Source organism: Nuphar pumila, chromosome 6 (assembly GCF_984573655.1).
Source record: "Nuphar pumila chromosome 6, dmNupPumi1.hap1.1, whole genome shotgun sequence".
In the NCBI taxonomy this organism is placed as follows: Eukaryota; Viridiplantae; Streptophyta; class Magnoliopsida; order Nymphaeales; family Nymphaeaceae; genus Nuphar; species Nuphar pumila.
In genome coordinates this window covers 85,903,908-86,029,076 of record NC_143254.1, presented here as the reverse complement: position 1 = coordinate 86,029,076, position 125,169 = coordinate 85,903,908, and the positions used below count along the sequence as shown (strand labels likewise).

Genomic DNA, 125,169 nt, shown 5'->3' with positions numbered 1-125,169 from the left:
AAATGAACCACCAAGTGGTAAACAACCATGATCTCCAGATTAACCACCACCGCTTACTGTGCCGAAGGCAAATCGGACCCAAGATGAGCTCTAGCACAAAGGATTCTTCCATAACCAGGACCTCCGAGTGCCTTCAAGTCCTACGAAAGATCTCAACAAAGATAGAGCAAGACCAGAAGAGGTGGAACGAAGATTCTTCAGTAGCATGACAAAGCACACACCAGCTCGAAAGCTGGAAGCCCCACCTCTTTAAGGTAGAGTGAGTTTAAACCTTATCGTGCAAGATTAACCAAGACAGGACCCGAGAACGGGGTGAAGGGCCCTTCGCCCAGAGTGCAGATTCAGGCGACCAAGACACCCCCGGGGGAAGCAACAATCTATATACTTTGTTGGTCAGGAACTTCCCGGTAGGAGCAATAGCCCAATGCACCCAGTTACCAATATTGGTGGGATCATCAAATTTGACGTTGAAGAAAGCTAAAGCTGACAATCATGACTTACGCTGATGGAAAAATGCTCCACGCCGCGAGCAGAGAAAAACCGAAAGGAGAGAAGGAGGCGCATACTTAGAGAGAAGAAAAGTAGTGCAAGGATTATCCAGTTGATGAGAAAGCCAACATTGCTTAGAGACTAGGGCAATACTCCTGAGTCTGGGCGCAGGAACACCTAAACCAGACATAGAACGCGGCAAGACCATTGAACGCCAGCCAACCAGGTGGCGCTTACCCTTGAGATGACAACCAGACCAAAGGAAGCCTCCCAGCAAACGCGTCAGCTGCTTCTCCACACCCACATGCATCAGAAACATGGACATGAAGAATTTGGGAATGGTCGAGAGAACGTGCTTCACTACAGTTAGGCAGCCAGCATACAAGAGATAAGAAGCTTGCCACAAGAGTAATTTGCGCTTAACTTTAAGAAGCGTCGGAGCCCAGGCCACAGAAGAAAGGCGCTTAACTTGTAACAACAAACTCAAGTATAACATAGGCAACTCAGATATAACACAATTAAAAATCTTCATCCCAGCAGCTAACACAGAGGGTTGGACGTGGAATATAAAAAGAGAACACTTTTGCTCATTGAGAGAAAGGCTAGAAAGAGAGAAAAAAAGTGAAGAATAAGCTCGAACCGAAGCATCTGATTAACACTAGTGCGATAAAAAATGATCATATCATTAGCATAAATAAGAGTATGAGCATGGAAGTCCTGGACCGGTAAGGGATTAATGAAACTGCAGACAACGACCCGCTTAAGCAGCACAACAAGACCCTCGACGATCGCATTGAACAATAAAGATGAAAGAGGGCAACCTTGACGCAGACTCTGCTCCAACTTGAACCGTTCCCTGAAAGTGTCGTTGATATTCAACATAGCTTGGGCATTCGATACTAGTTTCCTAACCCAACCAGAGAACCGACAACCAAACCTAAAGTTCGATAATATTTGAAATAAAAAGGGCCATTGTAGAGAGTCAAAGGCCTTATGAAAAACTAATTTAAGAATGAAAGAAGGTTGACCGCAAAGATGCAAAGAGTGCACAACCTTGGTTGCCATGATAAAAGAATGATGGACCCTCTTATTATGGATGAAGAGGAACTGAGAGTCTGATTAGATCTGCTGAGCTACCGATTTTGGCCTTTTTTGCCAAAACCTTGGCAATCATATGGTAAAGAGCACTCATCACCAAAATCGGGCAGAACCTAGAGATATCTGAAGCGTCGACGTCTTTAGAAATAAGCAAAATAATGGCTAAATGAAAGGGTAGGGCAGCCTGAAATTGCGATAAAACTCATCGAAGAGGCTAACCACGTCCAGTTTGATAGAATCCTAGAAAATCCTGAAAAAGTCAACATGAAACCCATCAAAGTCGGGCGCTTTCCAACCAGACAGATCCTTGATAGCACGAAGGATCTCAACATCTGAGAATCTTCTTTGTAAAGCACATGCTTGGTCATGAGAGATAACCCGTAGCATGACAGACCCAATATTCTACTCTGCAACCACTGAAGATGCATAAATAGACTTGAAATAGCGTGTGACGGCCTTGTTGACAAGTTGATCAGAGAAAGAGACACCCTCAATGGAGATAAAAGGGATGGCCTTCCTTCGATGGCGACAGGACGCATAGGAGTAAAAAAAATTAGTATTGCCATCACCAGCTTTGAGTCAATTCACCCTGGATCGCTGCTTCCAATGGATTTCATCCTTGACTCTCCAGTTATTCACAACATAGATAGTTCAATGGTAAGCCAAAAGTTGAGGTTCAGAAAAAGCATCAAGGGAAGACATAGACTGGTATAATTCAGAAAGCTCACGCTCTCAGGCATCCAAATGCTGAAATTTCACAACATTGCAATTATGGGCCCTGATATCCTTAGCAAGATGCGAAAGCTTGCTGATAAGCCAAAGAGAAGCCCAATGCTCGATAGAAGGTTTAGACTAAGAGGCCGAAATAACTGAATTGAAATCTGACTCCTAAAGCCACCATTGCTAAAAAACAAAGTGCCTAATGAAGGAGAAGCCATCCCCCCAAAGAGTGATAAGTTGACCACGGTCAGAGATAGAGGGTGCAAGCAAGACACATTTAATGTCAGGGATAAGGTCCAACAAAGAAGGGGTGACAAATATCTTATCTGGAACCCAACAGCACGGGCACAATCGCATATTCGACCAAGAGAAACGCTCGCCGGTAAGAGGAAGAGGATAAAGGAGATGCTGGTGAACAAAGTATTGGAAGCCTCAAATAGAAAGATTAGAAAGGATGATAAAATTGGAATCATGAGGAGAAAGCAAACAATTGAAATCACCCATAATAAGGTGGCATTGATCATTAGAAGTAACCACCCCTATCAAGGTCATCCCAAAACGCGGGCCTCTTGTTAGGGAGGTTGGGTCCATAAACCACAGACACCATTGCTCTCCAACCAACCGACTGTAAGCCGAAGGCAACAAACAAAGAGTAGAAACCCATGTTGTAATACCCGTGAATTTTATCATATAAATAAACTTAAAATTTACATCCTTAGGTTGTTACAAGGATAGTTTATTATTTTAATTGTTTATTTGTACTTGATTCTCGGATATCTTATTTGGATCTTCAATGTTGGATCACTAATATCCAGTTCAGAACTTGGATATTCCATTCAAATCTTAGATATCGATTTATGAACATCAAAATGGAAATTTAATAATTGTTAGGTCAAATGGATCGGATCTCTGATATTTGATCATCAATATCGTGATCAAATTTGATATTGGATCCAGAACGAATGGAGTGGAACCGTGAAGTTTAAATTAGACGTTAATGAGAAAATTTATATGTCAGACCTATAACACCTTATGGGGATTCATAATAGTCTTTGGGACGTTTGGATCCACAATATTGAATTTGGATCCTGGACATCGGAGATTTAAATATGGCGAAGATCCAATTAGAATTTTTATGTGTAGACCCATAATAGTGGTCTAGATCTAGGTATGGTAATTCGGATCCATAGTGTGAAGAAAATTTTGGATACTTAGATCTGTATTTCTTAAGAGGGTTTTATGATTTTGATGGATCTTGGAACCGTAATAAGTGGTTGAGATCCATGATAAAGTATTTGGGTCCAAAGAAATTTAGTTAGAGTTTATAACCTTAAATTTTTGTTAATTATGTGAATTTATACTTAATTTTCTGAGTTTGGGGTTGGGATCCACGTTTCGGATCCAGAATCCATAAAAGGGGTCCATATAGAATATCATATATATATAGAAATATAAAATATATTACATAAATTAAACTTAGCGTGTAGATCCGCGGTTGGACCCATTTGGATCCGACCTACGAACCCACTTTGCAAAGCCATCGTGGATCCAAACCAAGTGTGGATCCCGGACCTCAAACCTGTGTCGTACCCCATGTAAGATTTTTTTTTTAAGTTAGGTGGCCACTCTAGGGCCTGCCTGATAAGAAGGGTGTTAGGGTTCTCTTAGAACCCTAATGCAGGTTGTATCGATGTGTGTGTGTGTGTGGGGGGGGGGGGGGAGGGGGGGGGAGGGGAGGGGTAGTGCAGCCACCGGGGTCCTTCCTTTTCAGGGGGCCACCCTCCTACAAATCCCCTCTCCTCTCTCTTCCTCTCACTCTCCTCTCTTCCCCGTTTTTGTCTTCTCACTCTCTTCTCTCTTCCTCACGCTCTGTCTCCCTATTTCTCTCTTGGTCCCTCTCCCTCTCGATTCGAGCTCGGCATGCAGTGACGCCGACAACACCGGTCAACCATTGTCTTTCAACAGTAGAGCCTTCGACGCCGACAGAACCTCCTAATCGCGACAGCTTTCTCCCCCTCGTCGGAACTGGTAGGATGTTGTGACTTTTTTTGGGTTATTGAATAACTGTAACGCCCTGAAATTTAACCCATATTTTTAAGGAGATTTTTTTTTATAACAGCGGAAACAAGAAATACTATAGGGTTAACATTCCAGAACATTACATTAGAGAGCAAACCAAATCATTTATTTCCTTTCATTATCAATGAATAATAACATCAGAGTTTTAATGACATGTTCTAAAAATGAACTCACGCTATCTCGGGAACAGTAAATCCAAAATCTCGATTGAAGCATCATTCTGCAACCACTCATGATATTTTATTCTTCACCTGAAAAATGGTAAATTGATTGGAATTAGACTACAACTGTCTAAGTAGGAAGTACTGTAATTTTTCTTGCAGGTATATCATGTGTCAAGTATGTGATATGGGTGTTGTGTGTCATTTTCAGCATATACACGATCAAGTAAAGAAACTACACAACAATAACATGTATATCATTTAGCTATCAACCACAACATTAACACGAATAATATTTAGCTAACAAATACACAACAACAATAACATGTATATCATGTAGCTATCAACCACAACATTAACATGGATAATATTTAGCTAACAAATACACAACAATAGGATTCAAATATGTTACAATTTCTAAAGTATGCTAAAAGTTTAGAACTATATTCTGAAAGAGTTGTGAAGTTATAAATCTAGCAATTTACTCAGTGTGATACCTAGAATGTTCTAATTAATGTTTATCTTTAATTATCCTGTGGGTACACACGAGCCAATGCAACCATTTTAAAAGAGAACATTTCGGGATATATTATTCAAAGGTATTTTATTAACTCAAATATTCTAACTGAAACTATAAATCCTAAGGGAGCGGCCAGTGACCGAGAAAACCTCTCAAAGGCCAAAACCAAAACATGATGCATCTCTAACTTCTGCAGAAGAATAAAGAGCTACCACCTAGGACACATTGGTAGTCTGGGTCCCCCCCAACTCCGAGGACTAGGGACCAACGAGTCACTTTAGCTTGAAACAGTTAAACACATGTTCCCAGAGTTTTGTACCACCTACCATTTACAAGGTAAGCCCAAATCTGAGTAGGTTAATCTTTTCATTTATTTAAATTACCCAAAGTACATGGGCATTTTCCCAAACTACCTCCTACTATCATAGTAGTAGGTCTCCAACCTTAGTCATTTCACCAAGGCATACACATCCCACTTCTTTTTTTTCATATTGATTGCACAAACCCACTCAGAGTGCTTCGATGCCTTTAAACCAGCCAAGCACGAATGCCCCAGTGCCTTTAAACCAGTCAGACAACAATATTATATTTTCATTTTCATGTGAATTCATATCATAACTTCGATGATTTATGCATGACCCTCAACATACTGTCTTAACACTCATATGTCCACAACAAACTGACCCATAGGTTCGATTACCAGATCATCATTATTATATATATATATATATATATTTAATAGCAAATTGCCACAACGTACCACTAGGTTTTGACTTGTGACATCCCAACACATGGTGGTATGCACTAAAAGCTCTGCCAAACAAGCAGAGGCACTGTTGGTATCCTTTATTGATCATGCAGTGTAATCTTAGAGATTTGGTAATACAACTATATACCTTTCTCTCAACACATTCACATTTGAACATTCTAAAAGATACACTTAATGGGCATTTTGAACATACTAAATTATGCAGCTTAGTATATAAAATTGAATATCATTTTACCATGCAGCTAAATATGCATTTGAGCATTAGTTTAATATACAGCTTCATGTAATAGTGAATAACAACCTAATATGCAGTTAAGTTTGCATTGAATATCAACTTGATATGCAGCTTTGTACGAAGTTGAACATACACTTACTATGCAATTACATAGGCATTGAGCATCTAACTAATATGCAGCTTCATATGGAACCGAACATCAACTTATAGGCATCTAAATAGGAATTTGCATATCAACTGAATATACAGGTAAATGTTAACTTGAATTTCAACTTAATATGAATCCAACTATATTCTCATTTATACATGCTTCCAAAATATTTCCCACAATAGATTACACCTAACATAAATTTCAAATACCTGAGAATATTCCTTATGCACGCACACAGACCAGAAAGACTCAACCAGGTATGTATATTCAGAAATAGCAAATGTTTCAATCCATTTCCAAATAATTTTAACGATACCACAAAATAAGCATGGTGATTCCTAATCCTAACACATGCTGTTATGAACTTATAGATTTCATTTAACAGAGATCATTGATATCACATACAAGGCTAATCAAACTAAATTTCCATAATTCTATGATGAAACAACAAAATAGATTAACATTGATCCTCCTTTGAGGTCCAATAATAGTATAGCTAGTATGAACATTTTTTAAGAATCAACAATTAAGAGAAGTCGACATTTACAGAGCCACACTTAGCACACATATATCAAAGAACTTATTATTGCTTAATTACACAAAAAAAGTTAACAAAATTCTGAGCTATCATGACATTTAAATAGAAATATCGCACCACTATGGTTCATCTGAATTGCAGGCTCCGCTACGAATCCACTTTTGTTTACCTTGTTATTCTTGATCTTAAAGAGCAATATTTTTTATTCTCATGAACAAATCAAGCATGTGATAGTCAAACTTTAAATTCAATAAGTTTAACACATCATGTTCAATGCAATACAGATGAATCCACTGAGATTTCGCAAGATTGAAATAGTGGTCAGCAAACCCACGAGTGTCATTGCTTAGCGGGACATCAAGCATAACCAGCCATTAGATGGGGTTCAATGATAAATTAACAAATAGAACATTAACACAGGAAGTTGATAATAGATTTAAAGAATTCAATGTTATTTACTGAACAGTGATTTTGAATAGCGCATACATAACATTCATTCAAGACATGTAACCAATGACTAATTTGCAACATTGATGACAATAAACAAAACAAATTTTTTGTTCAATCCCATCATAGGAAACCCTGATAACATTTGATTGCCAAATAGATTTTCCATTGATCGATAATCTAAACTCATTTATATACTATGAATCAAATTCAGTCACTTAGAGAAAACAAATACAGATGATTTAAATACAGATGTTCATGAGAAAACTAAAGAGAAAACAAATGCAGATTATTTATATACTGTGATTCAAATTCAGTCACTTAGAGAAAATAAATACAGATGATTCAAATACAGATGTTCATGAGAAAATTAAAGACCAATACTTTCGATTCTCATGAACAAATCAAGCATGTGATAATCACTACCTATTGATTACACAACATTTTAGAAAGATGATATAGTCAAGTAAACAAAAGGGGCCTGAATCAACATTTAGCAAACCAAAAACCCCATAATTTTTTTCTAGTTACTCCAACAATTTAAGATGCATCCAAATTAAGTGATAGGTAACACGATCTTATGCAACGAACGTGTACGAGTGTACAGAGATAAACTGGGACAATGGATAATCGTATATGGTTCTCTTTTTTTTTTTAACTGAAACGAAACCCTATAGCAGGAATTGAAAACCTATCCCCTTTTTATAGAAATGCAAAACCCATAACCCCCTTTACAATAACAATCTGAAACCCCCAAATCGTAGATTTGGGATTTTCAGTTTAGGGTTGACAGAAACCCCCAATTTAGGGATTTTCCTTTTGGTTGCCCACGCACACACCCGAGCACATTCAATAACCCACAAAAACTCACAGCATCCTACCTGTTCCGACGAGGGGGAGAAAGTTGCCGCGATCGGGAGGTTCTGCCGACATCGAAGGCTCTGTTGTCGAGAGACAATGGTCGGAGTCGCCGCATGCCGAGCTCGGGCTAAGAGGGAGGGGAACCGAGAGAGAAATAAGGGGACAGAGCGTGAGAAAGAGAGGAGAGAGCGAGACGACAGAAACGGGGAGGAGAGGAGAGTGAGAGGAAGAGAGGAGAGGGGATTTGTAGGAGGGTGGCCCCCTGAAAAGGAAGGACCCCAACAGCTGCGCTATCCCTCCTCCGCCCCCCCCCCCCCCCCCACATCATTGCGGCCTGCGTTAGGGTTCTGAGAGAACCCCTAACGCCCTTCTTATCGGGCAGGCCCCGGAGCGGCCACCTAACTTTAAAAAAAATTCTTACACGAGGCGCGGCCCAGGTTCGAGGCCCGGCATCCAGACTTGGTCTGGATCCGCGACAGCTTTGCAAAGTGGCTCCGCAGGTCGGATCCAAATGGGTCCAACTGTGGATCTACACACTAAGTTTAATTTATGTAATATATTTTATATTTCTATATATATGATATTCTATATGGACCCCTTTTATGGATTCTGGATCCAAAACATGGATCCCAGTCCCAAACTCAAAAAATTAAGTATAAATTCACATAATTAACAAAAATTTAAGGTTATAAACTCTAACTAAATTTCTTTGGACCCAAATACTTTATCATGGATATCAACCACTTATTATGGTTCCAAAATCCATCGAAATCATAAAACCCTCTTAAGAAATATAGATCTAAGTATCCAAAATTTTCTTCACACTATGGATCCAAATTACCACACCTAGATCTAGACCACTATTGTGGGTCCACACATAAAAAATTTAATTGGATCTTCGCCATATTTAAATCTCTGATGTCCAGGATCCAAATGCAATATTGTGGATCCAAACATCTCATAGACTATTATGAATCCCCATAAGGTGTTAAAGGTCCGACATAAAATTTTTCTCATTAACGTCTAATTTAAACTTCGCGGATCCACTCCATTCATTTTGGATCCAATATCAAATTTGATCACGATATTGAGGATCCAATACCAAAGATTTGATCTATTTGACCTAACAATTATTAAATTTCCATTTTGATGTTCACGAATAAATATCTAAGATCCGAATGGAATATCCAAGTTTTGAACCGGATATTAGTGATCCAACATTGAAGATCCAAATAGGATATCCAATAATCAAGTACAAATAAACAATTAAAACAATAAAATATCCTTATAACAACCTAAGGACATAAATTTTAAGCTTATTTATATGATAAAATTCATGGGTATTACACACGTCTAGCTGCGATAAATTTAAAGACTTCTTACCGAAGAGGAGAATACCACCGACATGGTTGACCGCTAACTTAAAGAAAAAAACCACACCTCACCAAATGGAAGAAGCGACCGCAAGCGGGATGTTCTCCATTTTAGTTTCACAAATGGAAAACAGGTTAGGATTAGCATGTCTAATCCAAGTCACCAAAAATAAGCGCTTGGAAGCAGAATTGAGGCCCCTAATATTCCAACAAACAAGCCTCATGGCACAAAATCTAAAAAGTCTTGTGGTTGCCGCAGCCTGAGCGATCTACGAGGAGACCAACCAAGAGAAACTGAATCTAGAAAGACAACCCTTCTCCATCTATGGTTACCAATGGGGGAATGCTGAACATTCCCGATGGGAGAGTCATCCTGCGAAGAACCGAACGAAACAGAAGGGGGGGGGAGGATATCCCCGAAAACATAATGGAGACCAGAAATAGTTGAATCCATGACAGCCAATAGAGCTAGCAACTGAGATGCAGAGAGAGAGATATCTAGCAGCCGAGCAGTGTCGTCGATCTCAATACGTATCCAAGAGGTGCGAACTGGGATGCAGATGGATACGAGAGGAAGGCAAGTGAGTCGACACACACCTCGACAGACCGCCATCAGGGCCAATGATAGAAAAAAAACCAGACATGGGAAATATGAGATAACTTTAGGGGCACAAGGGGAAAAAGAGCGAGGATGAGGCACCGAGAAGCCAATCACCATGTAGTTGCTGGCCTGGTTGGAGATAGCGTGAGTCTCCATAATATGGATAACAGGGTAAGCAGAATTCTGAGATGAAAAGAGAATGAAGAAAGAGATTGAACTAAGGCCACCATGATCAAGACTATCCACCTGCACCACAGAGCAGCAACTGGAGAGGGAGAACGTCGAAGAAAATGTTGGGTCCCAAGGATGCGAAGAAATGATCGACTGACCTAGAGAATAGAAATAAGAGCAGGCCTTGGCATGGGACTGCGAGCCCAAATCTGGCGACATAAGCTGCAAAGGAGAAGGCAGAGGCACCACAAGCTCACCTCGAGCAAGCAAACCTGAAGGTGTCACCAACGAGACTTGGGAAGGCGCACAAGAATAAGCAGGCTAAGGGCCCCGCCCAGAAGAAGAAAAAATCGTCAGGTCCCGAGAAGAGAAATCATTGAAAGGGACAGATTGCATGGAGTCATCCCCGTGCGCAACGGTCGACGTCCTGGAGAGGGATGAAAAAGGTGTCAGGTCCCAAGAATGAGACAAATTGACCATATGAGCTGCATTAGAGAAATCAATGCAGGCCTGGGCATAGGCATGCGAGCCCATACCAAACAACACGAGTGACGACACTAAATGATGAAGGTCTGATCCCCCACTACATTCAAGCACACCTGGAGGAACCACCATAGAGAATCGAGAAAGAGCGCTAGAAAAACCAGACCCCCATGAAACAGCCGACGGCTGGGAGACACGTGCATCAAGAAGCTGGGCTGGAACGAGGATATCCTTCACCGGAGAAGATGCAGGGGAAGCTGAAGACGAGGATTGAGAAACCTTAGCAATGGGCGACGACCGGACCGGGACCCAGATAAACCCAATCTTGACCACGAGGAAGAAATATGTCGGTTGCTGAAGATCACCAATTTGCATCAACGACAAGAAAGATAGATGTCTGATTGGCCGAGGATTACTCTGGTGAGCATGAAAACGCCCCAACCCAACAGGGGCTTGGGAAGGAAGAGACGTACCCACCGAGAGCAGAGGAGAGAAGGCAGAATGCCTGTGCATCCAGACCGGATGACGCCGAGAAAAAAAAAAAGAGGAATCAATAGTTAAGGTTTTTAAGAAGAGGGAGAAAAGCTATACCTGGGTGCTGGAAATATTTAAGAGCCGCATCAAAGCAGCATTAGAGTTGTGTCTGATTGTTGTGTTGTCAACGACTACTTAGGGATGGAATTGTGTTGCCAACACCATCCCAACGCATGATTTTTGTAACACAATGCCTCCCAAACACCCAATACATATCCTGAAAACCACAATGCAACATCAAATCAGTGGAAACCATGGTCCCAAACTTAGACTCAACATCACACATTTGCAAAAACAATATTTTGGCAACACACAGAAACTGCATTTCCATCCCAATGCAAGGCTCCCAAACATAGCCTACAAAGTCCAAAGTCAAAAGCTATCAACTTCTTTGGTTCCCGCTCTTTGTTCTCATCTAATTTTAATGTTATGCAAGGAAAAAAACTTGGTTAAAGTGAAAAAAACAAATAAAAGGACAAGAAAAACACAAACTAACTAAAATATTAAAATATCAGGATCAAATCATGTTGGAAATAGCCAATAAACTCATTTCCATTTTGTTCGGATAACATTTTATGAATTTATCATGAAGAAATCACATGAAATTGGCTTTCTAACCAATATTTGTGACCGCATCTCACAAAAGCCATTATCTTTACCACAGTAAATATTTGAGATACGAATGCATTTAAAAACAAAAAGTAGAAAACACTGACATGTATTTTCCAAATATTCAGTATATGAAAATACTTTTTAGAGTAGTTTAACTGTACAAAACATACTTATTACTAATAAATATGCAAAAAACATTTTAAAATACAAATAATATCCGATGTATCTGATAGCATGTCTGTGTGTCATGCCATTTATGTCCCTGTCACATAGGCATATATATCCTCCCCAACAAAGCAAAGATACCGGTTCTTAATGTGTTGCTTTCCTGTTGGGCACACTAGTCACTAGGCAATGGGCTTGCTGAGGCACCCGGTCCAGTCCAACCATCACACAGTCCCAATTTTGGGTGCATCTCATGGTGCCAAATCGAGCTATTGATGCTGTTAAAAACTAGACCCCAAGGGATGAGATGAGCATCGTTGTTCAGCTAAGAAACAAAAGGGTTGCTCTAGATTCACAATACTTCTCATCATTCCTCTACGTGAACTGGCACAGCCATAATTAGCAAATTGAATATCTAAAAAAGTAATGAAACTCCATCTCAAGTGCGAATCTAATTTTACTGCAAGCTCGGGTCACATGGGGTCTTCAATTTGAATCACACTTCATGTACCCTGCTTTGATTTCAAATAAAACTCTCTCTCTCTCTCTCTCTCTCTCTCTCTCTCACACACACACACACACATATATATATATATATATATGTATATATATATATATATATATATATATAGAGAGAGAGAGAGAGAGAGGTACTTAATAGATACGTCTTTGATGAAAACACACTATTGCTGAGCGTCCATTCAGCATTTTTTATCCGCAAAAATGCTGAAAAACCATGCAAAATGCTTTTGTAGGTCTTTAGCGGCGCTTAAAAATGCCATTAAACACAAATCCAAAAAAAAATGTGTGCATCCTTTTGGGGTTTTTAGAAATGCTTCAGAAGCGCAGCTAAAGACCAAAAAACATGCTTTTGGTGTTTTTTTCGCATTTTTTGCATGTTGACCATCCATCACGTCTGTGCAATGAACGGTCTGTGTGCGTGCGTTCTCATCACGGATGGATTAAACACCTACCACTTTTGTGTGTATATATACCCCCTTCTCTCTCTTTTACCATCCATTTGCAAAGGGGATTGTCAAAACATAGGGTCTCTATCTCTCTCTTGTGGATCGACTGATGAAAATGAATCGTATCCCTGCCTATTGTGGAAGCTGTTCGTCATGGCATCAGGTTATTCCTCTCTCTCTCTCTTCAGATCCTTTTTTTTCTTTCACAGGTGAATTTTCTAAGTCATGATGATGGTAATAGTTGAACATTAAGCTTGATCTTTACGTGTGCATCTTCGTTGATGAATCAAGAGAGAATCAGGCCTTATTGTTCTTAAAAGGCGATACCAATGGGGCCAGGCCCCTTAAGGAACATTCATCACTGGTTATCATGGGTTGCAGCTTGTTGGTGGTGTTTGGTTTATCTACCCATGTACCAACAGTCCAAAAAGAAAGAAATTAGCCACTCTCACCAAAGGAAAATCCTGATCTCCTTGCTCAAATGGAACTCAATTTCAATCCACAGAAACAAAACGCTCGTTATTGATGGAAAAACAGAAAAGAAATCAGACGGAATGTGAGAGAGAGAGAGAGAGACGCGTGGGAAGAATGATCTCCAGGTGATCCGACCACCGCGGCAGGGATGCAATCAGCCTCTGGTGATTGATTTGCAAAGGAGACAGGAGAGACCCACTGTTGATGGAATTCATGGAGAACTGTGAAAGAAAGAGTAGAGGCAACCAAGTAACTTTACTTAGTAAACTGCATTTGAAATGAAACAGGCGAGGGTTTGAGAATTATTATTTCATTATCTAGGGGGGTAAATGTAAAACCTGAAAAGTAAAGCATAATTTTGTAAATTGCTCTCTCTCTCTCTCTCTCTCTCTCTCTCTCTCTCTCTCTCTCTCTATATATATATATATATATATATATATATATATATATATATATATGAGTTAATCTAATATTAAACCAGTTTAGATGATTCAATCTTAAAATGATCACATCACCCTTAAAATAATGACTTTCTTTAAGATGCTTTGATAACTTTACTTTTTGAGGTAAAAAATGTAACTTTGATAGCTTTATAAAGTTACGTTTTTAAAGGTGTTTTGACTTTTCAATTTCAACAATGCTAAAAATAGTATTTTGAATCTATTTAATGTTAAATACAATTAATTTAATTAATTACATTAACCATATATATATATATATATATATATATATATATATATATATATATATATATATATAGGCAGAGCTGTGTGTGTGGGGGGGGGGGGGCGAACTGGGCTGTAGCCCACCTGCCTCCCGGCCCAGTTAAAAAAAAAAATTTAAAACCCAATCCTAGCCCAGCTCTGACTGCAGCAAATAGTTTGATTTGTCCATATGAAATAGATTTTTATTAATAATTGTAGCCATTTTTTATTTTATCTCAAAAAAAATTTGGGGAGGGGGGCGCTGCCCCAGAACCCCAGACTATATTTGTTTTGAATGACATGATTATGACAAGCAATTAGGTTTTTAAAGGAGTTCAAAAATCAACAACCCCCAATGTGCCAAAATTTTATAACTTAAAAGATCACATTTTTACATTAGAAAAACATAATTCATGGCTTGATCCTTAGCAAACAAACCATGTTGAACACATCTCCATGGTTAGATTGAGTCGATAAAACTTGCACCAATAATTTCTAGTTCATTAGTTCCTTACCTTCATTAATAGCAAATACTCTCTCTCTCTCTCTCTCTCTATATATATATATATATATATATATATATATATATTCTACATTTTTCTAAATTAAAATAGAATTAAACCCATATATACTGTTTTCCAATTTTTTTCACTTGTTAAGCTGTCCTTTTTAACGAAAAAACATTTTAATTACTTATTCAATATACACTACTAACCACCATATGCTCACAGTGTTGGCGAATCCTGTAAAACAAACATTGACAGGAAGCGTACCTGAATTCGCCATAATGCATGTAGGAAATTCGGCATTCTCCTTAGCCGGTCGACGCCCACAATGAGCCCAGGCCTTAGGTCGACGGTGAGCAGGACCCTGTTCCGCTGTATCCGAATGCGGAACTGAATTTGGCAGGGTAAATGCTATGAGTATCTCATCATCCTCGTAGCCCCTAACCCCTTATATAATGGGAGATTAGGCAGTTACATGAATGTGGTTTCTCCACATTCACGTAACTCCCACCTACTAACCCCATTACGTGGCCACTAACGTGACCCACTAATGGGTGTCAATCCGGGTCACACTATGGGTTGGACCCATAACCCATAATGTCCAACATTCTCCCACTTGACCCATTGACACCAAAAGTGTACTAAATCAAGGTGTATACCGTTATCTCGATTTAATTCTTTATGTAGGTTCACATGCCACCCTTTATCACAAGGATGAATCGTATGAGCCATGTACTACACTACAATTCACCTTCAGTGATTAGGCATGTAAAAAATTACCTTTATGAATAGGTTGGTCTCTCACCTATTTTATTGGTCATTTAATATTGTTATTCTGTTATTCTCTCTAACCCATATGAGAGATTTTTTATGCAAAAACAACAATAACACAAAACCTTAGAGAATCAAAACATAAACACAAATGTGATCACATAATGTATTGTCATACATCAGAAGGAATAAAAACGACCCATCCCCTTTACATGTTGAGAATACAATCCCGGTGCTAGCCCTTTAGTAAGGGGATCCGCAGTCATTTTCTTCGTCCCAATTGTATCAATACATACCAGATGATTCTTAGTCATTTCTTTAACAATAAAATATTTTAACTCCATGTGTCGACACGATGTTGAGCTCTTGTTGTTATTTGAAAAGGACACGGCTGCTTCATTATCACAAAAGATCTTTAGTAGTCTCTTAATAGAGTCCACTATACCAAGACTCATAATGAAGTTTCTTATCTAAATGGCATGTGACGAAGTCTCGTATAGAGCAATAAATTCTGCCTCCATGGTATGACCAGCAGTGGTAGACTGTTTTCCACTTCTCCATGAGACAGCACCACCCGCTAGAAGGAAAATGTATCCAGTAGTGGATTTTCTACTGTCAATACACCCTCCTAAGTCCGCATCAGAGTATCCAACGACCTCTAGGTGGTCAGCTTTCCTATAGGTCAACATATAGTCTTTCGTTCCTTGTAAATAACGCATGACCTTCTTCGCTGCCTTCCAGTGCGCAATGCCTGGATTTGACTGATATCTACCAAGCATTCCCACAGGAAATGTTATATCAGGTCGAGTGCAGGTCTGCGCATACTGTAAACTCCCAACTGCTGAAGCATATGGGACACAACATCCATCTGAGTCTTCACAATATCATCCTGAGGACAGTCCTTTAAGCTTAATTTATACCCTTTCACTATTGGTGCCGAACAAGGAAAACAATTCACCATCCCATATCTTTTAAGAACCTTAAGGATATAGGATTTCTAAGATAGGCCAAGGACACCTTTAATTCTGTTACGACAGATCTCGATTTCAAGGACATAAGTGGCCTCACCCATGTCTTTCATATCGAAATGAAAGGAAAGAAAATCTTTTGTTTCATGTAAAAGACTCAAATCATTAGTTGCAAGAAGAATATCGTCAACATATAAAACCAAAAGTATGAACTTACTCCTACTAGTCTTAATGTAAATACATTGATCAACAATGTTTTCATTGAATCCCAAATTCATAATTACCTGATTGAACTTCTTATACCACTGGCGGGAGGCCTGTTTAAGTCCATAAATTGACTTATTCAATTTGCAAACTAAGTTATTTCAGTCATCTGTACTGAAACCAGGAGGTTGCTGCATGTATACCTCCTCATCCAAATCCTCATTCAGGAAAGCAGTTTTCACATCCATCTGATGCAGCTCTAAATCAAAATGAGCTACGAGAGCCATGATTATCCTCAATGATTCCTTAGTTGAAACAGGAGAAAAAATCTCATTATAATCAATGCCCTCTGTCTGTGTGAAACCTTTTGCAATAAGCCTAGCCTTGTACCTCTCTACATGACCTTTAGAGACTGTTTTGGTTTTATAAACCCATTTACAACTAACAGGTCTAACTCCATCAGGTCGAGGTACAAGATCTCACACTCGGTTCTTTGCCATAGAGTCAAGCTATTCTTTCATGGCATTAATCCAATGTGTTGATCTTTCACTTTCAATGGCTTCTGCAAATGTGAAAGGATCTTCATGAATGTCTATGAAATCATTTGACTCTTGTAAATACACCACATAGTCTGGATGGATATCAGATTTCCTAATTCTGGTGGACCTCCATACAGGTACTACAGGTGGTTCAAAATGAGCTTTTGTATCCTGTTGTTGTTGTATATCCTCATCAACAACCGGATCTATTTGGGATTGATGTTCATTGACTGGACTTTCCCTTACATTACTCGAAGGAACAATGATAGAGAAAATTGGGTCTTTATCCTCAGCAGGTGTGATACCTGAATCCTGCATTTTTCTCAAAATCAATATTTTGAGATGCATCTATTCCAACAAAACCATTTTCAAGAAATTTTGCTTTATCTGTTTCCACTATCTATGGTGTATGAGATGGACAATAAAACCTAAAGCATTTCGATCTTTCTGGATAACCAATAAAGAAACCACTAGTTGTCCTAGGATCAAAAGCTTTTATATATGGGTTATACAATTTAGCTTCTGTTGGACATCCCCATATGTGCATATATGATAAAAAAAGTTTTCTACATGTCCATAACTCGTAAGGAGTCTTTGGAACCACCTTCGTAGGAACCTTATTCAGAATATGCACTACTGTCCTAAGAGCTTCACTCCACAAGGTCAAAGGGAGGTTTGAGTGATTCAACATCGCTCGAACCATTTCTTTAAGCGTATGGTTTCTCCTTTCAGCTACACCATTCTGGTAAGCACTACCAGACATGTTATACTGAGGTACAATGACTTCATCTTTTAGAAACCGCACTAATGGACCTTCCTTTTGTCTCATCTCAGTGAAACGACCATAATATTCGCCACCTCTATCAGACCTGACAATTTTAATAACTTCACCGGTTTGTTTCTCTACTTCTTTCTTGAAGTCCTTAAAAACCTGAAAGACTTCTGATTTTTTTCAGATAATAAGTAGATATACATATACCGTGAGAGGTGACAAAATATTTTTCACCCGTATAACACGGTGAAAAAGGGCCGCAGACATTTGTATGCACTATTTCTAACTTTTTATTGTTGTGTTTGGCATCTTTCTTATATGTGTTAGACTGCTTAGCCTTTATGCAGTCAACACATGGCTCTACATTCGTAAAATCAAGAGATCCAAGGATTCCCTCTTTCACGAGTCTTTGGACTCTCTCTTTCAAGATATGTCCTAACCTCCGATGCCAAAGCAAATAGGATTGATCATCCTTTAGGCCACATTTATTGTCAATCGTTGTGTTCTCAATAGAGTGAGATTCTTGAATTTGGAATTTTGTTCTTAATCGATACAAACCATCACACATATATGCAGAACCTATATTTATTGAATTTTTCATAATAATAAGTTCAGATTTTTCAAATTTAAATACAAAGTCAAACTTATCAAGTTTTGAAATTGAAATTAGGTTCCGACTATAAGATGGAACCTAAAAAGTATCGACTAAATCCAATTTAAATCCCGACTCCAACACAATTCTGCAGGTCCCAACGCTCTTGACATGTGAACACATCTTATTTCCTGAGAAGATGCTTCTTTCATGCTCTGTTGGTTCCCTTTTGTTCAGAAATGCCTGCAAAGAGTTGGCAATGTGCACCGTGGCACCAGAATCAATCCACCAACTATGCAATGGAACATGAATTAGATTGCACTCATGAGAAATGAATGACTTATTACCTTTATTTTCGAGCCACTTCTTGTACTTCAAACAGTCCACCTTCTTATGCCCTTTCTTTTTGCAGAAGAATCACTTTATAGAAGGGCCTCCTAATTGGGATTTAGCTTTCGCCTGAGAGTTTGAACTCTCCCCAGTGGCTCTCTTCTGATTCTTCCTTTTGAATGAGCTTTTTTTTTGCCTCGACCTCTGTTTATCTTTATGAGAGGCCATATGTGCACTTGGCACCCTCTCACCCTTCAATCTATCATCTTCCTCAACACACTTGGCCAAGAGGTCATTAAAAGACCACTCATCATTATGTGTGTTGTAGGAGATTTTAAAGGGTCCATACTCAGTAGGTAACGAGGTTAAGATCAGATGGACTAAGGAGTCAGAGATGGCAAACTTCATGTCATTCAATTGAGTCGCAATATTCCTCATTTCCAAAATGTGTTGTCGGATGTGACTGTCACCAACATATTTCATAGACACTAATTTGGGCATGAGCGTACTGGCCCTTGCCTTATTAGAAGTGACGAACTGAGCCTCAATGGCTCCCAGAAATTCCTTCACAGTCCTACAATGAGGAATGACGTCTCGAATATTCTTAGTCACTCGAGATTGTAAAAGCAACAGGCTAAGTCTGTTCGAGCGCTCCCACTTCTCAGAGGCAGCCTTCTGATCGGCTGTACTATACTCTGTAAGAGCGGGAGGTTCGTTAATTCTAAGGGCCAGATCTAAATCCATATAGCCCAAAGTGAATAACATGATTTCTTTTCAATCAGAAAAATTTGATCTGTCTAAGATAGGGATATTACTAGAACTGTCGATATGGAAGAAACCTGATAAAACAAGGAACGAAAACGGAAAGACATTATTATTATTGCTCAGACGAGACTCGTGTTGAAAAGGTAAAAGTGAGACCCTTTATTTTCACCTTTTCTGAGACAAGCATAGTTGAGTCATTATCGTTTCACTTTGGTGAAAATGATAATACTCATAATTGCTTCGTCTCTTTAATTCTAATAAATTGACTTCAGTTGGTGAAACTAGTAGATCATGAATCCAGAGGCAATTCAGCACTGTACCTTTGGGTACGAACATGCTTCATGGGCGGGAATACACATCTACTATCACACCCTACGTAAATTTGGAACACAACGACCTACCTTTGGGTAGAATCGATGTTTCATAAATTCACACACAATCATAATAACGAATCTTAATACGGTCCAAAGAATCCTTAATTAACACGGCTCAGATCACTTTGGTGATTACAAGAATCGATCAATCAAGATCTTTTACCGAAAATCCTATTTGTATTATGGAGCACGCCCATGCACACATTTTAATGCATCACATTCATGACATAGTATAAGTTCATACTTTAACAAATATGCATAAACTAATTGTCATGAATTTAGTTACAATTCATGCTTAAAACCATCATGCACAATTTAACCAACGCAAAATACATGAATTAACATGCATAAGTCATGCATATTTAAAATAAATACTTTATAAAGCATGAAAAATAACAAAAGCATGCTCATATGGGTAAAACCCAGAGTCCTCAAGTAGGAACCGATCTAAAAACACTCTAAACCGGTCTGAAACCGCCCCGAACCGGTCATCTAAGGGTCCGAACCGGTTCTAAACCTTATAAACTGATACTTAATATGAACAAAAGTTCATAAAACCCTATAACTGTATGCCAAAATCCATGTATCTCTTTATATTTATGAAAACAGGGTCTCAGCATCTCAGAACTGGTGAAAAACTGGAAAGAACTGATCAAAAACGGCTCCGAACTGGTTCCGGAAGGGGTCGGATCAGGTTCCTGATCCGATTCAGTCTTAATAGTGTTCGGATCCTGCTTTCATGGATCTGACCCAGTTCAAATGGGAAACGGGTCTGACCCGACCCATACTTGATACGGGTCTGACCCGACCCATACTTGATACGGGTCGGAACTGGCCTGAACAAAACCCGGGTTAGACCCGGTCCGAAACAGACCCGGGTTAGACCCGGTCCAAAACGGACCCGGTTAGACCCGATCCAAAACAGAATCGGGTTAGACCCGGTCCAAACGGACCCCGGGTTAGACCCGGTCCTAAATAGAACCGGGTTAGACCCTGTCCAAAACGGACCCGGGTTAGACCCGGTCTAAACGGACCCGGGTCGGACCCGACTCTTAATGGATCCGGATTGGACCCGGTCCTAAAAGGACCTGATCCGGTTCTTTGTTAAAATGAAACAAAAACATGATTTTTGTTTCATTTTAATAGAGAAACCGAAAGGGTTTCCACCCTTTTCGGTTCCACGGTGACCCACGTCACCAAACGAAGACTGACGCCGGTTGTCGGCTTCCGATGTCACCTGCCGACGACCGGCGTCAACCCTCCGACGAAAAAACATCGCCCCACGGCGATGTTGCAAGGTTTTGTCGTCTGATGGCTGAAGAGGCAGAGGAATAAACAAGGCACGACTGGAGCAGCAGCGCCGACAAGATCGTCGGCGACAGACGATCGATCCAACCGGCATATCGCCCCACGGCGATCGTCCAATCCGGCGACAGCCCCGGCATCACGGATCCTGTTGCTGTTTAAGGATGCCCAAAAAAATCCTTCGACAACCCACGTCGCCCTTCCATCGGCGAACAACGTCGCCCCACGGCGGCGTGCAATTGCCGACACCGGCTGGAATCGCCTGCAGACGCTCAGGCAACGGCGACTCCACTGCGGCCTGATGGAACGCTGGGCAGAGAAAAGGGGTTTTTTTAAACCCTAGATGCCGGCCATCCGACGTTCTCAACCCCGGCAACACCTCCGACATATGCCGACCACCCTGCAACCCGATGGTGCAGGGGATCTCAGGCGACAGCTCCGGCGACGATCCCGACGACGACAGATCCTCCCTGCAGCCCGGCGGCCACAGGTATACATCGATCTGTTTTTTTTTTTTTTAATGAGGTTCACCTGAGCCGATAGCTGTCGGGAAATAGATGTCGCTCTTACGGCGACAGTTGCCGATGAAGGTTGTCGCCCCAGGGCGACAGTCTGCCAGAAATAATATTTCCATCCTCTGTCGCAAACAGTGATGTTTGCGACAGTCTGCCAGGATGTCACCCCATGGTGACATGCTGTCGCAGAATTCAGACAACGGGGCGAAACGCCGAAAGGGCCTACACGGCCACGCGCGGCGAAAATGCGTGGTTGTGAGCCCATAACCCAATGTTGGCGAATCCTGTAAAACATTGACAGGAAGCGTACCTGAATTCGTCATAGTGCGTGTAGGAAATTCGGCGTTCTCCTCAGCCGGTCGACACCCACAATGAGCCCAGGCCTTAGGTCGATGGTGAGCAAGAACCTATTCCGTTGTATCCGAATGCGGAATTGAATGCTATGAGTGTCTCATCATCCTCGTAGCCCCTAACCCCTTATGTGATGGGAGATTAAGCAGTTACGTGAATGTGATCTCTCCACATTCACGTAACTCCCACCCACTAACCCCATTACGTGGCCACTAACGTGACCCACTAATGGGTATCAATCCGGGTCACACTGTGGGTTGAACCCATAACCCCATAATGTCCAACACACAGTGGTATATCAAGACGAAAAGAATTATGTGCGTTTTATGTGATTCACCATGGTAGAATACGCAACGAACAAGCAAAAGGGCTCCCCAACACTGCTTGTCACATTAAGGAACATAAATTATTTCACATCAGGAAGCCACCAAAAAACCAAACAAAGAAAACTGATTTCATACTCTAAATGCGGTGTGTGATGTCCAAACGTGCCTTTATGGTGAAGCTTAACATCCCAATACAAAGGCTTCATAATTTGCAAAGTGGGAGAGAGTCTTAGCCGATGGAGAAAAGCTTGAAATTCTCGAGGAAAATTCCGTACTTTTTGATAAAAATTTGGCAATAAATAGTACAAGGATTCAAACTTGCTGATTGAAGCAAGCCTCTCCATGAGACATAGCTACTAGACAAAAAAGAAAGACTACCTTGTTACTCTTTTTAAACACTTGACCTTCTCAAACTCTGGAGCAGTGAAATTCTTTTCCAATTCCCATGCAAGTTGGGACATGTAAGTCATTGATGATTTTGCAGCTTTCTCATCTGTTACTTCTCTAACAAAAGGAATGCGGACTGCAAAAATGTCTTCCTCTGAAGAACGAAGATGCAAGTCAAAGCCCAACCTATCAATCCATATCATTCTTGCTTCTGTTACCTGCAAGAGCAATCTCACTTCAGCTCTAATAAGCTGTAAACAGCCACATTGACAGATTTTTCAAATAGTATATAGCTTATAACTGAATCATAAGTTATGTCTTCAGTACTTAATCTTGAAAGTCTGTGTGCAGCATTTGTTATAAGTCGTAACAGCTAAATATGAACTGAAAACAAAACCATGTGCTCTTTTCTTCTTACTCCTCTTCTTGGAAAGACCAAAAAGGAAGTTTGCTATAACAGTGCATATATACCCGTCCTTTAGGTGATGAAGTTCTTTTGAACTACAAACAGCAATGCATGCATAAAGGCAATAAATGAGAACTGAGAAGGCATCTGAAAATGCCATTCAGGACCATGAAACACTGGCAGAGGATTCCTAGCAAGACATATGCTTCAAGAAACATCTTCACAAAACCAGTTCTCATTTTAAAGTTATAAAGAATTTTTTAGTTAAGAACTTAAATTGATACAGTATTTGTCATTTCTAACTTTTTTTTGGTAGGCCAAGGGTTGTCATTTCTAACTTTAGCAAATAAAGATACCAAAATTTCGCACTTCAGAGAGAAGCATGCACTCCAACTTGAATGTTTGTTATGAGTCCATCTAATTTATAGTGTTAAACCACCTTAAATATTCTTAAAGCACACAGTTCCTTGACCCCTTAATACTATATATAGAGGAGAGTAGGGCATGAAAATAGAGAACAATCAAGGATTAACACATCCACCTCCAGCATCCTAATCCTTGTTCCTAATAAAATGAGGAAACTTACACAAACTCTGAGTCTTGAGGCTTGAAGAAGAGTAATATTTCCAAAGGTATCAACACTTCAGGAGATCCAGAGATGGAACTGAAGCAATCGCGGAAGCAGGATACGAAGAAGTGGGGATGCATGCAAGCCTGATAACATCACACAAGAGGGTTTGGCACAGGGTTACCGGAAGTGCCATACGACATGGGGAAGCATGATTCCCAAAAAAGTGTTTCGGAAGCGCGAAACGTACGTGCTAAGAAGCGCGCTTCCCCTTCTTTTTTCATTTTTTTTGGTGTTTTCATTTTTATTTTTTCTCTTTTTTCATTTCCCCCTCTCTTCCTAGGTCGCTTCCTATGTCGCTTCTGGTTAGCTTCTCTTCTCGCTTCCGAGACGATTTCTGGTTCACTTCTAAATCATCCCGCACTTCCGGCTTCCTAAAATTTTGAAAGTGCCTCGCTTCCCGCTCCCGCTTCCCCGACTAGCAACTCTGGTTTGGCAAGCCCACATCTTGGCATATAGCAACTATAGAACGAAAAGAGACAACAAAGTCCAAACCAGCAACTAGTCGACTGATGATTGATAAATTGTGAGAATACTAGCTGAGGTATCTGCAGGTTATCAAGTTTAAAGGAGTGAAAAAACAAGCACATTGACTAAGCGCTTTTGATGGTCTAAATGGATAACAAGCAAGAAGAGCATTAGCTCTACCAGAACTACTAATTCATGCACAATTACTCCATAAAATAAGGCCCTATATTGGCAAGCTCACACTTGGTTTTGTGATGTAACATACACAATTCACATTTAGTTTAGTCCAAGCCAGTCAGTTCATCTTCATTTTTGAAGTCCAAAGGAAATGACTGCCACTCTCACCTTTGATCTTATACATGTCCATTGACAATAAAGGGACAGATAGATGATCTCAATGTACTATTTGATATTTTTTGATCTTGGATTCTTGTAAAGTATTAGCATGTAACCACAATCATATCTTTTCATTTCTATAAAACCAATGAGTTCTAGATATGTGAGACGGAAGTACTCATTCAGAAATTTATGTTCTATGAAACAGCTCATATTTTCCAGATAACTTGTACAAGATGAGAATTTTGGCCTGCAAATTGACCAGAAAACCAATTTTGTCAGCATAAGAAAAGACTTTTACAAGAAAGTAGAAACAATTAATCATGTACAGCAAGAACTAAAGCTTGGTTCTGTCATATATGATCAGATATTCGAGAAATAAGAAGTTTGTGCTGTATATACTATATACACCAAAAAAAAGCTTCCAATATTATCACAAGCACAAGCCTTCTATACCCCTTCAAAAGGCTCTCTTTTTCATGGTTATAGTTGACTACTACATATCTACTATCTAGAACTATGCATCAAGAAAAAAATGTTATTTCTATTTTTCTTTATCCTGAAACATATAAGAAATGGTAGAAAGACTGCATTACCTCTTTCTGTAAATAGTATATTGCTACTATCATAAATTCTCTAATCAGTTCCCACATCAATAAAATTTACCAATAATTTAAGTCAAAGCTTGGCATGCAAACCTGAAATTCCAAGTCCACAAAGATGTTGCAAAACCGATGGATATCTTCCATGTGTTTATTATTCATCTCATTTACAATATTTTCTGCACATGTGCGTAGAGGATCCGGCAATGCATTTCTATATTCTGATGCTGTCACCCATATGCCATCCTGAAATGTGAAATAAGCCTGTAATTAAAGTTTGCAGTGCCACACTAAAACATGGTTTGGATGTTTTAATGACAAATTTGCTCACATGTGCATTTTAATGGTAGTCTATCTAATTATTTTTTCCCCATTTTTTTCTTCGACATCAGGCAAGATATACATCATTTGATCCAGCAGATAATAAAATACTAGGAGGGATCCTTGTGAAATTCTAGAAATATGTCATAGTGAGATTTTCTCTTTACCAACAGAAATATTACAAAAGAGTAGACTTGCCACCTATATGAGTTCTAAAAAAACTGTCAGGAAGCTTTTCAAAATCCATATCATGCCCATCGCCATGTTGAAAAATTCCACTAGACAAGCATGCTCACAAAACCGTTCTCACAATAATACTGTGAAAGCTTATTTGGAGAATTAAGAAATAAGCTGTTTCCTCAAGAAACATCAGGGATCCTTAATTGGAAAATCTAAAACTAATAAATAAATTCAATTCAATTAAGAACATGTAATAATATCATGATCTTCATTTTTCTATTTTAGCTCAAATTTATTGAAGTTTTTTGGTTTTTGAAATGAGACTTTAAGAACACAATAAATTCAAAATGTCAGAGATGAATTGTGACTGTTGTAAGGCCATGGTTGTCAAAGACCAAGGTGCCCAGCATGGATAAGACAAAGTCTGTCCAAAACCAGATATGAGAGGTGGTTTTTAGCCCGTTTTTTAGGGGGATAAAAACGAAAACCCAAGCTCACCCTTCGTAAGATTAGCAAGCAGTATAAACTTATGGATGCAATTGACTTCAGGAGAAGATAATATGCTTACAATACAGTAATCAGAATTATCACATAGCAATCAAGACACAAAAAGCAGAATAATATGGTCATTTGGTCCAAAGTCAGGGCAACCAGTCTGTTGAGCCTCACAACCGTAAGCCAGAATGTCATAGTCCTTGCAGACCTAAAAGAATAAAAAAAATCCCACACCAAGCCCAAACTAGATCAATCAGGCATCTACCACTTACAAAAGTTCAATGCACAAATTGGCACTTAGGAAAAAGGTACCAGATTTGACAAACCCATACTGCGGCATGATCAACCATCCAGTCAAAGCAATTTAAATGGAAATTCAAGATTTTCCATCACTAACACCAAGTCGGACTAGCCTCCACAGTGTTGCTGAATTGGTTAAGGAGCATCAGGAAGTCCGGAGATCCCAAACATGACAAGTTTGATTCCCCTGGGATCAAACCTGCAACAGGTATGGAACAGCACTATGGGGCTGATCCACTCTCCCAAAGTTTACCACTATAAGGTGGGATCAAAAAGGCTAAATCCTGGTGGGTTCCTCAACTTCTAAAAAAGTAAAAAAGAAAGAAAAAAAAAGTTGGACTAACAATACCTCTTTGAAATCTTCCATATGAAGCACCCTTTCAACAGTCACGATGTAAAGAAAGTCTTCACCAATTTCCTTCTCAAACTTTTTCTTCCACACTGATTGCAGCCTCTGCAACAAGCCATGGAACTTACTAAGTATTAGTCAATAACAACTATTCCTAACTTTTAGTAACCAAGAATGGTAAAATTTGCAGCAGAAATGGAAACAAGTCATGACATGAAATGTTAGAGAAGGAAAAATGAATAGATGAAAATAATTATAAAAACAATGCTTGACAAGATATTTATCATTTGGCAGCTGAAATTGATGAGTAAAGAAAAGCTCAAAAATCAATATATGTAGATATACAAATTGAATTCTTCTTAAAGCCCCATAGGCTACTAAAAAGGATTTATCGTTGCGTAGGTGATATATGGGGCTTTAGTGGCTATTGTCACCATTACCTACAAACGCCCCTTAGTTTTCTTTTCTTTCTTTTTTTGTTGTTTTCCATGGAATCAACCTTATAGATGTGATCTACATGCTTCACTTGGTGGGAATCAGCTTTTGAATTGTCCGATTCCAACACATAGTTAGGATTTTATAATGCTTCAAAAATTGACAGTCTACAATGTGTGATACTTTCCCGGGTCATAAAATTGTGTTTTTCATTGGAAAAATATGATCCAAAAGCCGGTTCCCACTATTTTGACAATGTTGAATCCATCCATGAGGTTGGTTTGGATCAAAACAACTTGCGCATAGGAGATCCAAACTAGTTTGCACGTAATCACACCATTATATATAGACAGAGAGAGACACTAGAATATGAGAACTACTGTGTGAACTGGGCATTTCTAAGCATTTTCAACACTTTTTTTGCAAATCCAACCATGTCTGTGTTTGCTGCATGGTGAATTTGCAAGATATCAGCTGTTGGATCGAGTATTTTCGGTGAAAAAATATGATTTTTGGATGTTTGGATATTTATGAAGATCTTGAGATATTGATTTTAAAGCCCTAAAAAATCTTGTTTATGCATCATAATCGGATGATTCAAGAGGTGGTTTTTATAAAACCAAGCATGTAGATCACAGCTGTACAGTTAGATTCAAAAGAAAAGAACAAAAAAACCATAAAAATCACGTGTCACATGATAGCTCTCATATCTTCAGTTTTCATATTCTAGTGACTATATATATATATATATATATATATATATATATATATATATATATATATATATATATATATATATATATATATATATATATATATATATATATATATATAGGCATTCTGTGAGCACAGACCCCCACCCATCCCAAGTCAACATCCCCCCCTCCCCCCCCCCCCCCCCCCCCCCACACACACACACACACACACACACACCACCCCGCTTTCACTTTCTCTGTGACTGTCAAATGATTGCTAACCGACCGTCTATGTCACATAGGTGCGGGTGAGGATGCGGCGATACGGCACTTTAAAAAAACTTGGGTGCGGGAGTGCGGGGAGGGTATATATATAATTTTGAACAGTTTTAAGTTAACACTGCATGTATGCGTATGCATTTATGTATTTATATATATAATATAGATAAAAATGGACTTGATTAGGGTTAACTGGATCTACTTTTGGATAGAAATGGACCTCACTGTGGTTGACTTCACCTAAAACAAAGGAAGCTGTGTCCAAGTGTCGCACCCACCTGGGTGCGGGTGCGGTGTCCTGTTAGAAGAATCCGTGTTACATAGCCAACCGCCCAATGAGCATTGGTGATCTCTCTCTCTCTCTCTCTCTCTCTCTCTCTCTCTCTCTCTTTGTCCAATGATTTGTAGTGCAATTGATGACAGACACTGCATGAAAAGAACTTGCTAGAGCTCATGCAGAGTGTTAAGATATTTGATTATCCATTTTTTTATTAAAATACAAATGACTTTCTTTGACAAACTCAACCGTTACAAGCATCAGTACATTGCTAGGGCATAAAAGAACAGAACCACACATAAACCGGATACTGTCAAATAAAAAGCAGAAACATGATGTTTCTAAATAGTAACAAATAATTGTTCAAGATTTTACAATAAGATGGGTGGCATGACATGCATGGAGGAAGAAGAGGTAACTAACATCCATAGAATAACTTGCAACCGAATTGGTTGGTTATCATTTGTTTTAGATTCAAACGTTCAGAATAGCAACTTAATGCCAAAATCAACTGAAAAGGTCATTTAACCTCATAAGAGATTAGAACACTACGGATGAACTGCAAACTAGGGCTTCATAATGACGAATGATATGTAGAAGAGAAAACTATGACTAAAAGTGCTTTGTCAAATTCAAATGTGTTCAAAAGGAACACATTAAAAAATGGCCATGAAAATGGACTTAATCATGGTGGCAAATATTTGAAATTTTTCGAAAGAGTGCAGCATCAGTATTCCCAAAAATTCTCTAATCACAAACACAAGATTAAAATAAAACAAACAAGTCCCTAAACTCGCACCTTCCGCAGCACCTTGTCTTCTGGTCGAGAAAGGCAGCCCTGCAGAGTACACTGAGGAGTGCAAGACCCATTCTGCTCCAACTGGATCACCCAAACGAAATAACAACAACAATAAACAGCATCAAAGCTGAAACCGTTCTCACCAACCAAAATTAAAAAAAAAAATCATTTCCCAGCTTCAATAATTCCAAGTATTCTTCAATTCTTCTACTTGAAAAAAAGAAGAAAAAGAAAAACTCTTCCCTGATCCACTAATATATACACCAACCAAGAAGAATAAAGCTGCCCAACTACATTTTATTTCCCAAAATCAAAACTCCATGGACCACCCTCCCACTTAATTCCAATTTTAAAGTGTTCATGCTCATAAAAACCAGTGAATTTCCTAAAGAAACACATCCAAACGAAACAGTTTTGCAGGTAAAAATGAATATAAATCCTATCAAGTGGGACACTACCTGAACATGGAGACTGGACCTATCATTGGTGGAGAAAATTGGGGTCCGCAGATTCATGGGGTTTAAACTCAAGATGGGCATCCCTTCGCCGTCCACAGCGTAACGAACGCCGATCCCCAAAGGCCAACCTTCTTGAGTCAATGCAGAGAGTGTCCCTTGTGACCCCAGCTCCATGATAGTCCTCGACACCTCTTCTGAATATGGTCTGGTTGGTTTGGTCTGCAATACCATCGGGTCAGATTCAGCCACGGCAATTGAGCATTTCAGAGGCTTGATGGAAGATTTGAGAGGTGGGTGCTGCTTAACATAAGCAAAGAGGAGTTGCTTTTGTGTGTGTGAAGAATGGTTAGCGAGAGATGGGCCTCTTGAAGGTGGCAGAGAGATGGTTGATGGGTTGAAGGAAAGGGCGTGTGGCAGCATCGTGGCAGGAGAGATGGAGCGCCTTCAGAAAGAGAAAGATGGAGTAGCTCTGGACGTCAATTTGATTAGATGAGAAACCACGGGCTCCTTTGTTTTGTCAGATTGGCACATACGCATGCCGCTCATCTCTGAAATGACTGTCCAGATTTATGGTGATTGGTGGGGGGGCAACTTACCACTGTATATTACTCTAGCAGCAAATAAAAATACCTCGCGTGGACTGTGGGGGTTAACATTCGGTGCCATCGAGGGCACGGAACTCTTCAGAGGTTCAAGCGAAGCACTGGTTTGTTTGCTAATATCAAATCTTGGATCATGTTATTTGGACTTAAAAATATGATTTTTTAAATCGTAAAATTAGTAGAATGTATGCTATTGAGTTTTGAAATCTTTAAAAACCTGCACATTATTTAAAACTCATTTTATGTTAAACAAACCTTTTAGATCACATCCATAGACTCCCATCTCAAAAAAAATCTAAAAAAAATGAAAACAAAGATTGATATACTCAACAGGCCTTCAATAACTCGAAGTATTAACCCTAACTGTTCCCCCAAATATATGTTACTCTACCAGCCAATGAGAATGATCAGCGTGGGCTGCCCTCCACATATATATTACTCTACCAGCCAAGAAAAAAATTACCAAGCTGCTAAAGCTGGAATTTTGGGTAGTTTTTTCCACCGTGTCTAACAAATAATGTTCGTATTTTGAAATTGTCACGACATAATCATGAGATTTTAAAGGCATTTACATCTTAATTATATTTGTTTTACATTAAAAAATAATTTTGTATATAAAGCTTTGGAATGTGACTTTTGCTAATGTACGTCTAGACATTATGTCATTTTAGTTAAAAAGAAATCTCCACAATATTTGCACGAAAGTAGTAAGAACCACAAATGTGTGACAAAGACCTACGGGCTCGATTTGTACACCATGCGAGGGTAAGGAGGTTCACAACAAGCGTGTATTTGTGCAAAGGTCGTGAGGTCCACAAATACAGGATGCAAACCTACCAAACAAGAATAAAAAAACATGCAAAGTTTAGAGACATTCACAAAAATGATTTACAAAGGTTAAACATATTTGACTTTAAAAAAGTTTTAGTTAAAGGAGGTTTACATGACATCTACCCAAAAGTATGGAGCGAACCTGTCGAGCTAAAACTTTTCAATTTCAGAAGGTTCGTATATGGGTTACAAACATCAAAAAATGTGTGCATTTAATATGTGAATCTCTTTAGTTGAGATTCAAGTTAGCAAGTTTGCATTTTTGTTTATGTGAATTTCATTTAAGTCCGCAAAATGTTCATGTGAATCTCTTTTTTATTGTGATGTGAGCTTCGAACGACGTTCCTATATAGCGTGTGAAGCTCAACAAATTCTCTTGTATGAAAGGTAAAAATGTCTTACAAAAGTCAAGAATAAAAAAATTTGGATATAAAGAGGATCTCGACAAATTGTGAGTCATTTCAAATAATGCATCATTTTACAATGACAATACAGTTATTTTTTGAAGAAAAAATATATGGCAATTTTATACCACCATAGCCTCTGACAGGACACACCCCGTTTACATATGTTTAAACTCTAAAAGCAAAATGTTACTGTTGAGTTTATTATTTTCATGAATTAAAATTGACTTTTTTTTAAAGGCAAGTTGGGGTTAGGAAGACCCCACCAATTATTATTTAAGGTGCCACCCGGTTTTAAACTTGCAACATGATTGGCAAATTAAAGTTGACTTAAATATGATCTTTTATATCATTTTTTAAACCACCCTTATTTTGATGAATCATGAGCCATTGATTTCACCATTTCAAAACGTCTTATAGAATACTAAATAAATAATGCTATAAACAATCTATAAAGTTTGATTTACCATTTAGTGGCTAGATCTATGCAAACAAGAGTTTATACCACCATATGGCATCACAGTACAAAACCACTATATATATATATATGAAAAAGTGGTAAGCCTACCACTTTTCTAGCCTACCGCCAACCTATTGTGAGTGATCAAGTGTTTTAAAGTTGTGTAGATATATTCGACATTATTGATTTGATGAGAAACAACACTTGGATCATGTTTTTTTATAAAAAAAACATAATTTTTTATGCCTTGAATATTTATGAAAATCTTACATGGTTGATTTTTAAACCTTATAAAAGCCTACTTGCATGTGAGAATTGGATGATCCAAATATCAATTCCTATATAATCAGGCATGTAGAACAAATTTGTATGGTCAATTTCAAGAAAAACATGTAAAATCCCCTTCAAAAGCCAGTAAGCCAAAAAAGTGGTAGTTAGATGCCACACATATGAGTATGTGGTAGCTGACTACCACTTTAGAGAGAGAGAAAGAGAGAAAGAGAGAGTAGCTATAACCTTAGGTGCCTATGGCAGTAATGGCAGCCTACCGCAAGCAAAAGGGGAAGAGGGGGGGAGGGGGGTGTTCCAAGTAATTTTTCACAAATCTGACCACGCATATGCCTTTGGCACTTGGATTGTATTTTTTCGATAAAAAAGCATGATTTTTTAAGCATTGGATACTTATAATGTTATAAAATTTTACATCATCGATTTTTAAACCTCGTGGAACACATCTGTATAGTCATATTTGAGAAAAACATAAAAATAACCCTTCAAAAGCCCCATAGGCACACATCTGTGTTGGCAGCTTTTATATATATATATATATATATATATAAGCTTCATTGAGCTTGTCAAAACTTGAGCCTGGGTCTTTGTGCTTCAACTGAACTGAAGCAACGAAGCCCCATTACAAGGCGGGTTGGGTAGGGGTGGTGCTGAATTGAACTGAACTCAAACAATACAACAACAACAACAACAACAACAACAACGCCTTCATCCCAAACAATTGGGGTCGGCGATATGAACCAAAAAGAAAATCATTTTGGGTCCTCCACATGAATCCTTCTCCTCCAATCATTTCTATCCAATGTCATGTCCTCGGTGAGGTTCAATGCATTCATATCCTTTCTTATCATCTCCATCCAAGTCTTCTTAGGCCTACCCCGACCTCTTTTAGCTAATAAATTTTCCCATTTCTCCATCCTTCTAACCGGAGCATCATTAGGCCTTTGCCGAATATGCCCAAACCATCGTAAGGTGGGTTGGGTGGGTGGTGTTGAGCCATTTTAGGGGTTTCTTTTTGGATGAGCATTGTAAAGTGGGGTTTAGATGGGTTATAGATTATGTGAGGGTCGTATAATCTAGTGCTGCAAAAATGTTCAAAGTGAGATGTTTTTTTCTAATCAAAGGTACTGCAAAATGTACACAGTTTTTTTTTAAGAAAATGTACAAAGTTAGATTTGAGAGCTCGATTTGTTTTGGTGAATTTCATTCAATTTTTTTTGGTGTTGGTAGGTTTGGTTGGTGTCATGATAGTTGTGTCAATGGTGTGCATATATCATATGATGAAGAGAACCACACACGCAGAAAAAAGGCCCTTGAAGATGGTGCTCTTGGTTTCAGTGTGTTTCCAAAATATCGTTTTGCCAACGTGTGATATTGAGAGATGGAGTTGCCAAAAAACTCCTCGTGAAAGTTGTTGAAATGTGGTGTTGCCAACACCAGCCCCAACGTATTTTTCAGCAACGCCACTGCTGCCAAACAGCAAGAGGGTATGGGAGCATGGTGGAAACCACAACACAACTGACGATTCAAGGGTCCCAAACATAGCCTAAGATTCAAAGGATTGATTTTGTTTTTTGTTGAATTTGAAATTGCTCCATCTACACTAGATAAAAGGAATACAGGGCATTTATAAATAAAATGAAGAAAATTTTGGCTTGCAACATCCTGCACATTAAAATATAAGAAAAAAAAATCGACTTTCAACATCCTGCACTAAAAACTCATGAAAATATATTAAATGATATATGAAAACATATGATAACTCTCATTAGGCTACGAAAGGAATGAGGCAAATCTTATATTCAAACTTGCAGAACATCTGCAAAACTACGCCCTTCCCGGCATCATGGATCGTCTACAGTAGATCTCAATGCTATTTGGGGCATTGGAAAAAGGATTTAGTGATGTTAAACCAGGAAGCCAGAGTACGTGAACCTTAGAAGGCATAGTAAAATAGTAAATATGGAGAGAGAGAGAGACTTATCTGGCTTCTAAGGTTTGCCGTTATTAGAACTGATATCTTAGACGTGAGAAAGTGGGAACCGTATGGAGAGAGAGAGAGAGAGCGCGCGAGAGAGAGAGGGTGTTTCCTATTTTTTTGGATTTCTGTCTAAAGCAGTTACCTACGGATGCAGAATAGTAACAGCATATTATAACTGCCTCCAGCGTACTCTCAAAGAGGGGTGTGAAAAGGCATAAGCATCGAGAAAGTGACGAGACACCAGCAGTGCAGCATCCCTGCACACTAGCAGAGAGTAATCCAGACAAGATTTTGTCTGGAATAAACAATAAATAGATATTTCAACAGTTCTGTTTATCCATATAGAGCAAATGCACATGATCTGTTAAGAACAAAGAACAATTTTGCAATCCCCATTGTTGGATCATATTTCAAATCGTATCGTTTCAATCAACAGCATGATATAAAACAGATATAAATCAACATGAAAATCATGATAGACAGTTGATCGAAACATGAAAAGAGAGCAAACATGTCGGTTTTTGCATTATAGCAAAATCCAAACAAAGACAAAACAACAGACAGTTGCATAGAACACAATAAAAACAACCAAAGCATGTTAATGTTATGTAATAAGCTAAGGCGTACGAAAGTACTCCCCTTAAAGAAGATTCACCCCCACATACAATGCAAACAGGGTCTGGCATCCTTCCTCCAAGATACAATAGCCTCGACGATCAGGATCGGTGCACTCCAACGAATCGTCCTTCGAAGACAACCTCTCTTAACCGCTGTGCAGAAAACCCCTTTCTGAGAAAACTCAAGAAAAAGAGAGTGAGAGTAGTAGGGAGAGAGAAAATGCAGAATCAGATATCCTCTGAATTATGTGTGTATCATATATCCATAACCCCAACCCTAACCACGTTTTTATAACCCACAAACGGTTACAAAAACATGGAAGGGACCTGACTAGCACTTCTGACAACTAAGATCATATCCGGTGCCCCCACAACCACATCCATGTGACATAGGAGACAAGCCAAAAAGTCAAATTTTCTACAATCAATGCCAAAATGTATAGTCCAAACCAAGATGTCCCGAACGGGCACATTTTAGATTCAGTGCAGTAGCTTCACAAATCAATAGGAAACTAATTAAAAAATATCAATTGCACGCCCTCAGATAATCTGTAATATGTGAACATAAATTACCTTGAATCTTGAAAAGTATTTGGATGTCTTTTTTAAGGAAAAAAGTATTAGGATATCAAAGTATACATATAAAAGATCCTAGATGCAACAACATGACCAAACTAACTCACATAACATGAACTGCCCACATTGAAAATATTATGAAAACAATAGATGCTTTAAAGTGCAAACAGAAAATCAGAGATATTTGGAGAGAAATTCCAGCAAAAGTTTCATAAAAGCTACATACAAGTGAAAGTTCCAAGGGCATCAAGAAAACGAATGATATCAATAGAAATTGAAGATTAATAATATATGCCAAATAAAAAATATCTGACAACTTACAAGGGAACATTCTTCCACAAATATTCCTATCCTTGTCATGGAATATGACCTGTTGCACAACAATTTCGCAGTCAATTCTAGTGTATCATTAAATAGCAACAAGCAGAACAACATAGCATAACCATAAAACTACATCAAGGAAGAAGAGAACAAATGCAAAATTGATAAAGCTCAATTACAAAGGTATTGCACCTTATTGAAACTCTTCATCCAAGAAAGAGGCACGGGAACTAGGAAGAGACATAAACATGAATAAGTAAAAACACATTAACAGAAGAAAATATGCACAATGAGTTTAATTTAGATGACAGTGCTCAAAATATTATTTGCGTGCAGGAATTGCCTATGCATTTTTCACCCAACTCACCATCCAAATCAACTACCATATAAGTTAAGAATCACGCTATAATAGCTAAGACCATAATCTGTCTTACTCAGATTCCTCCAATTAAAGTTGTAGCCAGAAATAATAAGTCAGGTGCCAACTTTTCAGGGTCTCATGATCCAAAATCCTAGGAACTGAGCTCCTTCATGAGATTGACATGCAGAAATTCTTTTCTTATATGCAAGGAAATGGTCCCAAATCCAACACATCAACATCAAGAGCCATAATTTTGTCAATTAGAAAATGACTTTTTGGGTTTTCTAAACCAATTAACTCTTAAAGCACACAGCCACAATACTTTGGTCAACTTTCAGATGGATAACTGACGCAAGTGGTTCACATAGGGCTCACCGACCACTGTTGATTTTTTTCACCTTGATGGTTTGTGGCCCCATGTTATTGGCTTGAATTTAAGAAAAAAAAATGATAACTCACTTTTTATGAAATTGCAAAAATGCTAGAAAAACAAGGTTAGAGTTATGATTTTTATTGTACTGCACAAAATTACCAATTGTGTATATTAGTAATACCCGTGGTTGTCGCCCACACCATAGTTGTCAGACATGATAAAAAAACATGGTAGGGACCGAAAGTTCAGCCAATGTTCAAATGCACATGCATGGCTGAAGTTTTTGTGTGTGTCTGCATGCATGCATGTGTGTGTGTGTGTGTGTGTGTGTGTGTGTGTGTGTGTGTGTGTGTGCGTGTGCATGTTGGGATGGGTTGCATTTAATTGGGTTTGGGGGCTTACCAACCACCCCAACCTGGGATCTCTCAGTTAAGATAGCGAGACACTCCAGCTATCATATTTGACCCTCGTCACCCAATATTGTTATTAAAAGAAAATTTCTTAGATGAATTGAAAATAAAAATTTTCTCATGAATATGTCAGAAAAAAAATTTCATACTCAAGAAGAGAGTTTTTTGGAGAAAGAGGGTATATCTTCCTTTTTTTCTTAAAGATTTCAATGTTTTTAAAATCTCATGGAAGAATGTGATAAGACATTTTAGAAAAATTTTCAATAATAATTAAGAACTTAAAGAACCAGCAATATCGGTGGTGTATGTGCATACCCATGCACACATGCACGATATTTGGAAAATGATTGAAGCATGGTTCTTTTCTTAACACGGTTTTGCGGTTGTGTTTTCCAGCCATAACATGGCTAGATGAGAAAAGTGTGTATATTTGGAACTCATCTCTCTCTCTCTGTGTGTGTGTGTCCGACATACTTGGACTCCAAATGTTATGCTATATTGGTTGAAAAATGTTTGACATAGAACTATGATGCAACCACAAACTTACTAGTTATTGAAAAAAATAACAATAAAACGAGAATTTCTCGTGTTGAATGAAAAATAAACATAACAAAGTTAGGTAATAAATCATATTTATCATGTTATTTGCAAATTGACCTCAGAAAGCCACAAAAGCAAACGAAATGCAGTAATTCTCAAGTTAACTCGATAATGTTGAGGTATAATCAGAATATCTGTTTCTTGGAATTTATCACAATTTTTTCATTCACATATATAGTTTGTCAATATTTTTCTTGATAATGGTTTCAAGAAATTCTAAATTCTCTCAACCAGTGTTGTCAAAAACACGCCTCAATTCGCAAAAAATGTGACTCACCTCAAGGCGAGTCCCCTTATGCCTTGAGGCGCATGTAAAAAGTGCAAAGCCCTTGAGGCGTACGCCAAGGCAAGGTGCACCCATTTTTTTAAATGGTCAAATGGGGTCAAAGCCCCCATTTGACCAATTTTTGGGGTCAAATAGGGAGGCCCCCGGTCCTAATTAGGGTCGGAGGCCTCCCTTTTTTCTATCTCTCGTCTCTCCTTACTCTCTCGCTTTACCTGCTCTCTGCTCTCTCATCTTTCCTTGCTCTTTGTCTCTCTCACTGCTTCCTAAAAGTTTTAAAATTGATGATTTCTTTCCACCAAAAGTGTTTTAAAAAGTTTAGTCCCATATCTAAGAGAAATCAGTTTTTCTAGTGGTTTAAATACAGACTTTGTTCTCTATTATATACTTTGGTAAGCCTTGTGTCCATGGGTGGCTTGCGGACGTTGTTGCGCATCGTGCAGCAACGGACGCGCCGTTCGCGCGCGCGCGTGCGCAAGGGTGCTTGAGGCGCAATGTGGCGTTTTGATGGCGCACTTTGCACTTTGCACTTTGCAGCGGTGCGAGGTGCATATGAGGCGCAAATATCCGTTTTTATTTTTCGGTTTTGAGATATCTGGCCGTTTGAAAAGTTATAATATCATTTATATTGAGTTTAAGGCGCTTTGTGACTGTTGGACGGTTTTGGAGGCCTTTGATTAACAGTCAAAGGTGGGTGACCGTTCAGGTATCTTTTCGTACTATTTTCAAACCGTTAGATTTATGGCCATTAATCTCATTTATCGCAAAACGTTTTGGTCTCTCTAAAAGTCTATAAATTCTTCTATTTTCGTCTTTTGAAGATCATCAGAATCTCTGACTCTCCATTTTTCTCCTTTCTTTCTTCTCGGTTTGGCTTGCAGAGTTCATGTGTGGTAGAGGTCATCTGTTCTTGCGAAGCAGTGACTCTCTTGAGGTTCAAGCCTAGTTGTATCCTGGGAACTCAGTCGTAACAAAACCCTTTTTCGCATCTTCGGAATTTCCGGAGTGGGGCGATTGAAGTTCTAAAGATAGCGATCTTAAGAACGTGCCTCTAGGCTTGAAATCTCTTTTCAGAAATCCAATTTTCACCAGGTTGGTATAACACTCGTCTCTCCCTACTCCTTGCCCTCTCACTCTCCCTACTCTATGCTCTCTCGTCTCTTACTGTCTCTCTCTCTCTCTCTCTCTCTCCCTCTCTCTGCGAACAGGAAGAAGAATAACAAGAAGAGAGGTACACAATTTTTTTTCTTTTTTCCTCTGTCGCCCCTTCCTCTTCCCTCTCATAAAGAGGGAACCCTAATCAATTCCCCATTTTTCTATGAAAAAGAAAAGAAAAAGGAAAGGAAAAGAAAAGGAAATTGGGGTGGTTTTTGAAGGGTCGTAAACCCTTTAGTTACTTCCCTTTTTATTTTTATTTGTTTAATATTTTTCTTAATGGGATCATAAATTTCTAGATATTACCTTTTTGAGGCCTTTGTTATTTTCAGAACAGAGGCTCTGTTTCTGGGAAACTCCAGAAATAGTTCCTCTCTCTAGAAAATACTCGAGACAAGATCATATTTTTTGTTTTATTCAGAACAATCCCTAAACTTTTTGAATTTATAGAAAAATCACCAGATTTTTTTGTTTAACTCAGAAATTTTTGAATTTTTTATTTTAGACTTCAAAATTGTTATTTTTTCCTAGAACTACTTTTAATTTTTTAAATTTTGCAGAAAAGTATATTTGGTTTGCAGAATACCTCCCAGAGCTTTATCCAAATAGGTTTAGATCTGGATTGGATCAAATTGGTACATGTAGTTTAATATAAGCCTGGTTGAATCTGGTAATCTTTTTTTGACCTAGTTATAATCTATTTGGATCTCTACCATGATATGGGAGAGAAATTTTTAGAATCCATATATTTATTGGATCATAAAATGATTTGCATGAATGCATATTATTTTGATAAGTTGTATATGTTCTCCATGTTCGGATCCTAATATATACATATATATAGATCTGGATATGATAAGACTTACTTTTGATCCAGTTTTTTTATATGAATCAAGTTTAATTGAATTAGAATCAATTAAAATTGATGTTTGGGTCAAGAGTGAAACTTATCAGTATTTGATCAGATGTTTGGATCTAGTAAGATGGCATAGACTTTGGTTTGATCCAGTAAAACAATATTGGATCTGGATAAACCTGTATGGATTTGGATAGATCAAATTAATTGAGTATAGATCCAATTAGATTAGTTTTGAATCTAGACAATGTTATTGGATCTTATTGTACTTGAATAGATCAGAATGTATTTATTTAATAGTATATAGATCTATATTTAATTCAGAGATAGATCAGGAAATATACTCATGGATATAGGACATGAAACTAGTTTTGATCTAGGTTTTATCTAGAAAGTATCAAGACTGGATATTGGATATTATAATAACATATTTTATATGGGTCCTGGTTTGACCCGGATAGATCCATATAAAGATAATATTGGATATAAGATATGGATCCATTTGAATTTGGAATATATGGATATGGATTTGGACTATAGACAAATCCTTTTATGATCCATGCTTTTATTTTGCATGGATCAATTTGAATTTTAATATGAATCATGTTGAACTTGATATATAACATCTCATCCTAATTAGATATGGATTCATACCGATCCAATGAATTTGGACTTAGATCTTGAGTGAATCCATTAATGGACATGAACTTATATGTTCACAAGCTTATGACTTGATTAAATCTTTGGAATTGGCTTATCATGTTTGGCATATCCAAATAATAATGGAATAACTCTGGTGAAATTTAGATCTGGATATATCGATCCAAAATGATCAAGTGGCGATTAACCTGATGAGAATTTAAATATGTTGCATATGATGATAATGCACATGGATAATGAGAGTATTGACTATGGTGAAAGTTTTAAAAAGTTAAAGTATTTGTTATGTTTGACAAATTATACTTTATTACAGATCCATAAGTTGATAAAATTCATAGTACTCTACTATTATGCATGTGAACATAATGATGTCCTATGGTATGATCATGAAAAATCAATAAGAACCTCATGACTTATGTGAGACCCACATTATGATATATTCACTTGGCTCTAGAATTATGTATTACATGGTTAAGTATGCAGTGGATGATAAATATTAAAAATAAATTGTTGCACATTATATTGCACATTAAGGGTTATGATGAAAATTATAACATGATGAAAAACCCATATAGTTATGTGAAATGAGTGCATGAAAGGATCATGATGAAAAATCAATCTAGTATGTGAAAATCCTCATGATGGTGATACATCATGAAGCAAAAGTTGAGCTAGTGTATGTAAAACTACATGATGTCATAGCCAAACCCATATTATATATAGAAAAGTATCATTATTCATATGATAATAAAAAAATTATATGACTGTGAGAAATAACCCATAGCATGTGTGAAAAATACCATATTAAAAATGAAGAAAATATCCATATGACTATATAGTAACCCATAGCATATGTGGAAAACCTCATACTTGATAATGATGAAGAAAATTCACATGATTATGTGATAAATAACCCATAACATGTGAGAAAATCATCATTGCTATAACTCATGAAATTGTGCAAGGTTATTTGGTGCATGTTTTATCATGAAATGCTATATGTGATACATGATGCACTAGTTATAATACAATGTGGGTGTTTGCCACGTATGGCCAAGTGAGAGATGTTGGATCCATAAATTGAATCTAGTATAAGAACTAGATCCAATGTAGGATTCAGATCTAGTGTGGTCATAAGGTTTCATACATCAAATTTAATAGGCCACATTTGTGGGCTCATTTAGTGTGTTATGGGTGGTTACAACCCCGTATTCATTGATAAGTTATAGAATATGGTGGGCTCATAACTCGGTGATTGTTATGTTGGGAAGGTAACTTCTATTTCAAGGAAGGCTTTAAGAGCCCAACACATGTGCATAAGAAGATAGATGATCCAAGTGTGATATCCCCCATGACGCGGACCATTTATCAGACATCTATCATCCTTCTTTCCTCTCTCTTTTCTGGTGCTCCACCCTCTCTGCACACATCATGATCCAGAAACTTACATTGTTTCATGTTTTTCCTTACTCCTTTCTCTCATTTTCTTAAGTGAAAACCATGTGCACTTTGCACTGGAACCTCTTGTGTGCAACTGCTTTCATTTGTTCTAGAGGTTAAAATTTGCTTATTGACAGAATATTGATGGTAGTGGGCCGTGTATGTGCACCCTTCTCCTCCAATGAAAAGCAAAAGAATTCTAGTGAACTCAAGAATGGAGGTTCCCAACTAGCAACAAGGTCTTGGTAGCCTTGGTGGACCACCACCCCCTCCCCCCTTCCTCTCTCATTTTTCTAACATTTTCTATTTTATTTTTCTTATACTATATAAACAAGTACAAATTTTTCATTTAGAAAATTTATCATATCAAAACTTCTCATAGTCAAAATTTTCTTATTTTATGAAAATTTTCTTGCTTCTAAACATGCCTTAAGTGTGTGTCGATTGTGGTACCAAGAGGTATGTTGTTGATTTACAGAAATGTAATATCTAAAAGCAAAATTTACTGATAGAATATTGTTTGTCATTAACTAATTATTATTTTCATCTGTTAAAGCTTGGTCCCAACTTGATGTTTGAGCATTTATAAACTATCATTTTTTCATGAATTATGCAACCAAACAAAGCTAGTCAGGCATTTGCATTTCAAATTCTTACCTTTGAAACCAAATATATTGTTCTACAAGTTGCTATGTGTGGCTGAAGGTCTTGATGACCCTACGCTATTGTTCAGATTCCATTGGGTTGACCTGGTTTCATTGGTCTTAGCTTGCCATACTTATGGTCACCATCCCAGTGGCATAGAATTTTGGGGGAACCCCTTATAGTCTCATGTATAGTTGACAATAGAAAATATCCAAATACAATAAAAAAAGGTCTCTTGTATAGATATAAAATATCCTGATACAATAAAAAAAGATTTAAGAGAAGTGTATAATGATATTTGTCATTTAAAAAATAGTACTGAATGAGAACGATATTATTACTTAGCATAACATAGTTGGTTTTCTAGATATCTCAATTTAATTTATATGTTAAAACATATTCATTGTTGTTTTTATTATATTGGATGCAATTGAATGCCTTCTTAAATCTAAGGAATGAGATTTGTTATTAGAGCATTTCAAATGCACATAGGGTGCATTTGAACACCATGGATCTCTAAGGGAGATCCAGATCCAAATGACACATAGATTTAAGTATAAGTCTCTCTGTAAAGCCTATAAAATTTTGAGTTTTAGAAATAAATAAGAAGAAAATTCTTTCTAAGTTTTATGTGTATTTATTTGTGGTATTTCATGCTCATTTTTGGCTAACAAGGGTAAAATTGGCATTTTTTAAATAATTTTAAATATTTAACCATTATTTATATTATTTTATGATCAAAAACATATTTTTATGAGGTTTGTAATATATTGGAGTGACATTATCAAATTTTGAACTTAACTAGATGTATTTTTGAAGTTTGCAAAAAAATTCTATCAAAAGGCATTTGGTCATTTTAATTAAATAACTATTTTATTTTGTCAAAATGCTTAACAAAATATTATTAAAATAAATATTTTTTAAGGATTTTCTAAGTCCTAAATACATTTCAAAGTTTTAGAAATGAAATTGTATTTTTAATTTGGAACTTGTTTTCCAAGTGGGTTCAGACCCAATGGGTCGACCCAAATTAAAGTTTTTATGAATTTGAAATAAGTAAATAAAACTATATTTTATTCTATTTTGGAACTGAAAATGTTGTACATAAATATAGGGAAAATAATATGAAATGTTAATATTTTTTTAGTTTAGTTTTGTTGTTGAAACCGATTAGGATTTGGGACCGAACTGGACCCGGATTGGACCCCACTCCCTTGGGTGCAAGACCCAAGGGAGAGTCGACTAAGGTGGAGTTCACTAGGGCCTTCGACCTCCCATAGTATTCTCTTCCTCGTTTTTAATCAGCCCACCCTCTCTCTCTCTCTCTCTCTCTCTCTCTCTCTATCTCTCTCCCTTATTGTTTCTTCTTTTCTAAGTCGTGAACCCCTCTTTTATTCTATTCCTTCTTTCATTCTTCATGAAAACTGTGCCAGCACCTTGGGATTGATGCCACTTGCTACAGCCTCATCTCCAGCCCACCATTTTCCATGAGTGAGTATTCCTCTTCACCATCTAATTCTTCTTCTTCTTCTTCATCGAATTTCTTGAGAGATTGACCTCTCTCTTCTCTTTTTATTGCTTTGGATTTTTGCACAAACCTACCCGGCCCTTGCCTTATGATTCATGCTGCATTTTTGGAGATTCGCATCACCTCCAACCACCATTGATGCCTAAGTAAGCGGCTTCTCCTCCATCTTCTTCTTCTTCATCGATTTTTCTTTTTTGGGGGGCATTTTCTTCTAGTCGATTTTCCTAAATGGGAGTTTCTTGATTTGTGTGACTAATTCATAGCTTTGAGAATCGTGCCCTATGGTTTAACGTCATCTCCATCAGCATATGTGTGGATTTAGACTTTTTCATTTTCATCTTTCATTTTCCTTTGTTTTGATCAATTTCTTCGAGGAAATTGAGTTTTCTTGAAAATCGGGTATATTGGAAAGCATGTTGTAGCATTGCAGCCACCTAAATTTGCATGCAAAATAGAGAATATGCTTATCACTGACGATCAGCACAACCCTTGCTGTTTTTTGTATTGTTTCATTCTGTTTTTGTGAAATCAGCTTACTTGATTTTTTATTTTTCGTTAATTTGTGTACCAAAAGACATTTTAACACCTTCACAATGTTTGTGCAGCCTTGTAGCACTCTCTATCAAACAGAGAGTGCTCCAACTGAGCGTAGATTGCTGTTGTTACTTGGTGGTGCACGTGCACACCAAGTGTTTGGTGAATTGCCAAAGAGACAATTCATTGCGAATTTTGCAGGACCTCTTGAACTTTTAGGTTTTGCCACACATTATCGAATCTACACGGGTAGGATCTCTGAAGTAAACTCGTAGAATCAGTAATTAGGTTGTGTATCATTATGTTGCATGATTTGTGTAGCGTAGTATCATGTTTAGCGAATTATAAATTGAGATGCCTAATTGGTTGATTATATCATGATTTAAATTATTTAATATAATGAGCATGTACTTAGAATAATTAAATTAGTTTATTTAATTTTGTAATACATGTTTATAATTATAAAAATTTGGTTTATGCATTGAGAATTATGCCGTATGCTAACTATTCGATAAAATACTTAAGAGAGTGAAGTCTTCCAATTTAGAAGCGGTTTTGAATGAAATTTCAAATTAGTTTTCAAATATAGGTCATGTGTATTTAAAACTACATTTTGAAGAGTTTTATTTCATAATTTCGTCATGATTATGAAATTGTATGAAAGTGTCATAAAAATGCATGTAGGCATACGCAAATGTGCATAGTTATCCATGTTAACATGTGCATCGTAAGTACGGTTTTTGCATGTGCTCATGCATTGTTTATTGTATTGAAAGTGCTTAGACGCACATATAAATTCATATTAGAATTTCATAAATTCTTAATATGTATATATCATGAAAATATGCAAATTGTCATGCATGTACCACAAATAAATGATACTAAATACTAAGTATTGCATGTGACTAAAAAGCCAAAGCGCATAAAAATCCAATAAAATATGCAAATCGAGTAAATACCCATGATAAGTAAAAATAGATGCAATAGCATCACAAAAATAAAATTTATAGTTTGGAGATTATGCTAAGAATGATTTGAATGTATGAGAATATAAATATTCTTCTATTATGGTTCAAGAGATTATGTTTGACATGATTTTAAATAACGGGATATGAAATGCTTTTGTAGGTACATGTGTGTATATACTTGATTGAATTGAATGTTGTGTGATTGATATGAACGCATGGTTAAATAGAATATTTGTGCAAATACTGCATGTGAATTATGCATGTATGCAATGAATGTATCATGCATATAAATTTGAATTAAATGATTCATGCATAAAGGCACGAATAGATCATGACATATATCATGTATCAAAGCATATTTGAATGAGCCATGTATATGAGCATTGACGGTTTAGACATGCATAAGAGCATAGACTATTGAATCATGTATGAGAGTATGAAAGGGTTATCCTATGAGATAATAATACTAGAATATAACCTATGACTTAATAATAAAGATAACCCTGAGACCATGGGTCCACTTTAGGCCCCAGTAAAGTTGGGCTCTCAGAGATGATTGGGTCCGTAGTTAGCCAGCGGGGGGATTTTACTGACTCTGACACCAATGGGCAAACATGGTAGTGGCATTTAGATCTCGCCAGCTTATCAGCGCTTTAAATCACTCCTGTTGCACCACGATGTCCTCGAGCAATGCTTGTGCTCGACCGACAAGGGCCCTCAGTCTGTCGTACCTCGCCCTCGACTGCTTTGTTTGTGCCAATATCAACTTTTGTGGGAGATTCCAAGACGTCGACAAAAAATCTCTTGATTGTCCTCCTTCTGTGCAATGTGGCTACATCGGATCCGATGATGACGTCCATAGGAATGATTATCAACTCGAACTTGGTGCTAGAGGCACTACTAGACTCAAGCTACATGGATTTGGTAGAGAGGGTGGAGAAGGTGCTACTCCTATAGACGTTGGAGGAGGCGGTCGGGAGGCACAATATCACCATTTTTGCCCCTCAGGCGCGACCTTGACCTTGAGTTCTACTGCTTCCTACTTGAGCCCGACAACCTCACTTTGACAGAAGTGTGACGGAGGGGTCGTTGTCGCAACCTTTCTCCTCTACAACTTCCTCCTCTTCTTTCCTTTTTTTTTTCTTCTATAGATTCCAGCAACCGCTTACCTTCGGCGAGGAGAACCACTGATTGTGGCTCTCAACCAGTGGGAGGGCTTCCCTTTTTCACCCTTCTCTGTCGCTCCTCATCTTCTGACAACACCACTGATGGGGCACCAAGCACCGCCAACAGGTGACTGTTGCCTCTATCATCGGTTGTAAACTCGACAGAGAAGGGGTTTTTGCTCCACCTCTAATCCGAGCACCACCACTGGCTATCTGCGGTGGCTCCACCACCTTTGGTAGCTCTGTAGGTTTTTCGAAAGATGATCTAGGTGTCGAGGCCAAATCCATTGACTTGTAGGACGTGGATGACCTCTGATCGCTTGAAGAGGTAGATCAATGGCTAAACGCTGAAGAAGTCATCAGTGGAGTGCTTATTGCCCCACTTCTTGATGCTAACATGCAGGACACAATCTCAAAGTTGAATGTCTCATTCCTGAAGAGGTGGCCATGGAAGTCTCCACTCACCACCATCGATCGGTACGACATGAGGTTGATCCCTACCTTTTTTTTTTTAGCTCCTCCGTCAGCTTTGTCGGACCCAACTGATCGGTGAGGCTCGATCGTCTGCACTCTTGTTCTTTTTTTTTTTTTCTACCAATGGTGTCTAAACTCCGACTCTATCATCGCGTAATTCATGGTCTATCTCGGTGCAACGACTCTGGTGCTGACTCCTTTGTTCACCCATACCATGCTATGATACTAATGTAAGTTTCTGGATCATGGTACGCACAAAGAGGGTAGAGCACCAGAGAGAAGAAAGGAAATGATGAAATTTTTGATAAACGGCTTACTTCACATGGATATCGCATTTGGATAATCTATCTTCTTGTGCGCAGGTGTTGGGCTCTTAAAGCTTTTCTTGAAGTAGCCGTTACCTTCCCAATATAATAGTCATTGAGTTATGGGCCCACAACATTATGTAACTTATCAATGAATGTGAGGTTGTAACTACTTATAACACTAAATGAGCTCACAAATGTGGCCCGTTGAATTCGATGCGTGAGACCCTATGGCCTCACTAGATTCACACTACAACAAAGTAGTAGATTAGCGACGACCACATTCTGTCGCTAACATGGTTAGCAACGGATTAGCGACAACGAGGCGGCAGTATGCTTACGTCGCGAATATTTCGACGCTAACTGGCGACGGAATTATTCCGTCGCCAGGTCCGTCGCTACTGGCGACGGACTAACGAGCGCTATATTCCGCCGGTACTAAACGACGACCATGGCTTGGCGACAGATTTACTTCCGTCGCTATGCCGTCGCTAGATTTATATGAATAGCGACGGATGGTTCCGTCGCTAATCCATCGCAAACACAAAAAAAAATAAAAAAAAAATTATTTGAAAATTAAATACCGAGAACTGTACAATTTATATTTTCTGTACAATTTATATTTCCTGTAAATAAAAAACAAACCACACAAAAAATTTCATATAACAAGAATCTACAATAATTAATCGTTCCACCTTAAAATTAACAAGTTTAATTATTTACAATTCAACAATTACAATTAGGAAACATAAAAAAATAGAACTTCTTCAACACAGTTCTCTAATCATTGCCAAGATTTTGTGCGTTTTCTTGTTCATTGTCTTTATCTGTCCCTTCAGCTCCACTACGCTGATTATCGCTAGCAGCCTACACAAGAAAAGAACAGTCACTATTGATAAACAAAATATAATGAAATAAATTACACACTATATGTGATTTTATCATGTGCTCATGTGTGATCTAAGGCAATAAAAAAACTCTATATGTGATTCTATCATGCTCATATGTGTGTTAAGGCAGTCAAAAAATTGAATATGTGATTATAGCATGTTCATATGTGTTCTAAGGCATCTAGAAAAACTCTATATGTGATTCTACCATGCTCAGATGTGCTTTAAGGCAGGCAAAAAACTATATATGTGATTCGATCATGCTCGTATGTGTGCTAAGGCAGTCAAAAAATTGAATATGTGATTATAGCATGCTCATATGTGCTCTAAGGCAGGCAAAACAAAATAATTTATATGTGATTCTATCATAAGTGATATATGTTCTAAGGCAGTAAAAAAACTCTATATGTGATTTGTGCATGCTCATATGTGTGCTAAGGCAGTCAAAAAACTGAATATGTGATTATAGCATGCTCATATGTGTTCTAATGCAGTCAAAAAAACTTTATATGTGATTCTATCATGCTCATATGTGTTCTTAGGCAGTCAAAAAACTGAATATGTGATTATAACATGCTCATATATGCTCTAAGGCAGGCAAAAAAATTTATATGTGATTATAGCATGCTCATATGTGGTCTAAGGCAATAAAAAAACTCTATATGTTATTATAGCATGCTCATATGTGCTCTAAGGCAGGCAAAAAACTCTATATGTGATTCTATCATGCTCATATGTGCTCTAAGGCAGGCAAAAAGTTATATATGTGATTCGATTATGCTAGTATGTGTTCTAAGGCAGGCAAAAAAACTTTATATGTGATTATAGCATGCTCATATGTGCTCTAAGGCAATAAAAAAACTTTATATGTTATTATAGCATGCTCATATGTGCTCTAAGGCAGGCAAAAAACTTTATATGTGATTCTATCATGCTCATATGTGCTCTAAGGCAGGCAAAAAGTTATATATGTGATTCGATTATGCTCATATGTGTTCTAAGGCAGGCAAAAAAACTTTATATGTGATTATAGCATGCTCATATGTGCTCTAAAGCAATAAAAAAACTCTATATGTTATTATAGCATGCTCATATGTGATCTAAGGCAATAAAAAAACTCTATATGTTATTATAACATGCTCATATGTGTGCTAAGGCAGTCAAAAAACTGAATATGTGATTATAATATGCTCATATGTGTTCTTAGGCAGTCAAAAAACTGAATATGTGATTATAGCATGCTCATATATGTTCTAATGCAGTCAAAAAACTTTATATGTGATTCTATCATGCTCATATGTGTTCTTAGGTAGGCAAAAAAACTTTATATGTGATTATAGCATGCTCATATGTGCTCTAAGGCAATAAAAAAACTCTATATGTTATTATAGCATGCTCATATGTGCTCTAAGGCAGTCAAAAAACTGAATATGTGATTATAACATGCTCATATGTGTTCTTAGGCAGGCAAAAAGTTATATATGTGATTCGATTATGCTCATATGTGTTCTAAGGCAGACAAAAAACTGAATATGTGATTATACCTGAGAGGGACCTGGAATCGAAGATCCTCTGTCCAGAACAACGGCCTTGATCTCATTTCGGAGAAAGGGGGCGACGGTGTATTGGAAGTAGTTATTCAGTGATTCATTAACGATCTGACGTACATCATCACCGGAAAGAATAGTCGGCTGCTTGGAGCTTATGTCGGCGCAAGAAGTCGGTGAGCCGTAACTAGAAGAACCAATAACTGGTGAAGTGTTCATATTACTCCCAAACCCGAACACGCGACCTTTTTTGGGTTCACCTGCTGCAGTCACCCATGCTGTAGGATCAAATGATGGATGCTGAGTAGCGTCATCGCCATATCGCTCTACCATTTGTTACTCATATGCCTCATACAAAATAATGTTTAAAGTATTCATTAATAATTAATGATAACATTATGATAACTTGCATATATATTGCAATGATTATTAATAGAATAAATACATACCGTTGTCGTTCTCACCTTCTCTGATACGAAGACTCCCGTGGTCTTCTGTTTATGTGTTTCTACAAACACATCCTTATATGGTACACTGCCTCCTTTTTCTGCTTCTTGCGAAGTTAAATAATAAAAGATTTAGTACACAAGTTTGCAACAATACTTATAAAATTAATATTATATATTAATGAGTTACCATTTTCTTCTGGTGGCTCCCAAATGTCCTAGATTCACCTGTGTGTAGATGGGCTTCGGGCATCTTCGATCGATTTTATGCAGCCTTCGCAGAGCGATTTCTAAATGCATCTCCCGCCCACTTATCGCACATTTCATCCCAGTAATCTCTCCTGATAGTAATAGGACCATGGCCCTTCCACAGTAATGGATCATCTACTATGCCAGATGCTTTTTTTGCTGCAGTCTTCATAGTGTGCAACATGTCTGCAAATCGATTGGCAGCCACCTTCTGCCACACCTCCCTTGCATCATTTTCTTCTACCGTAGTTGCGAAGCGATTCGAAGCCTACAAATATTTTCAGAAAGTTAGTAGACATTGGTTAAATAAATTAAATATGAAACACATTAACTATGAGGAACAACTGTATACCGTGAATGAGGACCACAATCTGTCTAACACCTCCTTTGGGTACTCTTTCCATTGAGCAACTGGTCCTGGTAGATGTTGAAGAAGTGAATTCCTAATCTCCCGTACTACTTCTTGTGGCTCAAACCTCGTGCTGCACATGAATTGTTACACAATAAATATCAATATAAAATATTTAAAAGATATACAATAATTGAAAACAAAATACTTACGGTCGATTATCGATATACACTATTCGAATGAGTCTTCTTGTGCCAGCCTGAGAAGACCATGTTTCCTGTGTTGACTTGTGTGATCAACTGGTGTAGGTGGGTCATGTACATGCGCAACATCATCTGTAAAAAAATACATTAGAAATTCTCAGAATGCGCATTTGAACTAATCAAGCATCCAATTAGTTATATGATATACCTATCACAGGAGCCCGTGAAGATGAAGGTTGAGCCTGGCTACTACTGGATGAGCAACCACTATAACCTCCACGAACCATATTCTAACAAATAACATATGTCATACAATACATTCAAATAATTCACATCAAGTATTACAATGCATTCAAGTCATTCACATCAAGCATTGCAATGCATTCAAATAATTCAAATCATTCACATCAAGTATTGCACTAATTCAAATCATTCGTTGCATAAATTATAATACATTCAAATAATTGAAATCATTCACATCAAGTATTACAATGCATTCGAATCATTCGTATCAAGTATTACAATACATTGAAATAAATTTTTTTATCATTCACACCAAGTACTGCAATGCATTTAAATAGAATTTTGCTCACTAGCTTAAGAATTCTTCCTCGTCACTAGTTTGACTTTCTTCTTCTTTTTCTTCTTCATTGTTTGCCCATTCACTTGGTACATAATTTGGATCACATTCCTCTATGAATGTTTCATCGGCCAATGAAGATATGACATGCGTATCATGCGCAACATCGTGACCATAAGCGAAGTCATAGACATCATCTGATTGATAGTAATCGTTGTCTTCAGCTAACTCATCTTCCTGTAACTTATCATACTCGGGGTATAGTTTGGATTTCACCTTGCAAACTGCCCACCATTCATTTCTATCTGACTTTTTTATACTCGGATATGAAGTATAATAAACTTGTTGAGCTTGCGAGGCTAATATGAATGGTTCATATGTTCCAAACCTGGATTTATGATTCACCTCCACAATGCCTGAAGCTTTGTCGAGTCTTGTTGCAGTTGGATCAAACCAATGACACTTGAATATCGTAACCCTGTTATTCATGCCTAAGTAAGTCAACTCCATTATTTTCTCTATAACACCGTAGTAATCATGTTCATTTTCACCGTAGCTGCTACCCTTAACACACACGCCACTATTTATCGTTGATTTGTTTATACTGTAGTCTTTTGTATGGAATCGATAACCATTTACGATATACCCGTTGCAGCATTGCACAACTTTGGTCGGACCATTTTCTAAATCACATATTCCTTGATCTTTAACATCACAATGGCGAACCTACGCACATACATAAACAATGATTGTGATCACGATCAATTAAGTAACTTAGTGTTGTTTATAAGTAAAAAATTTATGTTAGCTTCTTTACCAACTGTTTCAACCACTTCACAAACTTAGTTTCACGTTCTTTTTGTACTTCTGCATCAGTGAGATGTGAAACTTTGCTTTGCAACTCCAGATCAAATCGTCTGCAAACCACAAATACTTATATTACCGAGCCATGTATCCACATATAGAACATAAAAGGATTTATAATTGAGTTGCATATACATATACTTACTCGATGTATGGGTCGATCGCTGAGCAATTAAAAAGAATATAGATGTGTGCTGCATCTTTCTCTCGATCTATGAATAGCCTTGATCGGCAACTACCAAATGCATGCCCAAGTGGTTGAAATATCGACAGCTTGTCAGCTACAGTTACTTGTTCTCCATCATCGTTACGGGGCGGACATGTGTAATGTGTTGGAATATGAGGTTCGAAGTACATAGATGAGAAATTTGAAATCTCTTTTAAAGCGTACGCCTCACAAATAGAGCCTTCTACTCTGGCTTTATTACGAACCTTTTTTTTTAGGTCGAACATGCATCTGACAATAATATACATTTCAAATTTTAAATATCTGTCATTAAAGAGACAAATATAAAAAAACATATACCTTTCAAATGGGTACATCCATCGATATTGCACAGGGCCACCAACCCTTAGTTCATATGGCAGATGTATGATCAAATGTTCCATAACATCGAAAAATGCTGGCGGAAATATCTTTTCTAGCAGACAAACAACGGTGATGACAGAGTCCTCGAGATTCTTTACATCTGATACAACGACCTCCGATGCGCACAATGTTCTGAAAAATTCATTCAACTCAGACAATACCCCCCATATAGGTTTGTCTAACATATCATGGAATGCTAGGGGTATCAATCGTTGCATAAAGATATGACAATCATGGCTCTTCAACCCATATAACTGTCTATCGTCAATCTTCACAGCCCGAGCAATGTTAGAGACATATCCATCTGGAAATCTCAGTTGTCTCAACCATTGACATACATGTTTTATTTGATCAGGTTCGAGCATATACTTCGCCTTTGGTTTCAGTACTTTGCCATTATACTCTTTGAGTTCCAATTCTGGTCTTTTACATATTAATTTTAAATCCATACGGGCCTTCGGATTATCCTTCGTTTTTCCTTTAATATTCATTACTGTATTGAACACATTATCAAACACATTTTTCTCTACATGCATCACATCCAAATTATGTCGTATCAATAGGGTCGGCCAATACGGTAGTTCCCAAAAAATAGATTTTTTCATCCAATTGTGATCCTTCCCAAATCCACGGAAGGGTGTAGGACTGTGGGCATCTGTTAATACATCTGGAAAGTATCGCAATCTTCTTAGAATCTCTATGCCGGATAATCTTGAGGATGGACCTTCCGTTTCAGTTGTGCCTGCTTTAAATGCATTCTTTTGACGTCGGAACGGATGATCGCTGGGTAGAAATCGACGATGGCACTCAAACCAGCAAGGCTTCTTTCCATGCCTCAATCTAAAAGCTTTGGAATCCTCCATGCAGTACAGACAAGCCAACCTCCCATGTGTGCTCCAACCAGATAACATACCACATGCAGGGAAGTCACTGATTGTCCATAGAACAACGGTTTTCATGTTGAAATTTTGTTTTTTGTGGGCATCATACGTGGTAACACCGTCATCCCACAGTACTTTTAGTTCATCAATCAATGGCCTTAGATATACATCAAGATTTTGGCCAGGTGAGGTCGGACCAGGGATCAACAGAGACAAGAAAAGATTTGGACATTTCATACACAAGCTTGGTGGAAGGTTGTATGGAGTTACAAATACTGGTCAGCATGAGTATGGAGTTGATCTACCCCCAAATGGATTAAATCCATCTGTACATAGACCGAGTCTAACATTTCGCACTTCCATTGCAAAGTTCTGATGAGTATGATCAAAGTGCTTCCAAGCTTCAGCGTCAACAGGATGCGTGATCTTGTTTTCATCGTGTCGAACTTTATTTGCATGCCATCTCATGTGTTTAGCTGTCCTTGAAGACATATACAATCGCTGCAATCTAAGAGTGATAGGAAAGTAGCGGAGCGACTTGTATGAAACTTCCTTTGATCTCGTGCTACCATTGCCTCTTGTCTTTGGCTTGAACCGAGGATGTCCACATGACGGGCATGATATGTTGTTTTTCTGATCCTTGAAATACAACATGCAGTGATTTGGACAAGCATCAATCTTTTTGTAACCCATACCTAGAGCGTTGACCATAACTTTCGCACGATAGAAATTTTGTGACAATTTCTCATCTTTGGGCAACATACTCTTCACAATCATGCACAAACGGTCAAAACATGATTGACTCAAATTATACTCGGACTTCAAATTCATTAGTTGAAGAACTGCAGACAAGATAGTGTGACTCTCACAACCGTTCCAAAGTGGCTCATCAGCATCTCTAAGTAAATCATAAAATCTACTAGCTGCATCATTTGGTGATTCTTCATCTACGACAGTTCTTACATCACTAGAACTCATAGCAGAACCCAGTTTTGTTCCTGCGGATCAAATATCAAATCCGTATATGGATTATCGTGCACCACATTCACCCGTGCATCAAAATCATTTCTAAATTCTTCTCCATGAAACATCCAGTTCTGATAATCACTCACAAAACTCTTCATGTATAGGTAATGTCTAACGCTATGAGGTTCTACAAATCGATTATTCTTACAAATCTTGCAGGGACACCTAATCTGACCTGTAGGATCCACTGTACTGACACTTGCCGTTGCAAATTCAATAAAACTGTCAACACCATCCATATATTCATGCGATAACTCATTGTCCACTATCCTACGGTACATCCATTCACGGTTTGCAGTCATTCTGTCGTATGATGTTACGAATAATATCCTAACGAATTAAAAGAAAACAATCAGAATGCTACGATGAAGAAAATATCAAATTTATCATGCAATATACTATGTCAAACAATAACAAGAATTTTGATGCATGCATTGATAACTTAATATTTTCATGTGCAAACTATTAATGACATGATACAATCATTTGAAGCATGCTTTTATTATAAAATTTCACATGGAAGTCAAAATCAAATTGAAAGTAACTACATGCAAGCATGAATACAATTACATCAAACATTGCAATACATCGTAATCATTCATATCAAACAAATGGCAAACATGTACCTGCAGCAAACACACTTCAATATCTCACTAACTACTACCATGCTTAGCATGGACTCCGTACTCCAAAAATAAGAACACTTCCATATTCATACATTAAAATCATGCTCAGCATGATCTCCGAACTCCAACAAAGCAACCCTAAATATCACCAACTAAGTGACTGTGTGAACAATAAAGTGTTATATCTAATAAATTAAATAACATGTGATACGCTTGCATCACTTACTCACCACGGGTATTTACCCGATTTGCATTGTTTTTGTCACTTATTTACCACAGGTGGCTGAGCACGAGCTGGTTCCGTTGAAAAATCTACACAAAAAATGCAGTTTTAAAAAAAAGTCGCCACAAAAAAAATGAAGCCGTTCCGGCAAGGGGTCGACTCCCCTGCTGTTCTGGTAGAGGGTCGACCCCCTTATGGAACATAGGGGGTTAACTGACCCCCAGCCTTTCCGCCAGTGAGTTGACCCCCTGCCGGGGTCGACCTGCTGGAAAGGCAGGGGGTCGACCCCCTGTCGGGGTCGACCTGCCGGAAAGGCAGGGGGGTCGACCCCCTGCCGGAAATGCAAGGGGTTAACCCCCTGCCTGTTCCGACATGGGGTTAACCCCCTGCCGGAAAGACAGGGGGGGTCGACCCCCTGCCGGAAACGCAAGGGGTTAACCCCCTGCCGAAAAGGCAGGGAGTCGACCCCCCATGCCCGAAACGCAGGGGTTAAACCCCTGCGTTTCCGGCACGGCAGAGGGTTAAACCCCCTGCCTTTAAGGTAGGGGGTTTAACCCCTGCTGGAAACGCAGGGGTTAAACCCCCTGCCGTGCCGTAAAGGCAGGGGGTCAGGGGGGGGTCGACCCCCTGCCTTTACGGCACGGCAGGGGGTTTAACCCCTGCTTGAAACGCGTAGGGAGGGCGGGCGAACCTGTCTCTGGCGGGGAATGCGTCGGTCGGCGAGGCGACGGCTCGGGCGGAACGCGGGCGACAGGCGGCGGGCGACGGAGGAAGGCGTCGGGCTGCGTAGGGAGGGCGGGAGAGAGGAAACAGGAAAAGAGGGAAAAGGGTTCTGATCAGATTTACGCGAAAATTAGCGACGGATTGGCGACGGAATAATTTCGTCGCTAAGCCGGCGTAAATATATACAACTCCTTAGCGACGGAATATGTTCGTCGCTAAGTAGCGACGGAAAAATGCCGTCGCCCAATCCGTCGCTAACCGCAGCTTGTTGTTGCGACAAAAATGGTCCGTCGCTAAGCCGTCGCTTTCCATCGCTACATCTGTGAATATCACGAAACTTAGCGATGGATTAGTGACGCTCGCTAAGCCGTCGCTAATTGGCGACGGAAAAATGTTGTCGCTACTATCCGTCGCTAATTGACATTTTTCTTGTAGTGTTAGATTATACACTGGATCTAGTTCTCGTACTAGATCCAATGAATCCAGCACACAGCAGAACAAACTTGCATCCAAAGTTTTAAGGGTTCATAAGAAAAACAAATAAACAAGAATAATATATGCCATTACCTCAAGAAGTTGAAATGGCCATGTCAGAAAGAGAAGACGGCCAAAGAGAAGCTAATAATCCATTGTATCCTCTTAAAAAACACCACTAATGACCATATTTCTGTAACTCCTACTCATGTCTGCACGCAGTGAAAAAGAAAAGAAAAGGTAAACGTGTTCCATGCAGAAATCCATCAATCATAAGGGGAGAAAACCTGAAGAACATACCCAATTGGCAGACTTGCAGTGACTTGAGCCACCGGCTAATGCAATGGAAGTGAAATGCATGATTGCAGACTCCTGTGGAAACAAACGGAAATGATCTAAGTGTGATGTTAATTGAGGATGAGCTGTTGCAGCTCCACCTTGGCCGTTTAGAGGGATTGTTGGTAGCTCTGAAGGGTGGCAGCCAAAGCAGTGGTGGTGACGGCGATGCCCCGACGGACATGAAGAAGGGGAGAAGGTGGTGGGGAAGTCAGTTGGGAGTATATGCGTGTTAAATGAAAATATTCTTTTGAAAGAAAACATTCTCATCTGTCAAGTTAAGCGTTTCTTACAAAAAAAAAAATGTATTTAAAAAAAAAAAACTCCCTCATTTGTAAGAGTGAAAAAATAGTACATTTTTTTCTTCTTACCTTCATTTTTTTCTACGTTTTTCTCACTTTCAAACGTGCCCTTAAGGCGATATATATATATATATATATATATATATATATATATATATATATATATATATATATATATATATATATAATCTGGTATTTACAAATAAGCGCTTAACATTTTAATTATTATATTTAAGTGACTGTTTTAAAAAGATATATTTCAAAGACATGTATGAACCTAAATTCAATGAATTGACTTTGACCTAATGAAGAAAAAGGCCAAACTAACCTTGTTTCTAAAACCCCATGTAAGAGAGAGATAGTTGATGGTTTGTCCTACAGCCACGGCCCACCACCATCTTTACCTTTATACATTACTATTTGATGTATAAACCCCATCAGAGCAACCAACTCTCTTTCTCTCTATGTATAAATATAAAATGGTACCTGTGAATTTGCCCTGACCGTCTATCATGGAGTTTGATGGACGGTCATAGTTTTCATTGAGATATATAGAAGCGGTAAAAAAACACCACTAACACAAATAATGTGTTTTTACCACTTTTCGTGTCTTTTTTGTGGCCGTACATGCCTTGTGATGGATGGCCACAGGCCACTCACAATATATCTATATATGTGTGTGTGCGTGTGTTTTACTGTTGGTTTTAGAAAATGAGGCTAATTTGGGTTTTTCCATCATTAAGTCGAGGTCAAGTAATTGAATTTAAGACAAAGTGTGTCTTTCACTACAAAAAAATGCTAATTAGCGATGAAAATTTGCGACAGATTTTTTAGTCACAAATTTGCGATAGCTTAGTGAGAGAAAGCTATTCGTCACTAAAATTTTACTTATTTACGAAATTAGCGATGAAAAATATATTCATCAGTAATCTGTCGTTAATTAGCGATGGATTAGCAATGAAATTAATTTTGTCTCACGATCAATCGCAACTTAACGACGGATCAGCGGCAAAATCTTTTCGTGGGTACCCCGTCGTCAAGTAGCGACAAAATTTTTTTGTCGCTAATCCATCGCTAATTTCTCCGTAAATCCCTAATTCGAGTATCTTTCTTTTTCGTCTATGCCGCTCGTCGCCCGTCGCCCATCGCCCATCGCCCGTTGCCCGCCAACCTCCCCCTTTGGCTCAGGTAACCCCTGACTCTCCTCTCTCTTTCTTTTTTTCGCCGACCGTTTCCTTTTTCGCTAGGGAGGGGGCGAGCCTCCTTGTCTTATGGGATGCGAGAGAGGGGCTCAATCCCCCTCCCTGTGCTTTTTTCATCAGGGAGGGGCCGAGCCCCCTCCTGTCTCCTTGTCTTACGAGATGCGAGGGAGGGGCTCAGCCCCCTCCCCTGTTTTTTTTCCGCTAGGGAGGGGCCGAGCCCCCTCCCTGTCTCCCTTTTTTACGGGATGCACGGGAGGGGCTCGACCCCTCCCTTATTTTTTTTTTTGCCAGGAAGGGGCCGAGCCCCCTCCTTGTTTTTTTTTCGCCAGGGAGGGGCTGAGCCCCCTCCCTATCTTATGGGATGCGAGGGAAGGGCTCGGCCCCCTCCCTGTTTCTTTTTTCGCCAGGGAGGGGTCGAGCCTCCTTCCTGTATTATTTTGTATATTTGTGCTTTGCAGGTACGTTGTTGAGCTAATTGCGCGATGCTTAATGCTAAGCATCGCATGCGGCTAAAAATGCAATACAAAAAAAAATAAGAAAAAAATGCAAAGTCAAAAGCAATGCAAATCGGGTAAATACTCGTGGTGAGTAAGTGATGCAAGCATATCATATGTTATTTAATTTCTTGGATGCAACACTTTTCTGTTCACACACTCACTTAATTGTAGATATCTAGGATTGCTTTGATGATGTTTGGAGATCATGCTGAGTATGATTTTAATGTATGAAAATAGAAGTGTTCTTATTTTTGAAGTTCGGATTTCATGCTAGGCATGGCAGTAGTTAGCGGGATATTGGAGTGTGTTTGCTATAGGTATATGTTTGACATTCTTTTGATATAAATGATTTGAATGTATTGTAATGTTTGATGTGTTTGTATCCATGCTTGCATGAAGTTATTTTTCATTTGATTATGTCTTCCATGTGAAATTGTATCATGAAAACATGCTTAAAATGAATGTATCATTTTATGGAATGTGATTTCATATTTCTAAATATCCTCGTGATGTGTATAAATATGATTTTATGGTGTTACACATGAAAATATTGAATTATCAATGCATGCATAATAGTTCATAGAATTGCATTTTATGTTAAGCATGTTTGTGGTATAGAGGGGAAGAAAATTTATGCATTAACTGAAACAAAAAAATTGCTCACAAACAATCACCAAATAAGAATTAATAGATTAATTAGATACTTTTTTCATCATAGCATTATTATGATTCTCTTTTAACTAGTGATGATAATATCTGTAACATTATAGAACAAAATAGCTGCAAACCATGAATGGATGTACCGTAGGATAGTTGATAATGAGGTGTCACATGAATATATGAATGGTTTTGACAGTTTTATTGAATTCACAATGGCAAGTGTCAATACAGTGGATCCAAAATATGCATGATCACAAGGTCATTGACCAGGACCAGTAGCCGGCGATCGGTGGGGCTCTCTGATGAGAAGAAGCTCCCTCACTATTCCCTTTTCTTGACTAAACAACCCTACCCTAACCCTGCAGCCGGACGTTAAGAGACTTAGAGAGGTACTGAGGTACATAGGACATTATTTTTGTTTTTGTTTTTTAGTGAAAAACGAAAATAACCTTTATAAAGTGAAGCATACACTTTGTCTTCGAAGCGCAAGGTGCAATAAAGCGTACACCTTTTTTAGAAAAAGCCTAAAAAAGTGTACGCTTCATTATCATGAACTTTTCTATTGCGCTTTGGGAGTGGTTTGGGGTTAGTTTTCGGAGTGAAGCTTAAAAAGCATGCCTTTAACAACAATGGTTAGGCTTAGGATGAAGTTTCTGATCTTTCAAGGCATGGGGAAGAAAACAACTGCAATTGTAATGCCATAAAAAGGAAATTAAAGTCAATGTCTGGGAGGTGACTGATACCATTTCATCATCACCAAGGAGAGGAGAAAATCATAGGTCCCCTGCAGGGACACTATACCACAGTGCACAATAATAGGAAACATTCATATCATGTTTATAAAGGCTTCATGGATCTGAGAAGATAACCTTATTGTTTAAACATGTCATGATATGATGATGTCAACCTACATGTTTCAAACCTAGGGAAATTGGCTCAGTTGCTGAAAATATAGAATGATTTTCTGTTTCCTATGTGATATGATTATCTGAAAGTATATGTTCTTGAAGGCATAGTAGAAAAAAGTAAAAACAAATGGAACTGTCAACCGTGAAAAACATATTGTGTCATTTGTTTCTTTTCCCACCAAATGCACGACTATACTAACTGTGGTTCCCATCTATTTGTTTGGCTAAAGAAGAAGCCATGACTACCTTCGCCCCTTGGACATGGGATGTTCAGGCATGTTCTCTAATTGGTTAAATTCAGGTACCATATAAAGGTTCCCATACTATGTGATGGCACCCTTTTTAAGAAGAGTTAAGGAGGTCAATGCAGAAGGCTCTCCATCTCTATGTCAGCCATTAGTTTACATTTATGTGTGACAAACATCATTTAGAAAAAAAGGAAAAAGGAAAAACTTGATTCCTGATGAAAACTCATAGGAACATGGCATTTTTTATGCAAATCGATCAATCTTATGATTTCATAAAAGGATTCAGACCCTAAAGGATATACTGGTATTTTGGGATGTTCTGTCTGCAGTCTGAAATTGCTTCTTGTTGAGAGGATGTGGAGGGTAAATCCTGCTCTATGAATTTCAGGGCTAATCTTGGGACATAAAAAAAAAGACAAAAAGCAATTGTATAAACTTGAAAGACCTTGATGTGAGTGAGGAATCCCAACTTATGTCAAGTCAAATAACATATATGTCTATAAATAATCAAATGATTTCTGTAGATAACTTAAACCACAGTGATCGAGTCTAGACTAACTTTGTCAGAGACTTGAGAGAATTGTTTGGACATGTAAGAGTTTCTTAGATTCTGTAAATATTGGTCGTGTCAACCCTGGTAAAATTCAAGGGTCATTGGTTGAGTGGCTTACCTCTTCAAGCGCCTACTCAGAGTTAAACATTGAAGTTGGCTTGGTCAACACTTGCTTGATGTGGCTTAGTATAGGAAGGTCTAAGTGTTGGACATTATGAGTTATGGGTCCAACCCACAGTGTGACCCGGTTTGACACCCATTAGTGGGTTACATTAGTGGCCACGTAATGGGGTCAGTGGGTGGGAGTTATGTGACGTAACTGCCTTATTCTCCCATTATATAAGGGGTTAGGGGCTATGAAGATGATGAGACGTTCATAGCATTTATCCTTCCAAAACAGTTTCACATTCTGATATCGTAGAACAGGGTCCTGCTCATTGTCGACCTAAGGCCTGGGCTCATTGTGGGCTCCGACCGGCTGAGGAGAACGCTGAATTCCCTACACGCACTCGATGGCAAATTCAGGTACGCTTCCAATGTTTTGTTTTTCAGGATTTGCCAACATTGGGGTTATGGGCCCACACTACGCATTTTTGTTGCAAGTGGCCGTGTAGAGGCTTTCGGCGTTCGCCCCGGCGTTATCTGAATTCTGCAACAGCATGTCACCGTGGGTTGACATTCTGGCAGATTGTCGCAAACAGTAATGTTTGCGACAGAGGATGGTGATCATTGTTTCCCACAGACTATCGCTGTGGGGCGTCAGCCTTCACGAGCGACAAAACCATACTTGTCTGTGATCGTCAGTCGCTATGGGATGACGTTTGGTCACTGGAGGTCAACAACTATCGCCGGAGGACGGCAACTATCGTCGTGGGGCGACAAACATCCCGACGGCAGATCAGATCCTTAAAAAAAAAATGGGAGGATCATTGTATACCTGTGGTCGTCAGGCTGCAGGGAGGTTTTGCCAGCGCCGGGATCGCCGATGGATGCGTCGCCTGTGGAGGGGTGTGGTCGTCAGCGATTACCAGTCGATCATCGCTGACAGAGGTAAGTCCCAACATCTCTTGTGGTCGTTGGGCTGCAGAAGGGTTTACCCTCGCCGGTGTGTTTTAAAAGCAGGGGTTTCGGCTGATGGTTTTTCGCCGGAGAGGCGAGACGATGTCCTTGCCTTCGTCGCTGAATGCCCAACGTCATCGCTAATTCACCAACAATTCTTCCTGCATCTCAAACACCGAAGGGGATTTTACCCTTATGGGTCGCCATCGCAAGCGGTTGTTGTCCGAATTGAGTCCACCACCGGAGATGTTGTCGGGATTGAGAACGTCGGATGGCCGACGTCTAGGGTTTGAAAACCCCCTTTTCTCTACCATGCCCCTTCAGCCATTGGATTGCAAAGCACGTCACTGTGGGGCGACGTAGGTCACCGGCAGGCGGCGTCGGTCGTCATTTGGCGACGTGGGTCATCGTGGAGTCGAAAAGGGCAAAATCCTTTCGGTTTCCCTGAAAAGGCAAACAAAAGCCCTCGGGTTTCTGTTTTGTTTTAATAAGGGGAACCAGATCGGGTCCAGTGAGGTGACCCAATGACAGACCCGATCCAAACCCATTTTGAGTAGATCGCGTCTGCCGCTTATTCTTGGATCTGACCCAGACCCATAATGGTTCCAAGTCTGGGTCTAATACAAAAAGCATCGGGTCTCTCTAGGATCAGGTTAGACCCAGGTCCGATCCGGATCCATTATAAGTCGGGTCTAACCCGGGTCCGTTTTCGAACCGGGTCTAACCCAGATCCTATTCTGACCAGGTTCGACCCATATCAAGTATGGGTCGGGTCAGACCTGGATCCCATTTAAATCGGGTCAGGTCTATATTAAGCAGGATTCATACACTATTTGGACTGAACCGGATCAGGAACCTGATCTGGCCCTTTCCAGGACCGGTTCGAAGTCGTTTTAGACCGGTTCCTTCCAGTTTTTCACCAGTTTTGAGATGTTGATACCCTATTTTCATAAATATAATAAAGTACAGGGATTTTGGCATACAATTATAGGGTTTTATGAACTTTTGTTCATATTAAGTACCAGTTTATAAGGTTCAAAACCGGTTTGGACCATTAGATGACCGATTCAGGGCCGTTTCAGACCAGTTCAGAGTGTTTTCAGATTGGTTCCTACTTGAGGACCTTGAGTTTTACCCATATGAGCATGCTTTTGTTATTTTTCATGATTTATAATGTGTATAATGCATGACTTATGCATGTTAATTCATGCATTTTGGTGTTGGTTAAGTTGTGTATTATGGTTTTAAGCATGAATTGTAACTAAATTCATGATAATTAGTTTATGTATATTAGTTGAAGCATGAACTTATGTTATGTCATGAATATATATGCATTAAAATGCATACATGGGCATGCTTCATAATACGAATAGGATTTTCGGTAAAAGATCTTGATTGACCGATTCATGTAATCACCAAAGTGATCTGAGTCGTGTTGATTAAGGATTATTTGGATCGTATTAAGATTTGCTACTATGATTGTGTGTAAATTTATGAAACATCGACTCTACCCAAAGGTAGGTCATTGTTTTTCAAATCTGCACAAGGTGTGATAGTAGATGTGTATTCCAACCCATGATGCATGTTTGTACCCAAAGGTACAATGCTGAATTGTCTCTAATTACATGATCTGCTAGTTTCACCAACTGAAGTCAATTCCTTGAGAATTGAAGAGATGAAGCAACTATGAGTATTATTGTTTTCACCAAAGTGACGATAATGACTCAACTATACTTGTCTCAGAAAAGGTAAAAATAAAGGGTATCACTTTTACCTTTTTAACACGAGTCTCGTCTGAGCAATAAAAGTAATGTCTTTCCGTTTTCGTTCCTTATTTTATCAGGTTTCTTCCTTATCGATGGTTCTAGTAATATCCCCATTTTAGATGGATCAAATTTTTTTGATTGGAAAGAAATCGTATTATTTACTTCGAGCTATATGAATTTAGATCCGGCCCTTAGAATTGATGAACCTTCCGCTCTTACAGAGCAGAGTACAATCGATCAGAAGGTTGCCTCTGAGAAGTAGGAGCGCTCGAACAGACTTAGTCTGTTGCTTTTGCAATCTCGGGTGGCTAAGAATATTCGAGGTGCCATTCTTCACTGTGAGACAATGAAGGATTTTTTGGAAGCCATTGAGGCTTAGTTCGTTACTTCTAATAAGGCAAGGGTTAGTATGCTCATGTCCAAATTAGTGTCTATGAAATATGTTAGTGACAGTCACATTCGACAACACATTTTGGAAATGAGAAATATTGTGACTCAACTGAATGACATGAAGTTCGCCATCTCTAACTCCTTCTTGGTCCATCTGATCTTAACCTCATTACCTACTGAGTATGAACCCTTTAAAATCTTCTACAACACACATAATGATGAGTGGTCTTTTAATGACCTCTTGCTCAAGTGTGTTAAAGAAGATGAGAGATTGAAGGGTGAGAGGGTGCCAAGTGCACATATGGCCTCTCATAAGGATAAACAAAGGTCGAGGCCAAAGAAAAACTTCTTCAAAAAGAAGAATCAGAAGAAAGCCTCTGGAGAGAGTTCAAACTCTCAGGCAAAAGCTAAATCCCAGTCAAGAGGCTCTTCTGTGAAGTGTTTCTTCTACAAGAAGAAGGGTCATAAAAAGGTGGACTGTTTAAAGTATAAGAAGTGACTCGAAAATAAAGGTAATAAGTCATTTATTTCTCATAAGTGTAATCCAATTCATGTTCCATTGCATAGTTGGTGGATTCATTCTGGTGTCATAGTGCACATTGTCAACTCTTTGCAGACATTTCTGAACAAAAGGGAACCAACAGAGCATGAAAGAAGCATCTTTTCTGGAAATAGGATGTGTTTGCATGTCAAGAATGTTGGGACCTGCAGAATTGTGTTAGAGTCGGGATTTATATTGGATTTAGTCGATATATTTTATGTTTCATCTTATAGCCGGAATCTAATTTCAATTTCAAAACTTGATAAGTTTGGTTTTTCTTTTAAATTTGAAAAATCTAAACTTATTATTATGAAAAAATTCAAAGAATATAGGTTCTGCATATATGTGTGATGGTTTGTATCGATTAAGAACCAAATTCTAAATTCGAGAATCTCACTCTATTGAGAACACAATGATTGGCAATAAACGTGGCCTAAAGAATGATCAATCCTATTTGCTTTGGAATTGGAGGTTAGGACATATCTCGAAAGAGAGAGTCCAAAGACTCTTGAAAGAGGAAATCATCGGATCCCTTGATTTTACGAATATAGAACTATGTGTTGATTGTATAAAGTCTAAGCAATCTAACACGTATAAGAAAGATGCTAAACACAACAATGAAAAGTTAGAAATAGAGCATACGGATGTGTGCGGCCCTTTTTCACCGTGTTATACGGGTGAAAAATATTTTGTCACCTTTATAGACGATTACTCATGGTATATGTATCTCTACTTATTATCTGAAAAATCAGAGGTCTTTTAGGTTTTTAAGGACTTCAAGAAAGAAGTAGAGAAACAAATCGGTAGAGTTATTAAGGTTGTCAGGTCTGATAGAGGTGGCAAATATTATGGTCGTTTCACTGAGATGAGACAAAAGAAAGGTCTATTAGCGTGATTTCTAAAAGAGGAAGGCATTGTACCTCAGTATACCATGTCTAGTAGTGCTTACCAGAATGGTGTAGCTAAAAGGAGAAACTGTACGCTTAAAAAAATGGTTCGAGCGATGTTAAATCACTCAAACCTTCCTTTGACCTTTTGGAGTGAAGCTCTTAGGACAACAATGCATATTCTGAATAAGGTTCCTACGAAGGTTGTTCAAAAGACTCCTTACGAGTTATGAACAGGTAGAAAACCTTCTTTGTCATATATGCACATATGGGGATGTCCAGCAGAAGCTAAATTGTATAACCCACATATAAAGGCTTTTGATCCTAGGACAACTAGTGGTTTCTTCATTGGTTATTCAGAAAGATCAAAAGGCTTTAGGTTTTATTGTCCATCTCATACACCACAGATAGTGGAAACAGATAAAGCAAGATTTCTTGAAAATGGTTATGTTGGGATAGATACGTTTCAAAATATTGATTTTGAGGAAATGCATGATTCAGGTTTCACACCTGCTAAGGATAAAGACCCGATTTTCTCTATCATTGTTCCTTCGAGTAATGTAAGAGAAAGTCCAGTCAATGAATATTAATCCCAACTAGATCCGGTTGTTGATGAGGATATACAACAACAACAACAGGATACAAAGGCTCATTTTGAACCACCTGTAGCACCTGTATGGAGGTCCACCAGAATTAAGAAATTTTCTATCCATCCGGACTATGTGGTGTATTTACAAGAGTCAAATGATTTCATAGACATTGATGAAGATCTCTTCACATTTGCAAAAGTCATTGAAAGTGAAAGATCAACACATTGGATTAATGCTATAAAAGAAGAGTTTGACTCTATGGCAAAGAACTAAGTGTGAGACCTTATACCTTGACCTGATGGAGTTAGACCTGTTGGTTGTAAATGGGTTTATAAAACCAAAACAGACTCTAAAGGTCATGTGGAGAGGTATAAGTCTAGGCTTGTTGCAAAATGTTTCACACAGATAGAGTGCATTGATAATAATGAGACTTTTTCTCTTGTCTCAACTAAAGAATCATTGAGGATAATCATGACCCTCGTAACTCATTTTGATTTAGAGCTGCATCAGATGGATGTGAAAACTGCCTTCCTGAATAGGGATCTAGATAAAGAGGTATACATGCAACAACCTCCTGGTTTCAGTATAGATGACTCAAATAACTTAGTTTGCAAATTGAATAAGTCAATTTATAGACTTAAACAAGCCTCCCACCAGTGGTATAAGAAGTTCAATTAGGTAATAATGAACTTTGGATTCACTGAAAACATTATTGATCAGTGTATTTACATTAAGACTAGTGGGAGTAAGTTCATAATTTTGGTTTTATATGTTGACGATATTCTTCTTGCAACTAATGATTTGAGTCTATTACATGAAACAAAAGATTTTCTTTCCTCTCATTTTGATAAGAAAGACATGGGTGATGCCACTTATGTCCTTGGAATCGAGATCCGTCGTAACAGAACTAAGGGTGTCTTTGGCCTCTCTTAGAAATCCTATATCCTTAAGGTTCTTAAAAGATATGGGAAGGAGAATTGTTCTCCTTGTTCGGCACCTATAGTGAAAGGGGATAAATTGAGCTTAAAGAACTGTCCTCAGGATGATATTGCGAAGGCTCAGATGGATGTTGTCCCATATGCTTCGGTAGTTGAGAATTTGCAATACGCGTAAACCTACACTCGACCTGATATAGCATTTGTTGTGGGAATGCTTGGTAGATATCAGTCAAATACAGGCATTGCGCACTGGAAGGCAGCGAAGAAGGTCATGCGCTATTTATAAGGAACGAAAGACTATATGTTGACCTATAGGAAAGCTGACCACCTAGAGGTCGTTGGATACTCTGATGTGGACTTAGGAGGGTGTATTGACAGTAGAAAATCCACTACTGGATACGTTTTTCTTCTAGCGGGTGGTGCTATCTCATGGAGAAGTGGAAAGCAGTCTACCACTGTTGCTCATACCATGGAGGCAGAATTTATTGCTCTATACGAGACTTTGTCATAGGCCATTTCGATAAGAAACTTCATTATGGGTCTTGTTATAGTGGACTCTATTGAGAGACCACTAAAGATCTTTTGTGATAATGAAGCAGACGTGTCCTTTTCCAATAACAACAAGAGCTCAACATTGTGTCGACACATAGAGTTAAAATATTTTGTTGTTAAAGAAATGACTGAGAATCATCTGGTATGTATTGATACAATTGGGACGAAGGAAATGACTGCGGATCCCCTTACTAAAGGGCTAGCACTGGGATTGTATTCTCAACATGTATAGAGGATGAGTCTTTTTTTATTCCTTCTGATGTATGACAATACATTATGTGATCACATTTGTGTTTATGTTTTGATTCTCTAAGGTTTTGTGTTCTTGTTGATTTTGCATAAAGAATCTCTCATATGAGTTAGAGAGAATAACAAAATAATAATATTAAAGGACTAATAGAATAGGTGAGAGACCAACATATTCATAAAGGTAATTTTCTACATGCCTAAGCACTGAAGGTGAATTGTAGCATAGTACATGGAAATATGACATTTCATAAAGGAGTGTTTATATCCATGATTCATATGATTCATCATTGTGATAAAGGGATGGCATGTGAACCCACGTGAAGAATTAAAACGAGATAAGGGTATACACCTCAATTTAGTACACTAATGGGTCAAGTGGGAGAATGTTGGACATTATGAGTTATGGGTCCAACCCACAATGTGACCCGGTTTGACACCCATTAGTGGGTCACATTAGTTGCCACGTAATGGAGTCAGTGGGTGGGAGTTACGTGAATGTGGAGAGACAACATTCACGTAACTGCCTTATTCTCCCATTATATAAAGGGTTAGGGGCTATGAAGATGATGAGACGTTCATAACATTTATCCTGCCAAAACAGTTTCACATTCTGATATCGTGGAACAGGGTCCTGCTCACCATCGACCTAAGACCTGGGCTCATTATGGGCGTCGACCGGCTGAGGAGAATGTTGAATTCCCTATATGCACTCGATGGCGAATTCAGGTACGCTTTCTGTGATTTGTTTTACAAGATTCGCCAACACTAAGTTGATGGTCTAATGATTCCCAAGCATATGCAGAATCCTGTAAAACTTGGCTTGATAAGTTGATTTAATAGATTCAATAATTCAGTCCACCTGATAACTTCAGTAACATTCCTTGCTCTTGACCCAACATCGAGCCATTGAGCCTTTAGACCATGGAATCATTGTGTGTTTCTTAGAATTGTGCATGCTTTATAAGCTTGACAGGACTTTTTACAAGTTTCTCATCCATTCAATATTCATCTATTTCTACATCTTGACATCTGAGATGCTAATGCTGCATATATATTTGTCACAAAGATACTGGTATGACCTGGCACACAAGATCTATTTATTTATTTTTTGCTTTTTTTAAATAGGAGATGAGGATACAGTAGTTGGTGTTAGGTAGTAGGCTATTCAACTAACCATAAGAACTTGAAGTTGGCGCTCCTCACCAAACACAAGCTCTTTTAAGTAACAAGGCTCTGCTAGGACACAAGAGAACTAGGGGGGGGGGGGGGGGGTTACATAACAGAGATTAGCGAACTCATTCGATTCCAGGTCGGTGGGTAAGGGTGATCTTCTTACCTTTGATTCTTTGGTCTCGATTGACCGGAGATATCAGTGAATATCATACGACCACTACAAATGAAACCCTTGAAAACAATGTTTGTGAACGCTATTTTAATTTTTTAATATTTTAATATATAAAATGCAATTTCTATTAAAAAATATTAAAACTTATTAAAAACTATTTAAAATATTAAAATAATGGTTGTAGATGCCCTCATTGTGTAGTGTGACATAGTGTCTCTGATTCTTTCACCATGGACATATGGTCAAAATAGCATATCCTCGTGACATAGATCTTACTGATAAATTGAGTAATAAAGGGAAATGTTAGGAATGCCAGAATATGGATTTCATCATTTGATTTCTTATTTGTGCTAGAAGGTTGTTTTATTAGAAGTTGTTGCAGTAAGCTGGAGTTACCTTGCACCTGTTAAGCCTGCTTAGGACAATCCAAAATTTCATCCTTGTAACAATCTATTAGGTTTTACAATTTTAGTTTTATGGTTGTATTCAAGCATCATGCACACACTTTCACAAGCACACATATTCACTGACAGTATGATACTATCTAGAAGGTGATGAGTCTAAGCATATTAAATAGTTGGGATTAATAGACGTGATTATCATGGTTCATGGATCATTTAATGCAAAACATGTTTTGGATTGAGTGACTTCTCTTGAGCAACCTTTTCTTTATCATGTGAAAAGCACACATGCACAACAGAGACATCTAGACCATATTTGCAGTGAAGGAGACATTATTGTTCCCCTCAAGAAGTTGCTAGAGGGTTAAACTCTCCCAGGCTTTGCAAACATGATTTCTATTCATAACCAAATGGTCTAAATATACCAGAGAAAGCTGAACACTCTGATTCAACTTCTGCATCTCATCCTGGTGAAAGCTGAGGTTGGCCTCTCCTCCATTGCAAATGTGTCCCTAATGTATCACAGCAATGCACTAGTATAATTGTGTGATCTTTTCATGTAAGTGTTCATAACTTCATATTACTCTGTTCTTTAAAGTTTTGGAGATTGTAATAAGATCTGCTATTTTCTAGATAAGTTGCTCTGACTTTAAAAAGTGAAAAAAGAACAATTTTGATTGTGTGAATCTTTCAGTTCCTATGGGCAGAATTGGGAGACAAGCACCTTTATTGGGGAGACAACATTTTGCATACTCATTGCCATATTGGGTTTGGTTTTCTTCGCACATTTGATTGGAAACATGCAGGTATTCCACTTGTCTCTGACAACATCACAAAACACAAGTTGTTTCTTATATTACAATGTGAATTTGTTTAGTGTTCATCCCTTGCTATGACGTGAACTCTATTTTAGCTTATATCATGGATAAGAAGTTGACATGTGACTTTTGCTGGCTTTGAAGACTTGTTTATTGCTTTATCTGTTTAGCAATGTGTTGATTGATAAAGATCAACTCAATTGGTGTGGCTAAGATTGCGATTTCATTATTGGCTATGCTATTGTGGCTGGTTTAATCCTTTCTTCATTTCATGTTTCTTGTCACTGTCATGTTGATATTGTAATGAAAAATGTAAAAAAACAAATACAAAGTGCATAAGCACTATTACAAGTCCAATAAAGAACAAAACAAAGCACTAAGACACTATACAAGCACAAAGTGCACATACAAGACTTCAAGTCAAAAAATAACACAAGAACATAAAACATATCATCTTTATTGAGTAGAATGCTTAGGAAAAGCATTAGAAAAAATGGGGATAAGTAGTCCCTATTTATACACAAGGGGGAACAAAGGCAAGAATCCTTAGGAGCTCCCATAGAGTCGTTGGGGCACTCCCAATGACTCTATGGCTGAAGACCATAAAGCCCCTCAAAACCAATGCAATTACACAAAATATAAAAATATAAATAATTACAAAAATGTCCCTATAGGACAGACCTAGATATAAAAGGTAAAAAGACTAAAATGCTTTTGATGGACATTACTTATTACAACAAAATTATATATATATATATATATATTCATTATATTACAAATATATATATACACTATGTCACATGGGTGTGGGTGCGGGGGTGCGGAAAAAATATAAAAAATTATATATATATATATATATATATATATATATATATATATATATATATATATATATATAAAGTCCAAAAGTTGGACATAAATGACCTTTGGTGTGTTGACTGCACCCAGGGTAAGGTTGACCGCATCGGGTGCGGGTGCAACACGGGTGCGGCACCTAGTTGGAGAATTCCCATGACATATAGGGCAAAAAAAATTTCTTGGCAATTTTTTTTAAGTATGAAAAATGGACCAAAATGACCCTGGGTGCATTGACCGCACCCAGGGTTGGGTTGACCACACCCGGTGCTACACCCGCACTCGCATCGCGTCGATGGGGGTGCGGCACCCTGCTAGCCGAATCCCTATGACATAGTATATACATATTGTAATAGATATCTACCATCTTAATCTTCTTTTTTGGGTTTATGAATTCTTTCTTATTTTCTCTATCCTGATCTTTTCTCCAAATTCCTTTTCCAAACATCAGGTTATAAAGTATATATATATATATATATATATATATATATATATATATATATATATTACGAATATATATACATATTTTAATAGATATTTGTCATCTTAATTTTCTTTTTTGGGTTTATGAATTCTTTCTTATTTTCTCTATCCTGTGATCTTTTCTCCAAATTCCTTCTCCCAACATCTGGTTATAAAGTAATTGATTTTATTTTATAAAAAATGCTAATCAATCTAAATAGGTATGGTATTGTGAGAACTATCATTCTCAACAAATATTGCAATATCATATGAGCATTGTGAGAACTATCAAACACCATTTATTCTGTTTTTTTTTTTGAGGGGCGGGGGGGCGACTTGGGGGTTTGCGAGTTGTGTTACCCCTTGTTGAACCTTTTTTTTTTTTTTAATTTCAGCAATTAAGAATTCTGGAGAGATGGTCAGTTTAGTAAATCTGGTACCAATCTTTTTTATCTCCATTTCTTTTGAAAAGTCATTCTCATCTCTATATCTGAAACAACCAACCAGATCGATCTTGTTTCTAAATTAGTGGTGCAATTGACTTTCAAGTACATGATTGCTCAAAAGTGATGCATCAAACTGGCGCCCGGGGGTGGGGTCAAATAGGCAAGGGTTCCCGCACTTTGTTGGACAGGTGAGGGTGAAAAAGATAGTTCAAGACCATACAATTAGGTTAGCCACTTGGAACATAGGGTCTTTAACTGGTAAGTTGGTAGAGTTAGTAGATGTTATGTGTAGGAGAAAGATTGATATTTTATGTTTACAAGAGACCAAATGGGTAGGTGAGAAAGCAAAAGTGATACAACCTTGGAGATATAAGATTTGGTATTCAGGAATACATAGGAATAGAAATGGAGTTGGGATTGTTATTAGTCGTGAGATTATAGATAATGTAGTTGAGGTCTGTAGGAAGGGGGATAGGATTATACTTATTAGATTAGTAGTAGGTAAGGATATTATTAATTTTAATAGTGTTTATGCACCTCAAGTCGGTTTAGACGATTCCTTCAAGCGTCAATTTTGGGAAGATTTAGATGGAGTAGTACAAGGGATATCTCACAGAGAAAAGATTTTCATCGGCGGAGACCTTAATGGACATGTAGGCATTAGTAGGGATGGATTTGAGAGTATCCATGGAGGCTATGCTATAAGAGAAAGAAACGAAAGTGGAGAAATGATTTTAGATTTTGGTTTGTCCTATGATTTGATCTTAGCCAACACGTGGTTTAGGAAGAGGGAGTCTCACCTAGTAACATTTAAAAGTGTGGTTAATAAGAGTCAGATAGATTTTTTCCTACTCAGAAAGAGAAATAGGGGTTGTTGCATCGATTATAAGGTTATACCGGGAGAAAGTATAGCTACACAGCATAGAGTCTTAATTTTAGATCTTAAAATTAGAAAATGTCACAAAAGGGATAGACATAGGATAGATCCTAGAATTAAGTGGTGGGCACTGAAAGGAGCTAAACAAGGAATGTTTGTAGAACAGGTAGCTTAGGAAGCTAATTGGTGTCTCGAGGAGAATGTAGAATCAATGTGGAATAAGATAGCGGGTTGCATGCGAAAGGTGGCGAAGGAGATTTTGGGTGAGTCTAAAGGCGGTGCACCGCTAGGTAAGGATACATCATGGTGGAACGAAGATGTCAAATTAGCTATTAAGGTTAAAAGAGAGTATTATAGAAATCTAAGTAAGAGTCGTGATAATGAGAATTTGGAGAAGTATATGGTAGTAAAGAAGGAAGCTAAAAAAGTAGTTTGAAATGTGAGGGATAAGGTATATAAGGAGGTCTATGACAAGTTGGATACCAAGGAGAGCGAAAAGGATATTTCTAGGCTTGCAAAGATGAGAGATATGAAATCGAGGGATCTGGGTATGGTTAGATGTATCAAAGATGAAACACAAAAGGTTTTAGTTAAAGATGAGGAGATTAAGGAGAGATGGAAAGATTATTTTGATAAGCTATTTAATGGAAGGCATGTCCAGGATCTTGGAGACTTCTCCATTCCTTTTCATGAGATGAATCGTGACTTCATGCGCAAGATTCAAAAGAAAAAAATTGCAGAGGCTTTGAAGAAAATGCAATCTAGAAAGGCAGTTGGCCCAGATGATATACCTATCGAGGCTTGGAAATGCTTGGGTGAGAAAGGTTTAGTCTGGTTGGCAAATCTTTTTAACAAGATTTGGCGGACAAATAAGATGCCTAATGAGTGAAGGAAGAGTACTTTGGTACCTCTCTATAAGAATAAGGGTGATATACAAGATTGCACAAACTATCGTGATATAAAACTCATGAGTCATACTATGAAACTTTGGGAGAGGGTGATTGAGTATAGGTTGAGGAAGGTTGCCATGATATCGGAGAATCAATTTGGTTTTATGCCTCGAAGATCAACTATGGAAGCTATACATCTTCTTAGACAACTTATTGAGAGATATAGAGAGGGGAACAAAGATTTGCATATAGTTTTTATTGATTTGGAGAAGGCATATGATAGAGTACCTAGGGATGTTCTCTGATGGACAATGATGAAGAAAGGTATCTCTCTCAAGTATATTAGTATAATTAAATATATGTACGAAGGAGTAGTAACCAATGTCCGCACTTATGGAGGGGTGACAAACAATTTTCCTATAACGGTTAGGTTACATCAAGGATCTGCATTAAGCCCTTTCCTTTTTGCTATAGTGTTAGATGAACTTACGAGATCAATTCAAGAAAATGTGTCGTGGTGTATGTTGTTTGCTGATGATATTGTTTTGATTGATGAGTCTAGAGTTGGGGTTAATGCTAAGTTAGAATTATGGAGACAGACTTTGAAAGCAAGAGGTTTTACGTTGAGTAAAAGTAAGACAAAATATATGAAATGTCGATTTAGTAAGCAACGAAGTAGTGAAGCTTGGTGAGTAGGAAATAGCAGTGGATAACTGTTTCAAATATTTGAGATCTGTCATTTAAAAAAATGGAGAAATTGATGGAGATGTAAATCATAGGATTAAGGTTGGGTGGATGAAATGGAAAAGTGCAACTGGAGTGTTGTGCGATCGTAGAATGCTATTGCGGTTGAAGGATAAGTTTTATAGGATGACAATTAGACCTGCTTTACTATATGGTACGGAATGTTGGGCTGTCAGGAGACATCATTTTCAAAAAATGAGTGTAACTGAGATGCGTATGCTTCGATGGATGTGTGGAAAGACACTAAAAGATAAGATTCGGAACGAGGAAATACGTAAGAAGGTAGGCATTGCACCCATTAAAAATAAGATGAGTGAGAATCGTTTACGATGGTTTGGGCATATTCGACGAAGGCCTAATGATGCTCCGGTTAGAAAAATTGAGAAATGAGAAAATATATTAGCTAAAAGAGGTCGGGGTAGGCCTAAGAAGACTTGGATGGAGATGATAAGAAAGGATATGAAGGCTTTGAAACTCACCGAGGACATGACATTAGATAGAATTGATTGGAGGAGAAGGATTCATGTGGAGGACCCAAAATGATTTTCTTTTTGGTTCATATCGCCGACCCCAATTATTTGTGGTACTCTTAAATGATGAGTATCTTCCTTGGCAGATATTATTCTCCTTTGTATGATACGATATTGTTAGACAGTAGGTCCTTATCGTTTTTGCATAATGATGATGATTACGATATTGTTAAACATTAGGTCCTTATCTTTTTTGCTTAAATTCTTATCAGTCATTTAGAGTTAATTATCTGCTTTAAAAGTTTTTTTGTTTTTGGTTCTGGTTGATACTTCCAAATTTTATAGACCGATATCATGACTAACTACTTTTTTTTTCCTGAAGACTTATCTGCAATCTCTTACCATGAGGCTTGAAGAGTGGAGGCTCAAACGACGCGACACTGAGGTGTGGATGGCACATCGCCAGCTACCTCCATATCTGCAGGACCGTAATGGATAGCAACGCGAGGTGTTGATTAAGAGTCTATCCTGTGTGGGTTGCCTACAGACCTACATCGAGACATCCAACGACACTTATGCTTGGACCTTGTTCGGCGTGTATGGATTTCTTTATCTATCAATTTATTCATTTTTGCTGTATATAAGTCCATATATGTTTGTAAGGTTCTGTTTCATATTACAAAACATAGCAGTCATGTGCTTCTGATTTCCCATGTTCCCAACACTCTCTTTAAGGACCAAATTTATTGACTACTAAATTTCCTTGTTTTGGACATACATTTTGAATAGAAGAGTGGGTCAGGGTAGTCACAGTTCTGGTGTTTTTTGAAATGATTTTATGTAGCCTGGTGCTTGCCGTTGTAGTTGCAACAATGTTAAAATTCTGAAGCTAAGTTTATTGTGTTTGTTTGAGATGATGAACACTTTGAAATGGGTGGATGCTAACAATTAGAGTACCTTGGTAGAAGAGCATGTAGGGTTAAATCTTTTGTAAGCCACAACTAGGGTCTTCTTAACTCTTTTCACTTGGTTGTCTGCTTGTACTTTTGCGTGGGGGCAATGCTTCTGTCTGTGCATTTCTATGAGATTGGCCGAGTCATAAAGTCTCTATCTTTCGCTCTCAAGTGGATGTTTTGATTTCTCTGTTTTTTCGTTTGTGAGTTCCCGGTATGCTACCTGACTCAATACACGCAGGAGCATTGCACTGGTGCCTTTATTTTAGACCATCTGCGGTTGTCATATCACTATGTTTTTTTTATTGGAAAATTTGCATCCTTATTGTATTCTGGATTTCTTTCTTTTGAAGGTAGGGGTTGCACCCATTGAACGTAAGATGAGAGAGAATCGTTTACGGTGGTTTGGACATATTCGGCGAAGGCCTAATGATGCTCCAGTTAGAAGGATGGAGAAATGGGAAAATATATTAGTTAAAAGAGGTTGGGGTAGGCCTAGGAAGACTAGGATGGAGATGATAAGAAAAGATATGAATGCTTTGAACCTCACCAAGGACATGGCATTGGATAGAAATGATTGGAGGAGAAGGATTCATGTGGAAGACCCAGAATGATTTTCTTTTTTTGGTTCATATCGCCGACTCCAATTGTTTTGGGTTGAAGGCGTAGTTGTTGTTGTATTGTATGCTGGATTTGCATGTCCCTTTTTTCTCACAGATGGATGATCAGCTTCTGTATGCCATATGTGAGCGCCTGGTCTCCTCCTTAAGCACAGAAGGTACATACATTGTACGTGAGGGGGACCCTGTCACAGAGATGCTCTTTATCATCCGGGGGCAACTTGAGAGTTCCACGACTAATGGAGGAATAACTGGCTTCTTCAACTCTATCACCTTAAATCCTGGAGATTTCTGTGGTGAGGAGCTTCTCTCATGGGCCTTGCTTCCTAAATCCACGGTTAATCTTCCATCTTCAACAACAGTGAAAGCACTGAGTGAAGTCTAGGCTTTTGCATTACGTGCAGAAGACCTCAAGTTTGTTGTGAACCAGTTTAAACGGTTGCACAGTAGGAAACTACATCACACATTCCGCTTCTACTCCCATCATTGGAGGACATGGGCAGCTTGCTTCATACAGGCTGCGTGGCACAGCTATAAGAGGAGAAAGATAGCGAGGGAGCTCATGATGCAGGAGTGCTTGTCCATGATGGGGGAGCATGAAGAAGAGGATGAGCAAATGCAAGAGGATAATGAGACAGCCTCATTGAGTTCTAATACAAAGCAGAATCTTTGTCACCAAGCTTGCTAGAAGGTTTGCTGCCAATGCAAGGAGAGGGGCTCAGAAGAAGAGTGTCTCTGTAACAAAAGAGTTGCCAAAATTAAAGAAGCCTGATGAACCTGATTTTTCTAAAGAGGCTGAAGATGAGGATTAACTAACTGCTGCCATTTTAGCTTTGAGCAGATGGGTCCCACCAATCAGAAGGGGGTACTTAATAATGGTTCAGATTCCCTAAACAAGGGATCAATTTTAAGTTTCTATGTCCTGTATTTTGTGTGTATGGTCTGGGATATGATGCCTGTAGTACAACAACAACAACAACAACAACTACGCCTTCATCCCAAAACAATTGGGGTCAGCGATATGAACCAAAAAAGAAATTCATTTTGGGTCTTCCACATGAATCCTTTTCCTCCAATCATTTCTATCCAACGCCATGTCCTCGGTGAGGTTCAAAGCATTCATATCCTTTCCTATCATCTCCATCCAAGTCTTCCTAGGCCTACCCCGACCTCTTTTAACTAATATATTTTCCCATTTCTCCAACCTTCTAACTGGAGCATCATTAGGCCTTCGCCGAATATGTCCAAACCACCGTAAACGATTCTCTCGCATCTTATTTTCAATGGGTGCAACACCTACCTTCTTACGTATCTCTTCGTTCCGAATCTTATCTTTTATTGTATTTCCACACATCCATCTAAGCATCCGCATCTCAGCTACACTCATTTTTTGAATATGATGTCTCTTGGCAGCCCAACATTCCGTACCATATAGTAAAGCGGGTCTAATAGTCGTCCTATAAAACTTTCCCTTCAACCGCAATGGCATTCTACGATCGCACAGCACTCCAGTAGCACTTTTCCATTTCATCCACCCAACCTTTATCCTATGATTTACATCTCCATCAATTTCTCCATACTTTTGAATGATGGATCCCAAATATTTGAAATAATCATTCACCGGTATATCTTGCTCACCAAGCTTCACTACACTCCCATCACTACTTCGTTGCTTACTAAACCGACATTCCATATATTCAGTCTTACTCTTACTCAACTTAAAACCTCTAGCTTCCAATGTCTGTCTCCATAATTCTAACTTAGCATTAACCCCAGCTCTAGACTCATCAATCAAAACAATATCATCAGCAAACAACATACACCACGGTACATTTTCTTGAATTGATCTCGTAATCTCATCCATCACTATCGCAAATAGGAAAGGGCTTAAAGCAGATCCTTGATGTAACCCAACCGTTATCGGAAAATTGGTTGTCACCCCTCCACAAGTGCGGACATTGGTTACTACTCCTTCATACATATCTTTAATTATACTAATGTACTTGAGAGAAACACCTTTCTTCATCATTGTCCACCAGAGAACGTCCCTAGGTACTCTATCGTATGCCTTCTCTAAATCAATAAAAACCATATGCAAATCTTTGTTCCTCTCTCTATATCTTTCAATAAGTTGTCTAAGAAGATGTATAGCTTCCATAGTTGATCTTCCAGGCATAAAACCAAATTGATTCTCCGATATCATGACAACCTTCCTCAACCTAGACTCAATCACCCTCTCCCAAAGTTTCATAGTATGACTCATGAGTTTTATACCACGATAGTTTGTGCAATCTTGTATATCACCCTTATTCTTATATAAAGGCACCAAAGTACTCTTCCTCCACTCATTAGGCATCTTATTTGTTCGCCAAATCAAGTTAAAAAGATTTGTCAACCATTCTAAACCTTTCTCTCCCAAGCATTTCCAAGCCTCGATAGGTATACCATCTGGGCCAACTGCCCTTCTTGATTTCATTTTCTTCAAAGCCTCTGCAATTTCTTTCTTTTGAATCTTGCGCATGAAGTCACGATTTATCTCATGAAAAGGAATGGAGAAGTCTCCAAGATCTTGAGCATGACTATCATTAAATAGCTTATCAAAATAATCTTTCCATCTCTCCTTAATCTCCTCATCTTTGACTAAAACCCTTTGCGTTTCATCTTTGATACATCTAACCATACCCAAATCCTTCGATTTCCTATCTCTCATCTTTGCAAGCCTATAAATATCCTTCTCGCCTTCTTTGGTATCCAACTTGTCATAAACCTCCTTATATACCTTAGCCCTCGCGTTTCGAACAACTTTTTTAGCTTCCTTTTTTGCTATCATATACTTCTCCAAATTCTCATTATCACGACTCTTACTTAGATTTCTATAACACTCTCTTTTAACCTTAATAGCTAATTTGACATCCTCGTTCCACCATGATGTATCCTTACCTAGTGGTGCACCGCCTTTAGACTCACCCAATACCTCCTTAGCTACTTTTCTCATACCACCCGCTATCTTATTCCACATTGATTCTGAATCCTCCTCGAGACACCAATCAACTTCCTTAACTACCTGCTCTACAAACATTCCTTGTTTAGCTCCTTTCAGTGCCCACCACTTAATTCTAGGATCTATCCTATGTCTATCCCTTTTGCGGCATTGTCTAATTCTAAGATCTAAAATTAAGACTCTATGTTGTGTAGCTACACTTTCTCCTGGTATAACCTTACAATCGATGCAACAACCCCTATCTCTCTTTCTAAGTAGGAAAAAATCTATCTGACTCGTATTAACCCCACTTTTAAATGTTACTAGGTGAGACTCCCTCTTCCTAAACCAAGTGTTTGCTAAGATCATATCATAGGACAAACAAAAATCTAAAATCCTTTCTCCACTTTCATTTCTTTCTCCTATACCATAGCCTCCATGGATATTCTCAAATCCATCCCTACTAATGCCTACATGTCCATTAAGGTCACCGCCGATGAAAAGCTTTTCTCCATAAGATGTCTCTTGTACTACTCCATCTAAATCTTCCCAAAATTGATGCTTAATGGAATCATCTAAACCTACTTGAGGTGCATAAACACTAATAATATTAATAATATCCGTACCTAATACTAATTTAATAAGTAAAATTCTATCACCCTTCCTACGGACCTCAACTACATTATCTATAAACTGACGACTCATAACAATCCCTACTCCATTCTTATTCCTATTTATTCCTGTATACCAAATCTTATATCTCCAAGGTTCTATCACTTTAGCTTTCTCACCTACCCATTTGGTCTCTTGAAGACATAAAATATCAATCTTTCTCCTACACATAACATCTACTAACTCTACCAACTTACCAGTTAAAGACCCTATGTTCCAAGTGGCTAACCTAATTTTATGGTCTTGGACTAACTTCTTTACCCCCACCCGTCCAACAAAGTGAGGGAACCCTTGCCTATTTGACACCACACCCGGGCGCCGGTGTGACGCGTCGCTTCTGGGCGACGACCTAGCAACCCTTGCACATTTATCACTGCCTCCGGGCCTAGAGAGTACAGCGCGTCGCTTAGTAGGGAACGCCCCAACGAAATTCTCATATTGGTTCATTTTCATAGGATATGACAAAGTTTTTATGCTGACTGTCACAGGCCTACCGCAACCCTCCTCCTTTATCCGGGCTTGGGACCGGCAGTGTATAACTACACAGGCGGAGTTCATTACGTGTAAATTGGATGTGCTGGAGCACGGCACCTTGTAGCTTTTCTTGCTAATTTTATTTATTTGTTAATGTTTATTATGGAGATGAGCGTAAGATTACCAACCTGTTCGGTTGATGTTTCATTTTGCGTTTCCCTTTGAACTACCAACCAAACAAATGAGTTTGCGTTTTCCTTGTTTTACTTGATAAGGTGGAGTAAAGACTATGGCCTTATGTCACGGGGACGCGTACGTTTTTAGGTGACACCGTATGTCATGACACGTCTTACATTATTTCTTCAATATATATTCTCTCTCTCTCTCTCTCTCTCTATATATATATATATATATATATATATATATGTGTGTGTGTGTGTGTGTGTGTGTGTGTGTGTGTGTGTGGAGAGAGCAAAGCCCGTAACCGTCCACTGTTATTTTTTGTCGCTGATCTGCAGATCAGTGGTGACATTTTGTTTTTGCGAAACAAAAGAATTAGCATGGTCGCAATTGTCGCTAATGCCCATTTTCTTCACTGTTCATTAGCAGTGGTCATGATCGCCACCAATAACCCTAAATCTCAAAAAATCGATGAACAGGCATTGTTTGACGCTAAGACTGTCCAACATTATGGCCTTTCCAATCTCTCTCTCTCTCTCTGCTTGTTTTGGAGAAGGCCCTTAACGATTGGGGGGCTGCCTATTGTCTGCGACAGTATGGTGCTTCTGTTAACCTGTCGTTCCGCGTAACAGCATCCTTCTTTCATCAACTCGGAGAGGTTTTCGCAGCATGCCTAAAAACCAGATCGTTAATGCTCTCTGACATTAGGAAATTCTTGCGAGTAGTGCGGAAGGAGGCGGCAGGGGCTTGCTCAGTCGGTTCCGTCCTCCATGCGCCTTTCTTTTTCAGGCTGTCTGCGGAGGAACTGCTCGATGGATGGCAGCTTGTTCCATCGGCGTGGCAACAGTCATTTAGTTCTGTCATTGGCAGTGCACAAATCTCTCGAGCTCGAAAGGCCGATTGGTGGTGCTCGGAATGCTTATCATTGAATTTTCACAGTCATACCGATTGCTTCCATTGTGGGTTCGGGCGTCAAGGACGCAGACACCCGGTTTGCTACGCCCGGCGAAGCTTTCGTCGTTCTGCTCACTTGCCTTCGGATTCGGTTAATCGCCACGGTAAATCCCGAAAGAAGGTTACCTTCAGCAATCTGCAGGAGCTATGTGTGTTTGAATCTCTCGAGCCCCCGTGCCAAGCATTTTGAGTGGGATCCATCTGGGTTTCCATTCGTCGAACAAACCAGAGTTCCACTGGAACGTCTCCATTGTCGTTGGAACCTGCCTCTCTAGTGGACAATCATTGTGAACTCATGATGGAGCGATTGTCACAGCTCCCCAAAATACAGGAGGCCCCTTATCGATACTTGGAGAAAGAATCTCCTCGTGAAGATGTTAACATCAGTACCCGCTCTGTGCTAGAGGATCAAGTTTATGGCTACTCAGATGTTGTGATCAATGACGCTTCGTATTCTGCCTGCCCTGTTTTGAAAACTTGCGAGAAAGCAGCACCGAAAGGACGTGTCGTTCTTGGCCAGCGCACAGATATCTCATTTTTATGCCATGTCGTTGTCCCGATGGTTGGCAACATTATAGATATCATCATTGGACCCTTTCGGATAATTGTGGAAACTCCTTTGACATTCATCTCCTATCTCTCTTCTTGTTTTGGAACGAAAGTTTTTCATTATCGAGCGGATACGGCTCCCGTCTTAGTTTGTGGCAGGGGGGTGGGTCGGGAACACAACGTTTCCAAGGCTCCTCAAGTGGTGAAAATAGACATTGTGCACGAAATCAATGAAGGGGAATCCTTACGGGAAAAGGGGGATGATGACCGAGTGCTTTCTCAAGTAATGGGCTTTGATGTCACGGAGGCAGCACAACTACCGGGTATCGATTTATCGAAATCACAACTCCAGGAAATCTCAAAGGATCTTACGGTACGTGCTACAACTGTGGATTCATTAGTTAGTCAACCTTCTCCGTATGATGGGTATCCAACGTCCTCTAGTTTGGGATCTACGCGAAAGAGAAGGGCTACCAACACGACTATACCTCGAGTGCAAAGGAGAGATGTTGTTTCATCGCGTCATTCACCCCAGACACGCAGACCTCGATTATTCCAGATTGTGTCCAATGAAGATGGCTTGCTGGAATATTCGGGGCCTAAACTGCCCGACTAAACGCTTATTCTTGTCTAATTGGATCAGACAGGAAAATTTGGATGTGATTGCTATTTGTGAAACAAAGATGAAAGAGGTTTCTATTGCTTTGGTTTCAGAGCTATGGAGGGGCGCGAGTTTCTGTTTTAAAGCGGTTGTTAACCATGCTGGGGGTATTTTAATTTTGTGGAAGTCTTCATTGGGGGCTGCTGAGGTGGACCTAGGTCAGTTTTCGATTTCCATCGCTTTCCCTGTACAAGCTCTAAACCGTGTGGTCGTGCTTACTGCTGTGTACGGCCCAAATTGCTCTTCTAGAAGATTATTGTTATGGGAGGATCTTAATCGAGTGCTCTCTCTGGCTGGTGATTGCCATATTATATTGGGAGATTTTAACTGTTTATTGTCTATTCAAGATTTGAATAATTTAGTGATGCCCAATCCGTCGATCAGAGGATTCCAAGATTTCGTTGCCGCCAATCAATTATACCCAATGCCATTATCTGGAGAAAGGTTTACTTGGTCTAACCGACAGGCACAACCATGTTGTAGGGTGCTAGATAGAGTCTTAATTTCACCCGGACTCCTTGAGATCATCCCAGATATAAAGGGGTGGATTCGTGCCCCCACCGTGTCCGACCATGGGCAGGTGATCGTGCAATGGGGAGGAGGCTTTAGATCAGTTCGTTGCTTTTCTTTTGAGCAGTGGTGGTTAACTGAACAAGAGTTTCATTTAGTGGTTGAGGGCTCGTGGGGTTTGAGGGTTCATGAAGACAAGGCTGCTATCCGATATCAAAAGAAGCTTTCGCGCCTAGCGAAGGATATTAAACTTTGGTTGCAAAGGCGGTCTGTGAGTAAGTTTCATGAGATGGCTAAATGGGAGGCAGAGATCTCATCAATATTCAACCTATTATCTTCCACCGAAGGGTTGTCGGACGCGCAGCTGCAGGGGTTGCAAAGCAGACTTGCTGACCGGACAATGTTATTGAAACGTTGGAGGCTAAAAGAGGAGTTGAAGTGGAAGCAGCGTGCTCGGGTGAAATGGTTGGCAGCAGGGGATGAAAATACTCGTTTTTTCCATTCTTTTGCTTCTGATCGGTTTAGACGAAGTATCCTTCAATCGATCACAATTGACGGGGTGTTGTGGGAAGGCCAGAATCTTGTGCCAGCGGTCTCCGACTATTTCGAGAAGCTTTATTCTATTCCGCCAAATACAGGGGGTAATATTGGGCATGAGTTATTTCTTTCTCTTCAACCGGATCAGGTCTTAACCTTGCAACGTAGGTTTTCAGAAGCAGAAATCATGAATGTAATTAAGGATTTGTCGGGTTGGAAGGCACCGGGAGTAGATGGTTTCCCTGTAGATTTTTTCAAAGTATTTTGGAGAGTAGTGAAGAGTGATTTGTGTACAGTGATGGATGAGTTTCATCGTAACTCTAGACTGCCTAGGCAGTGTCATGTCGGATTAATCTCTCTTATTCCAAAAGAAAGCGCTGCCACAGATATTATGCGCTTCCGTCCCATTTCCATAATGGGAGCCTTGTATCGTATAGTCGCAAAGGTATTAGCCTCAAGACTAAAATTGGTGGCGTCTAATCTTTTTTCTGCTTTTCAGTTTGCTTTTATTTCTAATAGAAGAGTTCAACAAGCATATATTTCGGCTTCAGAGGTCATTCACTCCATGCAAACGAGTCGGACTCCTTACTTCGTGTTGAAGCTTGATTTTAATAAAGCATATGATTCTGTGTACTGGCCTTTTCTGTCGCAAGTGGTGAATCACATGGGATTCGGTAGCCGTTTTTCCAGATGGGTGTCAGAGCTTATTACCAATGCACAAGCCATGGTGTCCATTAACGGGGTAAAGGGTGAGCAATTTTCTTTGCGGCGGGGCTTACGGCAGGGATGTTCGCTATCTCCGCTTTTGTTTAATACAGTGGCAGAAGGACTTGCAGTGATTCTTAGACGCGCGCAGACAAGGGGCTTCTTACAGTCATTGGATATCCAAGGCTTTTCTGGTCATATTATACAATATGCAGACAATATGCTAGTTTTTGAAAGGGCTTCAATACAGCAGATGCTTCGCGTTAGGCTTATTCTCATGTTTTTTGCAGCGTTGTCTGGGCTGAAGCTAAATGAAAATAAGTGTTCGATCACGCTTCTAAATGGCGATCCGACTAGTCAAAATACGGTGGAAAAAATTTTCAACTGTGCAATAGGGCCGTTGCCGATCAAGTACTTGGGCCTCCCCCTACAAGTCAAGTCAACCTCTAAAACATCATGGGTACCCGTTGTTGACAAGGCGTGTCTTAAGCTCCAGTCTTGGCGTACAAGATATTTGTCTCTTGCGGGCAGAATTACTTTGATCAAGCATGTTTTGTCAGCAATTCCAGAATTTTTCATGTTAGTTTGTGTCATGCCTGTCAATGTTGAGCACCAACTGAAGCGCGTCTTGTCAAGGTTTTTGTGGCATGGTGTAAATGGACCTTATAAGAGGCACTTGGTGGGATGGGACTCCATCGTTATGCCAAAGACTATGGCTGGCTTAGGAAATTTTGCTTTGCGTAAAAGGAGTGTGGCATTGGCTGTGAAGCAGTGCTGGTTGGCTCATACGTCACAGGATGCATGCGCAAACTTCCTACGGCTAAAATATGGTCTAATCGATTCGCTTGCTGTTCGCCGGGGGGCTCGTGGACCATACACATCGCATTTGAGGAAAATGTGGTTTAGGGCATTGCGTTTGTTTCTTGACAGGGATTCGGACATAGGGGTAGACGGATGTTGGCTTCAATGGGCAGTCTCGAATGCGGGAGTTTTCCAAGTCCACAAGGTCTACCGTTCTCTTCTGCCTCCAGGTCAGGGCTGGATCTTCAACAATGCTCTATGGGCGAAGGGACCATCTCCGAGGACCAAGGTATTGGCTTGGTTGATTCTTCATGACCGGATACAGACCCATAACAATATCAAGAGGATGGGTTTTCAGTTTCCCAGTTGGTGTGTGCTTTGTCGACAAGCTGAAGAAACTACACAACACCTTTTCTGGTCGTGTGAAGTGTTTCAAGAATTGTTTTCTAAAACTTGGAGGGCTCCATCAGTTGTTGTGCGGGAGGGTTGCTTTGTGTTAGATCTTATCCTCGGCTCTGCTATAAGTAGACGCGAAAAGAAGTGGAGGACTATTTGGAGAGTTTGGTTGTTTACAATGTGGTGGTTCATATGGATGGCCAGAAATGATGCTACTTTTCGGGATGTCCTGTTCAACCTTAACCGTTTGACCCATAGGGTCTTGGCTGATGTATATGCTATCTTACGCATATATCTCAAAGACCTGCCTCTGCCACAAACCGATCCTCATATAGATGTTTGTGGTCCTCTATGAGTGTTCTGTTTTGTGTTATTGGTGTTCTCATGCTATGCTGTTGTGTTTGTGCTTGTGGGTCTCAACGCTTTGTTGAGTTTCACTTTTAAGTAACGTTGATCGCTTTTCGGCTCTCTCTCTCTCTCTAGAGAGAGAGAGAGAGAGAGAGACCGCCCAACCAAAAGAAGGTCGCAACATTTACAACTCCCCTTCTCCGATGCTTGAGCATCTCATTGATCCGACTTTATATATTTTCTCATATATTTTCTCATATATTTTTTCTTTATAAATTATTTAGTGAAAAATATACTTTAGACGAAGACTTTATGACATATAAGCATGCTATTCGAAATGTGAAAATCGATGTCTTAATGCATTTAAAACTTTACAATACAAAATTTTGTGGGTTGTTGATTTTTAGGGTTTTCAAAAACACATCTAAACATTGAAAATTCATAATTCAAAATATGCTTGCTAAATGAATGATAAAAATTCAATATATATAGTTCAATCGATGAAAACCTTAATTATTAGAGAAGGAACACCATGGATTATATTCCTTCTTTAACAATTGAGTTTTTCGATGATTGAACTTTAAATATTGGATTTTTATCATTCAGTTAGTGAGTGAAATGTTTTGGATTATGAATTTTCAATGTTTAGTATTGTAAACTTTTAAAAGTATTGTGATCCATCATTTTTTCATGTTTTTGAAAAACATAGTTATAAAGTCCTTCTGTAAAGCATATTTCTTACTAAATAAATTATAAAGAAAAAATATATGATGTCTGATTGACGACATGCTAAAGCATTGGAGAAGGAGAGCCATCCGTTGGTTATAGATTTTGGACCTTTCTATGGTTGTACCTTCCCTTTCCTCTCTCTCTCTCTCTCTCTCTCTCTATATATATATATATATATATATATATATATATATATATATAGAGAGAGAGAGAGAGAGAGAGAGAGAGAGATTACCACTCATGAAGATCAACAAAATGTTGAACCCATGAACAGAACAAGAGCAAAAGCCAAAACAAAAAGAAAGCACAAGAGAAAAGAACATCAGACAGATAAAAACGGGCTCACACTGGAGCCGCTTGCCCAGATTGCGGCAAAGGAGAGGTAGCGTCAGCAGGAGGGAGCGGAAGATCACTAAGATGCATACGTCGCATAAACATCTACCAAGATATCCTAAACGGACCGTGCCCTTAATGTTTTAAATATATTATGAACAAACCTTAAATTATATGAATCAGGTTTGGGATTTCATTCGCTCGACCCAACATTAAATATCTGAATGGGCCTGATCACTCTACTAGATCAGCGATTAGACCCATTGACAGCTCCACAGGGTCCTAGTCTGGGTCACGTTGGCCACGAAGGACAGACACTAATTGGGTAAGCCAACTCAAGTTCCAACAAGTGACGTCCAAACTGTCTGCACCTCAATCAGTTATATGTACAGTTATAAGAGGGTAAGTGAGTTTACCGGATTTGCTTCGGTGGTCCACCTCCTATTAAGTGAAAAGATCAGGTGCAATATGATTTTGCACAAAATATTTGTGCATTAAGCACCTGATCACCCTCCATCTTGGGGACATGCCCTGTGAGTTGTGGGGTCCAATGACTAATGGAGGACAATCAGGTGCTTAATGCACAAATTTTGTGCTATGCTATTGCACCCGATCCGGACTCCTATTAATATTAAAATCTATATTGGGTTGGATAAAATAAAACAAGTTTATTGGGCCACTATTTAATTTTACATAACTGAAACCCTTCCCTTCCACAGCCATAGCCAACACGACTAGGTCTCTGATTTCGGCAACCATCTCTCTCTCCTTATATAGACAAAGGGATGGAAACGGTCCATATCTTCATTGTTTATGATGAACCACTAACAACTATAGAAAGAATACTTCTGAATGGTGGAAGGAGATAGGTGGTCAGTGAAATGCGGATGCCTAAGGGCTCCTCGTATCCCTTCTCGCCAATTTTTATGGGGAGGTACCAATAAAACCCACCAAGGGGATGAAAGAAAATCGTGAGAAAGGAGGGAAAAGTGTGATATTGTGGAGAAGGAAACGGAGATAACGTGGTTGGCTCTATAACCGTAGTTGAGGGCCCAAAAGAAAAAAGGTGTTAGCAAAGAGCTGAAAAACCAGATACCCACTTGGATAAAACTGCTATTTGAAGATTGGAGATAGATACTCTCTTGGAAGTGGATATGGATTAATGATAAATCGTTTTGATAGTTCTATCAGGTGAGTGATATTAATGCTTTTGCTATTGCCTGTATTTTCTTCATTTGTAGCTTTCATATTGCCTGTATTTTCTTCATTTGTAGCTTTCATATTGCCTTTCATTTTTAATTCCATGAGTGCTTTGTGGGGTTCATCTCATAAGGAGTGCAAACGGTGGCCTTCTTTCACACAACCTGCCAATGGATTTTTGATGATGGATAACTGGATATTTCTCTTTTCATGATGATGTCGCTTTCTACCAAATGGCAAATTTTATTCCAGTTAGGCATATGGCTAGCCTCACTCTTTTTAGGACCCTTGATGAAAAATGAGATCCGGATTTTTGGTCCATCCTGGCTTAGGTTTGTACGTAGCCTGGTGCTGCTGCGGCTGATAATTGCCTGGACTCAGGCTGGGTATTGAATTGACCAAGCCTGGCGTTACGCTCGTGGTTTATAGATAGTGCCTGATTTATGATTATGCACCTGACTGGACCATGTCTAGGTCTGGCTGAGTTATTTTGACCATTCAACAATACAAGATTGTTGAAGTAAATCCTACCAAAAGCCAAAACTCAGAAGTTACATACTTTATCTTATCTTGCCCTGAATCCCTAATAAATGACTTTGAATTTGAAAGCTCATGTTGTGTCGTTCATATAGCATCTTTTTTTGCCAAATCCCTTGATAGTTTTACTTGCTGCGTGCCTTTTTCCTCCCCCACACCCTTCATTAAATTTTTATTTTTTTGGTTTTGTATCAACATCATTTCTATACAGGATTCCGAAACATGTTTGGTTTGGTTACATGTGTGAGAAAATGAAAGCTGTCATTATGGGTCACAACATCAATTACAAGATTCAAGGCAAAAACAAACAAAAACAATCACAGCTGACACAACTTTCACTTTTTCATGTGTCATTAACCTTGAAAAAGTATTGATCCAAGAATCATAAGGCATTGCCAACATGCAACAATTGCTTTTTCAACAAAAAAATTCTTTTTTTCTTATAGTTTTGTTCATTTCCTGTGTTTCTTGAAACTTCTATTAGTAGTACATTATTTTCCTCTTAATTAAAATTCATCACATTATGGGCTGTTGATTTTTCAATCCTAGGAGAATCTGGACATACATGTCAGATGAACATTATCTAACGGTCGGTTTGAACTAAACCAAACATGTAGATGGCACATGAAGGTTCACATTTGCAGAAAATAAAAGGAGTTTTTCAGCTAATCTGGCCTCTCCTGAGAAACACCCAGCTTCTATGAAATGACCTTCATGGTTCATTATCGTAAATCCAATACACCATTGGTGACTGTATAAACCACATGTATTCACCTTTATCCATCATGATGTTGGAGGAGTACAAAAGTTTAGGCTTCTCCATCTCCAAACTACCAGACCTTCATCTTTACCAAGAATCCTCGAAACGTGCTCCCTTTACGTCTCTATGGCTGGAAATGAACTCCTGATTACTATCACCAAAGAAGAAAACATTTGTAACCCACCGGAATTATAATACCAGTATTTGAAAAACCAAACACCAACTAGTTTGCTCCTCTTTGAATGAAATTTAATTGAGAACCATGATAATAGAGCTTGCTCAATTCCACAACTAGGCTTCCATTCACTCTCAAAGAGAGCTACCACCCGGGCCCAAATGGGTTACACCCAGATACATTAATAGAAGAAAATATGGTCTACAGACACCTCATGATTCATACAAAAAATACATCTGCTCGGCATAGGAATTCCAAGCTGCTTAACTTAGTCTTGAGTAAGAAATTTCCCTTGAACCGCAAAACGAAGAATCAAAGCTGCCCTAAGAAAGAAGCCTTGACACCATATCATATGAAAGATACGATGTGGATGCCAAGAATCACGAACCATCTGCCAAGCTTCTTTGAAAGACAGCATTTGAGCGCTCTCATTCATTTTAAAACATCTTCTATTTGCTGGTTCCAACTTTCGTGAGCAAAGGCAGGTAAAACATAAATCTGGAACTTTAAGTATTAAGTCACGAACCATGCAATGCACCAAACTCAGGATTCAGCATTTAAAATGTGATTATTTTTGGTAGAGATTATGAAAGAGGGTAATATTAAGCAGTGCTACCCGAGTACCTACTCCCACCAATAGAAGCTTTAGATTGTCAAAAATTTCAAACTTTTTTAATTGATCAGACCTTATAGATATGATCTATAAGCATTATTGAGTAGAAAATAAGTTTTGAATCATGTGATTATAGCATATGATGTATGTTTTTTAAAGACTTTTAAAAATCAACGGCTCACAATGTATCAAAATTTCATGACTTAAAAAATCTTACCTTTATGTCAAAAAAAACATGATCCACATGATTCTTATCAAATAATTAAACTATGTTGAGTACATCGATAAGGTTTAATTAAAAAGATACAGCCTACCACCATGATTTCTAGTAAGGGGAATAGGTACTCCTAGAGCACCGCAACATCTCTAATATTTAAATCAAGTGAAAATCAAAATCCAAGTGGCTCCGCGTGGTTGGTAGGAGCTGTCAGGATGTTGTTGCAGGTTCAAAACCGACTGGTACGTTGAATAATAACGGGTGGGGTCTGCCTAACCCCAGCTTGCCTATAAAAAAAATAGGTTTCACCCGTTTTTTGTCAGTCACAAAGACACCTAGACATGAGGATGTGTGACACAGATTCGACCCACAAGTTTTCTTTTGGAAAATAGGACATGAGGACATAGCTTTATAAAAATTAATTTTTAATGTTTTAACATAAAATATGTATTTTATTGAAATAATATGATTAAGTATTAAAACCTCTGTCAAAAAATGAGTAAGTACTAAAACATAGTCCGGATGGGGTGCAATCACATGACACAAAATTTGTGTATTAAAAACCTGATTGCCCGTCATCAGGCCTTGAGCCCCACAAATGACAGCCCCTATCCTCAAGATGGAGGGTGATCAGGTGCTTAATGCACAAATATTTGTTCAGATCTTTTAGCATTAAAATAATATTAAATGATGGTCATACGTGTTAGCGTCTGTCTCCACGCACATGTCCAGTTGTGCCACTAGGGACACACTGACAAAATGGCATGTCGCTGTGACATAGGTTTCTTGGAGATGATTTACCCAAGTTTTTTTTTCTTCGAACTGCGATCAAACACTCTCTAATGTCCTTTTTTATGGTCACCATTATTCTCCCCAAGAACACTTTTTTTTTCCTTTTTTTAACTTCATGGTAGGCGCTACATAACAAAAGTAGGTGGTATTTTGAAAATATCTGATTTTTATCGTGATCTTAGAAGCTGATATACTTTCGAAAATGCTCTAATTTTCAAATATCATGATTTTTATGCGATAAAATAATTTCAATGTGTTTATATTTTTTTTGTGAATTCTAATTTTTATTCTCTATATTTTTATATTTGCTGAATTTAACAAAAACTTTTCAATATATCGCTATAATTTCTGTTGCCGAAAAAATTCTGATGCCGAGATATATGACATTGTTTGAGTGTTGCATTTACTCGGTCTGATGGCGTCACTTTTCCCACACCAAACGGCCAGGCCTCTCTTTTTATGGATAGCCTCCATCTATCTTAGTTCTGCATCATCTACTGAAGATGCTTGTCCCGGTCAATTCCCACTTATCCAGATAAACATAATAGGTAGGATATTCTATTATGAAGAAAGATGCAAATTTCCCTGCTTATCCTCTTTATCAGGATAATGGAAGCATCCAAACACCCCACTAATATTATTAAGAGAGAATCTTGGACAGGATCCTTTTGGAGAATTTCCATGTTTTGCCTGCCCTATTATGCAAAGATTTCTTTTTTGTTAGTTAGTTTTCTTTTCCCATCACATAAAAAAATAAAAGAAAAAACAAGATTTTCCCATCACATAAAGCCTCATGCCTTTACAACACTAATCAACTTAGAAAACTAAATGTCACTTTTGAATTCACATGTTGGTTTCTTCTGCAGCCTATCTTGAGGTGCAATGGAGACTAACAGAGTGTTGCTTTTCCTGGCTTGTATCCACACTTTGCTCATTGCTAATGGAGTTCAAGCATCTCATCGTGTTCTTGAAGAACTCAAATCTGTAGAGCCAAACTCTACTCAAGCCCAACACTACAGAACCGGTTACCACTTCCAACCACCGAGTCATTGGATCAATGGTATAACTCTGACCCTTTTCTCTCAAGTAAATGTGTGATCTGCCAACTCTTATCTATTTCTAACACCACTTTTTTGCTACTTAATGTTTGTGGATCGCTCACATGAATACCCAGATCCTAATGGTAAGTTCCCTTTCCATTTGTTCTAGTGTTCTTATTCATAGCCATTAGAAAGAAAAATAGTATAGTGAATTGACTGATCTATATGTTTATTTTCTTCTATAAACTTCAGGTCCCATGTATTACAAGGGAGTCTACCATTTCTTTTATCAATACAATCCATATGGTGCTGTATGGGGCAACATTGTTTGGGCTCATTCTGTATCAAAGGACTTGATCAATTGGCGGGCTCTTGAACCTGCAATTTATCCCACTGAGCCATTTGATATAAATGGTTGTTGGTCAGGCTCTGCTACTATCCTCCCAGTGGGCAACCCAGTTATGTTATATACAGGAATAAATACAGCAAACCAACAAGTCCAAAACATTGCAGTGCCCAAGAACCCACTTGACCCATTTCTTAGGGAGTGGGTGAAGCCTTCTTACAACCCTATAATGGCACCCACTCTTCATAACAAGATCAATGCCAGTTCTTTTAGGGACCCCACAACAGCATGGCAAGGCCCTGATGGGATATGGAGAGTCCTGGTTGGTAGTAAAAGAGGTGATAGAGGAATAGCTCTGCTCTACAGGAGTAAGGACTTCACTCACTGGGATAAAGCCAAAAAGCCTCTTCATTCTTCAAAAGGCACTGGGATGTGGGAGTGCCCTGATTTTTTCCCTGTTTCTCTGAGAGGTACTGAGGGGCTGGATACCTCTGTCAATGGCATGCATGTGAAGCATGTACTCAAAGCCAGCTTGGATGATAAGAAGTATGAATACTACACAGTAGGGACATATATACATCAAAAAGACAGGTATATACCGGATAATACATCTGCTGACAATGCGAGCGGTCTTCGTTACGATTATGGGAAGTTTTATGCCTCAAAAACATTCTTTGATAGCGGTAAGAACAGGAGGATTCTTTGGGGGTGGATGAACGAATCGGATAGTGTGTCCAGTGATGTGCAGAAAGGCTGGGCTGGTGTCCAAGTAAGTGTGCATGCTAGTAATGATATGATGAAGGAAACACCATTAAGTGATCATCTAATATATGGATAATTCTCATTATGGGGAAATATCTGTGAGTTGGTTGTAATGTGAGTAGCCATATTTTCGAGAAGCACAGCTACCTTCCCCTGTTAAGGGATGTCCAAGATCGATTTTGTGGTCCTAGATTGAGTAAAATGAGCCATCTTAATTCTTTATCAGTAAATTTATCAATTAGTGAAGCTTTTGGTTTTTCTTTTTTCAAATTTTCAGTCGATTCCGCGGAGCATTTGGCTTGATCCAAGTGGAAGGCAACTTGTTCAGTGGCCGGTTGAAGAGGTCGAAGCTCTGCGTGGAGAACATTATGACATTCAGAATAAAGAGATTAAAAGCGGATCAGTTATTGAAGTTCCAAGAGTAAAAGCCTCACAGGTAAAACCTTCATTATTGCCGCTACTGAAGGAAGATGATTCTATAAGCCCAGTGTTACTTTCTCATGCTATATATGTTTCTATTTGGTTCAAGCACTTTTAACACCATTCAACCGAGTTCGGTCATATAGGTTGGATGTGTTTTCTCAGGCAGACGTAGAAGTTACTTTCAAGTTGCATGGCTTAGAGGAGGCTGAGGTTTTAGACCCAAGTCTTGTGGACCCACAATTGATATGTAGTGAGAAGGGTGCCTCTGTTAAGGGTGGAGTTGGACCTTTCGGTTTGTTGGTGTTGGCTTCCAAAGACTTACAAGAGCAGACTGCAGTCTTCTTTAGGGTTTTCAAGGGTGAAGGCAATAAACATGTTGTGGTCATGTGTAGTGACCAAAGCAAGTAAGCCAACAATTGAACTCTTTCTGATCTTCTGTTTTGTTTGCAATTGCATATACACAAGATCTATGATTTGTAGACTAAGTTACAAATAATGCAGGTCAACATTGACAACAGATGTGGATAAAACCACATATGGTGGCTTTGTAGATGTAGATCTAGCTGATGGGGAGCTGTCTCTGCGTTCTTTGGTATGCCTTAATTCAAAGACTCAGTTATTGCAGTGCATGATCTTGCACTTGATTTTTTTTTCCATGCAATGTGTCACACTGGTTCAGTATCCTGCGATGAAATAAAAAAAAGGAAAAAGCTAATTAAAAAAAAGGGTCGTATTCAATGTGGTCTCATAAGGGGTAGACCGGAGCCTGTCTAACCTTAGAAGCAGTCGCCGCTGTCAGGGCTTGAGCTCGGATTAGGTGCAATCACGTTGCACAAAAAAAGTGTTGCTGCACCTAGCCAGACACAACCTGTCTGATACAGTCTGTTCTGCGGGGCTCAGTAACAAATATAAACTTGTCAATTGCAGCAGCACATTCTTTTTTGTGCAATGTGATCCAGATCCCCAGGTGTAGTTGAGCCCACCTTACATGATCGACAGCCTGAACCAGTGTTGTCAATATCGTATGGGGGCCTTGAATCGCTTTGAAAACGATTCAGAGGTGAATCGGCCGAGATTCCGATTCGGAGTTGTATCTAACTGAATTGGCCAACTTTCAACCAGAAAATAACGTGTTACAAAAATAAAAACAATATCTAGAAATATTAAAAAAAAACTTTTAACCACTTTTTGAAAGAAAAAAAAAAGCCGAATCAGCCTGGTACTGTATCGATATGTGGCCGATTCAGGTTGATTCGCACCGATTTTGGCAACATTGGCAACGTGACCCACTTGGTCGGGTCAATGTGGGTCTTGACTTCTTCTGGTTGGCTCACACTTAGTGCTCATTCTTGAATACTGTGTCACAGGGATACGCCAGTTGAGTCAACTGTTTAGGGAAGATGACATGACACGTGCTCCTCACCATTTAGAATTTTTAATCATTTTTCCTAATTTTAGTCATCAATATGTTTTTACATATTAAAATCGTAAATATATTTTTTATTTAAAAAAACAAGAGGGAATTGAACAGTAAAATTTAATCTTGAAACAAAAAAAAAACGATAAAATTTTTATTTTTGGTGAAATGTTGAACATATTTAGGGAATTAAAGTTTCATCTTTTACAAGGTTTCATGGATTTGAATCTTGTAGATCGATCGCTCTATAGTGGAGAGCTTTGGTGCGGGAGGAAAGACTTGCATTACAGCAAGAGTTTATCCCAAGAAGGCCATAGGAGACGATGCTCGGCTCTTTGTATTCAACAATGGATCTGCTGCAGTTATCATCTCTAAATTGAGTGCATGGACAATGTCGCAGCCTTCCATCAATTGATGATTAAGAAAAGAGAAGTTGTTCAAGATCTTGTTCTGCTTTTTTGAGTATTTTTATGTTGGAAATGTTGTTTTAATATAACATTTATTATTATGAGATCATTTAATAAGGGTTAAGATGTTTAACTTCGAGTCAACTCGTTTTTCTAGTTCCTGTATGCCTGAAATAATCATGACTATGGATGAGCTTGGGCAACTCATCTATATGGCTGTTATAATGTATGATGTTCAAATTCAAAATGAAATGACTGATTCTCATGCGAGTTATCAAAGCAGGAACTTTGCATCAATACGTGGGTGCTGAAGTGTACACTAACATGTTGTATATGGAAATTTATCTTGAAAAACCATTTACGATCACAAGATAATTCTCTCATATAAAAATCGATTCAGAATATCCTTTGATTTGAAGAGCTCATTTATTACTAAGTAAATGGTGTGTTATTAAAAAAAAGGATCCCATCCTTTGACATATAATACAAAGGATCCTAACCATCCAGCTAACATATTTGGGTGGCTAGGATCAGTCCACCTCAGGTGAGAATGTGGATCATTCCATGCTGTGGGTTAAAGCGCTATGGTTGAATGTAGGATGAAACCCATCTAGTGTCAAATGATGGGATCCATACTTGTAACACTTCTAGGCCTATATCCGTGTTGGAGTGTGGAGCTTGTTTTCTATATGTGATATTCAATAATAGTAGTAGACTCTTTGTAAAACTCATAGACTCTTTCTATTGATTTAAATGAGGCAATCCAACTATTGTATTAAGTCTCAATCAATAAAGAAAAAAACTCAATATGATCATGGACATAGGCAATTCTCTTGTTGAATCACATATAATCTTTGTTCTTCGTGTGTGTCTACTTTTTCTTTTTGTTTATTTCTGTGTTTGTTTCTTCGATCCGTCGGTAGTTCGAAGAGTTGTTCCCTAACGACCCGAGAGAACAAAGAATTAGGGTGGTCTCCCTAGTTATTAAACAAAAAAATATTAAAAATAAAAAAGCTTTTGTTGATGAAGGGTAGTCATGTTGAAATTTATAAATCAAATACTAATGTTTTGTTATTAGAGTGCCATTTTTCAAACTTGTATCAAGGGTGTGTCCGCAACGCCCCAAGATTTTTAACCCAAAAATGTATAAAAATTTAAAACTTTTCTTTTCTTAAATCATCATTAGAAACCTTTTTAACTTTGGTTTAAAACATCAGGTGGGTTACAGATCATACAATACGATAATACTGAATTTAATGTGGATAACATTATTTATTTATAATACTTCGATTCAAACAAATAGAGTGGTACTTATCCAAAATGAGCAATATTTTTTTTTCAAAACAAGTAATACTATTTATCCAAAAATTCAGTTTATGAGAAAGAAAAATAATTAGCTCGTTGAAGCTGCTGCAACATCCTGCATCCATTCCACAACCATACATCATTATTCCCCTGAAATCCCGTAAAAATGGTTAAACTCATAAAAACTTAGTAGGTCTACACCAGAACACATAGTGATTGTACAAAACTAATACATATATCCCCTTAATGATAACATAATTCAACCAATCAGATATCTATGATATACATCAATCATGATATACATGCATACATACACATAACATATTTCAATCATAATGCATTTATTTGTAAAATGACTAAATAGTCATGAAGTGTCATTCACCAATACACTAATATATTCATTCAAAATATAACCTCATACCATAATCTATAGTTTTTCAACTGGCTATCCCAACAAGCTCTTATGATCATCGCAATCCATCATAACTATTACATTGAACTTGTTCATCGTCACAGAGATTTACCGTATCTTAAAAAAGTTCTTCGTCAAATTACCTGATCTTGCACCTGTATACCCTCATAAAGATCATCCTAGCTGGATTATTTGGTCTTGGAACTGTACATCTTCACAGAGATAGACCTTCACAGAGATCGCCCTAGCCGAATTACTTGGTATTGGATTTGCATATCCTCACATAGATTATCTTCTTAGAAAAAAATTCTTAATGAGTTACCTGATATTGAAAATTTATTTTGTGAATTCTATAGCCATACATGAACAAATACAATTAACCACTCACATAGTCCATGGCACCAATTCGGGCATAAGCACGTATCAATTTAATTAACTAATCATAAGGTTATTAGTAAGCACTTTTGGGCATCAAAACATACCAATTCAGTTGATCGTACATAAAGTCATGAGCCACATATTCAAGCTCAACATTCAATTGATCTCATATCAACAAAAACTATCGCATATCATGATGCAATTCAATCATTACCTACATCATCATCTTATCATATATCACATCACGTAGCTTTTCAATATCATATAGAATTATATCATCATGTACATTGATATCATAACATAGCCACATGTAATATCATATTTTATTTAGAATCCATATATTCGTACATTGAATCTCGAAGCATATGTGTGTGTATATATATATATATATATATATATATAGGTTTAACATTCGAGACATATATGTAAATTTCTATGCTAACATGCATGTATTAGAATCAGACAACTATATGAGTTAGAGTATTTTCTCTACCTTAATCGTGCGGTTTTACAAAAATTGAAAAATCTTAAAAATACCCATAGGGATTTTTCTTTCGAAATGTGTGATGTGGGTCACACTCGTCGATGATCCGAATGTGGGTGAGAACTAGAGTGTGCTTCAGGTTATGTGTGTCACACATGGGAGTGTGGGTGGTCTACCACCTTCTAAGTGGGTCTGATAGCTGAGGTGGCAAAATAAATCGTGGTGAAGGTGGCGGTAGCTGCACCACCGATGGTACGATAATGCATGGATGTGGCTATTGGCATGAATCGATAGCGACTAGAGGTGGCCAAAAAGGGTGGTAGTAAGGGTGTGGGTCGACTCCTTCACAACAAGAGAGAGTGAGAGTGAGAGAGTGTTAAGAATGAGGGGTATTTATAAGTTTTAGTGCATGAAATAAAGGAGGTTGGTGAGTGATTTAAGGGATGTGAAGTATTGGGTGAGTGAAATGGGGTAAGTGAGAGAAATAGGAGAAGTGAAGTGGGTTGGTGTGAAAATCAAGAGATTTGATATTTTAGGTTTTGGTAAAACCTATTTGGGTTCTTGGACTCAAATCCAATCCAATACCCACATCACTTACAAGATCTAAATAAATATCCAAACAAGGATCCACAATGTTGTTAATTTCATTCACATCGAGTCTAAAACCATCCCGTATAGGTTGACCCATTGGAATCCCCGCTAAGATCCAAACCCAAATGACTTCAAGATCTACAGGATCCAAAACCAACCCATGTTGGTTGATTAATTTGGATCCCTCACTTAGGTCCAAACTTCATTTATTTTATATTTGGATCGGGTCTCCCAAATGGATCTAGTCTCAAACCATGTGGGTCGACTCTCTTGGATCTCCCCCAGGTTCCACACCCGATTAGTTTTAAGATTCAAGGGATCCCAGTGTGCTTCAATTGGATATTTCAAACTCGAAACTATGTGGGTTAAAGTTCTTGGATCTTCTACCAAATCCAAAAACGAATACTAATTTAAAACTTTAAAATTTCAAATATTTGGCAGGTACAGTGTCAAACTTTTTAAAGGATGTCAAAGAAACATACAAGTTACTTAGTATTTACATTTAACACATACTCATTATATATATATATATATATATATATATATATATATATATAGAGAGAGAGAGAGAGAGAGATTTGCTACAGTTGAGTGTAAATAAAATAGACTTAGCAAAATGACATTGCTTTTTTTGTCACATCTAACATAGTAGATGTGATCTACTTGTTTTATTTATTGCTAACCGACTTTTGGTTCACATGAATCCAACTTGTATACAAATTTTTCTAGCGATCCAAAAATCAATGGCTATGAATATATATTAACTTATAAAAATATATTTTTTCATCAAAAATATGATGCAAGAGTCTATTCTTATTAAATCTAACATGTTAATTGAACATATCTATAAGGTTAGATTGAGTCAAAACAACTCAAATAATGAGATTCTAACTCAATATAGATTTTAGCATATATATATATATATATATATATATATATATAGAGAGAGAGAGAGAGAGAGAGAGAGAGATTATTCTTTACAGAATAAAGTTTGTTCTAATTTTTAGTGTGCAGCGAGTTCCCTCCCCTTCATGTATTTAGGCCTCCCACAATACTTAGGAGTCTCTAGAGAGCTACATTGGTCCAAGGTAGAAGACTTTATGAGGGTGAGAACTCAAACTTGTAGGTTACGCCTATTGTCTAGGGCGCATTGCATTAGTTTGGTGAAGTTTGACATATCCACCATAGTTCTACATTATATTCAGATTTTTAAGATGCTTAAGAAGGTCAAAACATGTTGATTAAAATTTTACAAAATTTTATTTGAAAATGAAATTTAGAAAGTAATTCAAGAGCATTGGTTGGTTGCACGGATATCTCAAAACTATTGGAGTTTGGTGGTTTGGGCATTCAAAAAATTCATAAATTTAGTATAGCTCTACTTGCTAAATGGATATGGTTGATTTGTAAAAAAGAGGGTATGCTCTTGATCATTTTTTTTAAATATAATTTGCCCAATTGGCCATGGAATTGGTTGAACAATTACAAATGGCAAGAGGGTTCGGGGTTTTGTAAATGGTGGAAGACGATGAAAGATATTTTTTGTCAATTCATTAAGGTTTGGGTCGGTGATGGTGATGTATTTCCAGATTTATACCATGCTACTTGCAGAAAGTTCAGCAAGGTAAGTGATATCGATTCACCTAGTTCTAACATTTGGAACATTGTTTTGAGAAGGAACCCCTTCGAGGAAGTGTTTCAACAATGGTTTACTCTTACATCAGATTTGGCTATGGTTACTTTGTGGGATCTTTATAACCATATAGTGTGGAACCTGTCCAAGGATGGACAGTTCTCGGTGGCTTCATTTTACGGGGCATTGAGTACCCCTTCCCAAGTTTGAATGCCAAAAAAAATAGTAGTGGGGGGCAGGGGTGGGTAACCTCTACGTGAATCCTTGATGACCTGGTTTCTTATTCATGGGAGTGGATCAAACATTGTGGTCTTTACCTTGCCAGCCGGCGCTTTCTTTGCTTTGCTCACGAAGAATCAACTCAGCATATTTTTTTGGAGTGCATCTTTGTACATACCCTCATTCGATTGTCTGGGAATGACATGGATATAGCCCAGAACACCATTTTATTCCCTAGGCATATCTTGATTGCCAATTTCTTCATGTCTACATGTAAGGGATGGAGGTACATGTGGCATGTTTTGTTGCTATCAGCTTGGACCATCATTTAGTTTGAGCAAAACTGGTGCATATTCAGGAATAAGGACAAAATGTCAGATTGTCTAATGCAACAATTAAAGTGGGAAGCCACTTGTAGGGTGCATAAAAAGTGGCCTAGATCAGACCTGCATTGGGTTGGTGCTCCCAGCACCGTCTTTGACGTCTACTGCACCATCTCTTTGACTGCAAATTCCCATGTTCATGCCAGAGGATTCTCTATTTTCTGTTGTGTCGATGCGTAGACAGATATGTACACCTGTAAACCCCCTCCGACAAAAAGGTTAGAGGGGATAACCTCGTTAGAAAAAAAAGAAAAAAAGAAAATGACTCCTCATTTGGGGGAACCGCCTCCCCCTCAAACCACTGAAACCTCACCTCCCATAATCCGTAGGAGGGGGTGAAGCTTATCCTCACCCTGCGAGAACCTCACGCAGCCTCCTCCTCCACCCAGCATGAGGAAGAGGCAGAGACAGAGGGGGAGAAGGAAATAAAAAAAAACTTTATGGGACTATGATCATCGCAAAAATTTTCCTCTTGGTTCCTTCTTTTTCCTTCTCTTTTCCCTTTCTAACTTCTATTTCCCTTTTTGAAGGAGAAATAAAAGACAGAAAAAGAAGAGAGAAGAGAAAAAAAGAATAGAGAGAGGAACTCTTTTGCGAAGGTCTCACTTGACCTTAACTTTAAAGAGATTTTGAAAATTTACTCACCTCCGTTTTGAAATATTTGCGGGAAAAATGAGAGACGGGATTCGCTCGTCGGTACGAGGTTCGACCGTTCCTGACGCCTTTATCAGAGGTAATCGAACCAAGGATCGAATTTATGCCTTTTTGCTTTGCCTTAATATTGTCTAAGAATTTATTCTAAGTCTAGAATGCACAAAGAATCATACTTGTGTAAATGTAAAAGATGTATGCTTTTTAAGAAGAATTATTTTAGAATTATTGGATTTATCCAAGTGGTTTTGAAATAAAATTGATAATGGAATGAAGAAATGATTCGAAGATTTGAAATTGATTTGAAAAAGTTAGATTTTGAATCTAACTTAGAATTTGAAATAGATCTGGAAGAAGAGACTTGATATTCCAAGTCTTGGAATAATCAGAGTTTGGAAAATGGATTTTGATTTGAAGAAATAAGGAGAAAATGAGTTTTTTAAAACTGAGATGAATTTTCAAAGTTTAGAATGAACTTTGAATTTTGATTTTGAATCTAGGATTCAAATTTGAGATGGAATCTTGAAAGGGGATTGAATTTTGGATTTGAAATATGAAATTAGAATGGATCTTGAATCTAGGTGGAATTTGAAAATGGAATTGAATTTGAAATCTCGATTTTCAGGATGGATTTGAATCTGAAATCTGGAATCCTAAATGGAATTGGATCTGAAGTCTGGAATCCAAGATGGAGTTGAATACGAAATTTGGAATCCTAAGTGGAACTGGATCCAAAAATATGAATCCAAGGTGGAATTGGGTTCTAAATCTAGGATCTAAGATGAAATTGGATTTTGAAAATCAAAATGAGACTTTGAAGATGGATCTGGGTTTCAGAAACCCAGATTGAATTTAGAAGTGGGCTTTAAACTTAGGAAAAATCGGATTTTGAGATTCAGATTCAATCTCAAAACCTTGATTTTGAATTGAGAATCAGGGCTCAATCTTTAGATAGAACTTTGGAGATCTTGAAAATATATGATAAACTTGATTTGAAGTTCGAGTTTTGGAAATCAGAAGATGAATCAGGAATTTCAAAGTTATTTTGAACCTTGAAATCTGATCTGAAATGCTAAATTAAATTTGAAATTGAATCCTGGAAATGAAAATGTTTTTGAATTTAAATTGAACTTTGAAATTGGGTTTGGATTGGAAATTGAATTTGGAATATAGAAGTGAGTTTTAAAATTTCAAAGTCAAATTGGACTTTGAAACTGAATTTTGAATTTTGAATTTTGAAGTGAGGTAGAATTGAGAATAGAAGGATGAATTGGAATAAAAGTTGGAGATTGGTTTGAGAAATGAAGAAGATATTTGAAGAATTATCTCAAAATCACTTGGATTTTGAAAAAGAATTTTGAAAATATGATGCAATTCTATCCTAAATGATGAATGAATTAAAAGAATTTGAAATTGGATTTTGAAAAACATATTTCATTCTTTAAATGGATTGAAATAAGATTGAAGATATAGTACATTTCTCACTATGGTCATAAAATGTATTATAAAATAATCTATATTTAAATTCAAATGAAGAATAGAACACATTTTGGTGCCTTTATAGAGTTTGAAATGAAATTAACTCTCAATATATCCTGACTATGGTCATTGATATATATTTTGAGCTAATTTTAAATTAAACTCTGATAAATTAATAAAATATTTAGAAAAAATATGATGGTTTTTGAAAAAGGATCCAGTGTAGATCCAATGTTATTCCATAAAAGATAAAAATCCTAAGCATTGCCCACATTTTGACTATGGCCATCAATGTGAGTCATTTGCTTAGGATGTAATTACCTCTCATTAGAATGGTGCATGTGCCATTCGTGTTCTTATTCATGAATTTTTGAGATAAAAGAGGAAAATGACATGAAACAAACAATTCTGGGGATATGCATGCTCATACATTCTAATCTAAGCTGGAAGATGTAAAGTTTCTCATTATCATCTAACTATTACATCATTAAATTAAATCAAAAATTTCTAAAAAAAAAGGAAAATCGCATTTTTCACGTATTTTTTGCAAAAGACAGGGTTTAGCACAAGCAAAAGAATATATATAAAAGGGGGGATATCATATTGTATTTAAGATGCAAAATGATGGAATGTTCATGCATCTATTCTATACTCATGAAGAGTTTAATGTGTCTTGTTGGATAAAAAAAAGTTTAATATTCTAAACTAGACAGTAAAATGCTTCCTAAACTAGTGGGAAAATGAATGTCATGATATACATGATTACACCTATATATGATATTCATATCAAACAGGAAATGCTTATGGAAGATAAATGCACATGCTTTACTGAGCTGAGGTTTGCATGTATAATGTTATGGCTCATGGAGGACAAATGCTATATGCAAATAAAGTAAATAATATGCAAGTATGATAGGGGATAGAATATGCACAGGAAAATGATGATGAAGACACCAGTATGGTCCTGCAAAAAGGGGGATATTACTATAGGCTGCAATAGGGTGAGGTGCTGGTGCTTGTGAAAAGAGTGCAGCCTGTACTAAGTATGCAAATGTAACAGGGGACATGAAGGTGGTAAGTGTTGTTGTGCATATGTTATGAGCATAAGTGCTGGAGTGCAAATGCCTATGAGAGGCTGCTGTGCAAAGAGCAGTGTGAATAGAATAGGTGTAAAGATGCAATGGAAACATATAGAAAGCGTGTTGCAGTAATAGTAATGTGGTGAGAATGCGGTAGATAACTAAGAGATAATGTGTTGTGTGATAGTTACAGGAAGATGGTGGCACAGTAGACGACAGAATCTACAGATGTGGCATATATACAGTGGGTGAACAATACCAATTGCAAGAAAAAAGGTGGTTAACAGCAAATATGTGGTGGCATATGCCTGCGAAGGAAACAAAATGGAAGTGATTGAATGCTAGGTAACAAGTGGGTTGCTGTGAAAGGTAGACCAAACTGTACTCTGAAGTTATTCAAACTGTGGATGTGATGATGCAGCTAGTGGTATGACATAGCAGGGAATGCTACAGTGGTGATTGCAAATTTTACAGATGCCCAGAGAGGTACATATTATACAGGTAGTGGTTGTGGTATATAGAAGGTCGTGGGGTAGGTGGAATTTGAACACTGGATCTGCATCATGTAATCAAAAAATACATGATCTCGCTAACATACAAGGAAACAAATGGAAAGAGCAGAAATAAAAGTTTAAACCTAAGTAACAGTCCTTGGATTTCATATATGATTCTGTGCAAGAAAAAAACTTATCTAAAGAACTGGAAGTTTACAATGCAGCGATACAACCAACCCAAAGGAAATCCACAACATCTAGCCACTGCATTAGTGCTCGTAAATCCTTCAAATCAGTTACCCTTTCAATGAGCTGATCAATTGTCACACAAAATTTTTTTTTAGATCAAGACCTGATGCGGACTTTCTTATCATGCGAACACCACAACTTTCAGCAATTCACCTTCGTTGTCGCATCTGTGTCATATAAATCCTCCTTTTCTAAACATCATTAATCAGAATGTAACTCTGTTCTGAGCTATTTAGATGTTGAAGTAGATTCCACTGTTACATTGGAGGGATATCCATAGCAGGTAAGCGGAAATCAGAGGTACAAATGCTACCAGATCTCCCTCTTAGCAGATCATTCATGGGTGAAAGGAAATTCAAGGCAACAACTTTGTGGATTATCAGAATGTGCCCAGATTTCAGAAAGTTGTTTCAATCCCTCGCAATGCAAATTCGGTTGTGCTGAGTAACAAACAGGGAATAATGGAATGTGATGCTATTAATGTAATGGAATCCTAATGTGGATTTGATGCTAGTGATATGCAATTATGATAACCTGATGGTACTGGAAGCAGAGATATATATGTCGATGAGAGAGATGTTTGCAAAAATTGCTGCAATGAAATGCGAGATTACATAACTGAGAATGTCAAGATGATAATGAAAGGGATACTACCGTCATGAATGATGGGCAACAAAAAATGGAAATGGGATTATGCAGGTCACATACAGAGTGTCAATCAGATCAAATGATGCTAAATGATCTATGAAACAATTGATTCTACCAGAATGAGTAATTAAAAAAAATGAAATAGAAGAAGATAATCAAACAAAATAAAATGATCTGATGAAATTAACCTAAGAAATAAACAGAAAATGCGATGAAGAAATAGATTGATAAAAAAATCTGTATAATCTCGACAAATGATCAAATTGAACAAACTATTTAAAATAAATTAGATGATTCATATCGACGTTTCTAATGTAAAGAACATATCGGGTGGATGGACGACATCTTACCTGATCAGCAGGGATGGACCAGAAGAACACAGGCTGATTCCTTAACGTCTTTTGTTGAAATGAGCTCACACGATTGATGGAGGTAATGCTTCCTCTGGGTGTTGATTATGAGCTCCTTTAATCGATCCCAAGGAAGACTTGAGTTCAAAAGAGAGGGTGTCGCTCCCCTTTTTCCTCTCTTTCTCACACACAGCAGGGGAAATCTAGTGGACAGAATAATATTAGATGGGGTACTAAAAAAAAGGAAAATTATTTATTTTCATTCATCTCCACGCAATATCAGCCTATAAACGATCCTGTTACTGATGCAATAACCCCCAAAAGAAAGGACGTGCACAACAGATGATGGGAAAATTAACCCCAATCAAGATTCCAAATACTACAGAACTATAGCAATGATTTAAAACGGGCTCTCCTTGATATCAAGGGCTTGGGACCACTGCAGCTCCAGCCGTGATTTGATCTAATATCAGCCCTCAATGGGGCAAATGTAGCTTGCTTGAAGGTGATCGACTTCCTTCAGTTAAGTGTGGGAAAACCAGAGAGATCGAAAGAAAAGAAGAAGAAGAAGAGGAAAGGGGAAGAAGAAAGAAGTAGAGGGGTGCGGGGGTGAAGGCAATTTTTTGAAGGAGAGAGAAGGGTGTGGGGGTGAGAAGAGGTTGTTTCTTCAATATCTCAGAGGGAAAAATATCAGGGAAGAGGAGGAAGGAAGGAACAATCGAGAAGAGACTTGGATGCCTCTTCTTATAGGTAGAAAAGAAAGGATCGAGAGGGGTCTAGAGAGCTCAAGGGAGAAAGAGAGAGAGAGAGAGGGAGGGAGGTCTCTGTAGCTTTCCTCGCAACGGAAGGCCGTTAGGATTTCTCAAAAGAAATCCTTTAAATTTTGGTAATTTTCAAGCGGGTGGCCCTTCTTTTACGATTTTTTTCAGAAACAACCTTTTTCTTTTTCTTTTTCTTTTTCTTTTTCTTTTTCTTTTATATTTAAAAGAGAAATTTAAGAAAAATACGAGGACAACACGAAGAAATTTTAAGAAAATAGGGGATCCAAAATGAGGTTTTAAAAGGTTTTTGTAAAATATTTATTTTGGAATATTTAAGATTTTATGAAATTGAGTTTTTTTTTAGAAAAGTGGGGTTAAATTTGGAAATCGAGTTTCAGAAATGGATCTGGGTTCGAGAATTTTAATAAAACATTAGAATTTGGATTTTGAATTGAGATCAGATCCTGAATTGAGAAAAACCTCTGAGAAAATACAAAGAAATTGATTTTTTTGATTTTTTGAAGAATAGAAGATCCGTAATCGAAATTGGATCCGTATATCCGATTTGGGTCCAAGATTGGGTTAGATATAAAAATTGAGTCTGGATTCCAGCGAATCCAAGAAATGAAAAAAATTGACCCGATTATTCAGAAGATGAAGCCAGGGGCAAAAAGGGAATTTTTTGGATTTTTTGAAACTTACCGAATTTTGGCATCAGCAACTCAGGTAATAGTCTTTATCTCCATCTTCTTCTTCTTCTTCTTCTTCTTCTTCTTCTTCTTCTTCTTCTTCTTCTTCTTCTTCTTCTTCTTCTTCTTTGTTTTCTCCTTTCTTTTCTAGGCAAAGGGGGCCAACAGCCATGGCTGCTAGCAAAGATACAAAAAAAAAGAGGATTACCAGAGAGAGAGGAGGGGGATGGTTGGTTGATGCTGGTGGCCGGCCCCTTTGCCACAGAGAAAGAGGGCCAACCCCGGTGGTCGGCCCTTCTGTATTTAAAAAGAAGAGGAAGACAGAAGGAAACCCCCCTTTCGCCTGCCCCTTATGGCTTCAAAAAAAAGAAAGAGGGGTCGGTTCGGGTGTGATCTTGACCGAATTGGGTCGGTTTGGGCGTGACCTAGACCGAACTTGCCGGTTTGCATCGTGCCCAGACTGAGCCAGTAAAAAAAAAGGTTGGTCGAACTGGTTCAAACCAAACTGGTTTTGACCGAACCGGTTCTTGTCGAATCACTTCTGTTTTGTTGGTCCAGTGCACTTATCTCAAAACAAACATACAATGATGTAGGGTCTCCATATCATTAAATCACTAGTGACCCACTCTTCATGGTGGTTGCACTCTGATCGCAAACCAGGTATCTCTTACCATAGGTCGTCACTTCTAGGATTTAAGAAGTTATACATGATAATCTTAATATATCCATTTATACGACATGAATAAAATAAAATATGACTCAAGCCTAAACACAATCTCATCAAATGCATTTTATTAGCAATTTATCATATAGATATGCTATCACAAAATAATCTTTCTAACATTCATGATATACAATAACTAACATGTATTCCATAATTAACATGCATATGCAATCATCTCACAATATTGTGCATGGTCAAATTATGCATATCATTTTTACACTTAAAAGCAATCATGCTAATCATGTTAATTCACAATAATAACATGCAATATAAAAATATTTATTCACATCTAAAATTACTTATAATATCCCTTACCTCAAGAATGAATATCGTGCTTTAGTCACAATTAAGTTTCAAGATGCTCTAAGAGTAGGATTTGGTCATTACACATTTATATTATATTAATGCATAAAACTTCTTATATTCTAACAAAATTATCCAAATACTCCTCCCAAATTGACTCATGAGACTTTAATTTTTGTATCTCTAATTTGACTAAAACTAGTGAACATACAGATTCTCCTCTACGATATGAGTTCAATGCACCAAACCTCACTCAATTCTGAGTTCGGAGTGCAAAGTTATGTCTATTTTACCAAAATAGATTTTGGATACTCATAAAGGCATTTTGGTCATTTTGAAATTATTTTCATAATTCAAGAATAACACACAACCTGGTCCAGATCTATTTCTGATCCAGATCCAAAACTGTTTAACTAAATCTAGACCCTTACTGATCTGGACCCATAACAGTTTGATTGGATCCAGACCCAATTCTGATCTGGATCAAAAAATGATCCAATCAAATCCAATTTTGATTCACATCCAGAACTAATCTGGACCAGATTCAGTTCTAATATGGATCCAAAATTGAATCCAAACTAGATCCACTTTTGTTCTGGATCCTGAACAGTCAGTCTGGATCCAAATCCATATTTCTCTAGATCCAGTTCTATTTGGATCTATCCAAATTGGTTGGATCAAACTGGATCCAGATTTGGTCGGGTCCAGATCAAATCAAAATGGATCTGAGTCCTATATGACTGAACTGGTTTGATCTAAACCGGTTCGGTTCAGACTGGTTCGGTCTTATAATTATTTCTTGCTAGGTTGTAGACTCACTTTTCTATTCAATTACAACTCAAGGTTTCAGACACACTAGCACAGACATGACTTAATCAACTTTTTTTTTGGTAGAGCACTTGGTAGTTTTTACTTTTTTGTTATTGAATATTTATATAATTATTATTTTTTTTTGTTATGAATGATGAACAATATAAAGAAAGTGAGTTGATGAAAAAAAATTAAATTTTTTTTTAGCCATGTTTTCTTTGTGTGAACTATGTACACTTTCTTTCTGAAAAGTAATACCAATCAAACTCGGACTGTCAAGGTCACAAATCAGGGTGTTACAACACCTCTCGATGTCATCTCCTTAGCGTATGCAGTTTGGTGAGAGCTGTCGATCAAGTTGTGTTTCTAAGGTGTTGATGTCTCATAATGTGTTATTTAAAAAGAGTGATATCTCATCACTATTTGAAGTATGATGTAATTTTTCCTATTCTTTAATGAATGCCATTTTTCTCTCTCTAAAAAGGAAAAGGTATTCATATGTTGTATTGTTGTATTGACGTGCAGAGCCAGAAGTCGATATATATATATATATATATATATATATATATATATATATATATATATATATATATATATATATATATATATATAATATATATATATATATATATATATAGTGTATCGTCAATAATGGAGGCTTGCTTTTGCAATTTACTGCTAAATAATATACTGTTGCAACAGTTGTCCTCTGTGTTGACACCGCTACCATGTGAACTATCTTATAATATTGATTGTAGTACTCTCTCTCTCTCTCTCTCTCTCTATATATATATATATATATATATATATATATATAATTCAATTAGGTTTTGACTTTCGAGTGGGCTAAACAAGATAGTTGGACCGGGAGAGACGGGATCAGGTGCAATCACAATTTACCAATCCTGAGGACCCTGATGGTGACGCCCTAGAATCGACCTAATCCGCTCACGCTTTGCTTTTGTTGATCATTCAAATTGGTGTACAAACTCAAGCTACACCCACACAGCTTCGTAACAACGTTGAAGCATGCTATCTTGTTCACGTATCTAGAGGCTGGGAGGTTTGCTTTCAGGTTTTATTAATAGTGGTCACGTATCTAGAGGCTGAGAGACCAGGGTGGTATTCGAGTCACTCTTGGCTAAGTTTCTGCTTCTCACCAGTCCACTCCAGATTTTTTTTAATGAAGAGAAACCCTTGCTGAAGCGAGAAAAACCTCGGGTGAGGCCCCATATGACCACCTCTGAAAGCAACTAACACACACGTGCACCAACAGGGTTTGATCCAACCCCTTCTAACCACCCTCACAACCATCCCACTGGTCACACGGGCGACCCTGCGGTGGTAGTCTAGTCCAGATATCATATGGACCTCCTGTTCACGTGTCTTGATTTAGTCATTGATGCGAGTCTTTTGTAATTTCAAAAAGAAAAAGATTTAGTCTATGATTCAAAGATGATGGTCTATAGGCTCGTCAAACATGCATGGGCAACTTGTGAGGGAGTCGGGGAGAATCAGGTGCAATATGATTTCACACTTTAGTGTGCTGCTCACCTGATCACCCACCATCTTTGGTATATAGCCTATTAGCTGGGAAGCAGATCAGGTCATGCTGAAAATGAGCGTTTTTGCTCATGCTGACATCGTGGCCATCCGATTTGCATTTTAAAAGCTCAAAAGTCAACAAAACCACGTGGCATTCATCCAAAATGCAAACAGACGGCCACGATGTCCGCATGAGCAAAAACGCTCATTTCAGCATGACCTGATCTGCTTCCTATTAGCTGGCTGTGGGGGGCTCAACAGCAAACAGTGGGTGATAATTAGGTGCAGCAGCACATCAAAATTGTGCGATCACATTGCAGTTTGCACCTGATGATCTGCCGTCGATGGAGCCACTTCAAACACGAAATTGCTACTAACTAGTGGAACACCGTACAATACTCTCAAAGGCCTTTTGACACTTTATACCACAACAAGTACCATTTGGTTCCACCCCACTAGGTAGGAATGTGTGTGGATTTTACTTTTTGGATCAATGAATTGGTTTTACGGGCATATGATGTTTTATGCATGGTAAACATAAGCATAGCCTAACTACCTAAGGGAAGAAGGAAAAAGATCAAGGGCTCAATTTTGGGAGAGCAAATCAGGTCCAGGGGACTGACCAAGGTCTACCTTGAGTGCCGTTCATCCTCAAAAAATGGATGGCACTCAAATCGATCCAAACCTATGTCACATGGGTGCGGGTATGGGTACGGGTACGGGTGCGACACGGGTGCAGAGCAATTTCAAAATTTTTGGACATGGAGATACGGTTATATATACGTATATATATTTTTAAATATATATATATAATAAGACTCGATCAAAGTTGTGCCCTTTAGTAGAAACGGCTATATATATATATATATATATATATATATATATATATATATATATAACAATAATAAGACTCAACTATATATATATATATAAAGACCATTTTTTTTTAGTTTTTTGTCTTTTGCCCTAAAAATGAACAAAAATAAACTCGATCAAAGTTGATTGAGTCCAAAATATGAACGGACTCGGCCTCGATGCATTGACCGAGTCTGACACTTGGTTGACCGTGTCTGTCCCGTATCTGAAGCCACACATATCTCAGGGTGTATCGATGCTAGTGCGTCGACCTTATAACTGAGTCCGTGTGACCTAGATCCAAACGTTCTTGCCATCCATATTTCAGCCCAAGAAATGAATCGCAATAAAAAAAAATCCAGGAAAGAGCTGTAGGGAACACTCAGGCAACAGGTTGTAGCTCTCAAGTAGCAGGGAACTGTTCCAATTCACGTTTTTTTGCCTTGCTCTTGTACTTGAGCTCTCACTATTCGATACTGGAAAAGTTCTCTTTGACCTCCTTCTGGAAAAAGTCGGAGATTCCTAGAGCGAAGGCTCGAAACATGAAAAGTGGGATGGATGAGTTCGTCCGGTCTGCGGACACAAGAATAATAGTTGTTAGCTAGCTTTTATTGTGAGACTCATCTAGGTGGGGGTCCTTTTTGACAGCTTTTCGGGACTGTTCACCTTCACTATGGGCGGCATCCAAGGAATCTTGAACAGTTTTCTATCCAAGGTCCCTTGGACCTGATCCGTTTTCCAATTTTGGTGGGTTCTCATCATAAACAAAAATGATAATTTGATGGTTCATCCTTAGGATTTTGTCTATGAAATTGTGTACTTGGGTAAACTTGAAAGGTTTATTAGGTTTAGTGTGAAAATAAAGGTGATGATTAGAAGAAGTTAGGTGGGGTTTAATGGTAAACTATTTGCATAGGGGATCACAAACTTCTTTACGCGATTCAAGTCACTTTTAAGTTTAATGAAGTATAGTTTTCTTTGTGTAAAGGAGGCTGATCTATTTCTCATCTGGCTTAAATTGGCTAAACCTGTATTATTCAAACTAAACTTAAAATGATACCGGTTTAACAAGAGTCGTAATGACTTTCCTTCAAAAAGAAAACGAGAGTACTGACTTCATTTTCCACTTTCCAGTGATTTTTGTGAAATTCAAAATTTTTAAAAAATTTACTCTCATTGCCCAACTCATATGGACATTAACTATCCAGGTTGGTAGCACATCAAACCTATTAATTTAGTGAACCGATGCATGGTTTTACCATTAAAGAGACTTTTGAACTCTAACAACTGCTTGAGCCTTCCTAGGCTCAAGTAGATGGGACTCAGTTTGGTCAGAATGAACGACTTCTTGGTTAGACGGTGGCTCAGTCCAGGCCACAGAAAATAAAAAATTATGATTGAAGGATATCCAAGCAGTACCGCTAGGATCCTATACTGTAATTTATGCAAAGGCTTTCCAGGATATACTCCAACAATTGTATGACAATAACTTTTTTGTCTTTGTTTGGTCTATATTATCTGATTTTTTTTTCTTTTCAATCATTTTGTAATGTGGTAAAATTTGACAAATACTTCATATTTCTATTCAATGTCCAGAGATCACGGTTATTTGTAATTGAATTCATGATATTGTTGGATGTCATAGACATAATGGCATCATCGCGCTCAGCTGGGCACCTATATCACCTTACCCATCTTTTTCTTTGTTTGAAAGACAAGCTGGGGTTAGGCAGACCCCTTATACAACTACACCCTTGGGTTTTGAACCTGCAACGTCCCAACACAAGGTGACGTGCACTAGCTGCTTCTACCAGACAAGCGGAACCCCCCTTTGGTACACCTTACCCATCTCATGTCCCCTTGTATACTATTTTAACATAAAATTACACAAAAATGGCGTGTCCCTGTCTCTTTAGCTGTGTCTTTGTGACAGATGCACACATGGAAACTATCCAATATTTATCAGCATTCATGTGCCACCAACAAATGTATTTTCTTCAATTTCGGTTAGTTCTGAGCTCTCCACAAAATTTATTTTTATATGCATTTTTATTTTCATAATATTTTTCCTGTAACCAAGAAACTAGCCAGGAGATTCATGTGCATGGCAAGTATAGGTTGCCAAACTCTTGATGAACAGTGCTACCCCTAATCCTGCAGTAGTCATGCTTTTGCAGCACTGATTACATTGATGATAGAACACAACCAGACACTCTTCAATCTTGTCATGTATGAGATTCAAGAACATGTCAATCATGTTTTTCTTTTCTTTTTTAAGTGCCAAACAACAAGTGCAGTATTTGGTGACTAACCTCATTGCATAATCAAATAAAACAAATGAATTTCTTTAAAAAGACAAATTTTGCCAACCCTAAGGCATGCCAAACCCATCTAAATTTGTACCTAACATCAAGAGTACCCAAATAATACATGCTATATTGCTTAGGGAACAATAGGCTGTAGTTGAGTCTTGTTAACCTTCAGATATATACATCGCTGACATTTCATTGCATTAATTAAAAGTCCTTTCCTTAAATGCCGAAGCAGCAGGCTCCCTGGTAGTCTATGGGAGCAAACGAGGGTTTTTAACTGTGTTGGTTGAACCATACAAGTAGGGGTGTCAATGGGTCAGGTTTGACTCAGGCCGGGTCCATACCAAATCCTATAGGGTCAGGGTTTGGTGATAAACATGGAGGTCCGATTAGAATCCAGATCAGACTCAAAGGGTTTCCGATTATTATATGGAATAATATGGAGCCGTGTATGGTTTCTGAAATTTCACTTCAGACCTGGGCCTGACTCAAGTTCTGACTAAGATCTGCAATTTTTCAATGTGAAATAAGATACTATTTTACCCGGTATGGTCTAGGTTTGGTTCATGTAATTCCTTATAGAATTCAGGCATGGCTTCTCTTACGACCGGTCCAATTTGACCCAGGTCTGGTCTGGACTCAGTACCAGGCTCCAACATCGAAAATCAGATCTGGGTTTGGTCTCACTTGAGTCCGAACCCAACCCAACCCATTGACACCCCTACCTACTCTACGACATACATCAATCTTCTCTCTGAATGCTTCCACTTGAACCAGGGTTTTCCCTTGTTAAATATCAAAAAATTAAGAAGAGACTTATTGCAGAACTTGTACGTCCTTGATATCATTCATTATGAAGTGGCACATTGTGAACCGTTCTTATTGGGACAGATGGTGTTGGTATATGGCCATGATCCATATCCTTCTTGTATCTTATAATCGTGGGTGGGCCCGCTCACGGTTATGAGTTTTGCGGACCTTTTTCAAAAAGATAATGCAAAATCAAATTTCTGTTTTATAAAACTGTTTTAATGAAGATCATGTTCCGCTTTTCTCTCAATGGCTTAATTGCCAAGACTGGGCAGTAAGGAATCCAAGAGTGTATACATATATGCCCAGCACGTATACAAAGAGATATACAAGATAATATTGAGCACTCTTGAAGCAAACCCAAAAAGGCATATACCTTAAAATCTCTCTTCTACTCTCCATCTTCTATCCTAGTAGTTGCTGAGGTGAATCCTGGTTACTGCTCGCTTTCTACTACGCCATCAATGGTATCAAAGCTCGGTTCTCTTTGAAAGCTCTCGTGTGCGTGAACCGGTCCTCAAACTGCAATTGAGGTAACCCGGACTCTATCTACTATTGTTGGTCCTGTGCCAACGATGAATTATTTGTCTCATTGAAGCTACATCATCTGCACACAAAAATTGTCAATCACTCAATAAGTTCAAGGCTTATTGAGAAGTATTTTTTTTCTGATTGTGTGTAAAGAAACACACACACAATTTTTAATAGTGTTCTGTTTTTGCCTCTACAAACTAAGGCCTGATATACTCTTATTTGTTGTAGATGCTATCTTAGTCTAGTATTAGATCTTTGTCGTGAATGTGTGCACGATTAAATCTATGTTTTTTTGTGTGCATATACCTTTATAAATAAAACACAGTAAGTTTTTTTTTAACAAAAAAAACAAATCAAATAAAACAAAGGGAAGGCAACTTCCTGAGTTCCTGGGTCTTCATTTGTTCAGTAGGCTTATGATCTAGGGTGTAGTGTTCCTTATTTATTTTCCTGTTGTAAATATGTCTGTGCATTTGGTTATAATTTGTCATATAACAAAGAAAATATAAAGTTAGAAATAAAAAAAAGGGGAAACTTTGTTTATTTATTTACTTTCTTTACTGTGATTTATTTGTGCATCTAGTTTGTGTGTTTGTTGCCGAAAACATCCTCTGGTAATACATAGACTGAGATTAAAAGCAAAGAAAGGAAGAAGAACTGAAATTGGGAGATTGAAAGAAGGGTCTTCAATTTTTTGTTTTCTCTACCTTCTTTGTCCCTTTGTAACTGCAATGGGCCCTATATAGCTGTATCAACAAAAGGGGGGGGGGGACAGAAAAGGAAGAGAAGAAGGCTTGAGGCAGATTTGGCCATTTTTTGTTTTCATTTTTTTTTTTTCTTCTAGCAGAAATCAAGGAACATTATCTGCTCCTCGGTGGTCTCCTGTGATTGTCGATTGTGACCGATGGTTTTAGCCTTACGACAAAGATTCATCGCATCTGAGAATATCAGTGGCCAGAAACACCCTCTGCAGGCATTGTCACTGACCCAACAACAATTTTTTTTCTTTCAACGGTATTTTCAATCGTTTGAACACCGACCGGTGTTTTCTGCTCCATCTTTTTCCGGTATTGTCGGTCGACCGCTGATCACTTTGTCGATCGATCTCTTTAAGCCATGGTTCCTTTTTGCAAAACTCTGAAAAAAAATGCAAAAAAAAAAAACACAGAGAAAATGCAGAGGAAACGCAAAGAAGCTTCATGAAGAAGCCTCAAGAAAATGTAGAGAAGCTTTGTGAAGAAGCCTTGGGAAACGTAGAGAAGCTTCGTGAAGAAGCCTCTGGAGAGAGAGAGAAAGATGCAGAAAATACGCATAAGAAAATAAAAAAATCGGGTTTTATACCCATTTTTAGAAAATTTCAATTTGCCCTAGAAATTATTCATTTAAAAAAAAAAGGGGTTCAATTGTGTTTTATTTAAGCCGCCAACTTTTATGTTTTCAGTTTTTGCAAAAAGAGGTCTGGGTCAGAAATTTCTTGTAAAAACTAAAACTTATAGAGAAATTCCATTTCAGTACCTCTAAATTTTCAGAATTTAGCAGAAAACAAATTATGCTTTTCTTTAAGCCATGATTTTCTTTACCTTTTCAAATTAAGGCTTATAAACATTAATTCCTTTTATTGTTTAAACTTGTTCTTTTTTCTTTTAACTGCTCTTTAAGAGCTATCGTGCTTAATTAAGTATAAATCCTTTGGTTTCTTCAAGCAAAAGCTAATATTATTCTTTTTTATTTATTTTGTTAAACTTGCCATAAAAATTATAATATTTAGAAAGTGATGAGTCGGGTGTGTGCATTAGAGCTCGCCAAGACCGATAAGCTAAATGGGACTAACTTTTTCGTTTGGAAGCGTAGGATTCCTTTGGCCTTGACTCTAGAAGACCTTGAGTATATTCTTCAGAAAACCATGACTCAATCTGGGGAGACTGCCACTAAAGAGGAGAAAGACAAATATGACAAATTTAAAAAGGATGATCTTATGACTAGAACCATCATGTTAACATATATGGATGATGATTTAATTAGAGTTTGTGAGGATTACAAAAGAATTGATGGATTTCATAGCTGTCAAATATGATACAACATCCGAAGTTCATATTCAATTGCTTCTTGAACAATACAACTCATATAGAATGAAGGAGTCCGATAATGTAGTTGATTATGTCAACCGGATGTTGGTGATGGCTAAAGATCTAGCCATAGAAGGTAATGTTATACTGGATAGGTTGCAAGTACCCTCAATTTTGAATAGTTTGTCAGCTTCTTGGAAGATGGAAACCACTGCTCTTAGGCTAAACTCCAAAAGCCTTAACTTGACTGAACTACCCCTTTAGTTGGCCATTGAACAAGAACATATGGCTAAAGCTAAGAAATCTGAGCTGACGGTAGCCCAGAACAAGCCCTCCAGTAACCGAGTACCCTTTAAAGTTAACCAGTTTAAAAGAAAGGGTAATAAAAATGGCAAGTTCAACAAAGGTCCAAGTGCAGATTTTTGAAGGCCTCAAGGGAACAACGAATCTCAAGTGAAGTGTTACAAGTGCGGCAAGCTGAAGCTTATCCAGAGGAACTGCAGGACAAAGTTTTCCAACAATGGGAACAATGAAAACTATGTGAACAATGGAAGAAACACCAACAACAACAAGAGGAGAAATGACAATAAAGAAGTCATATGTGTAGTGTCTGAATGCTTATTTAAAAATGAAGAGTTGTCTGGATGGTGGGTAGATTCTGGAGCTACCCGACATATATCCAAGACCACAGATGAGTCAGCGGATATGAAAGAGCTTGGTCCTGGTGAACATAAAGTGTATATGAGAAATCATTCCTACTGTGATGTACTGGGTATTGGGTCTTATAGACTCAATGTGAGAGGCACTAGTGTCTTATTGAATGAGGTTTTGTATGTACCCTCCATGAGGAGGAACCTAGTGTCTATATCAAGTTTGATTGGTAAAGGTTTTGAGGTCAAGTTTGTCCCTGACAAGGTCACAGTAGAGAAGCATGACAGGGTCCTTTTTGAAGGAAAAATTGTAAAAGAACATAGTATGTTCAAGTTATGTGACAATAAAGAAATTGTTTCTGCTTATATTGATTGTGCATTTAATGTTGATGTTAATGTCTGACATAAAAGGCTAGGACATATAAGCATAAAGAAAATGAAGAAATTAGCACAATAAGAAATAATACCTGCCTTTAATGAAATTCACTTTAAAAAATGTGAGTTTTGTATTTATGGAAAGATGGCAAGAAAACCTTTTCCATCCAATGTGATACGTGCTACTGATTTATTAGAAATTATCCATACTGATATTTGTGGACCATTCACTGTCCAAACTCATAGTGGCATGCTATATTTTATAACGTTTATTGATGATTTCTCAAGATATGGATATTTGTATCTAATCAGACAAAAGTTTGAGGCTCTTGAGAAATTCAAGAAATATAAAAGTGAAGTTGAAAGGCAACTTGAAAGATATATTAAAATAATAAGGTCTGATAGAGGAGGTGAATACACCTCAAATGAATTTTGTGAATATTGCAAGGATCTTGGGATAAATAGGCAAAGAACAAGGCCTAGAACACCACAACAAAATGGTGTTGCTGAGAGGTATAACGTAACCCTCTTGAAAATGGTGAGATCCATGTTGGCATGAGTATATTTACCCAAAGTATTTTGGGGTGAAGCTATAAATACAACTATGTATACGATGAACAGAGTGCTCTGCAAAGCAGTCTTAATTACTCCTTATAAAAGATGGACTGATATGAAACCAGATGTGAGTCATCTCAGAAGATGGGGATCTGTAGCACATGTGAAGTTCTTAGATCCAAAGATGGATAAATTGGATAATAAATCTGTAAGATGAATATTTATTGGATACCCAGAAGAATCTAAAGGCTACAGATTATACCATCAACATATGAGACTGATTAAAAGTAGAGATGTAGAGTTCCTAGAAGAACTCAATAATGAATCCACTGATCCAGTGGAAGATCAATTTGATTTACTGGTTGATCTTGATGATCTAAATAAACAATTAGGCAATGAGCCAATCGTGGAACAGTTAGGCAATGAACCAACTTATTCCGGTGCCTCTACTTCTCAAAATCAAGGTGATCATAAAAGGTCTAGAGCTCCCCCATCCTATTTGGATGATTATTATGTTTATCTTACTGAGGAGCTTTGTTATTCTGTAGACCTGGATGAAATGACTAATAATCTGACATACAATTATGCAATAAATTCACATGAATTATCAAATTTAAAGGAAGTCATGGATGAAGAAATTTAATCCATCGAAAAGAACCAAGTTTAGGAATTAACGGATCTTCCTGAAGGAAGAAAACCAGTTGGTTGTAAATGGATTCTAAAAAAAAGTATAAAGCTGATGAAACAATTGATAAATTCAAAGCAAGACTGGTAGCAAAAAGTTTCTCACAGAAAGAAGGTTTTGATTATACAAAAACCTATTCACAAGTAGCTAAGTTTGCTTTCATCAGGATAATTCTATCCATAACGGCTTTCTATAATTTAGATGTATGGCAGATGGATGTAAAAACTGCCTTTCTAAATGGTGACTTAAAGGAAATAATATATATGGAACAACCAGAGGGATATATTATTGATAAAGGTAAAGTATAGAAGTTGAAAAAATCCTTGTACGGGTGAAACAATCACCAAGACAATGGTATTTGGCTTTTCACAAAGCTATCACAAAGAATAGATATGTAGCCAATCAATTAGACCACTGTGTATATTTTTGGAAAAGTGAGAGTCATTTTTGTATTTTGTCTCTATATGTTGATGACATATTATTGATAGAAAATGACAATGACATGATAACTAAGACTAAGCATTAGTTGAATACCAATTTTGAAATGAAAGATATGGGTGAAGCATCCTACATTTTAGGAATTAAAATTACCCGTGATAGAAAGTCTAAGATCCTTAGTCTTAGCCAAGAAAAATATATTGATTATATTTTGAAGAAATTTTGAATGCATGACTCCAAACTGATTGGAACTCCTGTAGCTAAAGGAGTTAATCTGAGTAAGAGTGATTGTCCAGGTGAGGGACAACAGAAGCTGAACGTACTTTATGCTCAAGTTGTTGGCAGCTTGATGTATGTGATGTTGTATACAAGACCTGATATAAGTTTTGCAGTAGGTCTTTTCAGTCGATATCAAGGAAATCTTAGGTGACCTCACTGGCAAGCTATTAAAAGAATATTTTGATATTTAAAAGGGTCAAAAGGACTATAATTGTGTTTCCAGACTGATGAGCTGGAATTAGTTGAATATTCTGATGTTGACTTTACTAGATACAAAGATGATAGCAAGTCTACCTCTGGCTATATCTTTTTGTTTGGAGGTGAAGCTGTTGCTTGGTCATGCAAGAAACAAGAATGTGTTGCTCAGCACACTCAAGAGGCTAAGTACATCGCTTGTAATGTAGACACCACCTTTCTTGTCTAGATTAACAGGTTTCTAAAAGACTTAAAGTTGGAAATTGTGAAAGAACATGCTCAATTATATTGTGATAATCAGGCAGCAATCTCATTAATTAAAAGTGGAGTTGATAGCTCGAAAAGTAAACACATAATGGTAAAATATTATTATGTACATGAAATGATTGAGAAATATGAGATAAATGTTGACTATCTGCCGACATTAGATATGGTGCAGAGGACCTGTTTACCAAGCATGTAGCCCATATGGGGCTAAGATATCTGTCACCACAATAAAGCAGTGGATTAGCGACGACCTCATTCCGTCGCTAACCGGCTTAGCGATGGATTAGCGACGAAGAGGCGACGGACAGTTGACGTCATGAATTTTTCGACGCTAACTGGCGGTGGAAAAATTCCGTCGCTAATTGCGATGGAATAACGAACGACGGATTCCGTCGCAAATCCGCTGGTACTAAACGGCGACCTCAGCTTGGCGACGGATTTACATCCGTCGCTAAATTATATGTATAGCGACGGATATATCTGTCGCAAACTTGAAAAAAAATAAAAAAAAAATATTTGAAAATTAAATATCGAGAACGCTATAATTTATATTTCCTGTACAATTTATATTTCCTGTAAATAAAAAACAAAATACACATAAAATTTTATATAAAAGGAATCTACAACAATTAATCGTTCCACTTTAAAATTAACAAGTTTAATTGTTTACAATTCAACAATTACAATTTCGAAACAAAAAAATAGAACTTCTTCAACACATTAATTTAATCATCGCCAAGATTTTGTGCGCCTTCTTGTTCATTTGCTTGATTTGTCTCTTCAGCTCCGCTACGCTGATTATCGCTAGCAACCTACACAAGAAAAGAACAGTCAGTATTGATAAACAAAATATATTGAAATAAATTATACACTATATGTGATTCTATCATGTGCTCATATGTGTTCTAAGGCAGTAAAAAAACTTTATATGTGATTCTATCATGCTCATATGTGCTCTAAGGCAGGCAAAAAACTATATATGTGATTCTATCATGAATGATTTATGTTCTAAGGCAGTAAAAAAACTCTATATGTGATTATATCATGCTCATGTGTTTTAAGGAGGCTAGAAAAACTCTATATGTGATTCTACCATGCTCATATGTGCGCTAAGGCAGGCAAAAAGCTATATATGTGATTCAATCAAGCTCATATGTGTTCTAAGGCAGTCAAAAAATTGAATATGTAATTATAGCATGCTCATATGTGTTCTAAGGCAGTCAGAAAAACTCTATATGTGATTTTATCATGCTCATATGTGCTCTAAGGCAGGCAAAGCAAAAAACCTTTATATGTGATTCTATCATGAATGATATGTATTCTAAGGCAGTAAAAAAACTATATATGTGATTCTAGCATGCTCATATGTGTTTTAAGACAGCCAAAAAACTGAATGTGTGATTATAGCATGCTCATATGTGTTCTAAGGCAGTTAAAAAACTGAATACATGATTATAACATGCTTATATGTGTTCTAAGGCAGTCAAAAAAACTTTATATGTGATTCTATCATACTCATATGTGCCCTAAGGCAGGCAAAAAACTTTATATGTGATTCTATCATGCTCATATGTGCTCTAAGGCAGGCAAAAAAATTTATATGTGATTATAGCATGCTCATATGTGCTCTAAGGCAGACAAAAAACTCTATATGTGATTCTACTATGCTGATATGTGCTCTAAGGCAGTCAAAAAACTAAATAAGTGATTATAGCATGCTCATATGTGTTCTAAGGCAGTCAGAAAAACTGTATATGTGATTCTACCATGCTCATATGTGCTTTAAGGCAGGCAAAAAGTTATATATGTGATTCAATCATGCTCATATGTGTTCTACGACAGTCAAAAAACTGAATATGTGATTATAGCATGCTCATATGTGTTTTAAGGCAGTCAACAAAAACTGAATATGTTAAGGCAATCAAAGTTACATGAAATCTAACGACATGCAATATATTGCATGAAACTTTCATACCTAAGAGGGACCTGCAATTGAAGTTCTCATGTTCAGCAAAAAACTGTTGAACTCAGCTCGAAGAACGTCGGCGACGGTTTCATGGAAGCAGTTACACATTGTGTCCTTAACGATCTGGCGTACATCATCACCGGAAAGAATAGGCTGCTGCTTGGAGCTTATGGTGGCGGAAGAAGTCTGTGAGTCGTAACTGAAAGAAGCAATAATAGGTGAAGTGTTCATATTACTCCCAAACCCGAACACACGACCCTTTTTGAGTTCACCTGCTACAGTCACCCATGCTGCTGGATCAAATGATGGATATTGAGTAGCGTCATCACCATATCGCTCTACCATCTGTTGCTCGTATACCTCCTACAAAATAATTTTTAAAGTATGCATTAATAATTAATGATAACATTATGATAACTTGCATATTGCAATGATTATTAATATAATAAATACATACCGTTGTCGTTCTCGCCTTCTCTGATACGAAGTCTCCCGTGGTCTTCCGTTTATGTGTTTCAACAAAC

At 38.0% G+C, this 125,169-nt stretch overlaps 2 protein-coding genes and 1 pseudogene across 4 annotated transcripts; 2 read left to right on the top strand and 1 right to left on the bottom strand.

The window, feature by feature from the left end:
* Positions 1-22,727: 22,727 nt before the first annotated feature.
* Positions 22,728-30,387, bottom strand: PGR7 (proton gradient regulation 7). 2 transcript variants are annotated; one of them, XM_090010371.1, is made up of 6 exons: positions 30,193-30,342; positions 29,887-30,105; positions 29,429-29,509; positions 26,944-27,048; positions 25,395-25,544; positions 22,728-23,076 (listed from the first exon to the last, which is right to left on the bottom strand). In XM_090010371.1, exons 1-6 carry the CDS (start codon positions 30,304-30,306, stop codon positions 22,846-22,848), a joined length of 900 nt encoding a protein of 299 aa, XP_089866497.1. In that variant the 5' UTR covers positions 30,307-30,342; the 3' UTR covers positions 22,728-22,845. The 2 variants fall into 2 exon arrangements, with proteins under 2 accessions (XP_089866497.1, XP_089866496.1); XM_090010370.1 differs by having other exon boundaries at positions 29,887-30,387.
* Positions 30,388-63,017: 32,630 nt separating this feature from the next.
* On the top strand, positions 63,018-78,765 carry LOC149835021 (cyclic nucleotide-gated ion channel 17-like; annotated as a pseudogene).
* Positions 78,766-93,985: 15,220 nt separating this feature from the next.
* On the top strand, positions 93,986-97,479 carry LOC149835020 (beta-fructofuranosidase, insoluble isoenzyme CWINV1-like). 2 transcript variants are annotated; one of them, XM_090010368.1, is made up of 7 exons: positions 93,986-94,136; positions 94,251-94,259; positions 94,369-95,231; positions 95,502-95,660; positions 95,810-96,051; positions 96,149-96,239; positions 97,300-97,479. In XM_090010368.1, the coding sequence occupies exons 3-7, from the start codon at positions 94,374-94,376 to the stop codon at positions 97,477-97,479; spliced, it is 1,530 nt and encodes a 509-aa protein (XP_089866494.1). In that variant the 5' UTR covers positions 93,986-94,136; positions 94,251-94,259; positions 94,369-94,373. The 2 variants fall into 2 exon arrangements, with proteins under 2 accessions (XP_089866494.1, XP_089866495.1); XM_090010369.1 differs by lacking the exon at positions 94,251-94,259 and having other exon boundaries at positions 94,031-94,136.
* Positions 97,480-125,169: the final 27,690 nt, after the last annotated feature.

Excerpts from the sequence above, each read along its gene's own strand:
- LOC149835020 (XM_090010368.1), top strand. The coding sequence starts at position 94,374 with ATGTATTACAAGGGAGTCTACCATTTCTTTTATCAATACAATCCATAT. Across the intron at positions 95,661-95,809 it reads CAAGAGTAAAAGCCTCACAG|GCAGACGTAGAAGTTACTTT; the intron begins GTAAAACCTTCA and ends GTGTTTTCTCAG. Across the intron at positions 96,240-97,299 it reads AGCTGTCTCTGCGTTCTTTG|ATCGATCGCTCTATAGTGGA; the intron begins GTATGCCTTAAT and ends TGAATCTTGTAG.
- PGR7 (XM_090010370.1), bottom strand. The coding sequence starts at position 30,306 with ATGCTGCCACACGCCCTTTCCTTCAACCCATCAACCATCTCTCTGCCA. Across the intron at positions 27,049-29,428 it reads AAGACAAGGTGCTGCGGAAG|AGGCTGCAATCAGTGTGGAA; the intron begins GTGCGAGTTTAG and ends GGCTTGTTGCAG. Across the intron at positions 23,077-25,394 it reads TTGTGGACTTGGAATTTCAG|GTAACAGAAGCAAGAATGAT; the intron begins GTTTGCATGCCA and ends TTGCTCTTGCAG.